This window comes from Mercenaria mercenaria, chromosome 19 (assembly GCF_021730395.1).
Source record: "Mercenaria mercenaria strain notata chromosome 19, MADL_Memer_1, whole genome shotgun sequence".
NCBI classification, from domain to species: domain Eukaryota; kingdom Metazoa; phylum Mollusca; class Bivalvia; order Venerida; family Veneridae; genus Mercenaria; species Mercenaria mercenaria.
The window spans coordinates 45,881,294-46,025,472 of NC_069379.1; the positions used below are offsets into that span (position 1 = coordinate 45,881,294).

General features: G+C 34.5%; 1 protein-coding gene and 1 long non-coding RNA gene across 2 annotated transcripts; both read right to left on the reverse strand.

Annotated features, from left to right (window-relative positions):
• Positions 1-16,220: 16,220 nt before the first annotated feature.
• On the reverse strand, positions 16,221-24,657 carry LOC128551246 (uncharacterized). Its single transcript, XR_008368736.1, has 4 exons — positions 23,894-24,657; positions 18,524-18,601; positions 17,768-17,823; positions 16,221-17,318 (listed from the first exon to the last, which is right to left on the reverse strand). It is a non-coding gene; the product is annotated as an uncharacterized LOC128551246 (long non-coding RNA).
• Positions 24,658-25,004: 347 nt separating this feature from the next.
• LOC123542232 (uncharacterized) lies at positions 25,005-91,980 on the reverse strand. The gene is made up of 19 exons (XM_053531346.1): positions 91,891-91,980; positions 85,835-85,937; positions 85,042-85,054; positions 81,829-81,915; positions 80,413-80,563; positions 75,525-75,586; positions 74,450-74,616; positions 73,094-73,252; positions 70,791-70,947; positions 38,630-38,760; positions 36,524-36,680; positions 34,467-34,645; positions 34,122-34,278; positions 33,700-33,860; positions 32,969-33,136; positions 31,576-31,732; positions 30,228-30,391; positions 25,604-26,650; positions 25,005-25,174 (listed from the first exon to the last, which is right to left on the reverse strand). The coding sequence occupies exons 1-19, from the start codon at positions 91,978-91,980 to the stop codon at positions 25,005-25,007; spliced, it is 3,480 nt and encodes a 1,159-aa protein (XP_053387321.1).
• Between the last annotated feature and the right edge of the window lie 52,199 nt (positions 91,981-144,179).

The following is a 144,179-nucleotide window of genomic DNA, read 5'->3' on the forward strand; positions in this document are numbered from 1 at the left end:
TTGGGTAATTTTAATGCAAACGCATGTATAAATTCATAATGAAATCATGCATAATGAATTTTCAAATAATATGAAATGATTAGTTCCTGGTCCATTCTGAATATCTCTGTGACATTATATATCTGTACAAGGTATATAAGTTTTATTATGGTAACATTCAACACAATTTTGACTGCTTATCGAAATTCTATACAATAATAAAAAAGGAGGTATATCCAACAGCGAAAGCCACGTTCTAAAAAACGCGTAATAAATTTATGTAACTCAGCGTATACTATGCATTCTGAAGATCTAATAGCAAAAGTATTTCATGATTTGTTTTTATTCTGTTTTGATTTTATCTCTGTTTAGATTGAGTTTAACATCGCACAAACACAAGTATAGATCATATTGCGACTTTCAATCTTTGATGATGGAGAAAAAATCCAGGTGCCTTTTTCGTGCATTTTTCATCTCGGACGGGCACTGCCCACTGACCTTCCATAAGCCAGTTTGATAGCTTTCTGACATAATTGAATTAACACTCCGTAACCACTCGGCCGAGGAGTCTCATGGTTGTCTTGTGGATCATATCACTGCGTGAACGTAAGTCAACTTAACTCAGTAAACGAAAGAAAAAAGACCTCAAATAAACAAGAAGAGAAGGGTTTAGGAGCTTTTGACTGTTGTCTTTATTCTGTAGAGGTACATACAGTGACTGTTCGCACTATTTATCATAAAATGTTCTTCTATATAACTGTATTGAATAATTATATAGTTTATCTCAGGTAACCTATATATGGACATGTATTTGTACATCACACACAAGGAAGAGGAAGTTTGTATCTTTGTCAAACCTGAGACTATCAGTTAAAAATATTCTGGAATGTTTAAAGAACAAAAGAACTAAAGCCAATGTATTACACGTGTATTATAACATGAAGGAAGTACAACAGTACGACTTAAGGGCAATATTGAAAGCCGTTATTTCATAATCTGACATTCAAGATGTAATTCAATGAAACTGTAAACCATTTTCATAAATAAATACAAATTCAATTTGCAATATTTCCGAATTCTGATGCAATTATTTAGATTTTTTATTATGGTAGTTATCAAGCATCCTGAAGTAAACAACCGTATAGAAAGGGAGAATAAGACTTGCAGGGCGTCTTGCATGTTTGTCACATTTACAGCCGACTTTGAGTTATTCGTGCAGCGTTGCATATAGTGTTCTAAGGTTGCTTGACTCTTTTGAAGATTTAAATCAATAAAATCCTCAAAGGGACCTTAAGGGAAACAATATATGGTCAAGGCGGTTATGAAAAAGGCAACACCCTTTACGCCTCTCCGACACATGCAATAGCGTATATAGTAGTAATAAACTTAAGGTGCTGATTTCATTGCATTAAATACACTGATAGTTAATTATTTATTACAGTCTTTAGTTTTCTTCGTGAAAATGAACAAAAGTGTATAACTATTTAGACAAAATTCACTGATACGTGAACATTCATTACAGCAGTCAATTTTTCTCGTGGAAATGTGTTATTTATGAATACATGCACGACAACCTACCGCTGTTTGTTTGTAATTGTGTTTCTACTTATCCGTAATACAATATTGTAAAAATGCGAAAGCATTAAAACATTTGATACATCGTTAAGACAGCTGAACGAACAATCCAGCAATGTAAAAAGATGAGTTACCGTCGACCCGTGCAGACAAGGCCTAAAAGGATAATTTAAAACTGCACGGAACACGATGTAAATCACAAAGCTCGGTGACAACGTCTTTGAGATAAATTGTTATATTGTAATTTTATCAATGTAATGCAATAAACTAGATTACATTTTTATGATAGATATCTTTATTTCCCCCAATTGTGGAGAGCACTGATGTAAAGTTAATCTATATTCCTTCTAAATATGTGCGAAATAAAATGGAAGTACCGAAATACATACAAAAATCATTAAAGTGTGTCTTTATCTCATGAAGCTAATACTTAATTGGCTTGAATAATCATTCGTTGAAAAAAAAGATATATTGAATATCCGTTTGAGTCGTAATATACTAAAAGGATAAACGAGTTAACAAGTACTTCTAACGACAAATGGCTGTTGCCAACATAAGTTAATACAATTTAGAACGTTCGCGTTGTAGTGTCAACCATAGAATCCTAAATCACAATCCGCCCAGTAACTCGACGGTATTTTCTTATAGCGTTATAGCGTAGCGTTTTTAATCACACTATTAACAGAAACTCTTGTTTTGGATCAGAGATAAAGATTGTCATGACGTTTGTTTGTCTGATTGTTTGTTTTGAGTTTAACGCCGATCTTAACAGTATTTCAGTTATGTAACGGCGAGCATTAAACCTAACCAGTGTTCCATGATCCTATACCAGTACAAACCTGTTCTCCGCACGTAAATGCTAAATATCCCGCATAACACAAAGGTGGAGGACGAATGACTTCAGACATTATGTCTTTAATTAAATTGCCACGGAGAACATACGCCCCGCCCGATGATCAAACTCGCGCCCCATCGATCCGTAGATTAGCGCTATCTCTATTGAGCTAAGCCGGCAGGTTGGCTAGGAGCGAATATCGAATATTTGTATATAAGTTGGATGTAATTTTACCAATTTAGTCTTACGTTGTTGCAGAAAGTCATTCACATAAATGACATTGATAAAGGATGATACTTTGAAAGAATGGGGCGGTTTACACAAAGTGAATATTGACATATTTGTATATAAGTTGAGAATAATAATCCTGATTAATCTTATTTTGCAGTAGCTCATGCATATCAATGACACTGATACAGGAAGATACTTTGAAAGCTAGAATGCAGCTAGGTAACATCCTCGGTATGACTGAGTGAAAAACATGCATGTTTTTAACGACAAATTCACAGTAAGGCTTCATGTTTCATCGTTTCTATTTACTTTGACTTGAAAAGATATGTATATCTGTACATAAAACAGCATGCTTTACAACACAATTTTGCAATTTTGCATTATATTTTTTGTTTTCAAATTCCTATTTTTTTTTTATTTTTTTTTTTTTTTGTTGTTGATATTTTAAAATTTTAATGCGTCAAACCACAGTATGTTTGTTTTTGGTTTAACGCCGTTTTTCAACAGTATTTCAGTTATGTAACGGCGGCATATCACAGTATGTAAATATATAATCTATATAGCTATAAAATATCGAATTACATTAAAAATGTGTGTAAATGCGAACTTCATGAATTACATTCAAACCCATCCATTCATATACTTTAAATGATGAAATGCTTTTTTATAATCTCTAATGTCAAGCTTAATCTAAGTTTAAAAATTCTGATCATTGGTTTATTATTCAAATATCTATTAATTGGAGCAATTTGATTGTTAAGGTAAAATTAAAACCTGTATAAACAATTTACATCATTTCTTATCTATAACAGTTTTTGTCTTATCCGATTATCATTTCTATTTCAAATTTGAAAAAAAATGTTGTCGTAAGTTTTGATGCTGAGAGCAAAGTCCTTAAAATTTGAAAATTTGTGCGGAAATGGGATAATTTCTAAATCATTCTAATTTACAATTATAAGGATTAAATCATTCTATTGCTTAAATGGACACATTAAAATACAGCTCCTTTGCTTATACTATATATGACAACAAAGTTAAAAACTCTATTCTGTAACCGATTTTATTAAATACTTACAGGTTAATTTATTTCCCTCATAACTATTGCCTATTTATTTCAGTACTTAAAATCATTCAGATTTCAACCTTTCTTAAACATATTGAATTACGGAAAAGTAGATATGGTATTTAATATTTACATAATTTGTAGACCGTGTTACATTAAATAAAATATCTACAGACACTTAATGGTATATATAATAAACACTTATTAAATGGCAATTACCTGCACGACTAATCTATATATTCACCAGATCGTAGCCCGAGAGCCAAAGAAGAATATATTTCACGTGGGCGTAGCCCAAGTACCAATAAAGGTTATATTGCACGGGGGCGTAGCAAGAGTACCAATAAAGATTACATTGCACGGGGGCGTAGCCCGATGTACCAATAAAGGTTATATGGCACGGGGGCGTATCCCGAGTACCAATAAAGGTTATACTGCACGGGGGCGTAGCCAGAGTACCAATAAAGGTTATATTGCGCGGGGGCGTACCCCGAGTACCAATAAAGGTTATACTGCACTAGGGCGTAGCCGGAGTACCAATAAAGGTTATATTGCGCGGGGGCGTAGCCCGAAAACCAATAAATGTTACATTGTACGGGGCGTAGCTCGAGTACCAATAAAGTTACATTGCACGGGGTCGTAGCCCAAAGACCAATAAAGATTATATACCCCGAGTACCAATAAAGGTTATACTGCACTAGGGCGTAGCCCGAGTACCAATAAAGGTTATTTTGCACGGGGCGTAGCCCGAGTACCAATAAAGGTTATATTGCACGGGAGTGTAGCCCGAGTACCAATAAAGGTTATATTGCACGGGGCGTAGCCCGAGTACTAATGAATGTATTATTGCATGGTGGAGGTAGCCCGAGTACCAATAAAGGTTATATTGCACGGGGGCGTAGCCCGAGTACCAATAAAGGGTATATTGCACGGGGGCGTAGCCCGAGTACCAATAAAGGTATTATTGCACGAGGGTTCTGCCCGAGTACCAAAAAAGGTTATATTGCACGGGGGCGTAGCCCGAGTACAAATAAAGGTATTATTGCACGGGGGCGTAGCCCGAGTACCAGTAAAGGTATTATTGCACGGGGGTGTAGCCCGAGTACGAATATAAATTTAGGAACGCTAATAACCATAAAATGATTAACGGAATTGCCGTTTATTGAGTTGTTTCTTATTATTAAAATATTCATATATTTTTACTTTCACACACAAAAATGTATTAAAACGTAACCTTGGGAGCTTTCATCCATCTTCTATAGACTTCATCAGCCAACTGATTTTCTTTACATTGACTGAGGATTACGATTAACACCACCCGAGGGGCACAGCATTAACATCGCTCACACCCTCGGGTTGGGGTAATCTTAATCCTCAGTCAATGTTAAGAAAATCAGTTGGCTGATGTAGTCCATAGTAGATGGATAAAGGCTCCCAAGGTTAGCTTTCAATTCATTTTCGTGTGTTAAAGTAAAAAGATATAAACATTTTAATAATAACTGAAACCACACAGTTTAATTTTCATTCAAATAGAATTGTTTCTTATTTTATCTTTACACTATAATGGTAGCTCCATTGCTTGAATCAGTAACGATATCAAATATCACCGTTAACATTTTTTTATTGCAAAACAACGAGAACTAATGACTTTGAAAATTACGTTACTGATCCAGTGGCGGTTAAATTGCCCACTTCCTGATTTTGTATTATGCAGTTCTATCACTATTTAAAGTAAGGTATATAATAATTTTCACTCTTAATATCATTGTAAATCAAATTCATGTATCTGCTATTATAGGTAATAGTCATACAATTGTTTCTTGTTTGGGTATTCAGTTTATTTTAATGAATCAAAATTTGTTAACCCAGTACCGAATAAAAACAAAATAACTTCTGTATTTCTTTCGTTTTTATAATGTTGATATTAGATGTATCGTTTGTGATAAAGCATGTGGACAAAGTTAAGATTACCAACAAAACACTTCTGAAATAAGCTAATAAGCTAAAAACAGAGTACAGTTTCAAAAGGGATTTTTGAAAGTGATAAATTAGCCCAAGGAATTAAATAAATTGTTAGAAACTGATATATACGCAACAACTAGGCAGTGGACTAAAGCTATAAAATTCAAGTAGGCAAAACCTATTTTAGATACATGTGTACTTTATGCAAACAATGCACTTTTTACATCTAACAATAAAAAACATGAATATAAAATAAGGTAAATATAATGTAAAAGTGTTTTTTTTATATATTTTTTTATATAAATAACCTCTCCTTTTGGAAAAAAAAATGAATCGCAGTTCATAAGCATTTACTATTTGTTTGGGTATTCTAGATGACAAACTACCTTAATAAAATAGTATATGAACAGTGGCACTTGATACAACGGGCACTGATGTGGATAGAAATGTTGCTGTAGTAGAGATTAATGGCTCTTATTTGATGAACTGGTACACACTAGTCTAAAATCTAAGCACGCATCTTTCATAAATAATTTAAAACAAATTTCATTGGTGAACTCTCACTTGCTCTAAACATCGGCACGGACATACCTTGTATCGTTCACAATTTCATCACCATTTACAAATCATTCAGGAACTAAATGCTTGAACTTTTTTTTGGGAAGAATCATGTCTGAATGTTTCTAACGTCTGAATTAATGTAACATTACACGACTTAAGTTTAAGATGTAACAATGGAACGTGTATTTATTTTTCCTATTCCATGCTAGTTTCTAGTTTTTAATATATTCGTTCAATACTTATACACAGTATCTGACAAAGTATCGCTGAAACAAATATGTTTTGTGACAAATATCTGATAAATTATCGAGATCATGTTCATATCCAACTACTGAAAAAAATATCGATACAACGTGGCGGTCGAACTGATTCTTCATAAACTCGCATCGAAAACGACACTTAGTTACAATATCTTTATGATTTTATATTGAAACTATTACTGCTTGAACTTGATGCGGGCGCTCTACAACCACGCTATAAAGATGGTCATATTTTTATCGAATACATGTTTTCAATGCTGGCTAAAAACAATTCGACTAAAATATAAATCCATAAGATTATTATTATAAGGAAAGCTACGTTTTCGTCCAAATCGTCACGTATCCGTCATTTTGATACCGGTATTAATTTTCCACTTAAGAACTACAGACAAATTTCGAATATGCATATTGGAGTTTAAATTGTCATTCTTGCACGATATAAGGATGCCAGACTTCAAAATTTGTTTTTTGTTTTATGATATCAATTCTTCTTATAATGCGTGTCAACCCGAAGCTATGCTTTTAAAAGACTTTTAACGTAAATTTACATAAATGCGAATAATTGACTTTAGCATTCAACATGTAGATTAAAGAACTATTTTCCTTTTAATCTTATGACAGATTAAAAAAGAAAGATTTAAATACATATTTACCGTAAGCCATCTATCACTCCAAACTGTTTGGATAAAACTTGCAAATTAATGTAACCAGCTTCTAGAGTTGCGTTTTAAAGTCACAAGTAACACGGAAGAGAAAATATAGGGTATCTATTTTTTGCGCACTGATTAATTCATTGTCACCATTAAAACCACTTTGTAAGATTTTTACATTTAAATCAATTCTGTGCAAACATATCACATGGACATTCTTCTCTGATTTCAATCATTTTGGTACAACTATAATAATCTGCATTGTATCATTTACACAGTTGCATACAATGTGACGCCTTACATTGTTTTTGCTGTGTGACAGTGTCCTGCAGTATTTGTTTATTTGTTTGTTTGTTTAGGCTTAACGCTGTTTTTCAACAGTATTTCAGTTATGTTACGGCGGACAGTTAACCTAACCGGTGTTTCTAAATTCTGTACCAATGCAAACCTGTTCTTTGCAAGAAACTGCCAACTTTCCCACATAAATTAGAGGTTTGAGGGGAAGTGATTTCAGACACATGTTTTTGATTCAATCATCACGGAGAACATTCTGCTCGCCTGAGGATCAAACTCACGACCCCACGATCACGGTAGTTCGGCGCTTCTTTTATTGAGTCCTGCAGATGTAGCAAGTACTCATGCAATATGTAATAACGTGACTAAATTATGCGCACTAATAACATACACGGCTGTGTTGCTCATTTTAAAGCCCCAAATGCTGTGTGTAAAGGTAATTTTTAAACAACGAGTTTTATTAAATACAGAAGTCATTTTGGACGATCACCCAGGTGTTTTATACTCAAGTTATTACCAGAATATTTTACTAAAGCGACACAGTTTGCACATTTTGTTTTAGTTTAACAATGTTTATCTACAGTTTTATGACTTTTCGGGAAAGGTTAATATATATTGGACATTGATTATTTTGAGCAGTAGGTAGACCTCATGTTATTAAAGGATTAGTGATTAAATTAATGCACATGAAGAAACATCATGTATCTCTTGATAGAAACTCTTAACTAACAGGGAAATGACCCTTGTGAAAAAAGTAAACTTTGATGTAACAATAGGTTAAATAATTTGACAATTTAACTGATTTCATTACATTTATGTGCAGTGATCATAGAAACTATTAAGATAGGTATTAGACGATATTGGCGGGGAATTTTGTTGCGGGGGATATTAATCTAATTTCAGACATTTGTAGTGGCCTTAAACTCGAAATTTAAACAGACAGTTTTCATTTCAATAATTTTAAATATATAAGAAATTCCTTCTTATAGCACAAGTATCATTTAGATGAAAGAGCTACTTAAAAGATTTATTAAGTTTAATACTTTAAGCCTTTCATATAGGGTATTTAGGACATGTTAAACAATCAAATGAGTATTATTCATTAATTTTGATTTCTGTTGCAATCACAATCCTAAAAGGATGCATTGTAGTAGGTAACACAGTGTCTATTCGTGAATTTTAATTAGATGTAAAGAATCTCATGTCTTTAAAAACCTTAAGCATCATCTCAAAAGAATTTCTAAATCCCAATTGTATGGAACTTTTAGCAACCCTGATCAAAATTGAAACGAGGCTGAAACACGTACATAGTTAGAGTTGTTACACAAGTAGGTAGTCTTTGCAAATTAACTATCATGAGACAGAGATGTGAATATCGAAGTAAGATTACTTGTGCATACAGCCTGCCGTTTGTCCTATAAAAAGGACATTTAAGAGCATATGCAAGAAACGTGATAATGCCCGAAGCAGTTTTGTATCTAATTTTCCGTAATCTAATATTTTTCTATTAAATAGATTGACATTTCAAGTTGTTGGTTGTTAGGATTTTGCTTGTGGTAGACAACTAACGTTATCAAAGTACCCGGCTGTCCAAGTTATAATCTGTGGAAGGAGAACTAGATTATTAGCAACCAGAAAACGTATGAATATTACTTATGCATACAGCCTACAGTTTGACGTTTTAGATAATTTCATTCTTTGATAGGGCTTTGCTTGTGGTAGTCAACTGACGATATTAAAGTACCCGGTTGTGTAAGATATATGCGTATAATCTTTGGAGGGAGAACGCTAAATAAGTAGCAACCAGACAAATGAAATGATTTAGACAGAACCAGAAATGGAACCTGTATTGACACAGCCACATTACAGAGCAAATACATTTACTCCATTAACCGTGATCCCTATTCCAACAAAATCATTAAAAAACATAAAATGAACCACAGTGATAACAACGCTAGTTATTAGCTTTAGGATTTTTGTACAGCCTCAACAATTGACCAGTCAGCTATTACGCGTACGTACGAAGTACTAACTCCTACGGACGACTTACTACCTCGTACGATTTAGTAATAATTAGGAAGTAGCTACGTTGAAACATTACATTAAAGGAGAATGGCGACATATTAAAAGTGTGCTGTAGGGGATGGAGGTTGGAGAATCGAAATGGTTTTTTTTTTTGTTAACAGAGTGTCCATGCTAAAATTTTTAAGACTGATCAGAACTAGTTGATATAGTTTTGATGATTGATTAAACTTCTAACTAATTCTAATAGCCGTTATCCGTTTCTCCGATATGCTGTTGATTATATACACTGTGCCGCCTGGTCATAGCTTCTCTTTATGACCGTAATGGCAGACAATAGGCTATATAATACTGTTGTATTTAATGGTCATATAAAGGACCTTGATTATTTGTCAAAAAGGTAACTTACGATTTATAAATTGCAGATTTCGATAATTATCAAAACAGTCAAAATAATCAAATAAACAGTGGCGGTTTCTTTAGAAATGGCCAAATGGTATGACTTTAAGGAAAGGTCTACCTCAGTCCCTAAAAGAATATGCTAACAGGAAAAGTGTATAGTATGTTGATATCCCCTAAAATCCCCTACAATTGTTACATTCTTGAAAATAACAGCTAACTTTAAAGATAATTCAACAAGTCCTGAAAGAGGTTATGTCTGTCCTGTTATAGTATAGCATTAAAGTAAATATATACAGTCAAACCTATCTATAAAGATCACCCTAAGGAGAGCCAAAATGTGGTCTTTTAGGGAGGTGGTTTTTATTCACAGAATAAAATACAGTTATATACCGTAAATGTTAAAATGGGACACAAAACATGACTGTCGTCTTTAGAGCTAGGTGGCCTTTGTTCAAAGGTTTTTTTTAACACGGGTTTGATTGTACTAAAATGGCGTAAATGGCGGAAACACATGAAAATTAAACAACATAAAGATAGACTTACAATCATTTCCTTCATTCCTGTTTTCAAGTAACGTAAGTAAAGATTAAATAGAGGATATTCAAGATTTTTGCATGAATATGATTTTTGTATGAAAATAAAATATTTCACGAGTGGAATATTTTACTTTTATACCACTAGATAAAAAAAAAACATATTCATAAAAAAAAACTTGAATTTTCTGTTTATAATATACACAAAGGATTTAAAACGTCGTTTGTTTACATTTAGAACGAGCGACAAGAACAACTATGCATTTTCAGTACATTCGAAGTTAAGTTTTATTTTAGTAAAACGTTACCTCTACAGCATCTGCAAATACATCGAATATGAAAGGATAGTTGTACGATTTGCGTACAACACGCAGCTCAGGATAGTTTCCACATAATTTGTTGCTTTGGTTTACTTTTCTGTCGTTTCAAACTTTCTCCTTAATTGCCTAGGACTCGTACAAATATCGGTTAGAATGTACATTGTACCATTGACGGGCTGCGTCCATTGTAAATTCTATATTTTAATTTAAAAATAGTTTATTTACCATTCATAGTTTCAATCTTTTCACATCAAAAGACAAATCTGCCAAGAATACTAGAGTAGTTCCTGAAAATCAGGGAAAACATAGAACATATGTTTCACTGTTTTGAAAATATAGAAAAATATGTTCCACTTGAATGAAAAATAAATACAATAAAAATATAAATTATATTTCATCCATATTATTCAGCCTGTCATTAGTATGTTTATAATAAAGCAAAATATTCTCTATTAAGATCCCTCAATAACATTGCACAACTGAACTTCTAACTAGACCCTTGAAGAATGTAGATATTTCTGTTTTATTTTAAAAGGTAAGCTTATGAATTGTAAACATCATCGAACAACACGACCCTGGTTAATTAGTCTAAAGCTTAGTTCAACAGTTGGGAGAACAGTCTTCGTCAGAAGTCGTCCAGGTGATAAGGGTACCAACATGCTTGTGATATCACAATTGAATATTAGCTAAAAAACCTATTAAATTTAACAATATCAAAACGGCAATTTCAAAACATCTCTTATAACATTTATCGTGCCTTAAGCAGCTCGAAAAAAGGCAACAAAAAAAAAAAAACAAAAAAAAAAAAGAAAAAAAAAAAACAAGGAATAATATCCAACAGGGAAAGCCTTCCAAAAACACAGCCTCTCCAAAGGCACTCACGATAAACACAAACACACCATAAATACACACACACAAAATAAACACACAAGGACACAACAAACAAAAACAGGAACACAGTGGGGCACCGCCTCGGAACTGTCAGTGGTAAAACCACCACTGGGGAGTTTAAACCGGTCTATGGTGCACCTAACCTCACTCTTAACCCCTCCATGTTCCAAAGTCAAAAGGCAGTGTAAATAAAAGTTATCCCCGCCAGCTGAAGCCTTAGCATACGCAAAGGCAACAGAAGGCATGTGATGTACTGGAGCTTAGCGATAAAACGAGCTTTATATGATTGTTTGTGTAATTTTGGAATCCAGTACATTGTAGGAAGTTTAATTTGCTGGTCATCTATACAAACTTTCAAACTGGAAACTTTAGTGATGTAATCAGAGATCAGTTGTTGTTCAACAGAAATACTCAGCGTATAAGATTTAGTACTCTCTAGTTCGTTACGTAAATTATTAATATAATGTAGGCGTCAAATGATGATAATATTGTTAGCCGCCTTGTCTGATGGAACTCAAACGTATTTAGTATGAAATTCTTAGATTTCTTTTTTTAGATGTCTTACAGTGAACTTTGGCTTAGGTGGAAGTAGGTGTTCATTTGTTTTACAAAATATAATACGGGAATCGACAATATTAAAGATATTACGTTTCCAAGACGATAATGCATTTGGATCAGCATTTTCAAGTCGGCACCATTTAACACAAAAAGTTTCGATGGATTCTGCATCAAAGTCAATATCAAAAATATATAAAAAAAAAGTAGTCTCGAGTCGACTGTCATAATGCACTTGTCTCTGAAAACAGTGAACACTTATTATATTTATTAGTTAAACGGGCTTTATATAACGGCCCTTGCATGATGGTCTCTTACAAATGCAATCACCGAGGATGCCAAAATCAGCCTCCTCTAGTAAAAACACAGAGCACACTGACCAGAAGGGCAGAGCAAGAGAAAGTTCCCAGAACAGACTGAAAGGAACAGAGAAAGTAAGAATTCGATGACGCAAAGGCCTGTTGGGCTAACTTGACCTTGCTCTTTTTTGGTAGAGAGTCTGCTTCTTAAGCGTGCTCGGTGTGTAGCATCGATTCACGCAAAGTCGTTTATTGCAAGAAAAATTAAACGCTACTAGTCTCATAAGTGATTGATGGTCTCAGAACTTTCAAGTGCTAGACCTGATTTTGGACCCCGGATCACTGGATTGGCGGCTAAGCGCGATACCAATAGATCGCCGGTTCTTTTGTTTTTCTGCTTACATTAAAATGCTATCAGTAAACACAGGCACAACAAACACGATATGTCACTTGAAGTAGGTAACAACAACACACCTTTATTTGATCATCAAAATTGCGCTGTCTGTTTCATTCATACAATATCATTAGCATACAAGGAAACAGTAATACAAATTATTGCACGATTTTTTCCAGTTTGTGTTGCATACCTAGCATCAAGAATTCCAGGCAGGCAATAATTAGCTTATGTTAAAACCTGTGCGAATAGATTGTTTATTCCTGTGGTAATTGCCGTAGGTATACATATCAGCTGAGTCACACCTGTATTATCTTCTAAACATTTTAACCGAAATTAATGTTTGGATAAACTGTAGCATTTAGATTCAAGTATAAGGCAAAGAACTGATATCTATTGGGCTCGAATTACATGTAGGAACTTTTATATTTCTAACCGATATGTGGTATGTCACTTATTTTGAAGATCCGTTGTTTGACATTATTCCCTGTTACATCTTAGGAATCATCTGTAACATTTGTCATTGAACATGGATTTAAAATTGCAAGATATCGGCGTATGTAAAATTAAGTAGTCGTATAACTTCTCACATAAAATGACACTTTTTACACGTAACGACCAGTTTGTATTAAAGGTAAGAACAATATGCTACAAGACCATACAAATATGAGAAAGAATGCGTATGAATTTCGACAAGTGTATTCTGTAGTCTATTAAATGCAACATGCAGGCAGACATTGACATAATATAGCGGTTCGCTATTTAAGCAATTGAAAATTGAGATAGACTGTTGAAAATCTTCGTTTTAAACAAGACAATAATAATATAATTTGTTAAAAGTTTACCTGGCCTTGCTTTAGTTAGTTCGGGGATATTTGTGTGGGCAACTCATAGCTCAACATTCAATTTGTTAAATGTTGTTATTAGATGAGAGTACATATGTTATTTAGGTAGGCGGCGATGTGCATCAAATTTACCGGAAGCGACTATACATACATACATACATACATAAGTACAAATTTCCGAGCAGATCTGACCTACTAGTTGGGTCTAAAACAAAATTGGCCGGGAAATGATTGTTTGTCTATAGTGCATGTAGGAACGTTTACTAAATGACATTGTCTTACTGTAACAATGATAATGTCGAGATCCTCCGGTGGTAATATAAACAAATAACTATATTCTATTTTGTTACACGCTTACGTCAGAGACATACCAGAATCAATCAGGAATACAGATAATATAATCTCAACAACTGCTAACAAACATCTTTTATTGTGAAGATATAGAAATTAACCATAATGCGATACATGTACTAGCTACTTGTACATGTACATGTACAAGCTATTTAAAACAATTAATACAGTGCTTTTTTTCGGCGTTCTATCATAAAAAAGAAATTTTGCTCGGTGAAGAACATCATAAATTGTGATTGTAGTGTTATATTATTGTATGCTAATAAATGTTAGTATACTTCAAAACAGATTAAATGCAATAAACATAACAATATGTATATTGCGTTTTTAGTAAAAAGATTTATGAAATTATGACTAATTAAATGGCAAATGGCATACTTTCTTTGATTGTGAAAATGCGAAAAAGTAAATGTAAAAGCCAGTAACCCAAACACCAAAATACAAAAGGTTGAAACTTAACAGGTCGCTCAAGTAACTGCCATCGTCCCCACATGAATCAGAGGTGGAGGAATTTACTTTTAGTTTATACCTCATATTTTTAGGTCGATTGTAAAGAAAGTTCTACAACTTATATTAATCACATCACTCTCGACACCTCATTCCTGATGAAATCCATCGCAAAGAGGGTATGAGAGTAGATATCAGTTTCTTAATGCCAACCAAAGGAGTTACTGGTACATTTTTCACGTCTTTGGTATCACGCGGCCAGGGATGGAACCCATGATCTCCCGCACTCAAAGCGGACATTCTACCACTAGGCTATTGAGGCGGTCTCTAAACTTTAAGACAAATAGGCCAAACCACATAACTATTTCAGTTAGACCGATAGAATAACTGTTGTGTTTGGAATGTAATTAATCAAAGAATCATTGGCTTCTATGCCCCTTGGCGTTGATAATATGCAAAGCCGTATTGTTACAGTTATGGAGTCGTCAGGGTTTACAGGTTATTAGATGTGTTAGAACATCCATACAATAAATAGCGATTGATATTCGTAACAGTCGGTTACAATTGAATTATTCAGGATACAGTTTTCAGTCTTGTAAATAGACAACCTTGCACACATACTTAATATTTCAAATTAACTAATTTTTGACCCGGCTAAATTATGTGACTGTTCAGTACTTACTTGAATATTTCAGGTATAATTATATTGCTGATATTGCAATATAACAATCAAATGTACGTCTGCAGTTTTAATCAGTTAAAAAGAGTACTTCCTACATAAAATTGAATACCAGTTTCAAAGTATAATATACGCAGGCATCTGTAAATATCACCATACCTGATGTGTATCTTCTTACGTGCCCATGTCTAGAAAAAGAATATAAACTGCTTATATATCTTCCATGTTTATAAAATTCAAATATATATTTATACCACTAATCAAATATAGAAAGTTTCCAAATTCGACCAGCACGACAAAAAATGAAACGTTGCCGGCTTAGTTTTGTTGAGGTTTTAACGGTTTTGGCAATGCATGCTACCGTTCATGTCCTCTCATTATGAAGCTGATATTAAATAAGACATTGCTATCAGCGGTTCAAATGAAGCTGTAATGAACGGAATATATATCAATATATAATTAATGCTAAACTTATATATAAGATTGATGTGCCATATATGAATACGGCTGATAAGTAAGTCTTGTAATATAATCTGATAATTGTAGGCATAATGTCATATTGACCTTTATTTCGCTTCGGTCAATGCGTCTCACTGCCTGTGAATATCAGATCATGGCTTAGGAGTCAATAAGTGTATAATACGTAATTACTAGTATAATAGGTGGTCTCCTTTGTACGAAAAGAATGTTCAAGTTTCATGTGAATGGCATATTCGATGGAAATCGTACCATCGGATTAGGAGGAGAGATGTTGTTTAAAGATTTTCTTTTAAAATTTTAACTCTGGCAGCCCATATGTGCACCCAAGCGAAACCGTTTGAATAACTGTGGTAGAGAACCACCCAAGGAACCTCATGGCCTAGTTTCATCAAAATCCATTCATTGGTTTTGGAGGAGATGGCATTTAAACAAAAATGTTGACGACGAGCGGACGAACGAACGCACAACGGACGACGAACACAGCTTGGTCACAATACTTTGTGCTCAGGTGAGCTAAAATCTATGTCAGACCCTAACCCTAACCCCTAGCTGTATTATTTTGAAATATTTCATAAGGAATACCATCAAAACCACAGACTTTATTTATTCCTGCTATTAATACTGCTTTATCATCCTCTAGAATAGAAATATTACTGTTTAATTGTGCAGCAGAAGTATCATCATGCTGTGTATACATTAAATGAACATTCATTTACATTTTCTTTAATGTTATAAGTACTGGAAGATGAAACACGTATTATGTAATATTTCAAAACTTTGTTTCTAAGCTGTAGAACCTGGTTAGGATAATTACTTAAAGACCCATCGTCACATACAATTTCAAAGCGATTGATGTTAACTTTATTGGAGTGAATACCAGTTTTACCCACATATTTCCAAAACGCACAATTATTCTGTTCTACTTCGTTCAACATTTCTTCTTTAAGAGTGGCCCAGTATTTTCGTTTGGCAAGTTGAACTACAACAGTAAAATTCTTTCTACAAGCAGTGTATTGAGCTTTGAAGAGTTTTGTTTTTGTTTGTTTGTTTGTTCGTTTGTATTTTTTTTATTTTTTATTCTTTTTTGCATGAGAAGTAGTACATGTACATTTTAGTCAATGTTTCTCAGTCAAACATACATTATTCCACATGCAGTAATCCTGACAACATTTCAGAAACATTTTTATGAAATAAATTATATTTGATAATCTTTCTTACAGCTGTATTGACTTAACTGGTTCAACACAAATTACAAGATCCTACAAATGAATTATTTGATGGAGGTTCCTCAGCCTTGGACCGTACATAATATGACACATACAACAAATCAGTACGATTAGACAATTGTAAGTCAGAATAAAGTCACTGTCAAAATTATAAATAAACTTAGAATATATAAATACATAGTTTTCATCTTGAAATGCAAACATTTTTTTCATTTACAGGCATTTACTTGGAAAAGTTTTGCGGGGCAATTAGTTTGCTTACCGAGACAGAACAAAAGGCCACATTTTAAATAAAATAGAAAAATATTCAGATATTAGTCTAACAATTTCCCAGTTTATGTATTGGAACAAGTACGAGTAGTACATATATATGTAAACAAATAATTTTCTGAAAAGATGACACTCGGAGCAGTTTCGCATTGAGCCCACGATAAACAGGGATGATGAATTCTCATAGACAGAATCTGAAAAACATGAGAAAAATATAGTGTCTAAACTGACCGTGACAACTAATCAGAACGTATGTTAAATTTATTCTCTGTATTCAACATGACTGTGACTAAAACGAAACACCTGGAGTGCCTGTGATAAATTACAGACTCCAGTTTGAGCCGAGTTCAACCGATTTGGTTGATAAATATCTTTATCTTTAATTTGGTAATCCTAAGCCTAACCTTTAGTCTATATGTTACACATATTATAATTTAATTGCGTGCAGACAATGCAATAATTTGAGTATTTTCGCCGTGTGCACTGATTGATAATCACTTCCGGACATGCGCAGAAGACCGCTGCATGTCTGCAGTAAGGAACAACGATACATTAGGTAACAAATACGCAAAACGTGTTACGCATGTCATAGTTATCCGATGATATAACATAATGCTGACGTATTGAGTAAACCGGTACCTACTGTCGCTGCTATATTCGGCTTTTAGCATTTCCGTCCGGAAACTTCACCATGGTGTTCTGTAATTTACAAGTACAGAAAGCTGAGATATCAGAAATATTGAATGACTTGTCAACAACTCTTGAATATTATTATTAATTGTATAAAAACGATGAATTTCATATATGTTAACTGTTTCAATTACAATAAATATAGTAAGTTTTAATCCACTTATTTATAAGTAAAATACATGTATATTACACCGTGATTAAACGCATAAAAGACACTCTCTTTTAACTATTATAAATGAAGCATTTGAATAGGCATAATCTGAAAACATAAGGAAAAACATTAAATCTGAATTAACTGCGACATCAGAACACAAGTTGACTTATTTCATATTCAGAAACATTTTTTCTGTATTCTTAGTAATTAATCATATATGAGTCTAGTATATACTGAATTCAAGCGATTTAACTGGTAAGTATCTTTTAATGTATATATTTTCTAACCATGACAATCCTAACCCTAATCTTTAGTCAGTATGCTAAACATATAATACAGTCATTTCGTGTGGGCATGCAATAATTTGAATATTTTATCGTGTGCTCTGATTGGTAATCACTTCCAGACATGAGCAGAAGGCCGCTCCAGGTCTGCAGTTGGCCACAGTGCATTAGGTACTACATGCGCAGAACGAGTTACGAACGTCATAGTTAAGCATGTTGTAGGTATTTGTTTACAAAACATTATGCTGAATAGTACTGAATAAATTGGTACCTATCGTTGATGTTATATTCGGCAAAACATCAAGTCTTACATTCTCCTGTTCCACATCTTGCAACTCGTATGTCTGTTCTGAAATTTACAAGTACAGAAAGCTGAGATATCAGAAATATCCAATGGTATTTAAACAGCTCTTGAATAGCACTGTGGTCGGTAATGGGGCTCAGATATGATTTTTTGATTTGCCAAAAATATAAAAAACGGCTATTTTATCTCTAAAATGTGAATTTATATAACAAGATAACATGAGGGCCATGATGGCTCTATACATCGCTCCACAGAGGTGATCTTGCATACTGACCTAGTTTTTGACCCCAAATGACCAAGATTAAACTTGATCTAAAATTATCCAGACAAACATTCTGACTAAATTTCATAAAGATTTGGTTACAACTGTGGCCTCTAGAGAGTTCACAAGCTTTTCCTTTCATTTGACCGGTGACCTAGTTTTTGACCCCACATGACCCAAATACGAACTTTACCTACAGATTATCAAAACAAACATTCTGACAAATTCTCATGAGTTTCAAACTTAAATTGTGGTCTCTAGTATGTTGAAAAGATTTTCCTTAGATCTGGCCTAGTGACCTAGTTGTGACCTAGCATGACCTAGATTCAAACTTGACCTAGAAATCATTAACAGGATTAAGACCAACATTCTGACCCATTTTCATAAAGATTGAGTCATAAATGTGGCCTCTAAAGTATTCATAAACTTTTCCTTTGATTTGACAAAGTGACCTAGTTTTGGACCCGCATGACCCAGATTCAAACTTTACCTAGAAATCGTCAAGCTAAAGTTTCATAAATATTAAGTTACAACTGTGGCCTCTAGAATGTTCATAAATTTTTCCATTGATTTGACCAGGTGACCTAATTTTAAATCCCACACAACCCAGTTTCAAACTTGACTTAGAAATCATTAAGATTAACATTCTGACCAAGTTTCATAAAGCCTGGGTCACAAATGTGGTCTCTAGAGTGTTCACAAGCTTTTACTTTGATCTGACCTACTGACCTAGTTTTTAGCCCAACAAAACCTAGATACAAACTTTTCCTAGACATCGTCAATACTACATTCTGGTCACGTTTCATAAAGATTCAATCACAAATGTAGTCTCTAGAATGTTCACAAACCTATTCCTTTGAACTGATCTACTGACCCCGGTTTTAAATCCTTATAACTCAGTTTCGAATTTTTCCTAGAGATCACCAAGACTAACATTCTGACCACGTTTCATAAAGATTAGGTCACAAATGTGGTCTCTAGAGTGTTCACAAGCTTTTCATTTGATCTGACCTACTCACATAGTTTTTTACTCAACATAATCCAGTTTCAAACTTGACCTAGAGATCATCCAGACTAACATTCTGCACATGTTTCATAAAGACTGGGTTACAAAATGTGGAATCTAGAGTGTTTACAAGCTTTTCATTTTATCTGACCTACTGACGTAGTTTGTAATCAACATGACTCAGATTCAAACTTGACCTAGAAATCCTCAATACTGACATTCTGATCAAGTTTCATAAAGATTGGGTCACAAATGTGGTCTCTAGAATGTTCACAAGCTATTCCTTTCATCCGATTTACTGACCTTGTGTTTGAACCCGCATGACCCAATTTCAAACTTGACCTAGAGATTATCAAGACAATCGTTCTGACCAAGTTTCATATAGATTAGGTCACAAATGTAGTCTCTAGAGTGTTCACAAGTTTTTTCTAACCTACTGATCTAGTTTTTGACTCCACATAATCCAGTTTCAAACTTGACCTAGAGGTTATCAGGACTAACATTCTGATCAAGTTGCATAAATATTGGGTCGCAAATGAGTGTTTACAAGGAAAATGTTGACGGACGCCGGACGACTGACGATGGACGACGGACGCCGACGAACGCCGGACAATGACCGGTCAAAATAGCTCACCTTGAGCACTTTGTGCTCTGGTGAGCTAAAAACAAACAACACTAAATCCATCATACTGATTTTCAAGCAAATATGATATTGAAAATTACTTGTTTTCACCTCTATAACAACACAACCCTTCTCCGCGCTATCTATTTACATTGCCGGTAATATAAAGCAAAAGGACGTAGCTGTGTGCAATGAGTAATTTAGGTCATATAAATTAGTTTTAGCTACTGGCAGGTACGTTATAGAAAATTTTTAGGACATTCGCAGTTTCGTATTTTTTCTCAATAACAGATTTAGATGAAATGTTTTATATTAAAAGATCATGTTATATTGTATTGAATAATGAAATAAAAATACTAGGTCACCAGCTTTGTTTTAATTTAATTTGCCCCTAGTTATGGTGCTATTTTAAACATTTTTTTCTCAAAATTTCTGTAATCCTAAAATATATTTCAATAAAGTACAATAATCAGCATAAATCTGATTATCTAAGTATTTTTATAACGGAAAACAATGTATCTATCTGAAACTTGCTCAGAGAAATCAAAAGAACATTCTTTTGTAAAGAAAGGAATACTTGAACAGCAGACCAAAGGGCTATTTTTGCATATTTTTGCCAGTTTTAAGTTGGTACTTCTGCTATTTTTTCGAGTTTCACATAATAGAACTTTTTCAAACTTTGCACATGTCTTCTTAATCTAAAACAGACAGAAAATTGATAGGTCACCATATTAGATTTCGCTTAAATCAAATTTGGGTGTGGAAGGCATTTAAACAACGCAGGCAAATGACTTAGAAATATATATATAAAATTATCAAACAGCAGATTTCTTAATAAGCGGATTTTAAGGTGTTTCTGAAGCATTTTGATGGCATAGAACGATGAAAGTTTCCGCCCTTTTTTTGAACAAAACCTAGTTTACGAATGTACGGTACAGGTACGGTACGGGATTAGAAACAGCTGTGACTCAATGCAGAGTTTAAGCGCTGGTATAAATAACAGACTCCAGTATATGTCGGATTGAAGCAATTTGGACTTAAAGTACTTTGAATGTATATATTTTATAACCATGGTTATACCTCTTATAGGTCACAATAGCCTAAATAGTTTTCCCTATATATTCTATATAAAACTGACCTTTTTCAAAGAGCTACCAAACATAGCTAGACCCATTTCAGAGAACAAATCCTTACCTCATTTTAAAGAGTTATCATAAAACTGATGTAAAATGAAGAGAAAAGTAGGGGGTCATGTATCTTCTAAGAGAGATTTCTCTGGTCAAATTTGCTTACTGTAACCTGACATCAAAATCACACTGCTGTGACCTGGAAGTACTACTCATACTCAAATTGAGCTTGACTTCACCAAATACAACCTGCTCTCCCATTTTTCCTACCAAAATGTCAAATATACATCCACAATGAAATTTAAACAGAAACTTGACTCAATTTAGACCTCTGTTGCCATGCATGTCAAGTGCAAAATTAGTGTTCAAATACCTGGCAGCCATTACGTGACTAGACCAGATGGCTCCCACGCTGGTTCCTTTAGTTTAGTTAGGCCCATAAGAAAAACTGTTTTTCTGTAATAGTCTCAATTTCATTTGTATAGTACCAGTAACACATCTGCGTGAAAAATACCAAGTTTCAGCTTCATTAAATCAGTTTTCTAGGTTTTATGGCATTTTCAGTAATGCGGGTCCCTGCGCCAATTTTCCTTCAAAATTGATGTCGCGACATAATTTTTAACCAGTTCTTTTAGCCAGACCTGGTTTTTGCCCTATTTCATACATTTTTACCATAATTTGCAAGCAAATTACACACTCACACTTTGAAATATACCATATTTCCATTCTGAAAGGTATAGATGGGCAAAATTTAGAGTGTAAATGTGTATTTTTTTTTTAAAAAAAAAGATACACCCAACACAGTGAAAATGTGATTTTTGGGGGTTTTATTATTTTTTGCAGCAAAATTTCAATGAAATGCTCAGTTTTTACCAAAATCTGACCAAACTAGTTCATTTATATCAATATCTGGACTAATCTCAATTTTTGCCCACATTTTCTTATAGGTCAAAATAGCCTAAATAGTTTTCCCTATATATTCTATATAAAACTGACCTTTTTCAAAGAGCTACCAAACATAGCTAGACCCATTTCAGAGAACAAATCCTTACCTCATTTTAAAGAGTTATCATAAAACTGATACAAAATGAAGAGAAAAGTAGGGGTCATTATCTTCTAAGAGAGATTTTTCTGGTCAAATTTGCTTACTGTAAACTGACATCAAAATCACACTGCTGTGACCTGGAAGTACTACTCATACTCAAATTGAGCTTGACTTCACCAAATACAACCTGCTCTCCCATTTTCCCTACCAAAATGTCAAAAATACATCCACAATGAAATTTAAACAGAAACTAGATTCAATTTAGACCTCTGTTGCCATGTCAAGTGAAAAATTAGTGTTCAAATACCTGGCAGCCATTTCGCGACTAGACCTGATGGCTCCCACGCTGGTTCCTTTAGTTTAGTAAGGCCTATTAAATGCATGCGAACATACAATAATTTTCGAATATTTGCCGTACGCGACATTAGATAATCACTTCCGGGCATGCGCAGAAGACCGCACCAAGTCTGCAGTGAGCTACATCAAAACCAGATTGGCACGGTGTTGGGGTAAATATCAACCAGTCCGGAAAACTGTAGCGAGTGCCTTTAAGTGTTTCTAGTACGGATCAGTAATACAAGAGTGATCTCAATTGATAAATATATTTAAGTAGTCTAACATAATGCAACATGGCGTCTTAAATTACACAATAAAACAACATGAAAATAACATCCTAAAACTTGGTTCGTATACTTGATATTTGCAGAATGAAGTTTATCAGATTTTTAATTTCTGCCTGAAAACATAGATCCTGTAAAGTATTCAACGTTCAAAATATAATAATTCCAATCTACCCAAACCAATTTGCGCCGCATAATACAGTGGTATGTAGGCTTTAATTGTAGTGGAATATACGATTGATGTTGTTCAAAAGTCTAAAGATGTTTTTTAGTGTAAAATGAACACTTGCTAAAATTCAATTGCCGACCATTCGTGTACCTCCCTGGACGTGTTTTTCTTCTGAATCAGCAAATTAGCACAAAAAAGTATTTTACATGTATCTTCAATGGCGACGTCATTTGCGCCATATTACCGACCGCGACATATTGCCAGCGTTTGTGATATAATGATCAATTGTATAAAAATGACAAATTTCATATATGTTAACTATTTCAATTACAATATACATTCGTAAACTTAATTTGTAAGTAAAGCCATATTCCATCAGGATTAAATGCATGAAAGATGAAAACATCACTGATTGTATTAATGAAATAAAAATTGAATACGAAAACAATATTCATGCGGGCATCTGAAAAAATAAAATCATCATACCTGGTATGTTTCTGGTTAGGTGTCCTTGTCTACAAAAGATGATAATTTGTAAATATATCTAGGCTAACGGCATATAATTCCAAGACATATTTGCAAAACTATCAAATATAATAAAAATATCTATATTATCGTTGATATTGTGCACTAAAGGCTGTCTAAATGGGCGATTGATATGGTAACTTCCGTTGAAAGGTTTATCAACAATGTGCATGAAATACTGCTGATTTTTATATGACATATAGATAGAATCTACCTCATTTGTCTAGTGCAAGATCGGCGAAGCGAAACAAAATATATATCATATTTCAAGTGTTTGAGAGTTTTCACTAATATATATCGTATAGACTAAATTTTTGTCTCATTGATATTTACGACAATCCTTTACAAAAACAACTTTTCTCCTCATCATCGTCAATGATCTCTCATAACCGTTATCTCCATCATCACATCATTATCATCACAATTCTTTTCTGTGAAATATTGGAATGTACCAGTGAGATTGATATTTTCACTGTTTGAAATTATCATTTTTATTTTTCACTGGTACGGAACTACACTTAAATGTGAAAGAATATGAATTTTAAGTAATTTGACATTTTTTGGAAAATACCCTCCAATAAAGATACAGATAAAAACATGAACATAAAGAAATACGTTCCACCATGTGAAATATAAAAGAAATATTGATTTTTTCAATATAGATATCGTGACGTCATGGCACTAAGATGAAACAACGTAATGCTCATGACTTTGCTAGGGTAAAATAAACATCATTTGGTTAAAACAACTAAAATCATAAAATATAAAGCAAATGTGTTTGTTTTTAATGTAAGATCGAAAGATATTTTACTCGTGAACACCAAAAGTTATATTGCTCGGTGTTCAGTCAGTGATATGTATTTCAATTGTACGCTTGGACAAACATATTCTGTATTTCTTTATATGAGACCGACAAAAAGCCAGACATTAGCATCATTATACATATCAATATAACTGTGTCATGTAATAAAACAGATACTGAGTAATATGCCGAAGAATATAATCTGACATCTAAGTTCCGCCTTGGTGAAAGAGTCTCTTGGTTTGTGAATATCAGAACATATTCTATGGCTCAACAGTCAATATCTGCATATAAAATAAACGTCTCTGACCTTAGGCATCGTCTTACTATAATGACTATTCCGACAGCAATAAGAGTAACTGCCACAGACCCAACCCCAACTCCAATGATTACACCAACATTCGTAGAATCTGCCGAATCGGATATGTCCCCTGAGGTAGCTGGAGTATATATATATATATTTGTCTTAATTGGAAAGACGTGTAGAAAACACCAACACATTTTAATGTAAAGAAAATGACTTTAAAATCTTAACTGAAAGTACAAATATACATTTAATATGTAGTAATATGGTGATGTTTTGATATTTATTTGACTTGTTACACAGACAAAATATCTGTCATTGAGCAAGATACGAACATTAATAGTGAATGCATGTGTAAATCACAAGGTCAACAAATACACATAAACCATGTTTGATACAAAAGTGATAAGTGATACATAAACCATGTGAGAAATAAAAATGTTTGACATAAAGTTACGGACAGCAAGAAATCATACGTAAAGTGAATGATGGTATTCCTTCAAATCAGAATACAAGACACTGTTTGCTATGTAAAGTTAAAATGATAAAAAGTGTTCATATTTACATATTTGTGTGCATCCTTCTCCTTCAAAACCGTCAATGCAGCCGAATTTACATCCACCGTTATCTCTTAAACAGACAATATTTATGCAGTTTTCACTGCAACGGTCTTGACACATGTCGCCATAATATCCGTTTTGACAGTCTTTTACACAACTTCCATTCGTATGAAAACACCTTCTACCTTCACCGTCTGGTAAACATGTAGATGCACACCTCATGTTACATTGCTCACCGTAATAGTTAATTATACAGCCATCATTACACACACCTGATGTCATATTACAAGTTTCATGCGCACAATATTTTGAACAATCATGTTCACAGTCAATGCCATATAACCCGTCGACACACTTATCGCATTTAATTCCCATGAACCCATCCTTGCAACTATAACAATCTCCATTATCTTTACAATTGATATTGCTGCAACCAGACGGGCATGCAATGTTACAATCAATTCCATATTTACCATCGACACATTGATCGCATTTATTTCCCGTGAACCCATCCTTGCAACTATGACAATCTCCATTGTCTTTACAATTGATATTGCTACAACCAGACGGGCATGCAATGTTACAATTAGTTCCATATTTACCATCGACACATTGATCGCATTTACTTCCCATGAACCCATCCTTGCAACTATAACAATTTCCATTATTTTTGCAAGTGCCATTACTGCATCCAAATTGACATGGAATGTTACAATTAGTTCCATATTTACCATACTCACACTGAGTACACATGTTTCCAATAAACCCAGGCTTGCAACTATAACAGTTGCCCTTAATGTTACATGAATTATTTGCGCAACCTACGGAACAGTTTATGTCACATGCATTACCATATTTGCCATTAACACATTGATTGCATTTATTGCCTTGAAAATTAAATAAACATGTGCAAAACCCACTACTTATGTCACATTGATGATTTTGGCATCCAAGACCACAATCGTGTTGACAGAATGATCCATACTTTCCAGATGGGCAGGCAGTGCAGTTGTTGTACCATGTACACGCTTTACATGCTGGATTACAGCTTTCTGTAAATAATTGTGAAATCTTTATATTTCATCTATACATCTGGTGCACGTGTTACATGATGTAGATGAGTGGCAGTTATCTTGGCATTCATTCAATATCATAGAAGAAACATATTTATCATTTGGCATTCGGACAATACGTAACATCTTGTGTGCTTCCATTAGTTAATTTGTTTTGTCCTTCATTAGTCAAAATTACGTTTGCCAAATAATGCAACAATATTTTCAGCCGAAGCCAAAGCTATTAATTTAGCTCTAAATTATATATCAAAAATAGTGAAGAAAAATTTATTATCTTTTCCGACTCGCTTTCTGGTTTACAGTTAATTCATAACCGAAATATTGAAAATCCATTCATTCAAACTATTCTTCTCAAGGTTCATGAACTATCTTTAAAAAAAAAATCTATATCATATTTTGTTGGATTCCCAGTCATGCTCACAGACACTTGGGGTTCGGACCCCCAAATACCCCATTCTCCACCGCCCCTGGTTAAGTTTAGCCAATATTTTTTAGCACTTTACTATGTATTAAGCGTAGGTGACGATCATAAAATGCATTTTGTAACATTTCAGCGTGTTTTTAAAAAATGTATTTTTATCATCAATGCTCTCAATATTACAAGATGTGAAAGATCGTACGAACAATGGGAACACTTGCTTGCGCTGGACCCTTGCTTGTGTAGCGCATGACATAAACCGGGTACCAAAACTGATACTCTTACGGCTATGTTAAACCAGATCATCACTTCTTAATGTAAACAAACCTCGTGTAACACGTGCTGAAGCGAAAAAATGGTATAATGAAGTCAAAACGGTGTCAATTGTGGTACCCGGCAACGATATGCGCAGTTCAAAGCAGGGATCAATTTGCAAGGAAGTGTTCCATAGAATTTAGATTGATTGATTTATATTATTTATTGATTTCTCGTCGGAATACAAATGACAGTTGTCGGGACCGGTGTCATTTGACAGAATGGTAACAGATCTGACGATTGATACCAGTGATTCATTGGTAGGGATTCATTTAAAAGTTTAACTGGCTATTGTTTCCCCAGTGTTCGTGCGATGTTTCATATCTTATAATATTGAGAGCATTGATGGTAAAATACATTTTTTTAAAACACGCTGAACTGTTACAAAATGCGTTTTATGATCGTCACCTATGCTCAATACATGGTAAAAAGCTAAAATATATTGGCTAAACTTAACCAGGGGCGGAGGAGAATGGGGTGTGTGGAGGTCCAAACCCCAGGTGTCTGTGGTCATGCTGGTATGGAAACGAGGATGCTGATATTGCAGCAAAGAAATCCCTTTCATTATCACAATCTAATTTGAAATTACCACATACCGATTTTAGGCCTAATATAAACAAATATATTTTATCTAAATGGAAATTGTCATGAAACAATGCTTCATTTAATAAATTTCATGATATCAAACCTACTCTAGAGGAATAGCACCAAGAGAACAGATCTCTTCGCAGGCTGGAAGTTGTTCTTTCTCGCTGTCGGATAGGTCATACCCGTTTTACTCATTCTGATATAATATTGAATAAAGATCAACCCGAATGTGTACAATTTCAAACACCGCCAACTATTAAACATATTTTAATCGACTGTGTGGACTTGCTACACAGCGCAGTGCATATTATGACGTTCAATCTTTGACAGAGTTATTTGAAAGCGTTTCAGTCGGAAAATTTTATCGTTTTTAAAGCAAATAGGAATTTATCAAACATCTAACATATAATATTTTTATTTTCATCTTTTGCAATATTATTATGTTTGCAGCTGATATTTAACACAGTCATACTGTTGTCCCAGAAAACGTGAACTTTGTTTATTATTTCGAAAATAAGGCACGAATGAAATAATCATTCAACCGGTGTTATTTCAATGTATATTCGGTAGGATTATAAAGTTTAAAGTTAAGTATCTGTCATATTCCGAGTATTTCCTTTAAAAAAAAACGGACGTCAGTCAGTGTAAGTCGGCGCACAGTTTTCATCCTACAAAAAGAAGCGGCTTCCTTTTCAAATTCATGTAACTTTCTCTATATCCTTAGGACGGCCAGCACATATTTATGCAATCTCGCCAGGCATATGTATGTTTTTGACAACACAAAAAATGACCTCACTCGACCTTCAGCTATTTCCGAAAGTAAGTAAAATGAAAGTAGAAATGCTAAACTTGAAAACGAAAGCCGCATTTTGATTCGTAGATAGTCAGGGGTCACGTGCAGGGGTCATCCCATCTAAATGTATGCGCGTGGACAGTATATGGCTCAGATGTAAGATATAACCGTATTTGAGAGCTGCAGACCTAGACATTTCAGAAATATTTTCAAAATAAGTTTCGTGTAATAAATGTTGTTTCTACGGAAGCGTGAAAGGGCCATCAGACGCTAATACGTTTTAGTACGTTAAGGCTGCGGAAAGGATATAAATTTTCACAGATTGAAATTTATATCCTCATTAATGGTAACGTGTGGCGCATAATTATGTTGCGTTTCATGTCATTGGCGTCACTCACGTCAAAATAGTGATATAAATCACGGTCGCGCGCACTTTTAGAAACGCCTACATCAGATACGTTTGCGGTGCAGAAAGTTTTAAAGGCATTTTGTCGCTCTCTTTTTGAATCACTCGCCTAAATTTCCTTAAAACGTTTATACCACGTAAAGACAAGTGTCAGGCTTACATATGCCTGACCTCCAGAATTTTCCACTTCCAGTTTTGTTTGCGAAGGTGTAACAATGAGACCTACACAATATTTTATTAAATCATGCTGCGCCGGGAACTTTTCTGACGTCGTAATTTCTGGAAGTTCGTGCGACCGTTACTTTCAAGTTTACATCATCATTTTAAAACAAGTGATGTAAAAGGTTCGACACAAAATATAACTACGTGCCACATATTGCAATTAACGTCGATATAAATTTTAATCCTACGAGATATATATCGGGTAAGTTACATGATTTTAAATGGAAGCCACCTTTTTCTGCAGGAGGAAAAATGAACGTGTGCCGACTAGCACTGACTGCCGTCCATTATTTAAATAATACTCAAATAATATGAGAGGTGTTTAATTTTAAACGTTATAGTCCTGTCGAGTATACATTGAAATACCATCAGTTAAAATGATGATTTCATGCTTCGCTTATTTTAGAAATAATAAAAAATGTCTACGATTTTCTGGGACATCCCTCGTACGTATATACATTTTTACATAATTGATTTTAGATATGCTTTATATTTTTACTTTTACATGAAAGATTTTAGATATACTTTACATTATGTAGTGTGCTTTACATTTTTACACGGATGTTTTTAGGTATGTTTTACATGTTGGCATATATGTTTATGCTTCACATTTAGCATTAGCAACGTGGCTTCTTTTCGGCGATATATGACCATTTCGTGACGATTCGCCGTAAACCCAACTCATTCACTCACTCAGTCTGATTGTGAATTATAGTTAGCAAATGAAGGTACATATTCGTCCGAATAAATAACAACGTAAGTGTATATATCAATGTATTTTTTTCGCAATACAACAAGGTAAGTTAATACAAACCTGTGCAAAAAACAGAAACGTCGTTGCCATGGTCACAGTCATCATATGTAATATAGGTGCAGTTGTTAATATGTGATGCGTCTTCCTCACAGCTCAGATCGTCCACAAATATTGGCCCTGTGCCTTGTCCATAATGGGCGCCGGTATAATACGTTACTGCTCGACTTTCAACAGAAATATTAATGTCAGTGGTTGTTGATATTAAGTTTCAATTGCTTTTTTTAAAGGGAATTCCTATAGTTTTTTATGCGCATCTTTCTGCGCAGCCGACACTTTCTATGGAAAACCAAACTGAAGTCAACATTTGTTGAAACATGTTACAGACAATCTTAAATATGAGGAATCTTGAATGAAATAACATTTTTGATAAGTTTTATTAGTAATCAAATGTTGATACTGGTTTATGTTGTATTGACAAGTATCATGCCTGACAGGTATCTTGCTATTTTTGTGGTTGTGTTTTCACATCGCATTTTAGTACAAAGACAGTGTTGTTCATATAATGTAAGATAATTGACTTAGTACTGATAAGACAATATCACCTTTCGGATTATTTTGTATCCAATTATAGAAAGAATTAAGAATTTTTAAAACTTTTTTTTAACTTCTAGCAGACATACATGTAATCAATTTGGCCAGGTTGGCGCCATTTTCCGTCCGAACAGGTGTTGTATTCTAGCGGTCTTAACATAAAATTTAGCCTGGTGACCCATATATTTTTAGCCATTTTTATGCTCACAATACAATTATCTATACACAAGAAAAACAGGAAAAAATTCTATGAAAGAGTTTTTTTCAAAATTTAAAAAAATATTCTTCACTACGGGTATTTTTCATTGAAAAAAGTTCACAAAAGTAAATATGAAACAATATTTTTTTTTCATTTGTACCCATTATTGTAAGGATAGAGTATTACAAATATGACTATGGTATCAAATAAGTATATAATAAAATCTGTAAAAAGAAAAAAACCGTATTGTGCTGTCTTGATGTAAATTTTGGTTGGTATTTATAAAAAAGCAGAAAATTATGAAAATGTTGAAAAATCACTGGCAGTTTCAGCAACAGTGGGTGTGTTCAAAACAGTTTCTCTAAAAAACAAGCCTGGTGACCTATTGTTTTTATTTGTTCATTGTTTTAAGCACAAATTTTTCTATCATATATGTGAATTTAAAAAAATTCTATGAAAGGAAAAAAACTGTAGGAATTCTCTTTAAACAGCATTTTTAAAGGTTAGAACGAATTTCAATTTCGCTTGACTAATGTTTAAATTACATAAATCGACTTACATGCGAATAAGTTTGTTGAAAAAACACATAATGTTATTTTCAAGCCTTTGCATGCTTACGGGTATCCAAGCATTCTACAGATAGCATTAGCCTCTTCCGTTCCAAAATCATCATCGCATACTGTCCCCCATGTATCCAATGACTTCAGCTCGACCCTTCCATTTGTTGAATTAGAACCATTAACCAATCTTATTTCGGTTATGTCCAATGGGAAACCTGTATCACATGTATAAGAAAGATTTCTCTTACGTAAACTTGTTCACGTTACATGAAATTAACAAAATGAGGATAGAATTAACGTTTTACAATTTTATATTTATATTATAAAATTATTGTTTTTCAACCTACCATTTTAGAAATTGTACGCTATACCGCTGACAAATACGTATTTCTGATTTAACTTTCATAGAGATCTTTAAACATCCGGGACATATGTTTCCTTAACAATCTGATTACAGGTGCTGTGTCTGAAATATTTGCCCTTTAACTCTGATTCATGTGGTGTAGTTGGCAGCTACTATTACTTGCGGAGAACAGGTTTATGCCGGTTCAGAATCCAGAAACACTGGTTAGGTTGCCCGCCGTTACATGACTGAAAACCTGTTAAAATGTAGTCAAAAACAAAACAAAACAAACAAACAAACATTGGAAGCCTGATGATGGGAAAATACATATCGGATATGCTAGTTCAAACAGGTGAATGAAGTATAGCTATGCAATACAAAGTTCCTTACTGTAACGCATCTGATTTTCTCCGCTGCAGTGTAACATAATGTAAGAAACCATTATATAAGGGGAATTAATTCTGAAAAATATACCAAAAGGATTCTTGTTTGGGTCAATATGACACCTGAGCTTTTATAAAAAATATTTTACAGGCTCGACGGGAAAAGATCAATGTTGACTAGAGACATAAATGTGTGACCTTGACCTTTGCAGTAGGGGTCTAGGTATTTCACTCAGCATGACAAAAATATGTGTCTAGAAATAATTTAATTCCTTTGATTTATGACAGAGTTTAGGACCAGAGAGGACATATGACCTCGGTAAGTGACATTGACTTTTGAGTAAGGGATAAGGGGTTGCAAAAGATAAGTTTTCACACTGGAAAACATTTGTATTGACTATTATCAAAAGCCCTTCATGGATGACAGAGTTTGTTATCATACAGGAAAAACACACCTTCAAGTGTGATCTTGATCTTAAGTTAGGAACCTGGATTTTGCGCGTGACGAATTGTCTTATCCTAGGGTATATTTGTGCCAAGTAATATTAAAACCCTTTCAAGGTTGTTGAGTTAAAGACCTGACAGAAAAAAGCTCTTTCCGCATTTCATTTCTGTGAGTGACATTGACCTTGCAGGTAATTGTCTGGGTTTTGCGCATGATACGATGTAATATGCTAAAATGAAATATTGCATCAAACAAGCGAGTTGAAGACAAATATACGAACGATATTCTTGACATTTTCCTTCTTTGATCCAGGTTTGCGTGTGTTTATCACACGTCAGTTTAAGCTTCCCAATATATGTCCGATAGTACAAACAGTCGGCAAACAACGTAGTGCCATTGTAGGTGAAGTAATCAGCATCCCAGTTAAAGACATCTGGTTGTCCACAATCTAGAAAAAATTGATATACTAGAAAAATAGTTTACAGTTTACATATTATATATATATTAAAGTGATCATTCAGAATAATTTATTTTTCATAACTTCTTGAAGTACCCGAACTAATTTACGTCCTACATATATTTTTCATTTTTCAAAACAATACGAACCATTATTCAAAACAAGTCAAGCATATGTCAGTTAAAGAAATGTATCTTCCAAAAATATAATCATTTACATTATAGTTATACTCAAAAATTGTTACACCCTCAATCTAAATAAATCACCTTTCTTTACTTTGCCTATTGAATGGCTTCAATGTTTGTTATGATTCGTCTGTAGCCAAATTTAAATGTTATGTTGACTTTTCGCCGTATTTAAATACCCACATCGAAGAGACATGAAATAAACTAATCATGAGAAATATTCAGCTAAAGAAACTACACAAATAATGATTTTTATATAGAATAATATGTTGGTTTTATTATTTTCAGAACTGGCTAAGATATGATACCCCTACCTCCAGGAAATATACAATGTATTATACTCTTGCGAAACCTATTAATTCCACAAACCATTGCAAACAACAGATATGTCTCTCCTGTGACTGCACTCATTCAGGAACAAATATTTGCATGTGCTGAGGGAATAATCATAATCTTTACAAAACAGTTGATCAATGAAAACTGGACCGTTTCCTTCGCCATATTTTGCACCAGTAAAATACTGAGCTGCCCTACAAATGAAAAATAAGAAAGAAATAGCCAGGTAGTAGCCAAAAGGAAAGCGCATTGAATAACGTTATTTATACATGCATATAATCGCTGAAAAGAATATTATCCTCCAGCTATATAAACATGTATCATATTTTGTGTAGATTTGTATTTATTCAAAAGTGCTTTACATTTTATGTACATTTTCAACAACAAACATATTTTCGTCAAAATAAACCAAATACAATGCAAAGTTTACAACTGTTAAGTTTCAAAAATTCTACCTGAGTCCCAGCAAGTCACAAAATAAATCTGCGGCTTGAATATTGAAGTTTTCATCGCAAATAGTTCCCCACGTACCGTTCACGTTGATTTCTGCACGTCCGTCATACGGGCCAGTTCCATTGACTAATCGTGCATCGGTTATGTTGAAGGTTGGTCCTAAAAGGGCCATATATAATACATAAGCTCAAATATAACCAGAGTGAAATATATCTAAAGAATATTTAGTTGAGTTCGTATTATGTCTACTAATTTAAAGTTACATAGTTTTGTACTGTAAAGTAAACGAGATATATATATTGTCTCATTGAAGTTATCAAAACTATAAAATGAAATGCAATATTTACCGTAGCACATTACAGAAACATCTTTACCATGACCACAGTTATAATGATTATCAACAGCATATTTACAATCATTTATATGAGGGTAGTCAGGATTAGTTGAATAGGGACAACTAAGTCTGTCTATATAAATAGGTCCACTGCCTTGACCGTAGTAAGCTCTGTCGAAAAGCCGATAGTATCTGTTGAAACAAAAACAGAATAAGATGACTGCATAAAAACGACCCTGAATTTGATTGCTGTATAACTATAGTAAACATGAGTCAAACAGAAAAGAAAACTTTATGTATTTTATCATATATATAAATGTAATGATTTAAGGTAATTCTGCATGTTCGGATCAAAATCTTTTCCGCAATAGAGAAATTGTTGAAAATTAAACTTTTCTAAATTTCATTATATACCTAGAAAATGCGGGAAATAAAAATATGGGGTCATGTGTTTGATCTGTTGCAAGTCCGACTTGAAAATGTGTTCATGATCATAATTTTTATAGTATACTTAGCGGTAGGGTATAAGATGTATAGTGACACTTTACTTTTGGTCTAGTGCCAGGATTGTTTTATATATCAAATTCCAAATAATTCTGGTTGCAAAAGCTTTATCTTAAGCATTTATTAAATAAATGTTTAAAAGATTAGATTTTTTGTCTTTAAATATTTACGTTGTATTAACTATTTTTGTCAAATTCGCCGTAAGTTCTATACTCAGGCAACGACCAAGAATATAATGTGCCACTAATTGTGCTCTTATTACAATTCGCCTGCGCCAATGTGTCTTGTGTGTTTTCGTTCATATATTCATTAGAGACACATGTGACAGTTTCCTTTATGTTTATAAGCAAAAGTTTCTTATGGACGGAATTACTTGACACTGTGTATTGGCTGAGAATCAAGTTTAAAACGGAATATATATTAAAAAATATAGGTGCTCTTGCTTGATCTTGCATTATCTGCGATTGAAAATAGATTATTCAGTATTTTTCGACTTTAAAGGGCAGACATTTCACGACGTAGGCTGGGTGCCTACGATTTGCTTATTTTACATATCTGTTTCTGAGTTGATTCTCTGTTACAGTTTATAGAGGAAGACAATGTTGTTTTGATACTTGTTCCATCAACTGGGAATTACTGAACTATTTAAGAGAAATTTTTAAAATTCACTTAAAAATGAGAAAATCATGAGCATTTAAATATTTGATCAAAATGGCAGCCATTTTGTTTCCATGGCAACAAAAATAAAAATGGCCGTTAATAAATTTCTAGACACATATATGAACTGTATTTAGTACTTACTTCTGTAAAAATGTTCGATATTTTTTTCCGGCAATAACGAAGGAAATTGATATGTTTTACATCTCACGCTCAAGAAACATTTAGAATTGATTGATTTTTTTGTTTAATAAAGTCTTCAGCAGTGTGTAAATGACATCATAAACACACACAATATTTTCCTCCATGATCAGCAACTTTCTTAAATTTCAAACTGTCATTTCTTTCAATATGTGTCCAATTTTAATTTTCAGCCATATGAAAGGCCTAGGGACGGCTTTCATATGAAATTAACTTATTGTAAGGCTTTCTAATCGTAAGAAATGTTTCCCAATTTCAATACAGACACTGACAATTATCCCTTGCTATGAACATGACAAAATGATACCTTAATGTCCTGGTCTTTCCAATTGACCGAATTTCTTTTATCGTTGTATACTGAATGCCAATGATGATTAAAGCAGAAATATAATTAAAATGCACAGTTCCCTGCCTTAATATTGAGTAATCTGCACTTGAAGATTGGATTTTGTAAAGATATTCTTATTTTCAAGGGCAGATAATTCAAGATCAACCACCCGTATCTATGATTTTTATACATATTTCCGTTAACCTTAATTCTAAATCGGTACACAAAGCTTAAAGAAATTCTGTCCGTAATACAATTTTTTCCTATATACGTATAGGAAACTCTCAGATGCATAGTTAAATATGTCACTAATTGTGAAAGCTTTAGCTGATTACATCACAACAAATGGATGTTATTTCTTTATGTAATGGACTACTTACGACAAGTCTAGCATTTTACATACGGCCCTTGCTTCATTCAAGTAGAAACCACTATCACATATTGTTCCCCATGTATCATTGACTTTTATTTCTACACGCCCATGGAATGGTCCATTAGTGCCAGCTAGTCTTATATCCGTTATTTCTAACTGATGTCCTGCGGAAAAAATATTTTGTGTAACTGCGCTTTTAATGTTGAACTTTGCATAACTTTTACAAATATAAAAGTAGTTTTCCAACCAAAACGTTTCAATCTGTTTAGATATCTATATCTTCAGCAAATGTGTTTCTTCTCCATCTTTGAATATTAAAGTCGTCAAATCACAGTAACAGCTTTATTGTATCATGAATCATTATCAAGTCTCGGCTATTTTCATGAGAATGCCGCGCAATAAGGCAAAAACAATCAACCGAATAACAAAATACCTCGGCGCGCACCTTACTTAATAACAGGGATTTTTGTAACGGTTGCAGAAAAAAAAATGAGAAAAGGCGTTTTGAAGACAATCAATAGTAAGATCTGCATTTTCACTTAGAATTATTTAGAAAGGCACATACAATAATTTGAGTGATTTTTTCAGTGGCAATATTGAGTACAGTTACTCGTGAATTTCCTATATATATTTTACTTAGTATTTCGACAATATGTCTATAAGACTACTTGCTATGTTTTTTTCTTTAAATGTCCCTTTTCAGTTAAATTATTTCCAAAGAAAAATTTAGTATAATATTGAAAAATCTGCTGTATTTTTAATTTTAAAGATATTTACATGGGACAAATGTAAACTGGGTTATTTTTTAACCAGATGCTAAGGACGACAGTGGAAAGTTTATTTCTTTCGTAACATCAAATAATAACAATATACAAGCCTTCCCATACCTTACACAGCCGAAAATCAATTTTTACTCTTACAGTATGTACAATGGAACGGTCTATGCAATTTGTGCATAGCTTTTTATCGTAATGATTTTAAGAATGGTATAAGTTTACTCCTGTTTATGTCTCGAAAATTACCACTCTGAAGTAAATTGAAGACATCCAACAAATGGTTCCTTTCCACTAAGACCTATTCATATAGTAGAAAACTCTGAACAACGAAATCTTCAATAACTTGACTCTTGTAACATTTGTTTATAAAGTGCTATATCTTCAACACAAATCTGTAGAAGATATAATCTGTTGAAAGTCATTATTTAGACTTGGCATGTACATGATTGTCTACATGTCTCCGCCTGAGACAGTTACACCGAATGACGAAGCATTAATAATGTATGTCGTACAAGGCTAATGTGTTTCCACTGATTCTAACTACCGCAATAAAATGCAGAAATCCATTGACAATTTTACCCTGGAGAAATCAAAAATACTGTGGAATGTTATTGCAGTCGGACATTAAAATGGAGTTAGTGATAAAAGGTAAATAATAATGCTAGTGACAATGCAGATTTTTCAAGCAAACAGATTGCTTTCTATTTTATTTTTTTTTTTTCCTTTTTTTTAAAACATTCATATTATTTACATAATTGCATTGAAGTAATTGCGTTTCTTTATATTTTGAAGCAAGACACTTACGCACGATTAAGACTTCATGAAAAGGGTTACTTCTGAATGAAAACATATCAGTTTAAAACTTAAAAGACTGTAAAAAGCTCGAGACAGTGACAATTTATTCTAAATGAAAAAGCAAGTCTAACGCGTTTATAGCGACCAATTAAATAATTGGCACATAATATTGCTGAAATAAACTTAGTTAATGATATAGAAAAGTTTCTTTTTTCTACCTTAGCGTGAGCAAATGCAAAGTGAAAACTTTGTGGTCACATATAAAGGACTTTTTATTACACGGTTAAGTGCAGAAAGAAAAAAAAACGGAAGTTGTATTAACAATACCATCATACCATCATTCTCGGTTTTTGCTTTACTTTGTGACAAGCTGTCAGACATCCATCTTCGGTAACACATTTTAAGTGTATTTTTTTTTTAAATTGTAAACTGTGTACATATCTAATTAAGCCTACCAATGACAATAAAGATTATTACATGTATTTCGACTTCATGCAGTTCCAATATTAAGACTTGCTTAATCAACTGTTTAAAATCAATACCTATACATTCAACAGCTACATCGTCATAATGGGTACAGTTATTGGAAATCTCATAACTGCAAAAGTTTATATGAGATTCTGTTCCCGAACAGTTCAATTTGTCGACGTATATTGGACCGCTTCCTCTACCGCTGTAATGCTTGGCCTTTGTGTAAAAGCTGCTATAACTGTCCAAGTATATATAGAGATAAAATACTTAACCAGAATACTCTTACAGATTTATTCACACATATCCTGGAAAATGTGATTCTTAAATAAGCACTATTTGTTTCAAATCTTGACCCTAGTATGTATTAAAGGATGGAATATTCATGATCTGTGAAGTCTGATTGCTGTAAAAGCTTTCCAAAACGTTTAACAAACATTCATTACCAGAACAGAAATATTCATTACAAACAAAAGTTTACAAAAAAAAATCTGCATAATTATAATTGTTGAGTTTAATGTTTGTTATTTTAATAGCCGCCGGTTTCTTTTTGCCACGCCGGTATTTGGCAAATTCAGCCCATATTTATACGCGCTTTACAAAAATGAAAATTGCCTTAAATTGTTACATTAACCCACCTATTTTAAAGTTAGTATGTTTTGATATGATATCATTACTAGTTTTTTGTAAATCAGTACGAGAAAATTACATTTGCCATGGCAAAAGCGGTTTTGCCATGGCAAATCGGTCTTTTGCCATGGCAAAATAATTTTGCCATGGCAAGAAAATTCGTGATTTTGCCATGGCAATTTTTTTTTTTCATTTTTCTTAAAAAGTGATTTTAACCATTTCCAAACGAATGTATTGGTAGAAATATGTTGTTTCATATCGATAACTCAGTTTTTTTATTTTGCCATGGCAATTTTGCCATGGCAAGGTTCTTGATCTGCATTGAGGTACTTAAGCATTCAAGACATCATACAGCGATTTTAATGACGAATAGGAAAAATGTGTATCAGATTTTCCCTTGCACATAGGTTTGTGCAACATATGCTATGTTACAAAAATAAGTATTTTGCAAAACCCGTAGAAAGTCACACACCAGCGGAACCGGTTATAGGTTCGATGCCCGGTCGCGTCATACCAAAGACGTAAAAATGGTACTAGACGCTTCCTCAACCGGCGCTCAAGACGGTAGTCTTAGGACTTGTCAGTCCGGTGTCAGTATAATGTTACTGGATGGGGTATCATATCACGTTTTTACGGAGTGATATTCTAGTGAGGCAGCACTATAAAGTTGGGTGTTGTGCTCACTGCTACATTTTTTTTTATTTTTTCATAAAAAGTGATTTTAACTATCTCCAAACGAATGCATTGGTAGAAATATATATTGTTTCATATCGATAATTCAGTTTGTTTTGTTTTTATTTTGCCATGGCAATTAAGTTATTTTTTAAAGGAAGTTCGATAATTTGAGTGATTATGAAATAGAATACAAGAGGAATAGAGAAGATTCTATATTTCCTACGTTGGCACATTTAAATCGACAAGCACAGAATCTTGCTAAAAGATTATCTCACCATTGTTGGGATAAATGCTAATTGATTTTCAGTGGCAAGGAGTAGTTTTTTACTTCCTTGTTTTAATGAATAAAAATTGATGAAATGTAATTGTAATATTATATAACGGTGATCATATGACATATATTTTTCTGTTTAGAACAATACATATATTTCTCGAATTACATATATAAAAAGTAAGTTTCTTTCGTTTAATATGAAATACGATATAAGTTATTATCACAGTATCTTAATCTTTGGTGTTATATATGACTCGAGAATTTTAGCAGGCTTGGATAATCTAAGCCGCGCAAAAATAGAAAAAAATATCCGAACAAAAATGTTTAGCGCTTTAAAGTTTTTTTATATTCTTGATCTGCATTGAGGTACTAACGCATTCTAGACATGATTGTGAATACAGCGATTTTTAATGACGAATAGGAAAAATGTGTATCAGATTTTCCCTTGTACATAGGTTTGTGCAACATATGCAATGTTGCAAAAATGAGCATTTTGCAAAACCCGTATTAAGTCACACACCAGCGAAACCGGTTATAGGTTCGATGCCCGGTCGCGTCATACCAAAGACGTAAAATGGTACTAGAAGCTTCCTCACTTGGCGGTCAAGACGGTAGTCCTAGGACTTGTCAGCCAGGTGTCAGTATAATGTTACTGGGTGTGGTATCATATCACGTTCTTACGGCGTAATATTCTAGTGAGGCACAATAAAGTTGGACATTGTGCTCACTGCTACAATTAGACACCGTAGTTTATATAACTGTAAAACTTTTGAAAAAGATGTTAAACCTGAACACACACTTAATTCAGAGATACGCACCGGTGTCAGATAGCTAGCATTTATTGGGAATCAAAACATGTCAGGCAGGCGAATTTTAAGTGCATCGGTACAAAGGCAGTTTTATTTATATAAAAATATTATGAAATGACAATATTTAAACACAGAAACTATTTTGCGGAAAGATAGATTTGTTTGTGTTGGGTTTAACGCCGTTTTCAACAGTATTTCAATCATGTAACGGCTGGCAGTTAACCTAGCCAGTGTTGCTGGATTCTGTACCGGTACAAACCTGTTCTCCGCAAGTACCTGCCAACTTCCCCTCATGAAAAAGAGGTGGAGGCCTAATGATTTCAGATACAACTTCTTTTATCAAATCGTCACGGAGAACATTCGCCCAGCCCGAGGATCGAACATACGACCCCGCGATTCGTAGACCGAAGCTCTCCCTACTGACTAAGCTAAGCGGGCGGGTATGCGGAAAGATAGAGCTCCTCAATTATAATCACTAATGATTAATCAGATTTTAGATATGGCCGGGTTATTATCATTATTATTATTATTATCATTATTATCATTGTTATTATTATTTTTGTAAACACGTTCAAATGCGCTTTACATATAGAAATGCAGCCACACAGGGCGCGAAATTCATCCTCTACTTCAGACTCTGAGCGGCCTGACCACAGGGACAGAATGAGTGTCCAGTGTATAGCATTGATTCACGCAAAGCCGTCTCTCCCGGGAAGAACCAGTACAGGCCTCTTAGTTAGGTGGGAGACACTCCAGAGCATCTCAGAAACTTCCAATGCCTGGACCGGAACTCGAACCCTGGACCTCTTGATTGACAGTCAAGCGTGTTACCGCTAGACCACCGGTCCGCCTAGAGCTGGACATAATTCCAGACTGAAATAAAACGAAGGTTATAATTACGTCACAAGTTGGACTATCAGACTGAAATAAAAATGAAAGGAATAGTCACGTTAGAAAGTGGACTGATTATTCCCTACCTAGCGGGTAAAGATATTATGCAGGTAGTAGATTGCCTTCATGTTTCCAAGAGAGAAAAGCTACAAGTCAGCATTTGTGACGCCATATTTTGCGTCATATTACGAAGTGATAGTGTATGAGTGAGTTTAACTAGACGGCGTGGATGGTAGCATCCATTTCCACTACCGTCCAAGAACAGGCTCAATCAATTTTATGAAGAGATATATATCAGAAAAAAATATTCAAGTTTCTTTCTTTTTATGCCCCCGAAAGAAGCAATATTAGTTTTCAACTGTCCGTCCGTCCGTTCGTTCGTTAGTTAGTTCGTTCGTTCGTTCGTCACAACGTTAACGTTTTGCATGAAGGCACTTTACTCGCGAACCACTGCACCAAGGACCTTCAAACTTCACAAGCATCTTTCGCACATTTGCACGTAAAACAAGGGCCAAATGAGCATTATTTCACTCGTGCAATGTATTTTACATACAATAAGATACTTTACATGCCTTCGAGTTGTTTACTTTAAAAGGTTATAACACACTAAATTGTTGTTGTTCTTTATTCTATATAAAATTGATCTATTTCAAATGGCCGCAGCACATATCAGAACCCATTTTAAATGTCTGTAACCTACATTTTCTTGAAGAATATTATCAGTGCTAAATAAAAATTTAAAAAAAAATGGGGTCATGTTTGATGCAAGAAAAATAGTATCAGTCAAGCACACCAACTGAAAAAATACTTGTAGCTGAAAAAGAGACCCCAAATTATACTGGTGGTGTATAATTCAAGTTTCCATGAAAAATTTTGTCATGTTGTTATTTCATTATCGAAATGCTACCTACGTGTCAAGCATAGATCTGTCATGTGATTTTACTCCAAAAAATGCAAAGAGAATAGGAAACATAGCTCTACAGAGCACAAAAATGAGGACTATTTGCATCCGCCATTACCATTTAGTGTCTGTATGCCTATAAACGAAAGTAGGGTGTTTATTCTGCGGACCACTTTCTGAAATGCGGCAATATGAGGGAACCTGACTTCATTTAACTTGCATTTTACTGCATACTATTCAACACCCCCTTTTTCTGTTTTGTTGAGGCAAATGTATGGATTTTTGTGGAAAAATAGGCTTACGACAGAGTGAAAATCTAAAAACTGGATCAAAATTGTTTTGAGGCAGCTGAATTTTATATGAAAAAAAGAACATTTTTATTGGTATATAGCCAACACCAGACATGGAAGTGTGACCTATTTGCCCTCGAGCCAGCCACTCATTAAGAACTAAATAGGTATGTATCTAACAGATGTTATATATTAAAACAAGGATTATCTTATCCTAGAAAAAAATCTACAAAACTTGATTTATTTCAAGTGAAATGATGTTGTTGCACCGACATTTTCGAAACACAGGTTGATACGAATGTTACATGATTGATTCTTTAATACTTGTTCTATTTACATATTACTCTTTAACAGCTCAATCACTTTTTCCTTTTATAATGTGGAAAGAAAATATCGCGTTTATTCATAATTATTATTGTTGTTATTATTAATACTATTATCAAAAGTATAAGGGATTACAGATTATTCTTTTCTTTTAACGTGTGCTAGAGCTGCTTGAGTTTACCTCTACGAATATACTAAACCACGGTTACATTTTTCTGAACTTAACGCTAATAAATACAGACAGACGGACGGACGGACGGACGGGCAGACAAATTATTGACGTAAACTGTGTTGTTTTTTTTTTCAAACAATATAAACATAATTATACATTTAAATATTGCCGTGTGATTGTATACAAATAACGTAGAGAGTAAGCATTTTTCAATAAAATATTTCTATTTTCGTACTGACTGTATCTGACAACAATTGTATTTATTATAATAATTAAAAATATTCGGGAATTTGGCTGTTAACATAGACGCAGTGCTTCCGCTGCTATCACCAACACCCTAGTCCCCTAATAAAAAGGTGTTAATAAGCGATAAACATGCGAAAAGATATTGATTGGTAATAAAATTCTCTGCTTTCTACGGCTGTCTCAGGCGCTCCGAAAACAATTTACTCAAAATGTTGCATTATATCAACTCCTTTTTGCATATATGGCTAAAAATTTAGGTATATATATATAATTGTGTGAGTCTTCAATATACGAGACAGCTATATCGTATCTTTATTTAAGAAGAAACAGATATAATCTATAATGGATATAACAGACTAGTTTGGCTATATGGAAAGAAACAGATATTATAATTCACTATGTGTAGCAAAGCTGATTATCAAGTAACTATCTACTTGCAAAGTACATTATATGTTATGAAATATAGCCATTTTTATTTATTAACATGATACGTCAGCAGTGTAATTTTGAAATAGAAAAGATCGATAAAACGTTTTCAGTAAACAATAGACATGTATTTTCAGTATTTCAGTAATGCTGACTTAAAGTAAATATTCTATACCCATTTTATCTATCCAATCGCGAACGTTCATTTGCAACACGTGACCGTACACTATATTACGGTATTTGGATGCACGTGCGTACAAAAATCCTGTATTTTCTGTATTTGGACGCACGCGCGTACAAAAAATCCTGTATTTTCTGTATTTGGACGGTTCAACAGTCCCATGTTAAACATATGATAAAGCCAGAAACGCGTGAAAATGTTCCGAATGTAAATCGGATGAAGTAGGCGCTCTGTGTACAGAGTTTGATTATGCGTCTTGAAATCTGGATTTAATTTTAGTTGTTTTTTTTTTTTGTTTTTTTTTTTTTGTTTTTTTTTTTTTTTTGTTTACAACACACAAAAACGATTCAAGGGATAACAACGCTATCTGATTTAGATATTAAAACGTTCGTTAATAAATACTGTAAAAAGGATCATCAGATGTTGGAATATCTGAAAAGTCGCTAAAAGAAGCCGTTCCGGACGAAACCTAGAAATTGGGTGTCTGAATAGCTACCTAAGCATTTTTTGTTTAACGGTTAGAAACAAAATGGAGAAGACTATGAATGGCAGCGGACGGGCGGTCAGCATCCAAAACATGTCTGCTCTATAATTCAGTTTTCGTCGGCTCTTCACCAAACTTGCTGAGAATGTTTGTGGGCATTACATCTCGGCCAGTTTCGATAACCAGCCAAATTGTACCAGGCACTCTGATCGCCAAATGGCTGTTGTAGGGAGGTTGCACCATATACTTTTTTAATGATGATAAGCAGAAAAAACAACATTCAATGAATTACGTATATTACGTATGAAGTGAAATAAATATAGAATAAAAAGGTTATTTAAGGTCTAACATTGTTCTGTATAATAATTATACATTTGCACTCATACCAAGCCGAGAAAAAAAGACGGGAATACAATATTCAGTGAAACATTTTTAATTTAAACTATTATTATAGTAAGATAAAATAGATATAGAATAAAAAGGTTATTTAACATTGTACTGTACAATACGAGATATATTTGGACTTGTACCCAGCTGAGAAAACTATATTGAACTCGCCTAGCGGCTCGTCCAATATGGTTTTCTCAGCTGGGTACTCCTCTAAATATATCACCGTATTGTACAGAACAATGTTAAATAACCTAATAGTATTTCATATATGATTTTTGAAAAGTAGTACTACAAATATTTTACAACGGACAATATTTTGTCCAAACGATTCTCAGGCGAAACTAGTAGACTACTAAATAGGCAGTGTTATCTATGACGAAACAGGCGCGTGGCGAGGCATCTAGTATTAGGGCGGCATGAGACATTGACAGGGTGGGTATGGGAGGGGTGTCCCCTCCAAGGTTGTGGGAATTTTTTTTGTAAATTGCACCATAATTGACACGATTTACTTGCATTTAAATACCATATAACCAATTATATCAAGACGTTATTTGTGCCAACTTTATCAAGAAAGCTCTGTTTAAGCAGTGCTTGAAATAATTCTGAAAGACACTGAAATTTAAAAACGTTTCATTGTCTAGAAACTGTAGAAACTGTAAAACGGCGCAACTGTATCAATGTGTTGGAAGCTTATAACATATTTAATGAGCTTTTCTCGTCAGGTATCAATTATCGTCAGAAAATATTGAAGCAACGAACCATTCATTTATAAAAGGGTAAAACACAAGAAAGAGTGATGTGAAAGACGAATGTTGCTTGTTTCTTCTTTATCAGATGTTATTGCATATACATTCTGCATCTATATTCTACAGATAATTAACAATTAAAATATTCTTATTAAGCCTTTACCTGCTTTTGGTATAACACCTGCTTCAAAATGTAAAACAATATCGGCGCTCAGCTAAGGCACAACTGCACCCTTTAACAAAGTTTAAGTATAGAAGATTATATCGAAAACTCTACACTTTTGTTCTGTTCAAAGAGCTATCATTTTTATTGCTCTTTGCTCCATTAAATGACGAGCGTCCGCCGCACCACCAAAAAGATAATCCCCGCTTGAGATTGTTGCATTATACGCATGCGCAGCTTTTACATTAAAAATGGTAAAGCGCGTGCGCAGCGTGCGTCGTCTGCAAGACGCCATGTGGAATTGTTTTAAACATTGCTTTCATTTCAAAAGTTTAAATGGAATCAGAACATAATAACTAATTTATCTTGATTAACTACCGTTTGTAAGAGCAAACATAGAAAAAAATTTCTTTTTATTTCGTATCATTTCGTTAAGATTTACATTTTAAAAACCATTCCAGTGAACTTCTATATTATTTTTAACAAACACAGGTTTACATAAGTTATTGATTGAAAAGGCAAAACAATCCACATTAGAAACGGCATATTTCCAAATGCCTCGGGCATTCATACAATGATGATAACAGACGTAAACATTTTGCTGCGTTTTTTTTTAATCCACTGTTATAAGGATGAGTGATCATAATTGTTCTTTATTGAAATACTTAATTTTTTATTTAGAATTAAACATTTGAGGATGAATAATTATAAATATGAATTATGCACAGATTACACTCTGCATTCAGTTTGGTGTTTTGATAAATTATTCACATATTTAAAGGGGATAAAATACAGCTTTAATACGGGAGCTGGCATATTTTAAAATAGATATATTTTACTTCCTATGTACTATAATCTATCATCTGTCTAAAAATCAACCAAAACGCATAACTTCATATAAGATGCTCACGGGCGACATGTCGAGTCCGCCAGCTGTCAAAAGGACTGGAAGCGCAAAACATCTAATTATAAGTACACACAAAAATCCTTACCAGTAGAGATAACTTCATATAAGATGCTCACGGGCGACATGTCGAGTCCGCCAGCTGTCAAAAGGACTGGAAGCGCAAAACATCTAATTATAGGTACACACAAAAATCCTTACCAGTAGAGATAGATCATACATTTGTTATACATCTCAATATTGGATGCAAGATGCATGTTGTACTGTTTAAAAGTGGTGTTGATTTTTTTAATACGAACAGATACAAAAAGTTACAATTGCAGTATCATAACAAATGTCTCTAAAATATCGTAATAAAAAAGAAACAAAAGTTATTTACACTGTCATCAGTCACTAAGTATAATGCATAATCACACATGCGCAAAAATGCTAAATACCAAGTAGACGCAAAACAACAAATGGATACTGGATGACACGATATATCATCCTGTCAATCAGAAGATCAAAGTGCATTACCGCTTTTGGCGCCTTTGTTTGTGTTTTACCTAATTAGGATAACAGTACATTTCTATCATAATCAGTACATCATTGTCTCAAATAGCTGAAATTGTAGTAAAAAAGTTCAGATACGTTCAGCTATTTAAAACTATCTTCATGCAGTTAAAATCGAATAAATCTAATGAAATTAACGCACTATGTATGACTTATAATAACTCATTTTTGTAATTAAACTCGTAGTGTTCATGCGAATGCATTCTGTCATGTATTTTTTTTTTTTGGAAAAGGAATGTAATTGTTGAATGAAAAATTTTGCGATAAAGCATGTAAAAATCTGACCATCTATATTTCATTTTTTTAAGAGGACCCTTTTCATTCACGTGTAAGGATGAATCTTATAACACATCACCTTATTTAAGTCGTCGGTCCATAGTTTATGCTATTGACTTGTCTAAATTCAAACAGTTTATTTTCCTGTACTTAAGTCGTAAATTAAAGAAACGTTTTAATGAAAATTTACATCTGACCTCATGCAATTAGAAACTTTATAGATCGCTGGGCGGTAAATAGTGAAAAATATTGCCCAACGGTCCGAAAAAGTCATTCAATAAGTGCATGTCAAATTTTAATTATGTTAAATGTGGCGATTCTAGCTTAAATACTCCTACAGGCGATGGATATGTATGTTATGCTATTGGAACAGACTTTTGCAGTTAGGTACGAATAGGTTAACGCGCGCAGTATTTGAAAGGGACTACAATCTGTGTTTTAATAACTGGTCGAGTGAAGTCAGAGATATTATGACCAAACTACAGATAACTGACTATTTTAATAATAAAGAAATTGTTGACATTAATATGGCAAAATCATTGGTAACAGATTACTTTTCCCAATTATGGTCTCAGAGAATAAGCACTACTTCAAAATTAAGAACATATATAACAGTGAAAGACTCATTCAATACAGAGCAATATGTAAAACTGAATCTTAACAGAAATGAACGATCCCTAATAGCGCAACTTAGATGCGGTATATTGCCTCTTCGCATCGAGACAGGACGCTATGTTGGCGAAACACCGGAACAAAGACTTTGTAAATTTTGTAATTCTCAACAGATAGAAGACGAAAGACATATGGTTTTACATTGTTCTTTGTTTAATAATGTGCGACTGGAAAGCTTTAACGAGATAATAAGAAACCAAGAATACATTTCAATGAGTGACAATATCAAATTTAAACATCTGTTAACCTTTTATCCTCGTAAATGTGCAAAGTTCCTTGTAAAAGCTTGGACAATAAGAAGGAACGTTATGTATTCATGAACTATAGTTCTATAATTTTCATACTAAGGCCATTCATTTCATTTTATTTGTATCTATGCATGTTAGGTAGATATCCGATAATTCGAACTCGATTCATCAATTAATCGGTATTTATTTGCACATCCCCTAAAGCTAACTACTACAGGACAGTATATATTTAAAATACTTCTGAAATATTATGTCTATAAAATTGTTGGATAGACCAAGCGAATCAGTCAGCCGCAACGATTTAGATTTATCGGATATCACCTGCACACTAAATCACGTGATAATATTAGTTGTTCACAATAGGTGACTTATAGGCCCATTGGGCCGGGTGTTAGAATATGTATTATGATATCAATGTATTTTGATTATGTAAAACACAATGTCACTTTAATAAACTATATTCTATTCTATTCTATTCTACTTCCCGCATTATAAGCACCTAGATGGACAGCCGGACGGGCAACGCAAAATCAATATGCTTCGGATAAAAAGGATGTCCTAAACTGAGTGAAGATTCTCATGCACTCCTTGTTATACAATGCTCATCATGATTTCAACTTCCTGGTATTTTTTAAATACGCATTTGGCCCGGATAAAATTAAGTACAAAAGGGAGATGATTTTAAATGCCTTCAACGAGGTTACTGTTCTTCTGTACTGCTCTCCATCTCATAAATTTGATAAAAGTTACGTTGTCCGAGATGTTCTTTGTATTTTTGACTAAAAAATATTTACATAAATGGAAATAATCTGAATACTACAACACAAGATTTCAGTTTCTTGTACGATGCACTTCGTCTCAGCGCTATCTGTGTGCATTTTAAGTTTCAATGGAAGTTGGCTGTACCATTAGGATTTCAACTTAGGTAAGGAAAATGTGACTGAAAGTCAAATAGATAGACAAAAAGCGATATCTCAACTTGAAATATTCAGCTTTATTGGTACAATGAAATATATCATATCGGTACAGAACACAATAACAAGTAAAATAAAACCAGTGCAGCTACATTTATATCTTTTAAATACGACATGTGATAAAAGTCGATGTACCTTAACACCACAAAACATTGTTAAATAATGAATTAGTTTTATAACATCAGTCTCATTTCCGTTATAAACAACTTCTACGATGTTTTTCGACGTTCGACGTTTTTCAGTTATAGATTTAAAAAAAAAAGTATGTGTCTTGTGCAGTTATATCTATCATTCAGTGTATTTAGCTGCGACAATGAAACCATTGGTTAACTGTCTGGCATTACATAACTGAAACACTAGCTCAACACAAACCAACAAACAAGCTTACGTTTTAACTGAAAACTGACAATCTATTGATTTTATACCATCGGAAATTTTCGAACTTTTATGAATGACACATTAAAAAGAAATCAAGGCAAAATCTGTCGTACAATAAATTAAGCATACGATCTTATCTTTTTTTATAACTCAATTTCCTTCGTTCTTTTTTCTCCTTTTTTTTAAAGAAAAAGGTTCAGTGAAATTCTGCATTGTAAAACTATTTGTTTCAAACGTGCAGACTTGCAACTCTGTGGGTATACAGACTTTAACAAATAAGAAAATGGCGCGAAAAAAATGGTAGAAAATAACAGATTCAAATAGATCGCAGTTTTGGCTCTGTTCCTTTCTTTTGATGAATTGTTTCGGTTGAAATTATTTAACAGGTCTATCCCTGAAATGTTGGTAGCGTTTTCGTCATAAAAAATCTTAACTTGTCATGGAAAATAAGTCATTCTTCCGATTTGTATACTGCACTGACAACATTCCTCAAGATAAGGTAACTAAGTCACAGTCTTTTCAAATGGTCCCCGGTGTGTGCCTTACTCAGTGTGCGCTGCAGCCACTGGAAGTTCCTCTATTTCATATAAATAAAAGAAGAGCCTACAGCTATTTAGTGTGTCAATACCTCAGTAAACTGTCCCTGTGGTTACCTTCGCGTTGGTATCAGCTCGAAGTAATAATGCAGTGTATTCGTCTTCCAATATGAATTGTCGTCTGCAGTAGTGGCTTCGCACATGAATTGTAAACGAATTTTAATTTAAACAAGCTTAGCTTTGTAGAAAACGTTAGTATGCGGCCGTTGTCGATTCAACATCGTGAACACTTATTCTAACATCGCTCTACTATTACACAAAATTACATCACAGAAAGTGGAATCGTTAGCCATGAAAGCTCAGTCGTAGGGCCTTCGACTTCAGATCGAGAGCATCGGAGTTTGAGCCGCACCGGAAGGACAGACAGAGAAATGGAGGTTACAGTTAGGCAGAGTAGCTGGTCCAGCGAATTTATTCCTGAAAGAAAAGATCTTCAGATGGCGGCAAAAAAATGCAGCTGGTCCAACGCAGAGGCTTTATTTCTTAGCGGAAACTTCTAAATCAAGTCTATGTTTTCCACATTCGAGATCATCAGACTTTATCGTAGCTTTTCATACAAAACTCTTATCTTAATATCGTCCCACCAAGGCGGACCAAAAACAGTAAAATAGGCTACCACACCATAATTTCAAAGAGTTTCCTGACCGTGTTTTTGCAGCTGCTTCCGATAAAATATGCATGCAAATGTCATTTTTCCTGTCGTGCAAAAGTAGACTTCTTTTCTCACACTGCCAAATGTCAGCTTCTTTGAGTATTTCGTTACCTTGAATAGCATCATTTGAATGTAGACGTAAATATTGTATCATCGTTTCTCCAAAGAGACACAACTGTTTACTCGCCATTCCTAAAGACTTCCACTTCGATTTATCCACCAGTTTTATGTAGTAATATTCTGAAGATTTAAGTCTCAAATACCAGTTCAGTTCCACATTTTGATGTCTATCCGCATGACCGGTTTTTGCGTTTAGATGACCTGTAAAAAGAACAATAATGTTGTAAACATTATAAAAATAAACTAAAATACAGACTTACACTATAAAGTAGAATCAGGTATAGAACGAATTACTGCATTATCCTTTTACACAACAAGAGCACCGCTTGCGGATGCAAATGCTCATCTGAATTTTTTGTTTCTGTGTAAAAAGAAATATAAACCTAGCCATGATTCTCTAAGTCCTATAAACCTAGCCGAAGGAGGTCAATATTCTTGCAAAAAGCAATGCAGAGTTACGGTACTTGCTGTGCAGTGTCACCTTAAAATGGCGAATAACTGCTCCGGGTTTTAAATCGATAGATTTGACCGTAAAGGAGAAAAGTTGACCTTAACGCAAAACTTAACTTAGAAATCAGTGTAATAGGCTTTGAAAGCGAACAACAATGGATCCGGGCCCAGACTGCGTGGATGCTGGTAACAAACGCGACACAAATGACTATTTGTTTTCTCATGGCGCAGCTCATTTAATTAAATAAAAAACTCTTGAATCAAACAGGTCAAATGTTCAATAACGTAATAAATATTTCACACATTGATAAATTTGTCGTAAAATATTTATACTGGATTACACAAGATGACACGTGTTATCAATGTTTATCTCTAATCAGCGTGATTTTATATTGTTGATTGCATTATGTATGACGGCGACACGTGAAACGTAATTATTTATGTCATATATCACCCTTTAATTAAATAAATACGGTTGCATTTCGGTTATGAAATTACCCGTGCGCACGCGAAACTTCAATAACATATGAAATCGTTTTGTGTAAACGTGTAAACGTATTTTCTTTTCCTTTCGTAAGTTAAATATTTGTGTCATTCATGATTGAATTCTGTCAAATACCCTTCAAACAAATACCTTTACCAAAAAAAAAAAAAAAAAAAAACATAAATAAATAAATAAATAAATAAATAAATAATTGTGTCATTCATGATTGAATTCTGTCAAATACCCTTCAAAGAAATACCTTTACAAAAAAAACAAAAAAAAAAAAACATAAGCATTCCGGTTATACTCCGGTGTATTCCGGTATTTTAGGTGCGTTCTGGTTAAATGTCTGATCGGAGCAAAGAGCTATAAAAGTAAATCTTATACCCGTGTAAAATTCTTTAAGAACAGTTTTCATAATAGTTCCTTAAAATACACAGGTTGAAAAATATATCTGACGATAAAAAGCCAAATATGACTTCACAGAGTAAATATGATAAAAGCAGAATTTTTAGTTCATCATGGCTGTGTGATTTACTGCAGATCAAATTTGCTAAAAAAAAACATATTATAAAAATTAAAATGTAAGAGCTGTAATCCTGTTGCCTGCGTGGTAGAATAAATAGACAGACAAATGTAGCGTCTTTCTCAATATTTAAGATAACATATTCATATTCTTAATCACTTCTTTTACTGGAATATGAATCAAGTATTTTATACATTTTCGACTTGTTCCGCTTTTCACTTTTATATTGAAATATTACATCATATATCCAATATAATTGCTTTATTTCCTATATGACTGCCTAAAACAACATGATAACATCGTTTGGTAAACTTCCCGCCTGTTAATATATATAATGTATCTAGTTGTGTTTTGATTACGCTACGCTGTGTAGTATTGGTCGTTCCCGGCCAAATTAATTAATCAATCGTATGCCTAGCGAAATTTGAATCTGGAGACCTGCATGGCCCGTATTCATAAAGCTCCTTAGGAGAAAACTTAGAAAATCCTTAAATATGTAAAATTTCCTGAACATCATAGTACAAAAGAAAAGTGTAGACACTATAAGATTAACAGTAATCTCTATTACTTTGCAAAACTGTAAGTGATATTATTATTAAACATTCCAACTACCTCGACGACAGTCCACAAAATGCTTTTGAACTGTTCCTTTAGTTAGTCCCTTAGGGAAAATTTTCCCTTATGAGCTTCATGAATACCAGCCTATATCTCAAATACAAGTCAAAGCCTGGATATATTCCAAACTGTAATATACATGTATCATGTATAAAAGAGGGCCTGAATTCAAGGCCCAAATGCTGTTTTAGAACATGTTCCTTTCAAAGCCTATTGCAATTAGAGAAACCGTTAGCGAACAGCATGGATTCTGACCATACTGCGCGGATGGGCAGGTTGGTCTGATTCTATGCTGGTCGAAAAACCACTATGTTGGTTTTCTCATGGCGAGGCTCATATGTTGTATCGAAAAATGTGTCATTCTATATAGCATTACTTAGCCGCTCTAACTATGCTGGCCATTTTTTTTTAAAACTGATGCCATTTTCTTATCATTTAATATTTTTCTATTCTGTTTTCTTGCATTATCTGACCGAAAGTCTGAATTTAATGGTCGCAGCGGTTTAAATACATTTTCTGATAAAACAAAATATCTATTTACGAATGCGATGTATGAAATTTTACAGGTAATTTATTGCAAATCGGCTGTTTTTGTATGATTTTGCGTACTATTAGCGAGCTTTACGGTAACGCAAGTATACTTCCACACTTGGTGATGGATTTGAAAAATTTCGTCGGGAAATTCTTAAAAAGCGCACCCTAACGGATAGGTGCTCACAGGTAGTACTTCTTTCCGGAGTGAATACAGAACTTCATTCAATTGCTAAAAAATATTCATCACTTAACAATAATGAAAGAATGCTTTCCAGTTGTTTGAAAAAAATATTATTTTCATTTAAAAGATCAAGCATCGGCCAGAAAATGGTAAAAATGTCATTAATAAGCAGAAAGAAACGGGAACGCGGTAATTACGTCACCGTGACACCGGCTTCCCATAATTTTTGCAACGTATGATATTCACTGTTACAGGTATGGTGACACTAAATGTAGACTTTTTCAAGTGAATGGGTTCTCCTGAATTCTTGTGAGTAGGGAATAGTTTCTGTGTGACAAATAAATGATACATAATATTTTTAGCTAAATCCGATTTCTTTGAGCTCGCTTTGAGGTTTTGCCTTATTTCATATTACATTAATATCTCATTAAAAATGCTCTAGCATTCGAGTTATATCTATTCTTTATCGATACTGAAAGTTTGAAGCGAAATTATTAATTAATGAATGCTCTTCGCGCGTTTTCTTTTGCTACTAGAATACATTCTGCATGAAACGAGACGGTTTTCATGTTCATACAATTTTGCAGATCGAAACCGAAAGTAGGTGTTTATTGCGCGGAGGAGAGCAAATATGCGCCATTTTTAGGGTAGCAGACCACAACTGACTGGCATTTCACTAGGAACTATTCAACCCCCTATTTTCTTTTCATTTTTTCGTTAATTTGTGATAGAACTCTTATGAAAAATTGGTGTATGTAAAAGTGATGTTCTCTAAAGATACGTAAAGAGGACGTGAAGTTGTCGTTTTCTAAATGTGAAACAAAGAAGAATTTAAATTACTGATCTTTAACCCATAGGTCCCTAATACTTATATAAAATGCTGGCCTAACTTTTACTTTAAAAAATAATATTTTGAATATGATGTTTCTCTTTTTATTTCTTTTAAGCATTGTTAAAAGTTGTATTGCATTTAATTCTATACTGTAGATGTATCAAGTCAGATACTGGACTTATTTTGTACCAGTGTTACCATACAACAACAACTGGTACGGAAATCCACGAATCCATCCGAAGGCTGTGATATTGGATTATCGGTTTTTTATTGATTTTTGTGATAGGCAAAGACGTCTAGCTTTATCGGCTAAGAAATATTAATAAAATTTCGTAATGCCGATTTAACAAAATAACCTACTTTGAAATATAGATAAGAAATATACACACAAAATATATTATTCAACCTTTGATCGAATGACTTGAAGGTCAGTTGTCAAAGAATATGTTCGAGGTCTGCACGTGTTTTATTGCACGGCATCAGAAAAAACAAACACTAGCACAAATTATTGATCGGTGAATTTTATAAAGAATCATGTAATATTATACGCTTACTGAATGGAAGTGGCTAGGCGCCCGGTACTCGTACAGGACAGGCTGAGGTCCGGTAATCAATATGAATAGCGAGAGAGCTATATGTTTTATCTTTAATATGCGATTGTACTTTTCCCGGGATTAAAGAATAAGAATTATAAATACATCTGTTTCCTGTGACTGAACCATTCAAATAATCGAGGAAAGTATGAAAACAAACTTTTTTTTATTCATTTTGTATTTGTTTACGCTGTGCTGCGTAGTTATGACTGTTTCCAGTCAAACTAATCAATCGTAGGCCCAGCGATATTTGAATTTTGAGACCCGTTGCCAGATACAGGTCGGTGCCTGGATTGATTCCAAAGAATTAGAACCATATGATATAGTAAAAGGGGGACCTTAATTCAAGGCCCGGGTGTCATTTTTGGAGCATGTCTGGGTCTAGGCTGGAGTATTTATTGTTTTTGCATTGTTTAATTGTTGTAATTGTATCCCACTGAATTGTGTCTAAATTGACAAAATAATGAAAGATTATGAAATATATAATTAAATTTATTAAATTTTGTCATCCAGGGTAAGAACCGCGATTACCTTTCTTACATTCCTGAAACGCCTGAGAATAACTGCCAGTGACCATGAACTACATCTATACTCTTTTATTACTATTATACTTTATTTTATTAACCATAAACTTTAAAAACATTAAAACTTTAAAAACACATAATTGAGTCGTGCCATGGGAAAACCAACATAGTGGGTTTGCGACCAGCATGGATCCAGACCAGCCTGCGCATCCGCGCAGTCTGGTCAAGATCCATGCTGGTCGCTAATGGTTTCTCTAATAACAATAGTCTTTGAAAGCGAACAGCATGGATTCTGACCAGACTGCGCGGATTTTCTCATGGCACGGCTCAATTATTATACATATCATTTATATACGTCCGATTGTTGTCAGTACACAGGTTATTTATAGATTACACGCCACGCCTACTGCATAATTGTGTCATATCGATAAATATGCTTATTCTATATACTCGTAAACATTCAATGTACTTTACCGATACCGTTTTACTCTATGTTTTTTAAATTGCTGTCACTTTGTCATTTTTTAACGTTTTTCAGATCTGTTTTTTGCACTTTATAGTCCAAAGTCTAAATTTAATGATTATATCCACAGACACTTGGGGGTCGGGCCTCCACACTTCCCCATTCTCCTCCCCCCCTGGTTAATTTAGTCATATTTTTTTAGCATTTCACAATGTATTAAGCATATGTGACGATCATTAACGCATTTGTAACATTCAGCGTGTTTTTTAAAAATGTATTTTTCCCATCAATGCTCACAATACTACAAGATATGCAACATATCACAAACACTAGAGAAACAATAGCCAGTTAAACGTTTAAAAGAACCCCTACCAATGAATCACTGGTATCAATCGTCAGATCTGTTACCATTCTGTCAAATGACACCGGTCCCGACAACTCATTTGTATTCCGACGAGAAATCAATAAATAATATAAATCAATCTATCTAATTCTATGGAACACTTCCTTGCGAATAGACCCCTTTGCTTTGAACTGCGCATACCGTTGCCGGTACCAAAATGATCCCGTTTCGACTGCATTATACGGATTATCATTCAGCACGTGTTACACAGGTTTGTTTACATAAAGAAGTGATGATCGGTTTTAAAACATAGCCGTAAGAGTAACAATTTTGGTTCCCGTTTATGACATGCGCTACACAAAGCGAGGGTCCAGCGCAAGTAAGTGTTCCCTTTGTTCGTGCTATGTTGCATATCTTGTATATTGAGACATTGATGGAAAAAAATACATTTTTAAAAACACGCTGAAATGTTACAAAATGCGTTTAATGATCGTCACTATGCTTAATACATGGTGAAATGCTAAAATATATTGGCTAAACTTAACCAGGGGCGGAGGAGAATGGGGTGTGTGGAGGTCCGAGCCCCAAGTGTCTGTGATTATATCGGTATTAGTTACTTTACTTATTGTATAGAAAAGATATTTACGATCGCGCTGTATGAAATTTTAGGGTTTGGGTTTTATCAAAATTCAAACCGTTTCTATGTGATTTTTGCTTATTTAAATTACAGTATATTACTAAAAATGCTCTAGCATTATAGCTATATATGTTCTTTAGCGATTCTGAAAATTTGAAGATATACAGAATCCATCATTGGTCTTCGGTTAAGATCAGAAAATCCCAACCCGAGGGCGCACAGCTCAAGTCTTAAACGAGGCTGAGCCGAGTTTAAGACTTGAGCGGTGCGCCCGAGGATTGGGATTTCCGATCTTCACCGAACACCAATGATGGATTCTATTTCTCACTTACCACAACAGAAACAATAAAAAACAAGCATAAAAATATGAAACTACTTAAAACGCGGGAAATTGGCGTCCGTAAGCAGAAGTGACGTCGTGATATTTCAGTGACGCACAATAACAAAGTTCCGCTTTAGTTTTATCGTTTGTAACGTAACGGTACGTTCTTATCATAAAGTAATGAATTTTGAATCGAGAAATACACTATAAGGAACGGAGAGAAAAGATAAAGGTACCTGATTTTTAATTATTTTACATAAATAATATGTATATTCAGCGCATGAAGGAGTCCGTCACAGGAGTGTGGGATAACCCATGTGAGATAAGATTTTCCAGCACTTCTAAAAATAGAGATTTTTCTGTCCGATAAGTGAGAAAAACTATGTATTAATAAATGTTCTATACGCGAATCCTGTGTACCCGACGTCTAAATTACGCGTGAGAATTTTTACTTAAAATTTACCTGTTTACCTGTTGTTTGTTTACCATTGTCTGTTTCCGTCGATCCGTTTACTGGTCATCATTACTACTGGATTTTCCTATGGTGGCGTCTTTCTAGTACATGTTTTCTCGGACTGGGTCTTGCTTATGCCACCATAGGTCCCTACCACATTATATTGTTGGCCATTACTTTAATTTAATTTAATTTAATTTAATAGGTTTATTTGATATTTTGTTGTTTCTGTTATCACGATTTTATTACAGTTATTATAAAATGTGTATAAAAAAGTTAAAATTGAATAAAAGTTGGTTAAAAATGTTAAAGCTAGCTAAAATTTGATAAAATTTGATAAAGTCAGAGTCGGCCTTTGCCGAAAGACGAAAACACAAAGACTCTTGTTTCTGATTTTTATTTTGCCTAAGTTTTAATAAAATTAAGCTATAAAAATATATTTAAAACTAATTTAGTAAAAACTGGTGACCATCCTTGCCGAAATGTAAAGTGGTTGCAAGGATATGTCTCTTAGTTTTAAAATCATTGTCTAAAATTAGCCTAATTATGGCTTAAAATTACGTATATGTTTAAAATCAGAATAATTTAAAAGATACTGGTTGGTAAGAAAGTATTTGGCCTTTTGATTATAATATATAGAACAGTAAAAATAACATATGTATATATACATTTTAACTAATTAAAATTTAAATTAATATAATAGAAATTATAATATTAGAAACTCTTTCGGGCTACTATCCATTGATATGCTCCATAAACAGTCGGCTCCTGTTACTACGTTGTTTCTAAAATTATTTCTTGCTATTCATAGTTGTGGCCCGACCCTAGCAACTTTAATAGATAGCTCCTTTCACCCTGAGGATATATCGCTTGTATTGACCGCACCAGTGCCGTTAAGAATTACATGGTACCCCCAGACGGGGTGCATATACAAGCTCAAGCCCCCTGATTATTGACGCCATCTCTTTTGAACGAAGTTTAGGATTTTAATATGTTTATACACGTTTCCCCTGAGATTATATTATCTCTATTGACCGCACCAGTGCCGTTAAGCCTTACATGGTACCCCCAGACGGGGTGAAACAAACTTTTTTAAATCATCTCCCGTTAATATAGTCTGCTCTTTGTAATACAAGAAAAGTCTCAGTATCTGTAAGGATTACTAGACCTCTAGCCTTCCATGTACGGGTTGTCTGAAGGCCAGGGTCTAGAGGTCTGGTTACCGGATCCCTAGCCACTACCTTATTGAATGGCATGTCGGCTAACAGTCAAAACTATTACCCGAGGTCCATAGAGCAGAGTGCAAATAGTTTTGACTACTAACATTCAGAAAGCGTTTACTTCACGGCAGCAGAAGTAGTTTTCACATTTTACTTCAGGTTTTGTCTTTATTTTAGTACAATATATTATTAAAATATGCGCAAGTCAAATACACAAACAATCTAACAGTGGTTTATATGTATTTGGAAGAGTGTAATAATCATTTTATGTTATAAATAAGCAATCCTGAAACAGAAAAAAAAATAATTGACTAACTTGACGATCATAACCTCGCTTTTATGCGCGACAATATTCGAGAAACAGTCCGTCCGAAACTATGTTAAAGACAAAATTTTAAGTATGAAAGACATGAAAAGCAAAAATGGTCTATTTTCTAAATGGTCTAAATGGTCATATTCTCTACATAACATCAAAAATTGTCTGGTAAATGTTCCGCAAAATTTAAGTGCATGTACAGAAATCGTATATTCGAGAAAACAAACCTGCATAAATCCCTAAGCTCCTTTCTCACTAATTATCCGCTTAAAAGTGACACAAATAACAGTAACGTTGTGATCGCGGCGGGGTATTTTTTATCTGAGGCGCTTGGCATGCGCATTGTAAACGCGAGATTATCTCTTGTTGCCATTCTGTGTTAATACGTTAATTGCAGAGTGGTAAAAGATAATGTTGAATAGAATTGCTATTATGAACTCATTAAAAAATTGCAGTGATTAGCCTGCAATATGACTGTCTTCATCAAGTGAATAATTTTTATGTTACAATGATTACATGTACACATTCTACGGAATATGCCCTTTTTGTATCAGAGATAGACAAAACAACAACAACAACAATAATAATAATAATAATAATAAAGAAATAACAGAAGTGATAGGATCGAACGCACGTCTCCAGCGTTTTTGTATTGATATAGCAAAGCATACTCGTATTAAAATGAAGTAAAATACAGATTACAGTCTTTGTAGTATAACTGATACTTTATAAATTCAAAGTCAGTGTATCTTTTCATCTTTAAAGATGAGCTTATAACCATGAAGTCACTAATTAGTAACATTTGAAAACATGGAATCCTGGTTAGAGCATCTATAAAATTTTAAATAGTTCATTGCCATTTGTAGAACTTAACGATGGAGCGCATCCCTCTATGTTCTTTTGTATGTATTTAAATACTTCTTCGCCTTTACTGATGTATATTTACTGATTATTTGTACATTTATATTTTTTGAGTCAAGTTTAATCCCGAATACGTGTAATTTACTGTATAAGTTTAAAAACAATAATGATGTAATGTTATTTCACTAATCCGACAACCGACTGGATACTCCTGTTTTACATTCTTATTTTGTTGTTTTTCTTTATTTCTGTAACTCTTTAGCTCTCCTTATATCATATGTTTTGAAGAATAATTTAATACTTGACAAACCTCTCATATGACCTAATTGTATGGTCAGGAAGCCTTGATTCTTAGTACAGGTTTGTATTTATTTACAAAATATCTACCCACAGCATCCATTTGATAAACTTATTATAACGTATTAGAGGATAATTATTTTGAGTGATAGTTGACAAGTTAAATCACATTTCATTTCATTTACGATTATCCATAAATAATTTACCTCGCAATCATTGATCTTAGCCATTATTTTTCTGGCGTTTTCGTTAGTTTACGCAATATTTGTACCTGTATTACTAAAATAAATACTAGTATAGTTAGTTAACCGATGAAGTGGTAAAGTGTCAGACTTCCACGCATGTTATCTCGGGTTCGAAGTCAACTCAAATACATTTTAAAAACTGTAATGTGATGTTATCAATATTGCTTTTTACCCTTACATTATTTTATGTAACATATTTCACAAATTTTAACGATTTCTCTTGTAGTATTTATTTTCTGGGAAAGCTGGTGACCAGTAATTTGTCTTTTTATTTAAGACAGTAAAGACGCTTTTTAATCGACATTAGAGAGTTTGAGATTTCAACCTTCGCCTTCCCCTTCAACGTCTCTTGCAAAGTTGACGTATGAAGTTGAAGTTCGATTAAAATTCCTTGAGATTTCAAACATTAGAATGAACCTTACTTCTTTTAATCCGCCTATTCAATTTATCCGTAATTATGATCGTTTTTTTCGTGCATGTTGATACCAGTTGTCCGAAAGGGCAGGAATTTTACAAGAGGTTTTAAAAATTAAAAAAATTAAAATTAAATAAAAAAAACATTTCAATTAATATAATCACAGCATGGATATTAGAGCGATTACCAGAAAAAAACTCGTTAGTCTTGCAGCTGAGCTCCAAACATTTAGATTTTATAAAAAATTATGTCAGTATAGTCAGTATACAATGCACGATTGTAAATCATACATGAGAGGAAATAAAATTGATTATTACATACCTAAAATTATTTTCCATTGGGTTTAAATGGACCGTGATCGTGCAATATTTTTTCATATCATGACGTTGAACGCTTTCATATCGGACTAGTCCCAATCCGTGACTCTAGTTACCTCCCCTGACGGTCCGTCCATTGCGGATCTCGTTTCTTTAGATTTTTGTTGCTATTGTGTGTTTGTTTAATTTGTAATTTATGCAACATTTTGTTTACTTTTACTCTTTGATTAATCTGACCTATTAGATACTGGCACGTAGTAATTTATCAGACTGAAACGAAATGAAAGTTATAATTACGTCATGAGTTGGACTTATATAGGACGTGGAATGTTTTCTTAACGTTGTAATGGAAAGAATCGCGTGACGTCCATGGCGTCCACGCGCACGTTGCGACAACAAGTTGACGTCATTTTCGCGGAAAATATTAATGCGCATCAATTTGATTTGTTTATTGCGTTTTCGGAGAATTTTTTTTCCGTATTTTTTCCTGTCTTTCGTGACAGAACGATAATTTAGATATAAATTAATCATTTGATAGTGGATATGTAATAAAAAGGTTATCAACTTTGTATGTGGATATGTGCACTCGTTCTTTCGCGGACAATATTGCGCTCCTAAAGTCGCACAATATCACCGCTGACGAACTCGTGCATATATCCACATACAAAGTTAATAACCTATAATGATCATATCAACGTGATAATGACACTCTGTATGACTATGTATAATGCCAAACTCTCAGACAGCACAATATGATTTTAATATACTATTTTATAAGTAAAGCATCTGCGGATCCAGGAATTTTGGTTAGCGGGACACCAACATTAAAGAGGGGGTCACCCATTTCAGGGAGTGGGGGTGGGGGCGGGGGGGAGGGGAAGGGGGGTAGGGTAGGGTCACACCGAGTTTCAAGACCAACTTTCTTTGTAAAATGTAAGAATCAGAGGGGGAATTAACCCACAATGTCCCTCTGCCAGGCTCTGGTTCCGTGCATTTAAAGAATGGAGTTATCCCATACGGCTAACAGGAAACGTCTCTCATCATGATATCATAGATCTGAAATTGTCTGATACTTCAGAAGAATTTTCCGTCTTCCTAGTACCATTTTATGTTTATAATTAAAACGCAGTTGTCGTAAGTGTCCGACAGAAACAGATTGATTTTATTTGGATGTGAAAATAAAATGTTCCACCAAATGATAATCGCGCGTAATTATTTATTTTTCAAGTAAAATGACTGTCATGCCATGTGCCTCCATCAAGATTTCAGTCTTTGATGCCGAGTATGTGGACAGAGTAGATGTAAAAAGAATGAAGTTTCGACTTTCGTGATATCACATCTTCGGACGTTCAAAACTTCACTTCATACGACAAAAAGGCCCATCTGGTATAATCGATACCACCTGGGGACACAAATATGCCGTAGAAGTTCAAGTTTGAACAAAATTTCAAAGTTTCTCAAGATCAGTTGATAACTTTATACCTCCAGGTTCAATTCAATGTATTTAGTTAAAATCATTAGCCATACAAAACTTCATTATTCTTATACCTATTGATAGTGTTTCGCATCAAATTTAGTCTAATTATACATATGGATAATCAAATAACTTAATAAGCAGAAATCCTAAAACTAAGCTTTTTATTTCGCATAGTAATAAAGAGAAGTCTTAGGCTTACGTGATATTACATGGAAAACTTTAGTAGCAACGTGTGATATAAATAAAATACACGCATATCGGTGACGTTTTACCCAAAATATATATGAGAGACGTTAAAGGGGAAGCGAAGTTTGAAATCTCAAACTCTCTATTAATCACTCTCGACACCTCATTCCTGATGGAATCCATCGCCACGAGGGTATGAGAAAAGAGGCCAGTTTCCCTTTTAATGCAGAGCGCCAAGCAAGTGAGGTACTGGTACCATTTTTTACGTCTTTGGTATGATGCCTCGATAGCCTAGTGGTAGAGCGTCCGCTTCGAATACGGGACGTCTCGGGATCGATCCCCGGTCGCGTTATACCAAATTTGGGTTCATGCAAGACTTCCAGTTGTGAAACATAAGTGATCGATCTAGGCCATTATAACTCTCCAGTTTAAAGGAAACGTGTCCTCATGCGTTGTACATCTCCAGCACATGATATCTGAAATCGAGGGCACGACATCTTATCTCGAGAGCATGACATTTTACCTCGAGCGCGAGACATTTTACTTCGATGAAATGGCATCTTATGTCTCATTTCGAGATGTGAACATCTTTTATTATACCTATTTTTTGTCTACAATGATAAAATCCCATTACCCGAGAAAGAGATATTTTGACTATCGAAAACTTTTTTAACCTTTATAACACGTGACTAAGCGAAAGTGACCGTTAGATCATGTGACCGCGCTGGTATTTAGAATCTCATATAAGGGCAATTAACTGCTTCGTGGCTATATACCAATAAAAGAAATCATTCTTTGTTATATATAAAATGCAGCTACTTTAGAACAATTTTGTTACAGTTCTAGATTTTCACTCTGTCGTAGACCTATTTTCCACAAGATATCCATACATTTGCTTCGAGAAAACGAAAAGAAAAAGGGTTGTTGAATATCTGTAGTATGCAGTGAAATGCAAGTCAACTGAAGTCAGGTACCCTCATTTCGCCGCATTTTAGAAAGCGGTCCTCAGAATAAACACTCTACTTTCCTTTTCAAGTAAACAACTCGAAATCATGCAAATACTAGCATGAAAAGTGTACTATTTTATGTAAAATTCATTTCACAAGTGAATGCCAATTTGGCCCCTGATTTACGCGCAAATGCGCGAAAAACGGAAAAACGAGGATCTATTTATCAGAGACTTCTTTCGACTACATCATGGAAGCACATTATTGTCCGAATAACTGCTTTTAAACCTCATCTTTTATCCTAGATTGCCTCCCTTGTACACATAATATATTAGTAACGTCACTATTCAGTGTGTACACAGGCAATAACCGCGCTAAAGATAAAACTGTTAAATTAAATTAATTAAAAACATTTTAAAACATCTTGTACAAAAGTTTGTTCGGTATATTAAAACAAATACTATATGGAAGCTTATGTGACACTGGTATTGTCAACCTCGAAACAGAATGTCACCACGCGGCATTCGCCTCGGTTGACATTCTGCCCTCGGGTTGACAAACTCAGTTTCACACACGCTGCTGTATGATATTTATATACGAGTGTCGACATCTATCTCGACAGTATGACATTATAGTTTGAGCGCAAGACATCTTATTTCAATCGCACAACATCCCATTATGAGAGCATGACATTTTTTCTCCAGCACTCGACATGTTAATTCGAACGCACGAAATCACGTCTCGATCACTTCACACCTTATATCTACTGAAAAAGGTATGATATATGCGTTATAGAAAGACCTTGCCACCGAGGGATCACACTCTAATATGTTGATAGACAACCAATGGCAAACTGATTGACATGCAAGAAGTGTAAACTGCACCGATTTTGAAAACGCCTGTGCCTTTGCACAAATGAGACTTAACTCTGTCCATGAAGTATTCCTAGTACCAGTGAAGGCGACTATCCAGCTGAAGATCATGTGTTGTCCTCATTGCACTATTTCAAATACCGAGCGGTGTACCTTGATATTTTGCATATCTTTAGTTTCTTGGCATTGCCTCCTAGTATCACATTATCATTCTACCTTTCCAAATTGATCCCTTAGTCATCTACCCTCACCCCACAAATCAATTTCTGTTTTCCTTAAAAATACTTCTTTACTATTTTTTATATTTCTGTATCATTATTAATAAAAACAATATTATCATTATTCATTCATTCCCTTCCCCACCTTTACCCCATTCCTACCACACGCCTCAAATACAAGACATTACCATCCCGTATCATTTAAGTAGAAACATTAACATCTCCCTGTCAAAAACACTGTCTCTATTTCAAAATAATTTCACTTTTTTCTTTCGTGACCCTCTATCAAAACAGCCAACTATAAAGGCAAGGTGAGCAAGGTCCTCGTCTTTCAATATGTACAAGAAATAGATAATTATACATGTTAAGACTGCTGCCTTCAGAAAGTATACATGTAATAGAATGTATAACTTCCGTTGGGCTTAAAGCTAATACCGCATTATTTTACTATTATTATATTATTGAAGATCCAAGCCTATTACATACTTAATTATAAATACATGTCTTTTAGTTTTCAATAGGCATTGTCGACATTAAAAGTTCATGTTACGATATATATCTGTGTACAAATTCTTGCGACATTTAATCAAAAGTGCAACTTATAGTGGCAGATGATTTAGCGGCAACACGTTTGCTAACGGTGGATGCAAAATTTGATTTTATTCTTGCGACGTTTAAAGGTACCTGCGACATTTAACGCTAGTGCGACAGTAAATGGTGCTAAAGTAAGTTAGCGTATGTTTTGGGCCGTATGTTAAATGCAGGATACGTCAGTTCCTCAGTGAAAAATCATATATATGTGGGACTGCTGCTCTGTGGAAAATACATATTTCTATCCTATAAATTGACGTAAATACACATGTTTTGATACTTGTAAAAATAAATATGGTCATTATATTACCTTCACATTCGTTATATAGCACATTCTTACACGACCCGATTTATTTCCATACTAAACAAAGAAGACTGAAACTGTTTATTATTATTCAAAACACACACAGGTCGTACGTCAAAATCATTACGCCAAGCGTAACGTCATAACGATGCTATGTTAAAGAAATTCACATGGAGCTTGCAAATATTTAGAAAATATCTTGAAAAATGTAGACAGAAATCTTTAATAACTTGTTAAACTCGAAAGTATATTGTCTCAAATTTCTCGCCCTGTGTGGATGCGTTTCTTTAGTAAAGCGCCGTTGAACGTGTTTATCATGATGGTGATAATAAAAATAATAATAATAATAATGATGATAAATGATTGGTCATGCCTAAAAACCAACTTAATCACTAATGATTCCCAGCCGAACGTGTAGGACATAGCTCGATTTGGCAACTAAAGTTTTCCCTTGCCATTCATAAACAACAATTTATGAGCTCTATCTCTCCGCAAAATAGTCACTGTCTTTAAGTATTGTCATTTAATAATAATTTCATATAATTTCAACTAAAATTGCACCGATGCACTTAAAATTCGCTTGCCTGACACGTTAAACTTCCCAACAAATGCTAGCTATCTGCCATCGATAGGTATCCCTGAATTAAATGTACGACAGTGACGTAATAATAATGCGGGGTTACTGACGACATTATAAGCCAGTGGGTGACTTTCTACGGGTATTGCAAAATGCTCATTTAGTAACATAGCATATGTTGCATAAAACTATCTGATACATATTTTTCTTTTCGTTATTATAAATTAATTTTTTTATGTTTTCCAGTGAATTAGAGAGTTTTCTCAGTGAAATAAAAGTGATAATCCACAGTTTTGAAACAGTAGATTATCATTTTTATTTTTCACTGTTTTGCCGAATTAATTCCGGTCCTCCGTCGCGATTGAAGTCAAATTGTATACCAAGCGTTATGAATACAGGAGACCATAATGACGATGACGTCGTTAAAATGACGTCATTTGGGTTATGCTTTCTGCTGACCTTTCCCGCGATTTGGGACATTTTATAAATTACCAAACAAAAATAGAGTTTTACACATGAAATAAAAAGAAAGTTTGTTTGTGTCAGTGAAATATCAAGTAACATAGCATATGTTGCATAAAATTATATGATACATTTTTTTTTTTCGTTATTATAAATTGATGTGTTCACAATCATTTCCAAAAAGCTTACGTACCTCAATGTTCGCAATTAAATTTAGATAAAGATTGAAAGAAAACTTTAAAGCGCTAAACCTTTTTATTCGGATTTCTTTTCATTTCTTGCGCGGCTTAGATTATCCAAGCCTGAAAAAATCCTCGAGTCATGTATAACATCAAAGATTAAGATACTGTGATAATAACTAATATCGTATTTCATATTAAACGAAAGAAACTTACTTTTTATACATGTAATTCGAGAAATATATGTATTGTTCTAAACAGAAAAAATATATTTTATATGATCACCGTTATATAATATTACAATTACATTTCATCAATTTTTATTCATTAAAACAATGAAGTAAAAAACTACTCCTTGCCACTGAAAATCAATTAGCATTTATCCCAACAATGGTGAGATAATCATTGTAGCAAGATTCTGTGCTTGTCGATTTAAATGTGCCAACATAGGAAATCTAAAATCTTCTCTGTTTCTCTTGTATTGTATTTCATAATCACTAAAATTATCGAACTTCCTTTAAAAAGTAACTTAATTGCCATGGCAAAATAAAAACAAAACAAACTGAGTTATCGATATGAAACAACATATTTCTACCAATACATTCGTTTGGAGATAGTTAAAATCACTTTTTGTGAAAAATTAAAAAAAAAATGTAGCGGTGAGCACAACGCCCAACTTTATAGTGCTGCCTCACTAGAATATTACTCCGTAAAAACGTGATTTGATACCCCACCCAGTAACATTATACTGACAACGGGCTGACAAGTCCTAGGACTACCGTCTTGAGTGCCAAGTGAGGAAGCTTCTAGTACCATTGTTACGTCTTTGGTATGACGCGACCGGGTATCGAACCTATAACCGGTTCCGGTGGTGTGTGACTTTCTACGGGTTTTGCAAAATGCTCATTTTTGTAACATAGCATATGTTGCACAAACCTATGTGCAAGGGAAAATCTGATACACACTTTTCCTATTCGTCATTAAAATCGCTGTATTCACAATCATGTCTTGAATGCTTAAGTACTTAAATGCAGAACAAGAATATAAAATCATTAAAGCGCTAAACAGTTTTGTTCGGATATTTTTCTTTCTATAATTGCGCGGCTTACAAGTTCTAGGACTACCGTCTTGAGCGCCGAGTGAGGAAGTTTCTAGTACCATTTTTACGTCTTTGGTATGACGCGACCAGGCATCGAACCTATAACCGGTTTCGCTGGTGTGTGACTTTCTACGGGTTTTTGTAACATAGCATATGTTGCACAAACCTATGTGCAAGGGAAAATCTGATACACATTTTTCCTATTCGTCATTAAAATCGCTGTTTGATGTCTTGAATGCTTAAGTACCTCAATGCAGATCAAGAATATAAAAAAACTTTAAAGCGCTAAACAGTTTTGTTCGGATATTTTTTTTCTATTTTTGCGCGGCTTAGATTATTCAAGCCTGTTAAAATTCTCGAGTCATATATAACATCAAAGATCAAGATACTATGATAATAACTAATATCGTATTTCATAAATGAAAGAAACTTACTTATTTGATGAATAGATATGTTCTGTAATTTAAGTAATATTTGTATTGTTCTAAATAGAAAAATATATGGCACACGATGGCCGTTATGTAATATTACAAATAAATTTCACACATTTTCATTCATTAAAACAAGGATGTAAAAACTACTTCTTGCCACTAAAAATCAATCAGCATTTATCCCAGTAATGGTGAAACAATCTATGTAGCAAGATTCTGTGCTTGCTGATTTAAATGTGCCAACACAAGAAATCTAAAATCTTCTCTTTTCCTGCCAGTATTGTATTTCATAATCACTAAAATTATCAAACATCCTTTAAAATATTTGAAAAAATAAATTAATTGCCATGGCAAAATCTTGCCATGGCAAACTTACCATGGTAAAATCTTGCCATGGCAAAGTTGCCATGGCAGAATCTTGCCATGGCAGAAACTGGCCATGGCAAAATTGCCATGGCAGAACCTTGCCATGGCAAAGTTGCCATGACCAGTTTTTGCCATGGCAAAATAAAAAAAAACTGAGTTATCGATATGAAACAACATATTTCTACCAATACATTCGTTTGGAAATAGTTAAAATCACTTTTTAAGAAAACTGAAAAAAAATTGCCATGGCAACAAATTTTGCCATGGCAAAAGAACGATTTGCCATGGCAAAAGACCGATTTGCCATGGCAAAACCGCGTTTGCCATGGCAAATGTAATTTTCTCGTACTGATTTACAAAAAACTAGTAATGATATCATATCAAAACATACTAACTTTAAAATAGGTGGGTTAATGTAACAATTTAAGGCAATTTTCATTTTTGTAAAGCGCGTATAAATATGGGCTGAATTTGCCAAATACCGGCGTGGCAAAAAGAAACCGGCGGCTATTTTTTGCAGTATGTACAATATAAAAGAGTCACGCTAGCTATATGTGCTTCAAGTTTTCTTCTTGATTTTCTCAGCTGCCAGAGACAGCATTATGAGCTTCGCAGAAAATATATGATGTTAAAAGTATTATCCGGTATGTATTTAGGTATTATCTCACATATCACATAATGCACTTTTGGAGGAGGTCAAATCGTGTTAAAATCAACTAACTCTTTAGTGAATTGATTGGAGCTGTACTCCTGTTTACCCTATTATAAAATGTCTTACTAACGTACCGTTAAATTGATGTATGTTAGAAACGGTAATGGAAATTTCCTTTAATTATATTATTTCAGATAGTCGTCTTAAAAAAACATATTGTTTCCAAAACTATACACTAAATTAGAAAATGAAATATGAAATAAGTACTTACTCTAATCCAAACATTTTGCAAATTACTGTCGCATCTGCAGAAGCAAACCTAGTGTCACAAATTGTCCCCCACGTCCCATTAACAAGAATTTCAACACGTCCTTCGGAGGGTCTGTAACCATTCTTTAACTGAATGTCACTTATATTGAGTGGAAAAGCTGTAATAAATATGCACTGAAATTTACATAGAACGTTTACTAACTTTGAAAAATTGTCAGAGGCAAGTGGGTTTGTGAACACCTCCTTCTAACTCAATAATAAAATACCGGTCTACAACCATTCATCAGTTTAAGATTCAAGACCACTGTATTCATGCGACCTAGACCAAAAGAAAACTGAACAGCAGCCCCTCCCCCCGGCCGCACACACACACACACACACAAACACACGCACTATAGGTTTAATGCACGTTTTTGTTCGAGTAACAACATCTGCATAATCCCGAGAGATTCAGTGGTGAGTTCACCAACACAACCCAAAGGTGCTGTATCATGAAACAAATGACGTGCGCTATCGCTATATTGGCATAAAACACAACTAATGAAAATTAACAAGGTTATTTTGTTGATATTACTGATTTTACTCGATCGAAGTCGACCGCTTCATATTGATATGAACACGTGTTTTATTTACACTGTTCCAGGATTAACTGTAATAGTACGATAGTTCATAATGGTTGCATGTCTTGAGATGTAATGTCTTTTAAATATTAAATGTATGTGTAATAAGTGTAACTCTCTCTTTCTAACAAAAATGATAGACATGTACAATGAAATCTTTAGCTTTACTTGTCTGTACACAACGTTTAGATGAATTGAGTTGCCGAAAAAAAAAATCTGCCTGAAATTTCCACGCCGATTTATTTTGTAAGCAAGCATAGAAAATTTTGTTTTGCACTCCGCCCCTTTTGATCAAAATTTGAGAAACACATGGCTGTTTAACATCTGATGAACAGAGTGTATATATTTGACATGTTTTATATATTTGAATATCTCACCATCCATGTCTATTTATGTTTGTAAATCAAATAATTTGTGTTGATTACATCGATTATTGAAAAAAAATATGTTTAAATTGTTTTCTTCGTTTCACAAATATAATTATATGTAATATTTGAAAAACAAGGGAATAAATGATATTTGTTTTTCTTTTTTTTTTGAATGAAGAAATGATAAAAATTTATAATGAATATATATTGAAACAATTCGTTCCAAAATGTTCGTGTTTTTTTGCAACTTCAAAACATAGGTTATTGACACTCCATTTCCATATTACAAATTTCGCAGAGACTTGACTCATTATCCTGCAATTAAAAAGAATCTGTAGCTATGGAAAAATCTTTCTAACTAGAAAGTTTGCAGCTCAAACTCTCTCAGCTTCGTCATTTTCTTGCTTTACACAGCATCATTATGCTGCATAGATATGTGAAGTAGACGGAAATATTTATAAAAGTGTTGTGTAAAATTAAAGAAGGTATGTCCCCTTTCTTGAATGTAAAAGGCGAAATACTATTTTTTTATGTTTTTGATTGTGACTTTTAGGAACTAAATCGTGACTTTGTGTCAAACTCGCGTAATAATACAGTAAAAGTGAACGTCAATGCAGTCATCAATGCAGAGAGGAAGCATTGTTGCATAATAAAAGTAAAGTGAGGTTGAAAAAAGTTATATTTAATGAAAAGGTAGATGTAGTGATTTTATAAGTTTCAGACCTATTCATCTTCGACTAAAATAAATTAAAGTAATGTATTGAACACTCGTATTTGATAACTTGAAAATAAACATATTCTAGTCGCTGATAGGTAACTAATCGGTGTACCGACCGACAGGCAGATATTGAGGAAAAAAATACACCACTTCTTCTTCGAGGCGCATGATACATATAACAATAGATGTGCATATAGTTAGATAAATAAAATGACTTCACATGCCTTTCCAACAGTATTTAATTACAAAAATACAAACTAGTTTCAGCTCATCATAGTCTCATCATAAGCACTATTTATTAAGTTACATGATCTGATCAAGGTTTTTGAGTTGCATCAGGGGTAAGTAATTCAGGCAATAAAATATCTCACGCACGCACTTTAATTTGTGGTGTAAACCTGCAGACCGTAATAGTTCCAATCGATGCAAATCGCAAACAGTAGCAGATTTTTTAGGTATTTGAAATGCATGCACTAGAGATATGACTAGTATATTCAAATAGGCGTACAGTTGGAATGTGTACGCTTCAAAAAACGGTCGAACTATTTATAAATTATTAATAAAGAAGATATAGAGATATAAGTATTATTTTCCATACCATAAAGAGGGGTACATCTTTGTTCCTCTGACCAACTATTATTATTCATACATTTAATCTTTATCTGGTTTGGAAAGAACCCCGTATGACATGTCACTGTTAATTCGGTCCCATTGAATGCCACTGGATCTCCATTATAAATGTCTGGTAAACCACAAGCTGAAAATTCAAAGTTTAACATTACTCAACGTAACTGAACTGCCTGTGGAACGCGCATGACATGGAAGCAACAGGTTCCGAATCAAATTTGGCAAACCTTTCATGGATTTCTTAACGCTTTGGTTAAGCATCTGTAATATCATTTACTTAGATCAAATCATTTGATTAAGATCAGAACACTGCTTTTTCTTAAGTAAAATGTCTATGTTGGTATTTGCTTTGAATTCATCATGATACGGCCGTTCTGTAAACCGGCATAGTAAAATGGCATTATATTTAGTAGCCGACAAACATCATGATCATAAAACAATGTCCTGAATGAAACGACTTCAGATACAAAATTTTAGATTAACATATGTTTCTAGTTTAAAGCTATGTGTCTTTCTGACGCAAATATTAAAAGCAATGGGTACCTATTTGTAGATTGTGTTTATACGAAAACTTTCTAAAAAATGTTTGTTATGGGCTAATGCATAAGTCTTAAGTTTTTCACAAAGAAAAATCAATGCACATTTCATAACATGTTTTATGTTACATCGAGATACCATTTCGCGACATGCAGAAGCCGAAAAAAAGTAGTACCACATTTACTTTACTGTTATACATAAAACATATTTCAAACACGAAATGATACAATAAACCCATGTTGCACTTTACAGCTCGTTTAAATGGGTCAACCGTGTTGATGTACTAATAAAATAGACTGGTCAGGTTTATAGGTTGGTCAGGACTACGATATTTATTGTATTTTGCTATCCAAATATTTCTGTAAAAGGCTTCTTACCCTTCCGTTTGGATCCGTCTATCCTTACAAACATTTTTTGGACTGTATATACACACATTGTATACATAGTTAGGAGCGTAAAATACATCACTCGAACGTCTACCAATCCTAAAGAATTCCGCTGGCACGTGTTACTTCGGTATTTATTCCTGCTACACGTCGACGTCACGTCGATGTTCTATATTTTTCATTAAATTGCGTTTCTCTTTTACATCTACTGGTTCACATAATTATAATAATTTACATATTATATAGCAGAACCATAATTTAACATATTTCAACAATATAAATCGGTAATTTGCCCACATAAATATATCCGCAAGTGTATAAGTTCATAATATTGCTTTGATATATTAGTTGATTTAAAAGCATGGTACTGTTATATACTACTTCTTCAAAATGCATTTACTTACGTGTACAAGCTATGGATAAATCGTTCCGGTGTGAGCTACAAGGACGACATGGTGATTCCAGTGAACAACTATTTATAGTGTCCTTCTCTGCATTGCAATATATATGTTGTGCAAGTATTGGCCCAGTTCCTTCCCCATATTTTGCAGTATTGAAATACAAAGCTAAACTAGAAACAAACAGAAACAATTCATTTCATGACTATTTCATATTTCTTTCATTTTGCATTATGTCGAATAATTTCCACACATAAAACCTTATAAAATTATATATCATTCACCAATTAGGCACCAAATAAATGAAATATATGAATTTATACTTTCTTAAGAAATAATTTCTTTCAATTTTTTGTCGGTGTTTTCCTTACTCTACATAACGCCTTACTGCACCTGTAAATAATCTGTTGTCATATCAGTTCAAAAACTATAAATCCTGCACAATAACTATGAACGATAACATGTTTTAATATTATGATTTTTCTTCATCTAAAGGTTTCAATAAGAAAATATTTTTGTATAGCATTACAGTAGGCAATATAAATTCATTGATAGTCGTTTAAATAATCGTCCGGGAATAATAGTTTGGCATGAAATAATCCCTCAAATATTTCATGGGAAAATTTAGTTAAGTGCAAATTCCAAACCATCAATTATGGTGGAATAATATCGCAATAATGATAATATGAGAAGGGCTGTCGCTTATGTTAAACAGGTAAATGTGTTCGACAAATTAATAGTTCTGTTCGAAATGAAAGGATTTCATGTTGTATTTTTAAGTACTTAACATCAGGTTTGCCTAATTTGTTTATTCGAAATGCATGTCTATAAAATTCATTGGAACATCAGCAGTGTATAAGAAAGAAAAACTATAATGAAATAAAAATGGTGAGTTTGAACTGTAGTATTTTCAAAAGTTACTGAATCTATTCGCACATAGAAATTCACAATAATTAAGATATTAATTAAGTGAGGATAGACATTGATTTGTTCCGTAAGTTTAAGTTAACACAAAAATTGACAATAAAGTCACGGCCTTATTTTATCCCACATAACTTTGTTGGGTGAATTGTTACATTACTTGAAAATTTTGTGGATCTTAAGCAGCGTTGAACTTCCATCACATGCTTTCACTGTAATTACCTGGTTGATATATCGAATATAAATGGAGCATATGCAGCTAATTTTCATTAATAAATACAGCTAAACGGATGTAGTAGACAACCTCCAATAAATATTATAAAACCTGCTTACAAAAGTCGGGGGCCATGCCAAAAGTTCTGTCCCTAACGGGCTTGTTTAATCCTAGGTATTTTTAAAAACGCGTCATTGCACGTCAATGATGTGTCCAATAGCTTGCGGTATCATATCATGCAAATTGCTTTCAATTGACCGAGTAATTTCAAATTTAAATACACGCAGTCATATTCATTGAGCAATTTACTTGTCACTTTATAAAATAGCTGAAAGGATTGAAATGCATAGCATTATTAAAGTCCGCATTAGGCTTGATATAGATTCAAAGTAGATATTTAATGAATTGTATTTCAAGCTATTTTAATGCTGTCAGTTTTTAGGTATGTTAATTCTTTTAAAGCTGAGAAATTATCTGTCGAAGATGATACCCGTTCTGGTAGGCCAAAACCTTTTATTATCATGGCAAGAAAAGATGACAGGCATTGGAAAACTTCTACAAAGCACAGAACACCACAAACACAGCCTCAAAGCCACGCACTTACAAAGTAGGCCCACAACCAAAAAATAAGCTCTAACATGAAAATATTACAGATGGGTTTCTTCAAAAAATAAGGTAAATGCAAAATATAAACAGAGGTGGAGGAAGAGGAAGGGGTACAGAGGGGTTGGGTATGGAGGTTGAAGGGGAAAGTAAAACAGGGATGAATGTACAAAATGGAATACTATGTTCCTTAATCATAATGACACTTCTATCTAAACCACAGCAGCGCTCATGTAAAAAGTTAAACATACATACACACCAACATACAAATGGAATAGATAAAAAGACAAATAAGATAAAACAACTATATAGTGCACGACCATAGACACACAGACGAAAAAGCACACAAACGCATAAATATAAGCAGGAAAAAACAACAATCGGACATTTCCTTAGGATTCCCTGCAGCCAAAACTAAGTCGGGCACGTACATCGCTGCTGCATAAGTAAAGCTGTGACCGAACAGCATGTACGATTGTCCGTGAAAGATATTTGCAAATAATTCTGAAAATGGTGTTTGGACCTGAGAAAGGTTTGTGTGAGGTTTTGGTAGGTGGGTACCTCATTTGCAAAAGAAACATTGCCTTAAATGTCCTCGAGAGCTTTTGAAAAATACGAAGGCTGTAACAGTTGTGGGGCAGATAATAAGCAATGGAAGTGAAAAGATAAAAGAACGCCTCCTTATGGCCAAGAGACGAATGTTGTAAGCAGTTTTCTTCAATACTAGCGGGACAGTTGTTCAAGTGCCTTGTCCATCTTGCCATACAGACACTGGACGATTCTTCAATTTAAAACCAGAAACCTCCAAGCAAGGGGTAAACCGGAGTCCGTCTTATACACGACGTGTGATGTTAAGTGTTCTATTTTTCTTTTTTGCTTCTGAAATGGAGGAAGGTGGACATTGCCACCTTATTTACCTGATCCAAACCCTGTGACGTTTTTCATATCTAAAGATTAAAATATATATGAACAATACCCGAAACCTACGTTATTTCTAGTAATTGGAACATTTACTACTGGGAAATTATTGTAAATTCATTGAAATAGAGATATGTATCAGTTTTTTGAAGATGATGTCCTAAAAGAATTGAAAGATTTGATTACATGTTGTTTCTGTCGGAATTCAATGCTTATGTTAGTCAATGGACACTCGTTTTTTGTTGGGTTTTTTTTCGGAAAAGAGTGTCCATGTATTATATTCTGTTCAGTTTGCATTAAGAACTCTCTTTTCCTGACTTGGTGTTGTTAACATCCATTTTTTTCACTATTAATATGGGAGTTAATGGTCAAGCATTGAAATATTATCACTGTTAATTATACATGTATGGCTGTTTTATCGATTATAAGTAGCTTGTTTCAGAATGTTATTAAGAATAGAGCAACCTAATTATACGTTTAATCAACTTCTTTATGTTTGTTTATCTTAATACATAAAATATGTATTTATGTTTAGCACTTGAAGATTTGAATCATTCGTAGCAATGTGTTAATAGAAAAGATCGGATTTAATTATATAAATGATTGAATAATTTATCTATAATAAGACTTTAATGTTTGTATGTATTTACCTTGCACCGTGCATGTTACATAGTGTCTGTGCCGCATACATATTTACATAACTTTTATCGATCGTTCCCCAGTGCCCATCGACATATAATTCCATGCGACCGTCATATGGCCCAGATCCATTTACGAGTCGTGTATTGGTAATGTTGAGCGGTTTAACTAAAAAGAAGAAAAATAAAGTAAACAAAAAAAAAATACATTGAATATAAGTTTCAAAAATAATGTAATTTTTACATTGGAGTATTTACCTTGAAGAAGCAAAATCACATTAAAAAATAAATATATAGGGAAGAAATCATTTGCTGTTGTTAACAAAAGAGGCAAGCTATAAATAATAGGTGTACCTGAGAATATATATGAGAAATAATACAAAATGATAAAGCCTTTTACCACCCCAATCTGCAGCTTAAATTAACTTCTATAATATAAAGATATTAAATGAAGACCATAACCCAAATGCCCGAAATATTTTCTACACTGGTTCCTATTACTTACATACTTCTAAGGACTATCGCATGACCTTAAGAAAACTATGAAAGGAAACTAAGCCAAATATATTCAAATTTGTTTTTGATAGAAAATATATTACTAAGTAAGAACTAAATCTACGTAAAGAGACATTTGACAAAAACAACCATATGATTTCATAATTTATGAAAATTTGAAAAATGATCCCGTTTGCAATGGTCAATAAAATCTTTGAGATATGGTAAGAAAAGATGTTATTTTTTATAATCTGATTATACCGTAACTGGTATATTACAATTATGCAAGTCATTTAGAAAATTCTGTCACAAAACAAAATTTATATACATTGTGTAAATGAAAACTTGTTTAAGATTTACTTTTTACGTTTACGAGAATCACAATTATGATAACAATTTCCCTAATTGGCTTTTTTTCTACAATGTTTACTTAAATAAAACTATACACAATCGTAAATAAACGTATGGTCTATGATATTGTTAGACAAAATGTACAGGCTCTGATTAAGGAGATTCATGCATTTCAAGCTGAATGTATGCCATCTTGTTTAATCATTGAACATGTAAGATGTTTTAATATCTTATCTTCACTTTAGACACGTTACAACATAGATAGTTCATACATAATAATCATATCCATGATATCGGCATGTCAAATCTATTGTACATTATCCTAAAAATTGCCATAATACTCCAGTTGATCAAACATTCATAAATAAAACGCCACATATTAAAATTTCATTTAGTATTATCATGTATGTACATCTTAAGGATATTAAACAGTCTTCGGATTAAGTTTCTAATCCAGAATCTTCGGAAACTCATTTACCTTTTATCTTTGACATTTTTGACATCTTACAAATATTTCAAGTCTTATAAAAATAACAGGCCGTTTCGTTTTACATATCTCAAATAATGAATTCCTTGACGAATTCAAAGCTTGTCCTCCCATGGGAGAATTATTTTCTCCCGCGGATGTTTACAACTTTAAGAAAAGCAGAAGAAATAGCTATCTTTAATGCGATGTTATAAATATATTAATGCACTCTGAAATAGCCTGTGCGTGGATTGTAAAGCTTCTGCGGGAAACGGACTGAATGGTCAAACTTCAGATTCGAATCCTTATCTTTTGCTAAAATATAAAATTCCAGGCTTCAGTTCTCCTCGTCAGATTGTTCCTACATTTTTGCCGAAAACATTGTTCAGCCGCAAAGTTTTATCCAATTGAATTAAGTATTTAAGTATTTTTATACAAGCGGTATACGTGAGCAGCGTTTATAAATAGTCCGTCAATTCTTAATTTGAAATAAAATCCTGCTGTTTCTTTTTTCTGTTTTTAATAACTCACCCTTGGATTTATTTCACTTATAATTTGATATTTTTTATCAGTATATTGAAGTGTTAATGAATTATATATTATTAATGAATAATATATTAATTTAAAAAATTGTAGTTTCTTTGGGACATGTTCATTTCTAAAGGACATATTTAAACGGAACAAATTTAACAATTGTGTACTACTAAAATGATTCATATGCCTTGACCATGAAAATGTAAAAACATTACATTCAACACATGTTGTGATAACACCCGTAAAACACGACAAAGGTGAAAATAGAGTATGATGCCTCCGACAAGACGGGAAAAGAAAATACAAGTTGTAATAAAAGTTTGAACAGAAGCCCAGTCTTATTACGTGACCTTTGAGGCATTCTCATCATCATTCTCATAGATTGCATAAGATCGGTCTTGTGTCAGACATAGATAACAAGTTGGGTTACAGAAGTATGAAAAGAATGTTACTCGACTTCTGCGGTTAAAGGATTTGGAGAATCCTGTTGATGATGAGAGTTGAATAGAGGAATACAGATTTTGTCAGGTCCCTTTCGGGATTATTTTCCTTTTTTATTTGAGTCTACGATTAAAAGGCATCTAGACAAGGACAATTCGAAGCTAACGAAACAGCTGAAAGGAAACATGTATATGGATATCATGGTCACTGGAGTATAATCTGTAACCGAAGCAGTAGATTTGTATAGAACAGCAATGTCGATGTTTTAAAATTAAAAACAAAATGTGCATAAACATGCTCGAGTGGATGACGAATGATAAAATATTTCAATCGATAATTCCGGAAATACATTTGTCACTTTGCAACTACCATACGGTATATAACATACCTTTCCACGGTTACCATTACCACCATACAGTACTTGAATTGTCTTTTCATTCACTGTTACCACCATATGCAACTGGGCCTTCTTTCTTCTCCCAGGGGGGTTTCCACCAGTTGTAACGGAAATATCTTTTCGACGGTACCAGCATACATAACTGAATATATTGCACAGTTAGCATCAAGAATTTACCTATGATACATTTTCACTTGTTACCCATGTTCATAACTGAAATATCTTTTCACATGCTACCGCCGTGCATAACTGAAAAAGCTTGTCACTTGCTACCACCATGTAGGACTAAAACATCTTCTCACTGGTGTAGGAATGCAGACTGTTGCCAAACACAAAATTCCAATCCGACAGTGTTTTTTAGAAGTTACAACAATGTATTCTTTAACACTTCTTTAGCCAAACTACAAAAAAAGTATCTATCCTCATCGAACCCCCAACTCCACACCAAGTAAGAACGTTTTCAATAAAGAATAAGGTTTTTAAGGTCAGTTTTCATATTGCAGTTGATAACATTTCACATTACTTGTCACTTGCACCAACCAACATAACTGCAGCATCATCTCCGCTCTCTTACTCACCATATAAGCTGAACTGACTTCTTTTCACGGGCTAACCCATGACATAAGTTGCACTTGCTAACCACCATATATGACAGTGCAATGTCTCTCGTTGTCTACCACCATGAATGTAGATGAACTGTCTTTCCACTGCTAACCCATTACATAAAGTTCACTTGCTACCAACATATATACTGCAATGGTCTTCTCTCTGCTTACCACCATATTACAGAAAGTTGTCACTTGCAACCCACCATATATAACGGCAATGTCTTCTCCTCTGCTTACCACCATATTAGCTGAACTGTCTTTTGCACGGCTTACCACCTAAATATGTACAAAGTTTGTCACTGCTATCCCTACCATACATAACTGCAATGTCTCCCTTGCCTACCACCAATGGTAGCCTGAACTGGCCCTCTTCACCTCGAACCCATGTTCATTTACTTGTCACATGCTACCACCATATATAACTGCAATGTCTTCTCTCTGCTACCACCATATGGACGGGGTATACGGGGTTGCGCTGCTCACCCATTGCATAACTTGTCACTTGCTACCACCATACATAACGGCAATATCTCACTTCTCTTACCACCATATGTAGCTAAACTGTCTTCTCATTGCTCACCCCATGTGCCAATTTGTCACTTGCTACCACCAAACATTACTGCAGCATCTTCTCTCCGCTTACCACCATATATAGCTGAACTATCTTTTCACTAGTTCTCCGTGTACATAACTGAAATACATTTGTCACTTGCTACTACCATACGTAAATAAAATACCTTTCCACTGGTTACCATTACCACCATACATACTTGAATTGTCCTTTTCACTGTTTACCTACCATATCACGCTGGGGCCGTCTTTTTTCTCCAGGTTTCCACCATATGTAGCTGAAATATCTTTTCGACGGTTTACCAGCATAACATATCTGAAATAATATTGCACAGGTTAGCATCAATCATATACCTATGATACATTTTCACAAGAAACAGTCAAACAGTGAAAAAATGTTTTACAAAACTTGTACACAAATGATAGATGACAAAATGATACCAATAACTCATAAGAAAAGCCTTGCTAGTATTGAGTTTAAAACATTTAGAAACAATATATGAGCCACGCCATGAGAAAACCAACATAAAGACTTTGCGACCAGTATGGATTAAGACCAGTCGACCGGTGCAAACCCGAAAATTTTCAATCAAGCAGTAATTATTATGTTTGCTATAATGCAAAATCGTAAAATCGCGGATTTCCAAATATTTCATGCCGGAAAACGGTCCTAGCTTGGCCGTTATTTGGGGGCAAATATGACCCATGGTAATGAATAAGGCCGGTCGCCAGGCGGTCGCTATTCACCGCCTTTTCATAAGCACTTTTCTACGGGGGAACCAGAGACCGGTCGTTGTCGACAGGTGGTCGCTATTCGCGGGTGGTCGCTAGCACAAGTTTTACTGTATATTTGCTGTTTTAGATATCTCGGATGGAGAAAGGGTCTAAGACAGACTAGGCTTAGGCCGGTTGTCCGGACTGAGACCTAGGAATGGGTCTCGTAGATATTAAGTTAGGTTTTAAATATGACACTCTTTAAGACTAAAGAAGTTACAAAATGAATTATGAAAGTTATGTACGAAATATTCTACTGTGTAAATAAACATCAAAAATGTTCAGACCCGTGTTGTGTTGCGTTACACAGATTTGAATGTGCCAAAAGTTTCAAAAAACACTCTTTATCAAATATGAAGTCGAAACTATCACCACCAGATTGGAAGAAGAAAAATGGACAGAGAAAAATTGAAAATATTTCGGATTTATTCCCGTTGTCCGTTCTGCTCTTATTTAAGCCACATTTGAGCCGCGCCATGAGAAAACCAACATAGTGGCTTTGCGACCATCATGGATCCAGACCAGCCTGCGCATCCGCGCAGTCTGGTCAGGCTCCATGCTGTTCGCTAACAGTTGCTCCAATTCCAATAGGCTTTAAAAGCGAACAGCATGGAGCCTGACCAGACTGCGCGGATGCGCAGGCTGGTCTGGATCCATGCTGGTCGCACACCCACTATGTTGGTTTTCTCATGGCACGGCACATTTGTTTAGTACGCTGTCAAACTTGGCCACTAGCGGCACTTTTAGGGCGTAATTTCTTGGCATCATTTTCACAGTTTTTTCCGAGGTTTTCAGCATATCCCTGTTTTAGATAGAAGCGGACACGAATGAAATTAATACATTTTTTAAAGATTAAAAAAAATCCTTTCCTGTGATATAAATTTCGTGCATGATCTATGACGTACGTTAAGATTATGACGTATTAAAGCGACAGACTTACATAAAATTCCTCGAATTGAAAACATGTTATACTCGAAAAACGGACTATTTTCCAGCAAAACTTTACGTTACGCTTTATGTAAGTCTGACGCTAAATATGACTAAAATGATACAACCAACGCTAAATGATACAAAATCAAAGCTCGCTAATAAAAGATACAAAACTAACGCTAAAGGATGCAACATTTTTAGGCTCGTTAAAAGCAACAAACCGTTCAGGCTAACAATTTTTCTGTAGGAGTATATGGAGAATGTCTACATTTGTTGACGATTTCACGAAATTCATTATTTTACTTTATGCATGGCTTATTTAACGGAGCCACACTGCATACAATTTAAATATTAACATAAAATCTTTAGATTCATTGTTGTTAATACTTTCCGCCATACTACCTTCCTGACTTTCTAAATAGGTGTTTAAAGTAAAATATATTCCACATAACTTTTACTACACTCTCATACAAGGTCGATTCCTTGTCCATTCAACAATTAAAATGCTTCTTTGATTTTGGGCTGAATCTTACTGCTTTCGATAAGTAAAAGTCGTTATACGAGGCACCTCCATACTGTTCGTCCGCGTAAATTATACATTTTTCATGAGACAAAAAATTCAGTGTTAAAGTTTATATTTGGAGCAAGCAATAGAGATCAACCGCTTGACTAAGTTTAATGTTTGGGCAGTAAATTGTGGGGCAGTAAAGTAATATCGGGTGTTCCCGAATGCCATCCGCGATTTATTTTTTTTTTTTAAATTTAATCACTAATGCATAATTAGCCACCCCACGAGACACATCATAGTGCGTGTGGCGACAAGGAGGGATCCAGACCAACCTGCGCATCGGCCAGTCTGGTCATGATCCATATTTTCGCTAATAGTTTTCTCTAATTTCAATAGGCTTTGATAGCGAACGCAGGATCCTGAGCAGACTGCAAACGCTTTAATGTGGTTTTCTCATGGCGCGGCTCATAGCTTTTTTATAAAATTAAATGTTCTTGCTGCGTTTAATGAGATTTAATATTTATACTGTCTTCATGTCATGTCAATTTAACGGATTGGTTTTATATGTTTTCAGGATGAAATAACCGATATATGAGCCTGCCATGAAAACCAACATAGTGGGTTGTGCGACCACATGGATCCAGACCAGCCTGCGCATCCGCGCAGTCGGTCAGATCATGCTGTTCTCTAACAGTTTCTCCAATTTCCAATAGGCTTTAAAGCGAACAGCATGGAGCCTGACCAGACTGCGCGGATGCGCAGGCTGGTCTGGATCCATGCTGGTCGCAAACCCACTATGTTGGTTTTCTCATGGCACGGCTCAATTATAGGCTTGTGAAATGTATTTGTTACTACGACGTGTGTTTCTGGGAGTGACTGATGAGCTCCGGTTGGCTCCCCCCCCTAAAAGGTTGTTGTTTTTTTTTTTTTTTTTTTTTTTTTCGTAAATGGGATATTTTGATTTCCTATATCTGTTTTTAAACCATTTTAATGAATTAAACAGTCTTTAATTTGTTGGAGTTTTTTTGCGTTTTCGTCGTACCCACAACATATATTAAAAATAACAAATAAATTTTTTTTTTCCAAAATATACCTTGCACAAATATGAACTTCCTCCGCTTTAACATACATCTGCTCATCTTACCTTCAGATTTAATTAAACATTGTAAAATATTGTCATCTAAACTTAATTATGAGACATTAAGAAACTCTCAAGGGTCCATCACTCACTCTGGGCTCACCTCTATGAATACAAATGGAAATCTTTCCCGATAAAGACTGACCGTTAGGCAATCTGGTTGCGTTACTCAATGAATAGTGTTGGGAGTATTCCCTATGAATATAGCCCTAAATCTAAGATTTTCAAAATGCTATCCAATTAATTTCGATGCGAATTGTGACAGAATACGGCGAATCCCTTGAAAAAATACAAGCAAAGCATACCGCCAGAGGCGCTCGTCAAAGAAATTGGACTCGGACGATTTAGTTCTTCGCCAAAATGAAAGACAGGAATGGTAGTACAATACATAGGTATGTAACCTGTAGTTGATATGTTTTATGCTCCGCATTTTTCGAAAGAAACCCCGAACACACTAATGGTACTAGTCGATCAACAAAAAACCATCGCGTTTTATTGGTTCAAACATCTCATATGTAACGGGAAAAACAATGAAGCGTTCATTATTTTATGGACAAATTTTTGCGAAAACAACCCCTCTTTTCCTAACGCTAACGGCCTTTAGAACCAACTCCCCAAAAACCTTGTCACTACAATAAATCAGATCCCTCACTTTTAATCACAATCCACCTATGTGTTGTGCCCCTATTGGTCACCACAAAAAATAGCCGTAATGAACAAATGAACGAGTGGACGAACAGTTCAAAAAACTCATCCTGGGTCTTCAGCAAGGTGACCGAGAACATAATCATCAAACTATTTTTAAAATATTGGGGGGGTAAGATAGTGCGTGGTTAACATAATGGTCAAAGCCATTGAAAATATGCATAAAAACTTGTAACTTACCACAAGGATCAAAGTCAACGGTCTCTGCTGACACAGTAACTCCTGCTTCCACCTCTCTGCACCCTATCTTCGCCAACACACCCCTCATAAACTGCGAACTCGTCTAAGCGTCATACGGTATCTGTAAGTATACAAACAACAAGAGCTGTCAGTGGACAGCACGCTCAACTATTCTCAGTGCTTGATAGTATAATAATTGTAAGCTATGAGTAAAACTTACATTACCATAAGCATATTCTAAGTCGAAGGGCCATAATTAGCTAAAAAATGCGGGAGTGAGTTGCCTCCTCCTTGGACAGACGGGGGTCATGATGGTAAACAAGTAATGCAAATATGATAGCATTATCTCAAGGATCTTTCACATATTGGGGTGGTACGCGAACTTGTGGGGGGATAACTTTATTCTAAGTCGAAAAGGGGACATAATTCAGTCAAATGCTTGCAGAGTTTGCCTCCTTTTAACAGACTGGTCAGATGGTAAACAAGTATGCAAAATATGGAGCAATATCTTATAGGACTGTGAAAATATTTGGGGTTGTACGCAAACTGTAAACATTTTGTGTGACACATCGAGGGTGTTTCTAACACTAACGCTACACAGTCGAAGCAGCCGACGCCGGGGCGAAGGATAGCTCCCATATTCTTGGAAACGTCGAGCTAAAAATCGTTTAAAACTGAAATTGGCGCAAATCACCGCGCGTCCATACTAGAGGTCAATTAATAACACGAGAGGTACGTAATGGGACGTTTAAGCGAAATACGGTTTGGTTTTCATGTAAAACTACATATCATCTTAGAAGAAGCCAATGTGTAACAGTAAAATGAATTTATGTCTCATTAAGAGACATCTATTTTAAAAGGAAGATACACCAACTACACATGCAGATGATGATGATAAAGATACATTTTAAGTTTCAAGTCATTATCTTATATTGTACTAGTTACATACAGAATGCGAAGGTTGAAAAAAACAACTTTCAGTATGAAAGGGACATAATTCTGTCAATAACACAATTAAATTTATGGGGACTGTAACCACACATGCAGATGATGATTATAAAGAAAAAGTTTAAATTTCAGGTCATCATATTTAAAAGCACAAAAGATATGCCTATAAACGAAGCTTTCGAACAAATATAACATGAAAACAAGAGCACCGCCTTGCGGGTGCTGACGCTCATCTAGTTTTTTGTATAACAGAATTATGTCCTACCCATGAGTTTTCTAGTCTAAAAAAGGCCAACATTCTTGCAAAAAGCAGGATAGAGTTCGGTTTTCGTTATGACAGTGGCCTCTTATGAGGTGAAAAACCGTTGCAAGTTTTAAGGCAATAGCTTGATAGTTTTATGAGAAAGGTTGACTTAAACAAATACTCATCCAAAAAAATGATTTTCTAAGAAGTCCAAAAAAAGGGGCCATAAATTTGCAAAAAGCACGGTGAGGTTTGAGGGTTCTTGCGGTACAGGATCAGCTATGATGTGAACAAGTGTTGCAAGTTTAAAGCAAAAAGCTTCGATAGTTAGGAGAAAAGCGGACCTAAACATAAAACCTTAACCAAGAAACTGATTTTCTAAATCCAAAAGGGGCAATCATTCTTGCAAAAACAGAGGGAGTTATGTTTTGATGTACAGGGTCTGCTTTATGATGGTTGAACATGTCCACGTTTCAAGGTAATAGCTTTGTTAGTTTAGGAAAAAGCTGACCTAAACATAAAACTCAGCCAGGCAACGCCGACGCAGACGCAGACGCCGACACCGCTCAAGTGGTGACAATAACTCATCATTTTTTTAAAAAAATCAGATGAGCTAAAAAAATAATCCAAGTATAACAACTTGGTGACCTTGACCTATAATAAATTTGAACATGTTTTGACATATTTCCACACTATTTTGAAATTCGTTCTCGAATTCCAGCGGGTACTTTATATATTAGCAATTATACAGACGTCGGAGACTAACCAGTGTAATGTCGTCACGGTTCCATTTTTGGTGCAATTTGTCGCCGGTTGCCAGTTCGTGTTTTGGTCGGGGGTTGGACGTGACAACAAAAGAGGAACACCTGATATTTGTTGTGATATGATGTATGGCCTCAAACCAATATACAGTGATATATAAATCAGCTGAAACATATATAAAATATCATAATAAATAAACAGCTACTGATATAAAAGTACTATACCGGGCAATACTTGAAACACGGTCAAGCAATAACGGGATCGCGATGAATGCCCGTTACACGGACAACTGAAAAAATGTCAACAATTCATCGGACCAATACACCAATCAACAAATATATAAATGTACATGTAACTGTAGATAAAAACTAGTGGCACAAGCTTATAATAATTACCTGCTGATATATGTATATATATATGTCTACAGAATTTTGGAATATTTGTTAGCAAAAAAATATGGCGTTACACTGATGTTTTGCAAAAATGGCGGGTCCGAATGTTTATTTGCTGTGAATGGTCAGTTTAGGTCATGTGATTTGATTGTCCGTGTACAGGGTCAGCAGTACATGTCGTTTATGGTCAAGGGGAACCAAGGGATTTCAAACTATAATAAAGCTACTGTTGTAATACTGCTACAATACATTTACGAACGATGGACAACGAAACAATAGACAATATGTATCAGAATATAGTTTATTTGTTTATGTATTACCAACCTATGACAATCTCTTACAATTACAAAATAAAACCAAAGTATCATCAAAATTATCACTTTACACAACTTCACGAACATCAAGCCTTCTAACATTAAATAAAATTTGTAAACATGCGCTGACCAAACCGTGGCAAGTGATGAAAAATCGGGACTTTTTTAACGGACAATTCAAAGAACTGTTGTTAACGACACAAAATGAATTGTTTCATGAAATAATGTAAAATAGATACAAATACAAACACACGGAATTATATATATATTAAAAAAATGGTTAGAAATGAATTCAAACCCATGGTAACGTCATTACAAGTTAGAGAGTTTACCACTACACCACTGTGCCGTTGGTTATCTAAGTTGGTTATTTTGATAAAAGGTATTTTCAGGGCACAAATATCGCGTAAAACAACGAAAACACCCGAAAATATTGGCGAAGATTAATAAGTGCCAGGTCAATACTTACGGACAATACAAGAACGTAAATTTCGTGCATTCCGACCCTCGTGGTGTGTAAACTTCTGCGACCCTCGTGGTATGTAAACTCTTGTAATTTAAAGTATGGTGTATTGGACAAACCATTTGTAATTTCTGATTGAGAGTATCATTTATGTTGACGAAATTTAACTGAATATTTGAGCCGTGCCATGAGAAAACCAACATAGTGGCTTTGCGACCAGCATGGATCCAGACCAGCCTGTGCATCCGCGCAGTCTGGTCAGGATCCATGCTGTTCGCTTTCAAAGCCTATTGCTATTAGAGAAACTCTTAGCGAACAGCATGGATCCAGACCAGACTGCGCGGATGCGCAGGCTGGTCTGGATCCATGCTGGTCGCAAAGCCACTATGTTGGTTTTCTCATGACACGGCTCATTTGTTTAATATTTGTAAAACGAAAACGGACACAGAATCAGTGTAAGACTTTCACACTAGTAAGTATTTCAACCTCACTTGAGGTATAACTTTCTTCATGCAAGGAAGCCACCTTATCGAAGGTTGGTGTGTTCTCCTGAGCCTAAAAATGCCTGCCTGCAGGGGCTCCTCGAGTTTTCCCCACCCACAAATTCTTGGAAAACCGAAGTTTCAGTTGCCCACGCTCAGTAAATATGGAAATATGCGTTATTTTGTGACATGATGTAGTTCAATAAAAAAGCAACATTAGTTAATAATTTTAGTTTTTTTTTCTTTTGACCAGTATACAGATTTCATCATTTTATTATCTGCAGTTAAAAAGTAGGAATGAACTGTTTAAATATTCTACAGCATATACACAAATGATGCTTTTCATCTATAAGTTTTAAATGGAATAAAGTTAATTATAATTTTCGTTGCCATAGCAACGAATAACAAAATTAACAAAATATTATTTTTAGGAGATTCATGATATTATAATCAAGAAGAACTGCCCACACTTATAAAAAAAGGCACACAAAAGCATTGAAAATTATCTATTTTGCATAAATATGTGTTTCCTGTAATATATCCTTTTAATAGGAAAGCGTAGATTTTGGATATCGCATCCAGAAGTTGATGAAGCAGTTTTGTCTTTTAACTTTTCATCGGTTTCTCTATTTGCGTAATAACACATATATTATTAAATGATTGACTTTTACTGTCTTTGCCATGTAAACTTAACGTCTGAGTAAAACATAGAATGGTCAGAATCGATAGCTACTGTTTCCATAGCAACTGTTTTTAAATAGAAAGATGATATTTTAATTCAGCATCTAAATAGTTACATACTTCTGCACGTGATATTAAGAAACCGCTAAAATTCATTTACTTGTCATTTTTGTTCATTTAATCACACCAAACTAGTAGAAAAACAATATAGGTCTGGTGAAATATGTCCAACATTCAGTGGGTTTTTTTTTTTCCCTACTTGAATTTCATTAGCTGTTTCCTTTTCAATGATTCTTTAAAGGCATTTGTACTTAAAATTTTATTTTGCACACAGATTTTACAGATTTGAGAACATTAGCAAATAGATACTATCAAGAATTCCTCGATTCCATGGTAACACTATTATATGGTATTTTTTCTAAAAAAAATCTTTAAAAATAGACTTTCGGGGAATGGCCTTCAGAACATTTCAAATTCAGTAGGATTACGGGATATGTTACGCAAATAACTAAAGTTTCGTTACTGGAAAAAACTGGTCTGCTGACTTACTGCACACGATAGTTACACCGGTTTTGGGAAAATATTAAGCAGTATTCTATTTTTTGTACTGACGGTCCATGTTTTGCTTCATAAAACGAGTACGTAAACATACACGTTGAATTCATTTTGAATAAATTATCAGAAATAATTTACAATTATAACACACTCTTCCCGATGAATATTAATTGTTGCTTTAATAGCTTATTATATTAGTTTCCATGGTAACGTTTCAAATTTTGTTCACATCGTAAGACTTGTCACGTTGTTTCAATAACTTAACATATTACATATACTGGCATTAAACTAAACACTAAACAACTCTATTGAGGTCTTGGTAGGAATCGGGCAAAGTATGTTCTGAAATGGTTGTCTAACAAGTGGCCTCACGTGCCGGAACAAGTATTCTTGTCTCACTTTGCTCAGTCCGCCAGGTGGCAGTACGTCCGGAATATCAGTGACATCCTTTGGTAGGTGATGCGTTTTACAGATGATGGATTTCATGCGGTTTTTTTTTTTTTTTTTTTTTTTTTTTTTTTTTTTTTTTTTTCATATAAATGTTGTTGTTTTTTTATATATACGCAAGTGCAGATGGTCAAAAAATAAAAACAAGCGCACGTACGCACGCACAAATACCAAATACATACCTAGTGTTTCGTTTTCACTGATGATGTAGTTGTACTAGCAGTAACCATCTACCTAGAAACTAAATATCTGTACCTTGACGTACTGGTAAAAGTCAAATATATAATGTATATCGTCTATTGAAAAATTGTCTCCCGCAGATGGATCAAGTTCTTGTCTTTACCTAAACATTTCAGTTGACCTTCCTACACACTTCTGGTACACGTCCCCTTTCTAGCTTGAAGAATATATGATTGATATCTTCCTATCGCCGACAACTTATCATCTTCCTTCATAGCAAGTTTCATTTCTTGTCTAAGATCTGCGCAAGTGCGACACAAATGTTCCATTGGTGAACTTATCTTTATATGCGGAATACATGTTGACCACAGGTCTTTGAATGTTGTTAAATCATCGTATGATTTGTCATTCTCTATGCACAACTCTTTGTACCGGTGATGATTAATTGAAATCTTTGAGTCCGATCACGGCAAATGTATTGGTGGCTCATCACTGCGACCTCTGTGAGATCTTTGTCGCGTTCTTTATTTTTACATCTGGCATTATCACCTGCCCTTTTTAATGCCCCCAAGAGACACATTTTTTTACGTTCTTGGACAACTCTCGTAGACTGAGAATATGTGTTTGATTTCGGTCCACAGTAATCTGAGACGTCATATACATCACTCTGAGATTCATTTTTGTTGGTCACAGCGACGTGGTCGTCAGGTTGATCCTGTGTCGTCTGCTTGGCAAGCCTCTTCTAAAACCTCCACTGCTAACACGATCATCTAGCGAAGTTTCAGTATCAAAAGTCGGCGATAGCAAGTAATTCAATTCCTGCACAAATACAAGAAAATGAAAAAATTCAAATTAAAAGTTTTACCTAGTATAAGTATTACTGATATGTTATAAAATAAAAAAGCATGTAAAAAGTTCCCAATAGAAATCCGAACTCTAAACCTGAAGCTTACAAATACCCCGCCATAACCTTCGCGCCCGGTGACGGAGTAACTAAGCATTACAGGTCTTAAGTATCAATAGTATTTAATTCCGACGTTAAACAATAAAAAGCATTCTATATTTTCCAAGAATATTAAATATCATTTAAATAGGTCGTATTTTTAAGATACGAAAACTAATTTCGCGACTTGACGCATTTAAACCTCCCTATAATATTATAGTCATATTAGTCCAAGCTTACAGAGTTTAGAATATAAATCATAGATGAATGAATAGGATTGAGAAGAAAGCTTAAATCTTATATTGAAACCTCATTCTTGTGTATACATCGTGAGTAATACATATTTAATTAACAACAAAAGTTTCAATCTAATTGCAAGAAAGTAACGTAGGCATGATGTTGTGGGTTTATTTTTCTTGGCAGTCTTTAATAAAATTGAAAATAATGCTGACCATGCACGTATAGACATGTGTGCATGGAAAACAATGCTCTAGATCAGTAGTGATATGATAGGCCAACGAATATTACCTTACTGCAGTACGCAAATACTTGATACGTGTATAAATTATCTCCCTTATTTATGTCTCCGCCATTTGTACAGAGTTAGCAAGGCAAATGGAAGTTTATTTTTGAAAGCAGGTGTCATGCATATTTACGTTTTTATTTAAGGAGTTTCTGTTTTTAGGAATGTTTTAATATAAAATGTTAATGTAGGTACTAGGTATATTTTAATGGTTTTGTATGCATTTTGCAATTTTGAAGTCGAAAATTAGTCTATGTTGATAGACGCTCTTGAATTTTCAAAGAGCCAGAAAATTCTTCGAGCGCAGTTTAAATCTACTGGTTTCGAAGCAGTTTCCGTCGGATAGTAGTATCAGTCAACGCGTTATTTTACGTTTCGTGACGTTCTTCACAATGAAATCGAGATTGATTCAATCAGTCCAGAGCCCTGTGAGGTTTCAGCAACAAAGGGTAAAAGCTTTCCAAGAAAACTCGCATTGTTCATTCCACAATTGTTTTATTTGGGTACTTGGGAATACCGAAAACTACTCCATTACCGAAAACTACCGAAAACCAGTTTTGATTACCGAAAACTACTTATATTTCTAAAAGTATTACTGTTTTGGAATTTAAGTTAATATATTCTGATAACATATAATAATAGATATTAACAGACGAAATTTTGAAGAAATTTGACATTTTTAAAGTGGTTTAATTTGGATTTTATTAAAAAGAGTGATAATTGTATACCGAGTTACTTCCCTTTGATAAAATAATCGAATAGTATTAAATGTCATTGTCGTCACAAGTTTGTTTTATTTGAAAATAATGTTATAAATAATTGTATTATTAAACATTATCAAATTATGATTGCATATGATTTTTTAAAGACCAGTGTTTTAGAGAACAGCGGATGTTAATGGATTATTATAGGTAGATAAAATAAATAATTGTATCATGTATCGTAGAAAAATAAATAATTAGTCAGGTACACAAGTATTAATACTGTGTCATGTTTCTTGAGCTGTTCTCACATTTAATCGCTATCTCATATATTTGATTGCATATTTTAAACTGACATGTACATAATCACAAACCTTGACCTTCCTTTTGACAGATTGGCGGGAATTAGAGGGAGATAAATTTGCAAGACGTTAGAAGTTTGATGAAATGAAAGAGGACAACATTTTACATCTATTGTATATGTTCATGTATTTTTCATTTAATATTGCCCAACGATTTGACAGATGGCGGGAATAAGACGGAATCACAGTGTTGGCTGATGAAGGCTGTTGAAATAAAAAAGAACAACATTTTACATCTGTATGTTCACGTTTTATCATATAAAGATGTTTTTTTTTTGTTTTTTTTTTTTAAACTGGTCTGACACAATGTTCATCGTGTTAAACATATTTACAAAATATTTACAAAATATTTACATATATAGATATATATATATCTGTTACTTTTTTTCTTCTTTCTTTCAGTTTATGTTTGCAGAGTAAAATCTGGTGTTACACAATATTCATAGTGTGTGACACAGTGGAAATCATACATGTTCAGCTCCTTTAGCCTTTTTTGTTACCGTCACCGTACGTTCATTAATTTTCCGTTTACGTTGTCCAGGTTTTTTGCCTTCTGTCCTTGGGCCAACTACAGTACTTCGTCCGTCAGTCGAAGTGACAAGTTTGTCATCCTTAACAACATATTGTCTGTAGCGTCGGTACAGCTTAGTCCGTTCTTGTTCAGTCATGTCGATCCAACTTGCAACGACGTTAAGGTGTAATAGCACTTTGTAATTTTTACCAGTGAAACTTTTTAGAAAAAAAATGATGAAAAACGACATTCACAATTTTTCACTAGTAACCAAGAAAACAGAATTCATGTCGGTGATAACGTCTTCTTTAAAATGATCTAAAATCATATGCGGGTTGTAACAATACAAAGTGCTATTCCACTTTAACATTGAAATGTAATGTTGTTTTAAACAATAAAAATGACGTTGACACTGTTCCGTAAAATAATAATATTGTCAAAAAAAAAAAAAAAACCCCAAAAACAAGGAACTTTAACAACGTATAAACCTTTGAATTTCTTTCCTTCTTATATTTCATTATTTTTATTATCTTTACGGACGTGCAATGCGGTATGGGGACATTTGCTAAATGACGGACGGGAAGCAGACATGAAAAGAATTTGTAAACTTTTAAGGCTATAAGTTATAGCCAAATACTATATTGCAGTGTATTATATTATTATACAATTATACCTTTTCGTACGGCACATATGTGCATATATTACCAGTCCGTACGTGACGGAAAATATATATGACCAATCATGTGACGTGACTTCTCTGCACGTGCTTGTGGAAGTAATTAGATTTTGTCATTGAGAATTACCAGAGACTTAAAAAACATGAGATAAGCAACTTCATTGAATCCAGAAATATCTCATGTGACTGAATTTGTAACAATGAAAACTCACAGACCATTTATCATACAAACATAAAAAAACATATTTTCTGAAAGCTTAGATATTCAAGGTAAAAATATTTTCATATTTGCATTTATCTTTTAAATTTTATCCTCGCATACTTGATGCTTTTAGGAAACGTAAAGCCTAAAATGTTTTATATTTGCTACAAATTGAAGAAATTTCTGCTGACACGCGTGAAATTTGAAGCATATAACAGGTCAGTACCATATAACAGTCTGTGACGGTAAGCTATATAAACGAAATCGTACTAAAAAGACTTTATATGAACATTAACATGAATAACATGATCTCCATTTTCAGATAAAGTACATCAATTAATTAGATTTAAATAACAAATAACATGTTTGACGGGTCACGGCATATATTATGTCCGTACTGGACGGAAAATAGACTTTTTGCACGTGTTATGAGCGTTGCAAATTTCCTGCATATTCAAGTAAGTATTGCTTGATAAATGTTTATAACTATCCTGCTGGTTATTGGAAAAGACATTTTTATTTTTAAAAAAGACATCAGTCAAAACGATTTCTTGAAGATTGTTGAAAGTTTTTATAATTGGTCAGTGAAATACGTATCTGTTTTAATGCATACTAATTTTGAAAATACTTCATTATTATCCAAAAATCATTACGTTTATCAACAGTTGATTCTAAAATCATAACGGCTGAATATAAAGAAGTTATATTTACCTTGACAAAGCTGCACTTGCATCGTAGTTAAATCCAGAGAAAACACAACATTTGCACAGAAAGTTTAAGTGAGCAGCAGACCAAGTTTTCAAGTCCTTAGAACTAAAATTTGCACAATCACTATGTACCCAATTCTGACAATTGGAACAATGTATGCCTTCATGGCACTCAAGAGCACAGACAGAGCATGGATATTCCACAATGAAACCAAAGACAATGGTACTGAGGCTACTTTTTCGTAAGCTTAAATATACGTTAAAAACAAAGAAGACAACAAGCTATGAAGAATTAAAATGAGTGACAAAACTTTTTTTATGTAGTTTCAACTGATGTTAAGTAGATTAAAGAGAAGCGGATTCAATAAGAATCAATTTCAAGATATATTGTTTTTAATAATTACCTTTAATGTGTCGTTTGAAAGCTCAGATTAAAGACACATTGTTATCACCTTAAAGAACTTGAGCGGGAATGTATTTAGCACCATACAGATGGATTAAAGATGCACGTGCAAACCTGAAAAGACTCTAAATTTAAAATTAACACTCATTAAATAATTAGTTAATATATCAAAAAAATAATTTTCAACCAGGTATGAAAAACATTTATACTTACCTTTGAACTTCTTTCTTCAAACACTCTACAAATAAACTCACCGTTTTAATGACTCGTTGATATTTTCTTTCGACTAAAAGTGCAAACTTTCTATTAAGACAACAATTAATTTTTCTCATTACGGAAACTCTAAAACAAATCAGTGTAACTGATTTTGTACAGTATATATATGAAAGGGAAGTAACTCAATGTTTCATTTTCAAAGCGTAATCAATAATGTCGGATAAAACACTTAAACATGGACGAATTAATTCAAAATTTCGCCTGTTATAATAAAATATTATATATTAATAGTATGTATTAAATTTAATATCATAATAGTAATACTTTTAGAAATATAAGTAGTTTTCGGTAATCAAAACTGGTTTTCGGTAGTTTTCGGTAATGGAGTAGTTTTCGGTATTCCCAAATACCGGTTTTATTTACACTCCGCACATGGGGGATTTCACGTGCAACTAATGCGCATTTGCAAAGAATAACTCTGCACTCCCCAATTAAGTTGAAAGTTCCTCCTTTTGGTGGTCGAAACCAGATGATTTACCAAAAATACATAATAAAGATAAAAATGAGTCACTTTGTGCATCGGCAATAATTTTTTTTTCACAACTAAGAGCAAAAATCAATATGAAATATAGATGATCAGGTTACCCCTGCCAGATTTTCTTATCCAAGGGGGATATCTGGTCATTTACTATGTGCTATACAAAGTGACGGTTGTATCACTTACGTAGTATATATGTATATAAGATATATAAATTACCGCCTCGATGTCATCTGGCCGATAAGCTCAATCGGTAGAACGTCGGCTTTACAAGCATGAGATTGCGAGTTCGAGTCTCAGGTTTTGCTTTCTTTTTTTGGCAGTGGCAACGATTAGCCTCCGGTTCTAGGATTACGGAAGTTCCGTATTCCTAGACAACCCTATGAGAATAGGCTACGATTACGGAAGTATTTAAGAGGCATCAAATTTATGTTAGGACATGCATAAATGACATTGTAAACTTACGCATTTCACTTAATTTCACTAATATTTCGTTCTTTGGGTTAGTATAATCTTAATGGCGGAAATATTGTAGAATTATCTATGTTTCGTATATACCTGCATTCTTTTCATAAAGTCAACACAAATGGTCTTTAATAAGATAAAATATGGTTAAAATCATTAAATTCAAAGTATAGATATTTAAAAAAAAATCTAACTTTGAAACTCACATTTCTAATAATTAATTTCCGCACGCCGCCATTAAGATTATGCTAACCCAAAGCACGAAATATTAGTGAAATTATGCTAACCCAAAATGGCGGACTGAAAACATGAAAAATTAAACGAAATATGTAAGTTTACAACATCATTTATGTGTGTCCTAACATATTCTTCATACCTCTAAATATACTTCCGTAATCCTAGCCTATCCTCATTGGGTTGTCTAGGAATATGGAACTTCCGTAATCCTAGAACCAGAGGCTAGGATTACGGTACCGTAATCGTAGCCACTGCCTTCTTTTTTTTTACCTCCTATTTTCAACAAGCCTAATTGATCACCTGAACCTTCAAACTTCTTAAAATTGTATTAATTAATTTCACCAGAAAGATTTAGTAAAAACACGGATGGTGCTTTTCTAGTTGTATTCAGTGTAAAAATGTACATAAATATTGAAACAAAAATTGATGACGGAAACTGCTTCTGTAGTCAACCGATTCAGCGCTATTTTATTCACCCCTTTTGGAGCCCCTCTGTGTGTTATCACGTGCGCTAGACACTATTGATATTTATGTTTTCGTAAAGCAGAAGAGCTAAGGTGTTCTCTTTGGGAGCATTTTACAGAACTGAAACGTTCAAGAAAAAAGATATTTTAAAAACCTTCATTTTATGACGGAAACTGCTTCGAAACCAGTAGTCCAAATAATGTCACGTTTTGGGACCGCGTGATAACTTTTGACTATCATCGTCTCTACACGACCAAACTTATTTGGCATATTTCTGCTAGGAAGTCCCCAACGAAAACACATGGCAGCTAAAAAAAAATCAGCTCAGAGATGTTTATATTCTCGATATTGACATTACAGAATAAATCCCGTTTTCCGGTATCCCACCACAACCTGTTTTCGACCGCTTAACAAGTTTTCTTTGCAGTTTTGTACAAATGCAAGTCCAAATCTTTGGTTTATTGTCTAACATTTTCTGTTAGCATAAGTGCTATAAAAGCCTACCATTTAAGTTTCAAGTTTCTTACCGATCGAATCCCTGGCATGATGATTTTGAAAGCCATCAGTAGGAAGTCATGCTGAAAATTTACAACCTAAATTCGACCACAGGTGGTATTTTCCTTCAAGCAAAATGAAACAGCACTAAACTTTTACTGTAGTTTCATTACAACATGGCAAACATAGAACACTCAAAATTCAAGTCTGGCAACAAACACCAAAACCAACATGGCAGATCAATATACTGTAGGTACACTTGCCTAAATTGGCACCTAAATTACAGGGGGTAGGGTAAAGTAAATGGCAGTCAAAATTTAGTGCATTATCTAAAGAACTATATCATATGCTCAATTACTCCAGAGAACCAGGGTGTCACATCTGCTACATTGATAGCTGTCACAGATGACAATGTATTATACAATTGCTAAGCTTTTGACACTCCGAATATTTCAAATTGCTTAGAAAATGAAGAAAACTGTTGCAAGGACAGGCATCATGATTGCATTGTCAAAATAATTCAATAATAGTATGCTTCACAATTCTGGCAGTAAGCATGTGTTAAGCAATAAACATTTAGTGCAAAAGATATATAAATACTGATATTGGCTTAAGCAAGAATAGGTAGCAGACAAGGAAAGATGCAGGTTTTTTTGTAATAAGAAAAACCTCATGAAAACATAGTACTGCTACATAAATGGAATTTATATAATTTTCCAAGTATCAAAACTGAAGGAGAATAGGTTCCTAACATGTTCTGTCTCTCCTGTAAACAGTGAAGCAATCACAACTGATAAATCTGGCTTGTAAAGATTTTTATCATACAAAGTCCTAGGCGGTCGAAAATAGGTTGTGGTCGAAAATAGGTCGTGTGAGGATATAAACCACCAATAAATGCCCATTCCTGGTTTTACGGTGAAGGGGGTATCGGCCATTTACTACATGGCGGTATTGTTTAGATTATCCTTTTTTTCAAGTTTTAAACAAAGAAAATGAATAAAAAAAGTATTGTAGATTATCATTAAACATTGTTGTAAATAAGATGTAGCAAAAATATCCTCAAAGTTCACTTTATTTTTGAAGTTTCATCTTTTATTCTACACTGCCGCTTCCGTGTCTCGATACCTAAGGTGTGAAATTATTCGCATTTTTCAAGGTAAACAGATTATTTTTGCAAAAAAATTGCTGCTGTCAGGTTGTAGAATAGTATTTCCATTGTGAGAAAGTAAGAACTTTCCTAAATCCATATCTTCTGGCAAAAATATTCGCTAATATTGTACCTGGTCTTTATATCGGTTAATCTCGCTTGCCCCCCTGACCCTTTTTACGGAAATACCGGAAAACGGGATTTATCCTTAATGTCGATATGGTCAATGTTGTTAGGTGTAAAAAAAATGTTTGTTTCCGGTATCCCGACCTACCCTAAATTTTTGGCTCGACCCTAAATGTTTTTATGGCATTGGAGTATGTTTTTTTCAACTTTTTAACAAAAAGTTACAAAACTGCTTTTTTGTGAGGTAAAAAATGTAAACAAAAAAAAACAGCTGATTGAGGGTTGATGAAAATGTTCAGAAAAACAGCTGTTTGAGGATTGATAAAAATGTTTGGAGATAAGATATTTTAAATTTGTATAATTAAATGATTTTGTGCAACTAAAATGCAATAAATTAGTTACAAGATCAGATATTCATTCATGCTCTGCCATTGCATCACCGATGTTCCCTCAAGAATTTATCTTCTATAGTGAATATGTGATAGTTGAAATCAAGACCACTTTTCTGTAGTTCAACAGGCATGCTGCATCCAATTTTGAGGTGTATTTTAACCAATCTCTATCTGGTAAACATTTTTGTGTGGATTTACAATTTTTTTTTTTTTTTAAGGTTAACTTCCCTTAGTTGTTACTATAAATAACTTGTATTGCAACTTTTTTTATAATTGACCATAGGGAAAAACCAAGACCACTTTTCTGTGGTACAACATAGATGTTACTTTCAAATTTTAGGTGTATTTTAAGGTATCTCTACCTGGTAAGGAGTTTTTTTGTGGACAATGATTTCTAAACAAACACAAAATTGAAATTCCATTTGCAAATACATGTACAGGTGATAGAGTAAAGAAATTTGCTGTGACAGGTGTATATTGTGACATTCTGGCACTCTTGTTTATTTGGCATAAGTGTTTGCCTCAATCAGACAAGGAATGTCATGTGTAACCCCCAGTCCTGTTGACAGCTGGCGGGCTTGACATGTTGCCCATGGGCATCTAATTGGATTTAGGTGGCGAAAACGAACAACAGGGAGAACAAAGAGTAGCCACATTAGTACCAGGTAATAAGAATGTCCGTGTTTACGTCCAATGTGGTACAGACTGTAACTCCTTTGTACATAGAAAGATATCAAAATAACCTAACAAAATTGTTCACCAGGATGAGACATGTTGCATTCAAGACACAGATCAATAGCTAAAATGTCAAGGTCACACTTAGAGATTTAAGGTCTAAAATTGGTACAATGTACTTTGTTCGGACTCTAACTTCCTTATATATTAGAATATTTTGTCATTTGCAAAGTGCTTCATGCATTTCCATATCTGGGCTTTTCATCCTTATATAACAGAGGTCTATATATGAGGCCTCTTCCCAATCCAAAAATATACTGTTTTTTTCTGTGGCAGAGATATTTCCCAAAATGCAAGGTAAAATTTCCCCAAATCATGCAACAGATGGTTAAGATTTTGTTTACATTTTAGGATTTCCAGAGGAAGCGTTTGTCTGGTATTGCTTTTTTGTCGCACAATAACCTAACAGCCCACAGAACCAGTTGTGACACATTGCCAGTCTAATACATTATGTTCCATGGCCTGGATTTTAGTCCAGGTTTCAGGGGAGATAAATTTGCTTTGACTTTTTGATGTTTACTTCCGGTTGATAATTTTTCCCAAAATGAACAATTATCATGCATAAATTTCCCAATTTGAAAGGCCAAGGCCTCTTCCCAATTTCCTGATGAAAAGCCCTGCATATGGTGTCATCATGGAAATAATTATACAAAGGACAGTGAGATAAATGAGTTTCTTTGTGCTTGTATTGCTTTAGGTTACTGAGCAAAGCTGTTGCAGAGGCTTCCTTGTGTGGCTCTGAAGGAAGCATGATCTTCGTCTATGATGGTGAAAAGATTGAGCGCTTGACATTTGAAATGACAGCATACAGTGTCCTTAATGGTGGACCAGGCCTGCCGATGATCAACACCATGCTGTACTCCTTCATGACTGACCAGGGCATAAAACTCCATGTAGACATTCTTAGATTTTCCCAGACAGAGGAAATTTCTCGCATTAAGGAGGTTTGTAATTTGTCAGACTTTAAGGTTTAGTGCCTATATAGTATAACTCAGAGGATTTGTCAAAAAGTTGTGAGAAGACTAATTATGTCCACCCAAATTCACAGTGATTTTAGCATGACAACTCCATGATAGCAGCTGACATTGTTATTGACATATACAGGCATTTCTTGGCTGCTAGGCACAAGTAAGTCGAGCTTACATACATGTACAAGCCTGAACTAACTTTTCAAGTGACATTGTATTTAAAAAGAAAATGTATTCCTTTATTATACAAGTAATGTAACGTCACCATGACATTTTGTGGCAAATTCTTCAAGACATATCTAACATGTTCAACATTGCTTGCTGAAACCCTGTACTGGCAATTATTTTGAGACAAAATCTATGTTCAACATTGATTGCCCAGACCCTGTACTGTAATATTATGACTGTTTAGGGGCCCTGAAATAGTAAATAAATTCACATTTCCACCTAATGTGCCTCACTCAAAAAGCTTAAGAATTTTAGCGTTTATTACAGAGTTATGGCCCTTGAAATAGCCAAAATAGTGGATTTTTTGTTTGTGATGCTCATAGCTCAAAAAATATATGGTATAGAATAATGAATCCATTTCATAATTTTTTTTTGAGGCTATACCCCATTAAGACTGCAAACATTTGAATGATTATGTCTCCCCCAGGAGACATATTGTTTTTGCCCTGTCCGTCGGTCCGTACGTCACACTTCATTTCCGAGCAATAACTGGAGAACCATTTGACCTAGAACCTTCAAACTTCATAGGGTTGTAGGGCTGCTGGAGTAGACGACCCCTATTGTTTTTGGGGTCACTCCATCAAAGGTCAAGGTCACAGGGGCCTGAACATTGAAAACCATTTCCGATCAATAACTAGAGAACCACTTGACCCAGAATGTTGAAACTTCATAGGATGATTGGTCATGAAGAGTAGATGACCCCTATTGATTTTAGGGTCACCCCGTCAAAGATCAAGGTCACAGGGGCCTGAACATTGAAAACCATTTCCAATCAATAACTAGAGAACCACCTGAACCAGAATGTTGAAACTTGATAGGATGATTGGTCATAAAGAGTAGATGACCCTTATTGATTATGGAATCACTCCGTCAAAGGTCAAGGTCACAGGGGCCTGAACATTGAAAACCATTTCTGATCAATAACTTCAGAACCACTTGACCCAGAATGTTGAAACTTCATAGGATGATTGTACATGCAAAGCAGATGACCCCTATCGATTTTGGGGTCACTCCATTAAAGGTCAAGGTCACAGGGGCCTGAACATTGAAAACCATTTCCGGTCAGTAACTTGAGAACCACTTGACCCAGAATGTTGAAACTTAATAGGATGATTGGTCATAAAGAGTAGATGACCCCTAACGATTTTGGGGTCACTCTGTGAAAGGTCAAGGTCACAGGGGCCCGAACATTGAAAACCATTTCCGGTCAGTAACTTGAGAACCACTTGACCCAGAATGATGAAACTTCGTAGGATGATTGGTCATGCAGAGTAGATGAACCCTAACGATTTTAGGGTCACTCTGTTAAAGGTCAAGGCCACAGGGGCCTGAACATGGAAAACCATTTCCAATCAATAACTAGAGAACCTCTCGACCCAGAATGTTGAAACTTCATAGGATGATTGTTCATGCAGAGTAAATGACCCTTATTGTTTTTGGGGTCACTCCGTTAAAGGTCAAGGTCACAGGGGCCTGAACATTGATAACCAGTTCCGATCAATAACTTGAGAACCACTTGACCCAGAATGTTGAAACTTTATAGGATGATTGAACATGCAGAGTAGATGACCCCTATTGATTTTTGGGTCAGTCTTACTCTATTAAAGGTCAAGGTCACAGTGGCCTGTTCATGTAAAATCATTTTTTGGAAATAACTTGAGAACCACTTGACCTACAATGTTGAAACTTAATAGGATGATTGGACATGCAGAGTAGATGACCCCTATTTATTTTGAGGTCACTTGATCAAAGGTCAAGGTCACAGGAGCCTGAACAGTGACTTGAGAACCACTAGGCCACGAGTGTTGAAATTTAGCGGGATGACTGGACATGCCAAGTAGATGATCCCTATTGCAGCCAACCATCAGTGTCTCTTTGACTTTCGCTCCTGACCCCTATTGACTTCTTGCCTATAGGACTTTGCATTGGGGGAGACATGCGCTTTTTTACAAAAGCATTTTCTAGTTGCCCCTTATTTGTGACAAATGTACCAGTGGGGGCACACCCTGTGTCCTACAGACACATTCTAGTTATTACATAATTTTGAAAAGTATTTATAAACTAATAATCTAACAGCTCGCAAACTATTTATCAACAGAGCCATCAACTTTTGTTATTTGACCCAGTGTTGGGAGCTTAACTTTTGTATGATGTCACATCATTATGACATCATGCTTTGACATTCTTTTATGACATCACTGCTGAATCATAACTGAGCAAATAAGTTCGTAGAGATCAAAACGTGTTTTATGGCCCTGCACATAAGTCAGTACGACTTTTTATCATAATTAAGTTTTTGAAATGTTGTTTACAACCGTCTGGTGTTGGATTATGTAATGGAACAGAAGTAGAATCTCTTGTGTGATAGAAAGGATTGCCAGAATATAAGGTTCTCAATATCTATAAATTCTCATGTACCGTGTGATATTTTGAGTGAAAAAAGAAACAAACTATAAACTCATTCAGCTATGCCTAGAAAGTTGTGCTTAAAAACTTGTCATTCTTTTTTGGGGGAAAATATCCAATTAAAAACTTAGAAAACACATAGGATCTTGAAACAGTGAAGAAAGATTATTTGTTCTGTTTAGGTTACTGTGAGTATAAGGGCTCCCAGTACAAACAGGATGCTACTTGGAAAGATGGCTGCCCGTACGTCTGTACATACATTGATGAAAACAGTGTACAGTACCAGTGCCAGGAAAAGTAAATACTTAAAGTAACAGCCTTTTATGTTTCTTCAAAATTTGGATGTAGGGGGCATAATGTGTTGAGAATCATATGGTGTATACACACAGTAAATACTAAAACAGTAAGTTTAATTTGTACCACAGCTGTTTGAGTAACTAACAGTTTCTCAACATTGAAAGTTTTGGAAAGAAAACAAGATAAGCAGCCCTGTCAAACTTTGGACAAAAGTTATAATAGTTCTGTCTAGTACTGTCTAGTTTTTAACAGTTGACTAGTTACTGGCATGTACTAATTAAAAGTTGGGCAATGAAAAAAGTTAAAAATTGTAATGATCCTAAAATATAAACCAATTATTTGACAGGTGCCCATGTTATGTGGATCCGCAGCCATACTGTAAGATGGTTCAGAATCCTGCCACCAAGTGCTGCATGAAACCCTCGTGCAATGCATGTTCACAAACACCTACACCACAGACATACACACCAGGTAAATATTCTGGTTAAGTCCAGACATTTCTCTAAAGTGATAGGTTTTGATGCAAACATTTGTGTTTTCATGACATGATAATGTTTGTAAGAAAAGGATCCAAAAACTAATGCTTTACATTTTGTAGTAAATATTTAGCTAGACTATTTGAAGAATAAGTAGAGCTGTCTTTCTCACCATGGTGTCAGCATTGGTGTCACTCCATGTTGAAGTGTTTTTGAACCAGTCCACATTTTGACAAAACATTTTGAGATAAGGTTTTGAAACTTTCAACACTTGTGTACCATTACCGTGTCCAGTTTTAGGTAAGAGAGCATAACTTAATCAAAGATTTTGGCTGAATTATGGCCCCTTTGAGCTAACAAATCTTGGTTAAGTTTTTCATACTAGTTAATATTTTGTGTAAACTGTCTGACATATGGCTTTGAAACTTTCATCATTCTTGTCTGGGGCCAATACTATTCATATTGTATGTCAATGACCTTCCACTTCACACAGGCAAATCATCAATTGACATTTTTGTTGATGATACAACAATATCTGCCTTGGGTAGATCAATAATGGAAGTACACAGTACACTACAGGCTGACATAAACGCTATTGAAAAATGGTGCACTTGTAACTCAGTGCTTCCTAATGCATCTAAAACAAAAGCTATGTACATCACTGCCTCCTATAACAACAATAAAATAACAAATTACACAACCTGTAATACCGGTACTGTTCAAATGCAGGGTGAAATACTTTCATACTTATTCACGTAGAAACTTTTAGGAGTGCATGTTGACAAACATCTAAACTTGAAGTATCAGGTTGAACAAACCATGAAAAAAATGCAATACATATTTATATCTTCTCTTATGATTAAAATCTTTCCTGAACTTACACTCCTGCAAGCTATTTTCCAATGCCTGTATTTTGCCACATTTTGATTATTGCTGTACTTCCATCAATTCTTCGAATAGTTGATCGCATTGATTTTAAGGTTCAACTTTGACATTGGCTTACTTCTCTTACAAGGCCACATTTTAGGTGTATAATTAGTCACTCCTGTGACAGCCCTAGTTTTTTCTGTGAACAAATAAATATAATTAGAATGATTGAAAGTAGTATAAAGAATGCAGTTTGATATTTTGGTACCAATTATTTGCAGATGTATGTGTATACAAAGAAGTACATACCAGGAAGGACAATTGTGGTATGATGGCTGTTACAATGTTTGTCTGTGTGGCAAATGTAACAAAAACATATACACATATAAACAAAGGTAAGTTGTATGTGCTCATTAGTCTGTTTTGTCAGAGTTTCATTTCTTTATAGAATTAAACCAAACACTTTATAATTAATTTCTCATTTCTGACATGGCTTTCAGCTGCCACAAGACCTTAAATGTTCTTATATACTTATGACACTTTGCAGATTTGCAATGCATGCTTCTATCCAACAAGGCTGTGTACTGGTTCCTGACCCAAAAGATCCCTCGAACTGCTGGGTACCAAGTTGTTTGATCCCTCCGACACAAACTCTTGGTATAGTGGTTGCTCCTGAACCTACTAGGACCATAGCAGGTAAATTGTATGATTGTGTATTCTGTATGTGCAGGTGAAGCTAAAGAAAATGATTTTTTAGGGTTGTTTGTGGAAAAAATATTATTGTTACACAGATGTAAAGTAATCCAGCAGATAAAAAAGGATTATTAAGTGTTCATTTAATTTGTTGGAATAAAGTAGCTGTCTAACTATGTTAACGGTATTCTTTTAGAGAATCAGTAAGTCTGTTTTGCAGTAGAAAAGTACAGGGACTATTTTATTCCTGCCTTTATGCTTGTCTTTGTTTCTTACTACAATTTTCATTTATACAAGAGAAGTCAGGCCAGCAGTTCTTACTTAAAGAAATGGTTATAGTGTTTTTATATATTTGGTTAATAACTTTTATAACTTTTCACCAGTGAAGAAAAGGGGGGCATTTAATACTTTTCTCTATACTACCTGAATTACCTGAATATTGTACATGGAAAACCCATGCAGACATTTTGAAACATTTCAGGAATGAGACCAAAATCATCTGTTGGAACTGGCACTGCATTAAACAAAGCAGCTGTGTTAAACATAAATATTACTGACTTTCATGGTTCTGTCATTAATTTTTGAAAAGTAGATGTACCATGGGATCGTGCATCTGCCTGTCCTTTTTTTTGTCCATATGTCTGTCTGTCTGTCAGTCTATCATATTTTTTGTTCACAGTATAACCTAATAACAATTTAAGGTATTGACTTTAAACTGGTTTATCATTCAGATCAAAGTTTTGTTTTATAAAAAAAGTCTGGGAAATACTGTAGAAGACTAAATTTTGATATTCATATGTAAATTGTAACTTGACATAGTAATGTGAATCTGCTGAAAATAATACTATAAATCAAGTACTACCCTTAGCATCAATGACTCCTGTAGCAAGGCTGACTCCAATTCCTGTGGACCTTAGGCTAATAGCTCATCCCTGTCCCCCACTGGCAGTCAGTGTTTTACTGTGTATGGGAGTTATAATAACATTTCATGAGCTTTGGTTCGTCAGTTAGTCGGTCTGTCTGCCCTTTGATTTTAATGATTTCCAGACAATAACTCCTGAAAAGTTTGACAGATTTACACAGGTGTAACATCATAAAATACAGGTCATGTTCGACATTGAGGTCAGTAGGTCAAAGGTCAAGGTTACAATGATTAATTTTGGTACACTTGTATAACATCATAAAATAAAGGTCAAGTTTGATTTTGAGGTCAGTAGGTCAATGGTTAAGGTGATAGTGACCCAAAACAGTTGAATCATTTCCGGAAAATAACTTGTGTACGCTTGGGCCTAGGATCACGAAACTTAATAAGGAGGTTGATCATGACCAGTAGATGACTTCTATTGATTTTGAGGTTTGGCTTTCGTTTGTGACAAGGCTGTATTGTAGGGGAATAATTTGTCACTCCTGTGACAGCTCTACATTATTTTTCATCACAGAAAGCTATGTGTTGTCATTTTAGGACAGGAGCTTGCTGTAACATCGGACATAATTATGATGTTTTTTTTCTTCAGGTTGTATATACAAAGGAATGCTTGTGTATCAGGGACAGATATTTGATGACAGTTGTGATTATTCATGTGAATGCCTTGATAATACAAATGTGATAAAAGGTATGTTTTAGCCAGTGTTTATCATGAGCTTTTTAGCTAACCTGAGCCAAAGGCTCATGGTGAGCTAAAAGTATCGATGAATGTCATCCGCCTGTCAGTTCACATTAGTATGTTTACACTCTAGCATCCACAGTTCTGGAGCCAACCTAATCAAACTTAAGTCACAATGTTTTTGGTCACAAGACCTCAAATGAGTTCCACTATGGGCTAGATCGGATTTGTATATACAGAGTTATGTGCCCTTGATTCCAAAAATTTGCTATATTTCACTTTGTTTACACTCCAGCACCTTCATTTCTTCATCAGTCCTAGCCATATTTATAAATATAGAATGTTTATGATTTCAATATGTCAGAAAAGTCCAATTTTGAGCAAAACCAGAGTAATAGGATCAAAGATGAACATCCATGATTTAACAAAAATTGCTATATTTTGCCTTGGTTATGCTGTAGTTCTTTCATTTCAATTCAGGTCATATTTACATGCAGTGTCTATAACTATAAGATTTTGGATAAGTTCGGCTATGAAATGAATCAAACTAGTAGGACCAGAGTTATGTGCCCTTGAGTTACAGAACTTGCTTTATTTCACAGTGTTTTCCCTCTTACCATGTCCATTTTAGTTCTAATTAATATTTATATAGTATGTGTATAACTCCAAGATCTTGGTAAACTTTAATGTTGGGTTTGATTGAACACCAGAGTTATGGGCCCTTGACTTTCAAATATTGCTTTATTTTAAATTGTTTAGCATCTTCATTTTTAGCTTGACTATGAAGTATAAGGAGAGCAATCCTATTCGACCCTGTGTTGGCATCCTTCAGTGTCCCACCCTTCGTTAAAGTTTTTTAGCTCATCTGATTTTTTGAAAAAAAATGATGAGTTATTGTCATCACTTGAGCGGTTGTCGGCGTCGGCGTCGGCGTCGGCGTCTGCGTCGGCGTTGCCTGGTTAAGTTTTATGTTTAGGTCAGCTTTTCTCCTAAACTATCAAAGCTATTGCTTTGAAACTTGGAATACTTGTTCACCATCATAAGCTGACCCTGTATAGCAAGAAACATAACTCCATCTTGCTTTTTGCAAGATTTATGGCCCCTTTTGTACTTAGAAAATATCAGATTTCTTGGTTAAGTTTTATGTTTAGGTCAATTTTTCTCCTAAACTATCAAAGCTATTGCTTTGAAACTTGGAATACTTGTTCACCATCATAAGCAGACCCTGTACATCAAGAAACATAACTCCATCTTGCTTTTTGCAAGAATTATTGCCCCTTTTGGACTTAGAAAATCAGTTTTCTTGGTTAAGTTTTATGTTTAGGTCAGCTTTAATCCTAAACTATCAAAGCTATTGCTTTAAAACTTGCAACACTTGGTCACCATCATAGGCTGACCCTGTACAGCAAGAAACATAACTCCATCCTGCTTTTTGCAAGATTTATGGCCCCTTTTGGACTTAGAAAATATCAGATTTCTTGGTTAAGTTTTATGTTTAGGTAAACTTTTTCTCTTAAACTATCAAAGCTATTGCTTTGAAACTTGTAACACTTGTTCACCATCATAAGCTGACCCTGTACAGCAAGCAACATAACTCCATCCTGCTTTTTGCAATAATTATTGCCCCTTTTGGACTTAGAAAAATCATTTTCTTGGTTGAATATTATGTTTAAGTCAACTTTTCTCATAAACTATCAAAGCTATTGCTTTAAAACTTGCAACAGTTTTTCACCATCATAAGTGGACACTGTACATCAAGAAACATAACTCTATCCTGCTTTTTGCAAGAATGATGGCCCTTTTTAGACTTAGAAAATCATGGGTAGGACAATATTTCTATTATACAAAAAAAATCAGATGAGCGTCAGCACCCGCAAGGCGGTGCTCTTGTTTTAAACTTTCTCTTTTTTCTTCTTATCTCTGTGATTACTGATGGATTTGATTCAAACTTTATCATCACCCACATCTTCTGACATGAGGGCCATAACCATGGAACCAATATTTCTTGATTTATCTCCTCTTTTCACTTAGAATTTCAGGTTAAAGTTTTGATGCACTTTCACTCTGTCTCTGTTATTACTAAATGGATCTGATTCAAACTTAAAATAGTTGTTCATCATCATCACCAACATCATATGACACAAAGTGCATAAATCTAGCACCAGTTTGTCGTGAATTATTCCCCCTTTCTATTTAGAATTTTAGGTTAAAGTTTTAATGCACTTTTACTCTATCTCTTTTGTTACTGAATGGATTTGATTCAAACTTAAAATACTTGTTCAACATCATCACCCACATCTTATGCCCCTTTACATAGAAACTAAGGTTACTTTTGATGCATTTTCACTATATCTCAGTTATTACAGTATAATTACTTAATGCATTTGATTCAAACTTGAAGTAGTTATTCCACATCATCATCCACATCATATGACACAAGGTGCATAACTCTTACACCAATATTTTATGAATTATGTCCCCTTTTTGTTTAGAATTATACTTACATGGTGTTTTGATACATTTTATCTCTTATTACTTAATATTTCTGACATATACTCAGGCTATCTTCATCCACCATCGGAGCCATTAAACACTCCAGTGACAGCTCCAGTTTCCTCTGATGTGTCCAGTTTCACTATCTGGCATCAAAACAGTCGAGCATGCTGTCTTCTGTGACAGCTCTTGTTTGTATATTTTGACCAATCTCTACCTGGTAAGGATTTTTGTGTGGACTTACATTTTATTTTTGTTAAAGATTAACTTCCCTTAATTGTTACTATAAATAACTTATATTGTAACTTTTTTTATAATTGACTGTAGGGAAAAACCAAGACCACTTTTCTGTGGTACAACATAGATGGTACTTTCAAATTTTAGGTGTATTTTAAGGTATCTCTGCCTGGTAAGGAGTTTTTATGTGGATTTAGGGAAACAAAAGAATTACTGTAATTACTAAACAACTACAAAATTAAAATTCCATTTGCAAATACAGGTGCTAGAGTAAAGAAATTTGCTGTGACAGATGTATATTGTGACATTCTGGCACTCCTGTTGTTACAGAGTTAACCTTCTCTCTGTTATTTATTTTAGATGTCCGCTGTTTCCACCTTCATCTTGTCTTTGGAGAGCCGACCCTGCACACTCGTGTTGTTTGATATCAGATCTTAACATTGGTAAAATTCCTGCTACAGTTTATCCACTAGGATACAGCTAGTAAACAATAAATCCAATCATTAAAGCAACACCACTTACTGGTGGCTACATCATTGTTGGTGGACTGGTACCATATCAGACTGGTTCTGGCTTCGAAGGATCAACACATGAGTTTTTCTTTTGGTCCAAGAAGGCCCATATGTCACTAACTTCCACTTTTGATTTGTAATTTTCTGCGGATTTTGCTTCCGTACATACTTCTACTGAAATATTCTGCCTTAAAGGTTTTCAGTTTCAAGATATTTTCCTAGTTTTACAGAAACCTTTCGTTTTAGGAAGCCATTCAGTTTTAATGGTTCTTAGTAAATACCATACTAGTGTTATACCTAGCTCCAAAATTATAAAACTTAAGTTGGAGATAGTGCAGGCTTTCTGTTGATCAGTTACAAATTTATCATGTGGATTTTGCAATTTTCAGCTGCTTGTATCTAAAATGGTCAGGTCTACAAATAAGGGGCTGCATCATCAGGACAGATGGGTGTAAATATAATTGTGAATGTATAGATGTAATGGTGGACAGTACAAGCATACAGAAAGGTATGGCAAAGAGATTTTGAAATTTCAGTTTGTTTACGTGGTGTATGTGTAAACAAAATTCTATTAATGATAATGTACTGAAAAGCAATTAATCTCTTGGCAGTCAAATTTCAAGGTTTTGTCTAAAAATAGCTATTTTATGGAGATATAAATCTGTGGAGAAGTTTTTAAGATCAAATAAATAAAAATGTTTTTTGTTTGTATGTTGCTAAAACCACAAAATCCACTAAAAATGAGCCCTTTATGAATATTAACGGCTCCATAGTATCTGTTAACAGTTACCACAGAAACGTAAAAGAACTGCTTCTGTATGTTATTCCAGAGTTATTGTTACCGCTTGATGTCCGTCGTGTGTCAACAATTTGTAAAAAAAATCTTCTTCGTCAGAACCACTGGGCAGATTTACACCAAACTTCACAGGAATGGTTCTTGTATGGCCCCATTTCAAAATTGCCCAAAGAATTTAATTCCATGAAGAACTCTGGTTGCCATGGCAACCTAAAGGAAAAACCTTAAAAATCATCTTGTCAGAAACTGTTAGCCTAATTTCAAAAATATTTTGTAGAAATGATCTCTAGGTGACCCTCTACCGAAATTGCCTAAGTCATTCTGTTTTAGTAAAAAACATGCCTGCCATGGGGCGGTGCTTATTTTCCCTATATGGCTATATTGTAAAATTCAAAAATCTTCTGGGCAGAATTTCACTAAACTTCACAGAAGTGATCCTTGGGTGCCCCTCTATCAAAATTGCCCAAAGAATTGAAATCCATGCAGAACTCTGGTTGCCATGGCAACCGAACGGAAAAACTTAAAAAATCTTCTTGTCTAAAACCACAGTAGCTAAGGCTTTGCTATTTGGTATGTGGCATCATCTAATAGTCCTATAACAAATTATTTCAAATTATCCCCCTAGGGTCAAATATAGCCCCGCCCTGGGGGTCATATAGTTAACATAGACTTATATAGGAAAAACTCTGAAAATTTTCTTGTCCAAAACCACAGTAGGTAGGGTTTTGACATTTGGTATGTGGCATCATCTAATAGTCCTATATCAAATTATTTCAAATTATCCCCCCCCTAGGGTCAAATATGGCCCCCCTGGGAGTTATATGGTTAACATAGACTTACATAGGAAAAACTCTGAAAATCTTCTTGTCCAAAACCACAGGGCTTAGGGCTTTGATATTTTGTATGTAACGCCATTTAGTTGTCCTCTACTAAGATTGTTCAAATTATCCCCCAGGGTTAAATATCGCCCCGCCCCGCAGTGCCTAGGGCTTTGATATTTGTATGTAGCATCATCTATTGGTCCTTTGCCAAGCTTGTTCAATTTATCAGCCTAGGGTCAAATATTGCCCCGCTCAGACCAGGGACACATGGTTTATATAGACTAGAATAGGAAAAAACTTTAAAAATCTTCTTGTCTGAAACTACAAGCCCTAAGACTTTGATGTTTTGTTTGTAGCATTGCCTTATGGTCCTCTACCAAAATTATTAAAATTGTTACTTGGGTGAAAAGAGGCCCTTCCCTTGGGGTCCATAGTTTTGCATATACTTATGTAGGAAAAACTTTAAAAATCTTCTTGTCTGAAACTGGAAGGCCCAGGCTTTTGATTTTTGCTATGTTGCATTGCCTAATGCTCTACCAAGATTATTCAAATAATGCCCTTTAGTTGAAAAGAGGCCCCACCCAGGGTGTCCCAAGTTTTACATAGACATATATAGGAAAAAAAAGTTAAAAAATCTTGTCTGAAAGTTCCTAGGCCTAGGCTTTGATACTCGATATGTATCATTGCCTGGTTGATTTCTAACAAGAGTGTTAGAACTTTGCCCCTGGGGTGAAAAGGGGCCCCACCCTGACCTATTTCTTGTATTTAGCTCACCTGTCACATAGTGACAGGGTGAGACAGGGATATTTTTTTGATCACCCTTCTGTCATCCGTCCATCCACAGTTTCCTTGTGAACACAATAAGACCAAATTTTGTATTTGATTTTTATCAAACTTACACACAACTTGTATGGGGTATAATATCTCGGTTCCTTTCGAAAACTGGCCAGAAACTATCATGGGTTCCAGAGTTATGGCCCCTTAAAGAGCCAAAATTTGCTGTTCTGGCTTTTGCAGCTATATAAAGACTTCATTTTGCAATAAACTTTAATAAAACTTGCACACAACTTGTACTGGCATAATATCTCAGTTCCTTTTTAAAAACTGGCAATATCCCATATTGGGTTGCAGAGTTATCGCTCCTTAAAGGGCCAAACTTTGCTATTTTTGGCTTGTGGACATGGTGGAGACAACATTTTGCAATCAACTATAATCAAACTTGCACATAACTTGTATTGGAAATAATATCTCAGTTCCTTTGGAAAACTGGCCAGATCCCTTAATAATGGGTTCCAGAGTTATGGCCCTTTAACTTGGCCCCTTAAAGGGTCTTAATTTTCTATTTTGGCTTTTGCAGCCACATGGAGACTTCATTTACATGTTAATTTGATACAAATTTACAAAATATCTTCAACAATAATAAATCTTGGATTCCATGAAGAATCTGTCAGATCCAGTCATAGGTTCTGGAGTTACTGCCCCAGATTGACCCCTGAAGGAGCCAAAATTTGGTAATTTTTACCTTGAGAACATGATAGAAGTGACATTTCATATTTGGTTTTAACCACACTTACAACTTATGTCACAATAAGATCTCAGTTCCTTTTGAAAACTGGCTAGATTTCATCATGGGTTCTAGAGTTACTGCCCCTGAAAGTGACAGTTTTTTCTATTTTGGTCCTTTCAGCCATATAGAGGTTTCATTTATGCTTTGATTTGAAACTAACTTGCACAGAATGATTATCATGATGATCTCTAGGCCTGGATCGAAACTGGGTCATGTTGGATCAAAAACTAGGTTTTTAGGTCAAATCAAAGGAAAAGCTTGTTAACAACTTAGAGGCCACATTTATGACCCTATCTTCTTGAAACTTGGTCAGAATGTTTATCTTGATGATTCCTGGACCAATGTTGAAACTGGGTCATATTTGGTCAAAAACTAGGTCACCCAGTCAAATCAAAGGAAATGCTTGTTAACCCTCTTGTTCATTTGATGTGCATGAAACATGGTCAGAATGTTTGTCTGCATCATATGAATTTCATCTGGGTCATGAGGGGTCAGAAACTAGGTCACCAGGTCAAATCAAAGGATAAGCTTGTTTACACCCTAGGGGCACATTTTTTATTCTATCTTCATAATCTGAACTCAAAACTATTTCATTTGCCTACAAAGCATACAAAACTAAAATTTATTTCACATGTATATCAAATACATGTAAATGTAAATAAATGTAAATGAAAATTTTATTTACTGTTGCTTTGTAAAATAACATAAGCTCTGTAGAGCTTTTGATCGACCCAGATTTTCTTAAGAATAGTTAAAACTTATTATACCTTAGCCCCGGCAATTTTCTTGTACCCATTTACAACTGGGTTAACTGAGGCAATCTTGATAATGTGCCTTGGCCGAGGACACACCGAAATGGGAGTAGCCAGGATTCGAACCAGGGGCCTTCACCTCTGTAGGAAAGCGCCTTAGCCCTCTCAACCAATGCATCCACCATAGCAATTGTTTTTCTACAGTGTAAGATTCAGCCAGATTAAGAAATAAGTTAACTATTAGACAGACATACTGATTTTGCTGAATGCCAGCCTACTTCCATTTTCAGTGATGGCAAAATTAATGTTGAAGAATTAATCCAGGAATCCGTGACACTTTTCTCAGAAATCTATATCTTAAGATCATCTTGCATCCCAGGGCATGAGTTTTTCAAGATCAGTAATAGTCTTAGTTTCTTTTTCAGGTGTGTTGTATGTGACCTTGACAACACCTTGCTGCAACCTTGACACTCCTTGCTGCAACCTTGACACCTCTTGCTGCGACCTTGACACTCCTGCAAAGTTGTTTTCCTGCATGTATCCACACACATGAAGTGCTAGCGGCTAATCAAGAACTATGGTCTCATACTAATGCTTATCCATATTTTGTTTACAATACTTACCTCTTTATACAAGTTCAATGTATTTGGATATGTTCATTCAAAAGAATCTGATTCAAATGATTAAATAATGGGTCAGTAAGAATCTTATGTCAAAGAGTTTATTAGTGGATCTCCTTCACTTTCTTCTGTTTTCCCTGTATTTATATCGTACTGTTGAATTACAATACATTTTGGATACATGAGTGAGTGAGTTGGGCTTTACAGCAAATCAACATAATATATATAGATATATATCTATAGCCAGACTTGGCGATATATGACCTTTTTGTGTTGATTCGCCGTAAAACCCAACTCACTCCTATATGTTCGCTTTCAAAGCCTATAGCAATTAGAGAAACTGTTAGCGAACAGCATGGATCCTGACCAGACTGCGCAGATGCGCAGGATGGTCTGGATCCATGCTGGTCGCAAACCCACTATGTTGGTTTTCTCATGGCGCGGCTCATATGTTGTATGTAATGAATTAAATGGTTGTATAATATTAAATTATTTAAGTATATTTTTTGTACACATTTTTGACATAGTTAACTTGTACGGAATACTTTACATAAAAATTATAAATGTTTTTCAGCCGCAATTGTTTTTCCAGTAAAATAGACTATATATACATCCTTTCATATTAAAATGTGAAGCAGAATATATAATTCCATTCACCTGCTTTAAAAACATACTTATTTTGAGGTCTTTATGTTGCAGTAGACATTATGTGAATATATAGAGGGTATTTTGTTTGTTTCAGTGTAAGATATAAATATCTTTCACGAGTGAATACCAGAGGCAGTATTTTCATGAATGGCACGGCTGCGTGTGAAAATGTAAGACATAGTGTTCATGTGTGAAAGATATTTAGATTTTACATGTAAAACAATTTTTCTGTTTATGTTTTGACAAAATTTACCCATTTGATAGTTTCTTACCAGTGAAAAATACAAATATTTTTACTGTGAAAATACCAGATATATTTCAATAATTCACTAAAAATCGTGTAATTAATTTTGATCTTACACTTTAACACACAAAACACTGGTCTGGATCCATGCTGGTCACAAAGCCACTATGTTGGTTTTCTCATGGCGTGGCTCATATTTTGTTAGCCGTCTTTCAGTAATGGAACATCAGTGTGTGGTTTGTTTGCCAACAGCTAAAATACTGCTGTATTCAGATATTGCCCTGTTAATGTTCATGATCATTTTGTGAAAATGAAAGTTTTCATATATTCTAACAAATTCTTACTGTGATACAAAATTTATTCTACTAGTGTCTTGCGACTTACAGTTACAGTCAAACTTTGTTCTACAAGTGTCTTACGACTTACAGTTACAGTCAAACTTTGTTCTACAAGTGTCTTACGACTTACAGTTACAGTCAAACTTTGTTCTACAAGTGTCTTATGACTTACAGTTACAGTCAAACTTTGTTCTACAAGTGTCTTATGACTTACAGTTACAGTCAAACTTTGTTCTACAAGTGTCTTACAACTTACAGTTATTTTGTGTTCTACAAGTGTCTTGCAGCTTACAGTTACAGTCAAACTTCGTGTTCTACAGGTTTCTTGCAGCTTACAGTTACAGTCAAACTTCGTGTTCTACAGGTTTCTTGCAGCTTACAGTTACAGTCAAACTTTGTGTTCTACAGGTTTCTTGCAGCTTACACTTTCAGTCAAACTTTGTGTTCTACAGGTTTCTTGCAGCTTACACTTTCAGTCAAACTTTGTGTTCTACAGGTTTCTTGCAGCTTACACTTTCAGTCAAACTTTGTGTTCTACAGGTTTCTTGCAGCTTACACTTTCAGTCAAACTTTGTGTTTTACAGGTTTCTTGCAGCTTTATCTGGCACAACAAATGTCAACTAGATTCTACTTTGACAATAAATAAATCATAATTCATATTCCAATCTTCCAGACTGAAGTGTTTACATATTTATATGCCACTATGTTCTGGCGTGTTTGTTTCAGTGCCATCATGTAGGTGATATGTACTATATTTAAAAACTTCATATATAAACTTTGAATGAAGATTTTACATCTGATTTCTAAATCCAACCTTAGATGTTATTAGAAATAACATTTTCACAGCAGTAACTACTTAATACTTTAATCAAAATTTACTGAATATCTGAAAATTCTGTTTTATGCAACGCTTTCCTTTTGTAGGGAGGTTTTTATAATAGAATATGGCCAGCTGAATGAGGTATCAAGCTAAAATGTAGTGCTGTAAAATGTGAAGAATTTAGGTGGTTAGAATCGAAATAATATGTTCCAATAGTTTTTTCAGTTAATAAAATATGGGCAGTTGTTTCGGATGCAAATATTAAATTACTCGTGCTGCGCTCTCATGACTTAATTATTACGCATCCAAACTCCTGCCCATAGTTTATTACCTGATGAAATATAGGAACAAATTTATTATTTCTTAAATATAACTGTTTTCATAGTAACAAATGAGTTTTTTTTTAGATGGAGGATATTTTTTAGTTCACCTGAGCACAAGGTGCTCAAAGGTTAGCTGTTGTGATCATCCTGTGTCCGTCGTCCGTCTGTCTGCCGTCTGTCCGTCGTCAACAGTTTGACTGTTAACACTCTAGAGGTCCCATTTTTGGCCCAATCTTAATGAAACTTGGTCAGGATGTTACCCTCAATAAAATTTTGGATGAGTTCGATATTGGGTCATTTGGGTCAAGATCTACGTCACCAGGTCAAATCAGAGGAAAAGCTTGTTAACACTCTAGAGGTCACAATTTTGGCCCAATCTTAATGAAACTTGGTCAGAATGTTACCCTCAATAAAGTCTTGGATGAGTTTGATATTGGATTATCTGGGGTCAAAAACTAGGTCACCAGGTCAGATCAAAGGAAAAGCTTGTTAACACACTAGAGGTCACAATTTTGGCCCAGTCTTAATGAAACTTGGTCAGAATGTTACCCTCAATAAAATCTTGGAGGAGTTCGATATTGGGTCATCTGGAGTCAAAAACTATGTCACAAGGTCAAATCAAAGGAAAAGCTTGTTAACACTCTAGAGGTCACAATTTTGGCCCAGTCTTAATGAAACTTGGTCAGAATGTTACCCTCAATAAAATCTTGGACGAGTACAATATTGGGTCATCTGGGGTTAAAAACTAGGTCACCAGGTCAAATCAAAGGAAAAGCTTGTTAACACTGTAGAGGCCATATTTATGACCATATCTTAATGAAACTTGGTCAAAATATTAATCGTGATGATTTATAGGTCAAGTTTAAATCTTGGTCAGGTGGGGTGAAAAAACTAGGTCACTAGGTCAAATCAAAGGAAAAGCTAGTTTACACTGTAGAGGCCACATTTATGACCATATCTTAATGAAACTTGGTCAAAATATTAATCGTGATGATTTATAGGTCAAGTTTAAATCTGGGTCAGGTGGGTTGAAAAAACTAGGTCACTAGGTCAAATCAAAGAAAAAGCCTGTTAACGGTCTAGAAGCCACATATATGACTGTATCTTCATGAAACTTAGTCAGAATGTTAAACTTGATGATCTTTACGACAAGTTTAAATCTGGGTCATGTCGGCTCAAAAATTAGGTCACCGGGTCAAATCAAAGGAAAAGCTTGTTAACACTTCAGAGGCTATATTTATGACCATATCTCAATTAAACTCAGTCAGAATGTTAATCTTGATGATCTTTAGGTCAAGCTTAAATCTGGGTCAGGTGGGGTCAAAAAGTAGGTCACTAGGTCAAATCAAAGAAAAAGCCTGTTAACGGTCTAGAAGCCACATATATGACTTTATCTTCATGAAACTTAGTCAGAATGTTAAACTTGATGATCTTTACGATAAGTTTAAATCTGGGTCATGTCGGCTCAAAAATTAGGTCACCAGGTCAAATCAAAGGAAAAGCTTGTTAACACTTCAGAGGCTATATTTATGACCATATCTCAATTAAACTCAGTCAGAATGTTAATCTTGATGATCTTTAGGTCAAGCTTAAATCTGGGTCAGGTGGGGTCAAAAAGTAGGTCACTAGGTCAAATCAAAGGAAAAACTTATTAACACTCTAGAGGCCACATTTATGACTGTATCTTCATGAAACTTAGAATGTTAAACTTGATGATTTATAGGTCAGGTTCAGATCTGTGTTATGTCGGGTCAAAAACTAGAGTCATGGGGTGAAACCAAAGGAATAGATAGTTAACACTTTAGAGGCCACATTTATGACCATATCTTAATGAAACTTGGTCAGAATGTTAATCTAGATGATCTTTAGGTCAATAGGTTAGGTGATATGTATACCCATTATAATAACTAGATGTAAATAAAATCTAGTAATACAGATATTATAAGTTGTTAACAAAATATATTTTTCATACAAGCTTGTAAATTTATTGTCAGTCACATAATGTCATAGTTCTTATGTGACTTCAAATGAAATGTCTTTGTGAGCATAATGTCAAGGTTCTTATGTGAGGGCAAGTGAAATATCTGTGTGAGCAAAATGATACTGTTCTTATGTGACAACAAGTGAAACATGTGTGAAATGTCATAGTTCTCATGTGACAATGTATGTAATATCTGTATGAGCATAATGTCATAGTTCTTATGTGACAACAAGTGAAATACCTGTGTGAACATAATGTCCTAATTCTTATGTGACATCAAGTGAAATGTCTGTGTGAGCATTATGTCATAGTTCTTATGTGACATCAAGTGAAATGTCTGTGTGAGCATTATGTCATAGTTCTTATGTGACATCAAGTGAAATGTCTGTGTGAGTATAATGTCATAGTTCTTATGTGACATCAAGTGAAATGTCTGTGTGAGTATAATGTCATAGTTCTTATGTGACATCAAGTGAAATGTCTGTGTGAGCATTATGTCATAGTTCTTATGTGACATCAAGTGAAATGTCTGTGTGAGCATTATGTCATAGTTCTTATGTGACATCAAGTGAAATGTCTGTGTGAGTATAATGTCATAGTTCTTATGTGACATCAAGTGAAATGTCTGTGTGAGTATAATGTCATAGTTCTTATGTGACATCAAGTGAAATGTCTGTGTGAGCATAATGTCATTGTTTATCAATAACAAATGATAAGCCTTAGAAGTCAATGATATGTATTAAAATGGGGATAGATGTTCACTTAAAAGACTCAATAGTTAATAGGCTGGTAATAACTATCAGTAATTTCTATGTTTGGAAATGTTTGTTCTAGGTAAAATCTATTAAAATACGCCAATATTTCAGTCAAGATATATAATGCTACTGTTTGTTATGCCTCCCTCCCCCCCACCCCAACGCCAATGAGTGGTGAGGGCATATAGATTTGATCTTGTCCTTCCGTCAGTCCAAAGTTCGTGACACGCCTTGCTCAAAAAGTGTTAAATATAACTTGATGAAACCTTGCCTGAGTCTTTATAATGATATGAACTAGCACACCTCCTATTTTTTATCTGGCTTCGCCCCCTATTTTCAGAGTTATAGCCCCTGAAATAGTCAAAAATGCACATTTTCACCTTGAGACGCACCTAGCTCAAAAAGTATTTTATATAAATTGATGAAACCTTACATGAGTCTTTATCATGATATGAACTTACACATCTCCTATTTTTTGTCTGGCTCAACCCCCTATTCAGAGTTATGGCCCCTGAAGAAGTCAAAAATGCATATTTTCACCTTGTGACGCATCTAGCTCAGAAAGTATTTGATATGGATTCATGAAACCTTGCACCGCCTATTTTTCACTTTGGTCCGCCCCCTATTTTTAGGGCTATGGCCCCTGAAATAGTCAAAAATGCACATTTTCACCTTGTGACGCACCTGGCTCAAAAAGTATTTAACAAAAATGGTTGAAAACTTGCATAAGTCTTTATCATGATATAAACTTGCACACCTCTCATTTTTAGGCTGGCTGCACCCCATATTTTTAAAGTTACAGCCCCTAAAATAGTAAAAAAAAATTGCACATTTCCACCTAATTATGTGTCTAGCTCAAAAAGTACTTGATGTTAATTCATAAACCTTGCTTGAGTCTTTATCATGATGTGTCCTTGCACACTTGGTATTCTACTTGAGAATCTTGGCGCTTTTACAGAGTTATTGCTCTTAAATAGCCAAAATAGTGGATTTTTGTTTGTGATGCTCATAGCTCAAAAAGTATAGAATAATGAATCCTTTTCATAAAATGTTTGTCAAAGCTATACCCCATTAAGACTGCAAGCATTTGAATTATTGCCCCTTATTTATGACAAATGTACCAGTGGGGGCACACCCTGTGTCCTACAAACACATTCAAGTTTCATATGTTTTATAGAGGATATTACATGAGTGTCTATTCGTATTGAATTTATTAAACTAGTTGATAAAATGATAAAATGTAAGGCTCTGCTGACGGGTTTAATAAATTCAATGTGGAAAGTCACAAATGTAATATTCTTTTTATCACATGTTAGTCTTTCCTGCTGAAACATCAAAAATTCTTCTTTCTTTAGCTATTAAAACAAGTCAATTTGACCAACGTGTCCTATTCTTGAAATGATGTTGACGTCAAAGCTTTATTTTACTAGTGTATTATCATTTTTATTAGCTCATCTGATTTTTTGAAAAAAAATGATGAGTTATTGTCATCACTTGAGCGGTTGTCGGCGTCGGCGTCTGCGTCGGCGTTGCCTGGTTAAGTTTTATGTTTAGGTCAGCTTTTCTCCTGAACTATCAAAGCTATTGCTTTGAAACTTGGAAGACTTGTTCACCATCATAAGCTGACCCTGTATAGCAAGAAACATAACTCCATCTTGCTTTTTGCAAGATTTATGGCCCCTTTTGGACTTAGAAAATATCAGATTTCTTGGTTAAGTTTTATGTTTAGGTCAACTTTTCTCCTAAACTATCAAAGCTATTGCTTTGAAACTTGGAATACTTGTTCACCATCATAAGCAGACCCTGTACATGAAGAAACATAACTCCATCTTGCTTTTTGCAAGAATTATTGCCCCTTTTGGACTTAGAAAATCAGTTTTCTTGGTTAAGTTTTATGTTTAGGTCAGCTTTTATCCTAAACTATCAAAGCTATTGCTTTGAAACTTGCAACACTTGTTCACCATCATAAGCTGACCCTGTACATCAAGAAACATAACTCTATCCTGCTTTTTGCAAGATTTATGGCCCCTTTTGGACTTAGAAAATATCAGATTTCTTGGTTAAGTTTTATGTTTAGGTCAACTTTTTCTCTTAAACAATCAAAGCTATTGCTTTGAAACTTGCAACACTTGTTCACCATCATAAGCTGACCCTGTACAGCAAGCAACATAACTCCATCCTGCTTTTTGCAATAATTATTGCCCCTTTTGGACTTAGAAAATCATTTTCTTGGTTGAGTATTATGTTTAAGGCAACTTTTCTCATAAACTATCAAAGCTATTGCTTTAAAACTTGCAACAGTTTTTCACAATCATAAGTGGACACTGTACATCAAGAAACATAACTCTGTCCTGCTTTTTGAAAGAATGATGGCCCTTTTTAGACTTAGAAAATCATGGGTAGGACAATATTTCTATTATACAAAAAAAAATCAGATGAGCGTCAGCACCCGCAAGGCGGTGCTCTTGTTTAATTGCATATTACACTCCCGTGACATCAAACATGTGATTAACATTTATATTACATTGTACATAGAATAAAAATAATTTACAGTTGATAAACGATATTCTGTTTGTTTCTTGTTGTGAAGGATGTCAACTATTGATCTACCATACCTGTCTTCTTTTTAAATATTAATACATTTATTTTTAATGAAGTTTCATGTGAATCAAACATACATTTATAGACATTTGTTTGAACATGACAGATTTTATTAGCTCACCTGTCACATAGTGACAGGGTGAGCTTTTGTGATCGCCCTTCGTCTGCCCATCCACAATTTCCTTGTGAACACGTTAGAGACCACATTTTGTATTTGCTTTTTATCAGATTTGCACACAACTTGTATGAGCATAATATCTTGGTTCCTTTCGAAAACTGGCCAGATCCCATTACGGGTTGCAGAGTAATGGCCCTTTAAAGGGCCAAAATTTGCAAATTTTGGCTTGTGAACATGTTAGAGATCACATTTTACAATCAACTAGAATCAAACTTGCACACAACTTGTATTGGCTTCTGTTCCTTTCGAAAACTGGCCAGATCCCATCATGGGTTGCAGAGTTATGGCCCCTTATAGGACCAAAATTTTCTATTTTTGGCCTGTGAACATGATAGAGACAAAATTGTGCTATCGACTATACACAAACTTACACACAATTTCAAAGTTTGATAATTTTTATCTTGTGAACATGATAGAAGTGACTTTTATTTTTGATTTTAACCACAATTACACACAATTTAAGTCACAATAAGATCTCAGTTCCTTTTGAAAACTGGCTAATTTCATCATGGGTTCTAGAGTTACTGCCCCTGAAAGTGGCAAAATTTTCTATTTTGGTCCTTTCAGCCATATAGAGGTTTCATTTATGCTTTGATTTGATACACACTTGCACCAAATGATTATCTTGATGCTCTCTAGGCCTGGATCGAAACTGGATCATGTCTGGTAAAAAATTAGGTCATCAGGTCAAATCAAAGGAATAGCTTGTTAACAACCTAGAGGCCACTTTTATGAACTTATCTTCTTGAAATTTGGTCAGAATGTTTATCTTGATTATTTCTAGGCCAAGTTCGAAACTGCGACATATGGGGTCAAAAACTATGTCACCCAGTCAAATCAAAAGAAAAGCTTGTTAAGACTTTTGTCCATTTGATGTGCATGAAACTTGGTCAGAATGTTTGTCTGAAGAAATATCATATGAATTTTTATCTGAGTCATGTATGGTAAAAAATTATTTCACTAGATCAAATCAAAGGATAAGCTTGTTTACACCCTAGGAGGCACATTTTTATTCTGTCTTCATAAAATTTGGTCAAATGTTTGTTATCATGAATTCTTGGATGGTTATAAATCTGGGTCACATGGGGTCAAAACTAGGTCACTAGGTCAAATTATAGGAAAAGCTTGTTTACACTCTAGAGGCCACATCTTTTCTCTCATCTTCCCAAAACCTTGTCAGAATGTTTGCTTTCATAAAATTTGAACAAATTCGAATCTTGGTCATGTGGGATGAAAAAATAGGTAAATCAAGGAAAATGCTTGTTTACACTTAAGAGACCACATTGTTTGGTCCAATCTTTATGAAAATTGGTCAGAATATTCACTAGGTAAAACATGTATACACTGTTATGGTATGTTACACAGGTAAGCGACCTAGGGCCATCTCGGCCCTCTAGTCTTTAATGTTTTTGTGTTCGTTTTAATGTATGTCTAAATTAGGAATGCACGTCTGTTTTATTATTTTGTCTTACAATAAATTATGTCTAAAACACAGTTGTCTTGTTTTATTGTTTTATGACCCCTTTTGGCATGTTTACCTTCTGAAAGAATTGCGAAAACAGGACAGTTCTCTTCTGGAACTTTTGCATGTATGTGTTCCTTGTCAGGAAGTTGTAGACTTGTTGATGGGAGACTAGACGACTTCAATCTCATTTATTTATTATACCCCCCCCCCTCCCCTGTATATTGTTTTGCAGGTGTCTGTCGGTATGTAGACCAAGCCATTTACAGAAGATAACTCAATGCTTGGGCCTAGGAACATGAAACTAAATAGGGAGGTTAGTCATGACCAGCAGATGACCCCTATTGATTTTGTGGTCAATAGATCAAAAGTTAAGGTCACAGCGACCCAGGAAAGTAAAATAATTTCCAGATGATAACTAAAAAATGCTTGGGCCTAGGGTCATGAAACTTGATAGGGAGGTTGGTATTGACGACCTCTATTGATTTTGAGGTCAGTAGGTCAAATGTCAAGGTCACAGTGACCCAAAACAGTGAAACGGTTTCCAGATGATAACTCAAGAATGCTTGGGCCTAGGATCATGAAAGTTGATAGGGAGGTTGGTCATATCCAGCAGATGACCCCTATTGATTTGAGGTCAGTAGGTCAAAGGTCAAGGTCAAGGTAATCCAAAGCAGTTGAACCGTTTCCGGATGATAATTAAGAACGCTTGGGCCTAGAATCACGAAACTTGATAGGGAGGCTGATCATGACCAGCAAATAGCCCCTACTGATTTTGAGGTCAGTAGGTAAAAGGTCAAGGTCACATTGATCCAGAACAGTAGAACTTTCTTGTACAGTCGCCATATGATTTCTGTTCCTGTTGCAATTACTGAATGCATCAGGGGTGGGGAAGGGGTGGCATTTTATGTTGAACAAGTTCTTGTTAGCTCACCTGAGCAATGCTCAGGTGAGTTTTTCTGATCGCTCGATGTCCGGCGTCTGTCTGTCGTCTGTCTGTCATCCGTCAACATTTAGCTTGTGTATGCGATAGAGGCTGTATTTTTCAACTGATCTTCATGAAATTTGGTCAGAATGATAACCTTTATATAATCTAGGCCGAGTTTGAAAATGGGTCATCTGGTATCAAAAACTAGGTCACTAGGTCAAATAAAAGAAAACCCTTGTGTATGCAGTAGAGGCTGTATTTTTCAATTAATCTTCATGAAATTTGGTCAGAATGATTGCCTTGATAAAATCTAGTCCAATTTCGAAAATGAGTCATCTGGGGTTAAAACTAGGTCACTAGGTCAAATCAAAGAAACACCTTGTGTATGCTATAGAGGCTGTATTTTTCAATTGATCTTCATGAAATTTGGTCAGAATGATTGCATTGATAAAATCTAGATAAAGTTAGATGATGGGTCATCTAGGGTCAAAAACTAGGTAACTAGGTCAGATCAAAGAAAAACCTTGTGTATGCGATAGAGGCTGTATTTTTCTATTGATCTTCATGAAATTTGGTCAGTATGATTGCCTTGATGAAATCTAGGTCATGTTTGAATATGGGTCATCTTTGGTTAAAAGTAGGTCACTAGGTCAACTCAAAGAAAAACCATGTGTATGCAATAAAAGCTGTATTTTTCAAGTGATCTTTATAAAATTTAACCAGAATAATTGTCTTGATGAAATCTAAGTCAGATTTGAATACGGGTAATCTGGCATCAAAAACTAGGTCACTAGGTCATAAAAATTATAAAATAAAATACTTGTTTAAACTCAAGAGACCACATTTTCGGTCCAATTCTAATGAAAATTGGCCAGAATGTTTGTTTCCATAAAAATCCTAGGTCAAACGTGTTTACACTGTTATGGTATGTTTCTCAGGTGAGCGACCTAGGGCTATCTTGGCCCTCTTGTTTTTGTTGGGTTTAACGTCACACAGACACAACTATAGGTCACATGGCGACTTTCCAACGTTTATAGTGGAGGACGACTCCAAGTGCCGCTCTGTGCATTATTTCATCACGAACGGGTACCTGGGTAGAACCACTGACATCCCGTTAGCCAGCTGGATAGCTTCCTCACATGAAGAATTCAACGCTCCGGGCGAGGCTGGAACGCACATCGACGAGGGGCATGTGATTTGAAGTCAGCAACCTTAGACACCCGGCCACGGAGCGCCCTAGACTTTAGTCTCAGCTGCCTGGCGTTTCTTCTCTAAAAGGAACAAATAAAACGTCTTATATAAGAAAACAGAACACACTGTCAACATTCACAACAAAAATGTTTTTGTGCTCCGTAAGGGTGACATACTTTTGGCTATGAATGATAACAATTAAAATGATTCCGACCAAAGTACACAAATGATACAGATCATGTGAAGGGGTATGGAGCACAACATTCCATAATATACGGTTACCTCCAAAGCCCACCCTCATAGCTTTATAGGAAGATTTTTGATCTACAGATCGCGGGGTACTAGTGAATTCAATCCACGGTTGGGGCGTATGTTCTCCGTGACGATTTGATAGATTTTTGTCTGAAATCATTTGTCTTTCACCACTTATTCATATGGAAAAGTTGGCGGTTACTTGCGGAGGTCTGTAGTTTTATACTGGTACAGAATCCAAGAACGCTGAAAATAATTTTAAAAGGTCATTCCAGGTGAGTGTTAGGGTGCATTTGAACTTAAAGCACTAAAACACCAATTTTAGATTTAAAAAAAAACAACAAACAAGCAAACATCCGATTTAAGAAGTTAAAATACTGCTGAATTACACTGACTTGAAAGAAAGATGTCAGACAATTATTTTAATACACTTTTCTACATTCACCCTTCTATCATCCTATGAAGTATGAAAGTCCTTGATCAAATGGTTGTCGATCGGAAACATTTTTCCATCTTCAAGCACTTGTGACCTTGACCTTTGATGGAGTGACCTCGAATCAATAGGGGTTATATGCTCTGCGTGTCCCCCAAAATTCATTCTATAAAGTTTCAACATTCTAGGAAAAAAGGGGTTCCCCCGAGCATTAAATCGTAACGGTTTTATATTTTTCAGTTTCCCTTTGGGGGACCCTGCCCTTTTGGATAAAAATGCCCAAGAAAAACAACGGGGGTTTGATATACTCTGTAAACCTTATCCCCTTTTAATTTGATTTTTTGGGGCCCAATGTTTCCGTCATTGTTTAAAAATGAATGTGAGGGCTTAAACCCGATGGACTGTTTAAAAACTTTTAATACACAATTTGGGCTTTAAAACCCAAAAAACCATTTTTAATTTAATATTTTTGATTGTTTATCAGGTTGACAAAATTTTTAACAAATTTTAACGAATTGAGGATCTTTTCCCCTTTGGGCACACCATACTGTGTTCTTTGGGTTTGCACACCATACTGTGTTCTTTTTTCGTTTGCACACCATACTGTTCCCACAAAATTAAAAAAGGGCTTTTAAAGTAAATACATAGGTAACATCAGAAAATTTTTTTTAAAAAAAAATGTCGGGACTGAATAGTTATAATTGTTTTTTTATTTTTTTTTTACAGTGAGCTTTTTAAAAAACCTTTGTTTTATTTAAAAAAACTTTTTTGGGGTAGCACTTTCCCTTTTTTCCCCAAATTTTTTTTAAAATTTATACGGAGGAGTTAGGGTTTCCAATTTGAGGCCAAAAAATAAAAATAGAAATATTTTTAAAAAGCAACTTTTCTCTTTAAAACCACTTGCCCGCCCTTTTAGAAAATCTAAGCTAAAAAAAAATAAAAAAAAATAAAGAGCTCTAGGGATCTTTTCCCCAAAGTTGAAATTTATACCACCCTCCCCTGTTTTGATTTCTAGGTCAAAACTTTCCCCCCAAAACGTGTATCCCTCTTTCTGATCTTTTTACTTTTTTTTTTTTCCTTCTTTTCTGTTTTCGAACTAGAAATTTAAAGGGAAAGTCGATCAAAATTTAGGGAAAAAGTTTTAAAATTTCCCTCCCTTACATTTTGGTTCTTAGAAACACCCAAGGTCTCAAAAATTTTAATCCCCCCTTTTTTTTTAAAGCATTTATTTTTGGGCTGTAGCTTTTTGCTGTTTTCGACGTTTTAGGCCGAACAATTCTATTTTCCATTCTTTGGGGCGAAAAAACCTAAAACCCTTTTTGCAACATTTATAATTTCTGTGGGCAAATCGTCAATGTAAAACAAAAGCAAAAAAAAGCAAGTCAAACAAAAATTAAACTAACAGTAATTCTCTTTTAGAAACCCCTTTAGACATGCCAAAAACCTTCCTTTTTTCTCTTTTCCCTTCTACTTTTTGACTTTTTCTATCTTTTCAAAACCCTTTCCATTTTTTTAAAAATTTTTCTCTTCACCATAAATTGTCCCCCCCCCTTTTTTTTCTTTTCACCCAAAAATGTTTCATATTTTTTTTTTCTTACCCCTTTTAAGACTATTCCAAAGCCCCGGGTTACAGTTTTTATTTCGAAAACGCTCTTTCTTTATTTTTTGTCCCGTAAGGAAAGAATTTTTATAAAAACTTGTTTTTTCATTTTTTCCCTTTTCCCCTTTTTTGCTTTAAAATTAAACCTTTTGTATGACTTTTTAAATCAATATGCCTTCATTTTGGGAATAAATATGTTTAAACAAACCCTTATATTAAAAATTTCGCTGAATTTTCACCAAACAGACGGGGGGAAAAAAAAGGATTTTTTGATTAAAAAGTTTGGGAAAGAAAAAAATAGGCCATAAATTTTGTTTTGATGTTAGAATCAGAAAATGTCTTTTTTATTACAAAAAAAAAAGAAAAAAAAAAAAGAAAGAAAAGGAAAAAAAAGCAACATGTATCGCTTTGGTAAAAATTTTTTTTTTACCAAAAGGGTCGTTATTTTTTACGGGAGTAGGGGAAGCACCAGGGAAAAATAAGGGGAAATTCAAAAACCCAACCCCCAATGTTTTTAAGACACAAAAACAGCGATTAAAAAATTTTAAAACGGTGTTTAAAATCATTTAAATACACCCCTTGCATTTTCTTTATTAAGGATTTTAAACCCCCGAATTTTGGTGAAACTCCGGGCCCATTTTAAAACGCTTTTTTGATTTCAAAACGTGTACACTTTTCCTATCTTTTTGGCCCGGCCCCCGGGCCGTTTCCCACAAACCCCACGAGTCCAAACCCCCCGCCCCCCCATAGGGAAGCGGGGGAAAAACAATCGGGGGGGGTCGCGATTTCGTTTCCGTGAGGCGGGTCGAAATGTTCTCCGTGACGTTTTTGATAAAGACTTTTGTGTCTGAAATCATTCCCCCTACACCCCTGATAATTCATGGGGGAAATTTGGGGGTAAAAATTGAAAGTTACTTTGGGGAGAACGGGTTTGTTTTGGTACAAAATCGAGCAACATTTGGTTAGGCCGCCGAAAATACTAAAATCCCGTTTAAAAAACCAAAAAAACCCCAAAACCAAACAAAAACCAAAACAAAAAAAAAAAAAGTCACACGTTCAAAAAAATTCCCTCCCTTTTCCCAGCTGTCACGGGGTTCAGTCTCCACCAAAACAGCTGTCACCCTTTTCTATTCCCCGTCGGGGCTGTCATGCGTTCGAAACCCCCCGTTCGGGCTGCCCAATCATTCTTTTTTCCCGGGCCCACCCCCGGGCTGACAAAACTTCCCAAAATCCCGTCATTCGTTATAAAATCCCTTCTACCCCCGTTTTTCAAAGCTTAAACCCGTTCTTTTCACCGCCTTCTACTGCCCCCGATCTAGCCCCACCTTCTAGTTTTCCCACGCTTTTTTCCCTCCCCGTTTCCCCTTGCTGTTACACTTTCCCAAACCCCCCCCCCCCAAACCAGGGGACACAGTTTCTTAATCCTAAGTCAAGCTGTCACGCATCACTACTCCGCCGTCCAGCTGCCCAACGTTTTCTTTTCCCCGTTGAAACTGACCCCGCCCTGCAGTTTGACGTTATAAAATCCCGCCCTCCCAACTGACACCCCCTGCTGCCCCCCGATTTTCAACTGACCCCCTTCTGTCCCCGATTGCAACTAAAACACCCCTTCTATCCCAAAATGTGCAACAACCACCCCTTTCTACCCCCCCGATGTGCAACTGACACCCTTTTTTTTTCCCCCATTTTAAAAACTGAAAATGCCCTTTCCCCCGATTTTGCAACTGAAAACCCCTTTTTTACCCCCGAGGCAACTGCCCTTTGCCCACCCGATTTTGCACACTGACAGGGCCTTTCTATCCCCATGTGAAAACCCCCGAAAAAAAAATGCCCACCCCCCCGATGTGCAACTGACACCCCTTTCCCTTTTCCCCGATGTGCAACTGACATGCCCATCCCCGAGTGCAATTAAAAAACGCCTTCAAACCCCCGATTGAAAACTGACAGGGCCCATCCCCGTGTGAAAATTGCCCCCCCCCCCCTTTTTTCCCCCCGATGTCAATTTAAAAAAAAAAAAAGCCCATCCCCGATGGCAATTGACACCCTTCTATCCCCCCCCCCCCCAGCTAAATTATTTAAATTTTTCCATGCCTCTAAAGGATACTTTGCAGCCACTGTCTACGGGCAAATCTTTTCGGAAATTTTGAAAAACCCCCCCCCAATAAAAAAGAACTTTTTCCCACGAACTAAAAACAGAAAAAAAAAACTGCGTGAGAAATTGCGGCCCCAAAACCCCTTTTATATAAAGCCGGGGTTGGTGGTTTGTACGGGTAAAAATGGGGAAAATTTAAAATCTGAAAAAAAAGGCAGAAAATTTGGGTTTTTTTTCCCCTTTCCAGCTGCCTGTTCAATACCCTTAAAATGTACCCCTTTTTTGAAAATATTTTTCACACGGGTACAGGGGAAATTTTCTGTTTTTTGTTACATGTCTCTCAAAAAAAAATGAAAAGTTAAGGTAAAAATTTTTTCTTATTATGGGGGGATCTTAAAATTTTTTTCATATATAAATTTAAATACGCCCTTTTTAAATTTTAGATTATTTAATTTTATCCCTGGGGCCCCGAAAAAAAAATCTTTTTCCCTTTTTTAAAAAACAAAAGTTTACAGTCTGTGCAGTGTTTTAATTGTTATTCAGGGGAAACATCCTCACTCCTGCCCTTCTCTTGCCCGCCCCCCTCCTTTAGAAAGCGCTTTCTTGCGAACCCCCCCCGCCGTGTCTATGCCCAATCTTGCTGAGGTTGAAATGGGCCCTTTTCACGGGCCCAAAACCGGGTTTTGGGGGCATTCTTCAATCAAAAATCTGTCTCTTGTTCGAAATTTTTGAGAGACCAAATTAGTTTAAAGGAATAATATCATTGAAACTGAAAGACGAAAATTTTAAAACGCCAAGATAAAAAAGTAACTTTTTTTTCGTCATTTTAAAAATCAAACGAAAGATGGGTTTTTAGTTTTGGGAAAAAGTCTCCAACCGTTAAAAGTGGTGTAGTTTTGTATCTAAAAAAAGATCAAAAAAAGCCCCAAGGCAAAACCCCTCCCTTTGGGAAACAGCCCGGGGTGGCCCGGGACGGCATATAAATGACCTTCCCGTTTTTAAAAATGTCTTTTTTTTTTAACCCATGTCTTGGGGTTTTTTTTAAACAAAGTTTTTTTCCAAAAATACAGCCCATGGGCCTACTCTAAAACGAAGGGTGCAACCAACAAAGCCAAGGGTTTTTCCCTAGAAAATTTTTGAAATTGGACAAAAAATCCCAAAAAGGGGGCGGGGTTATGTTTAAAACCCGGGATTTTCATTTCATTTTGGGAACCTATCTTGAAGTTTTTTTTAAACTCGGAAACCATTGCCTCATGCAGGTTTGGGACAGCCAGAACAGAAAAATTTAATGACTTTTTTTTTGGGCCTATACCATACATGGACAAACTGTACATTTTGTTTTTTTTATATTTTTAAATTTCCCATTTTGAAAATTCTAGGGTAGGTTGGTATTTTAAAAACCCGCGGCTCTTTGTTAAAGAGAATCCCCTTCATATTTAAATTTTTTAAAGCGGCATATTCTCCAAAACTTTCAAAAAAGAAAAAAACTTATTTTTTTTGGATATTTTCAAAAAAATGCTATTTTCTTACGGGTTTTAAAAATTTAAATTTTTACTAAAAATTTTTATTTATGGAAACCCCTTAAATTTAAATTTAGCTTTTTTTAATATTTTTTAACATAAAAATTTGGGAAAACTTTTGTTACGCCGGTAAACTTCCCAAATTTAAATTCAAAATTTTAAAATTTATTTTTTCACTTTTTCAGCTATAACGCACAGGAAAGTGTCTTTATTCCCCGCGGGGGTTTTCCGGGGTTTTTCGATTTCCGACCCCATTTAAATCTTTTTTTTTTCTTTTTTAAAAAGATTGGGAATTGTTAAAATATTTTAAAAAACCAAAAAATATTTCCCAATTTTCCCTATGGCCCAAAAATTTGAATTTGAAAGAAAAATTATTTTAAAGCCAAATCTTAAAGTCAAAAAAATGTTTTAAAAATATCCCTTATGTTTTTAAAAAACCCTGATGATTTTTTTTTTATTTTGGGCAAAAAAGCGCCCCATTTTTTCTGTAAAACCCTTCTTTTTTTTTTAAACCGCGGGGGGAAACACCCCCCCGGGCCCCGCTCTTTTTTTTGGGCAGGGGGAAAAAACCCATTTTAAACAAAAACCGTTATTTTCCTTTTGAGGGCACGAGCGTTTGGAAAATCCATTTATGAAAAAAAAGGGTAAAACGGCAGATTTAAAATATTAAAAAAACTAAAATTTAAAACGTAAACATCAACAAAAGTCAAAATAAAAAGGAAGAAATGCAACTTTTTGGATTCGATAAAATACAGTAAATATAAATTTAGTGAAAAATAAACCTGCAAAGGGCAAAAAAATTGTAAATAAACCCTCATTGCAACTATTTGTCCATTATCCAATAAAACGCCCATTTGGGGTTAAACCTACAAATTAAAATAGGGAAAATTCAAATTTTGCCCTTTCCCCAAAAATTTTTAAGCGTTTCCCCAAGTATTACAAAATTGACAAACCCAAAGTTATCAAAGGGGTTTTTCTTACATTTGCTGTTTTTCTTTTTCACATTTTTTTGTTTTTTTCCCTTTTTTCCCGGGGTTGGGGTCTTTTGCCCGGGCCCCGGGGGCCAGCGCGGGCGGGGGTGGGACTTGTAATAAATTTTCCCGTTTTTTCCCTATTTCATTTTCAGTCAATCTTTTTTTTTCCCTTTTTTTATTTTCCCTTTTTAATTTCCAATTATAGATTTAAAAGGATAGGGTTTCTGACGGAAATTTTGAATGTTCATGTCCCTAAAATTTAAAAAAATTTGTGCTGGTGGACTCAAAACCTCGAAACTGGGCAGAGGCTACCAACTCATGTGATGTACTGTACCCCTTTGGGAATTTTATATCTTTGGGGACTGAATAATCCCCAACAAAACCCATATTTTTTACCTTTTTTTTAAAAACTAAAGATTTAAAAAGTATGTAGTATTGAATGTGTAAGACCCAACTCAACAACCACACGGGGCCTTATTTCCCACAGAAGGGGGTTTTCCAACCCATTGCGTGGTGATTCTTTGGGCAAAATGGAGAAAAAATTGGCCGCCCTGACTAAGATATTTTTTCTTCATCTTTACTTATTAAAAAAATGATTTGTTTCACATTTGACTAAAAACAACCAGGAATGGGCCCACTGCCCTGTTATTTTTCCCCCGGGCCACAAAAAACCTGTTCAGTGCTTTTCTTTGTCCTTAATCTTTAATGAAAACACTTTTTTTTTAAAATTTGGGGAGGGACTTTGGGTACATTTTTACAACGAAATTTTTGGGGGGAACCCTTTTTTTTTTTTAATTTCGCTATTGATTTTAAAAATTTGGAGAAAACCGCTTTTTTTTTCCCCCACAATTTTGATTTTGATGGGAAAAGGAATTTCACTTTGACAATTAGATAGAAACAGAAACTGAAATGTTTGAAAAAAAAGACTTTGGGTTTCCACCCCGAAATGCATAATATCAATGACAGAAAAAAGTTTCGGATTTGACCACAGGGCACATAGGAAAAACAACTTGACTTTAGTCCCATACAATTAGACGGCTAATAGGTGGGATACCTTAAAAAAAGCCATTGAGAAAGGGGTTTTTAATTTGGATTTAAAGACAATTTAAAAAGGGTGGGCAAATTTTTACCTTCTTCAACAATATCATTTTATTTGCCCCCCTTCAAAGGAGGGTTTATATTTTTTTTTGCAATTTCGGGTTCTTTTGGGCCCAGTCGGTATTTGACCAATTATTTTTTCAGGATATGACTAAAGAACACTTAAGGCCTAGGATCATAAAAGTGTAAAAGGGGTTGGTCATCCCCTGCAGATGACCCCTATTGTTTTGAGATCTGTGGGTCAAAGGAAAGGGTAACATGACCCTAAACTTTAAAATTTTTCTGGATGAGAACACTTGGGCCTCAATTAAAACAAACAGAATTGAAAATCAATAGAAAATTTGGGTTACAAAACTTTAAGTTTCTTTTTCTGCCCTGATGTCAAAAAATTTAAATGGACTCCCCCCATTCAAAATCTCAGGAAAATGCTTTTTATTAAAAGTTAGAAGTCCATAACGAACTTTAAAAAGAAAAAGATCCCCCCCGGAATCCCGTTGCAAGTTCCCCCCACCGAAACAAAAGCTTTTGGAATCATTTTTTTGGTGGGTTTTTTTCCCAATTTTTGCCTTTTAATGAATTTTCCCCTTTTTAAAAAGGGGGGCGTTCCACCCCTTTTTTTCTCAAGGGGGTCACCCCCACTCCCCACCCCCAACCCTCTTAAAAATTTTGGGAAATTTAGCGCCTCTTTTTTCTGCGTTCGGGCATTCAAGGGGAGCTTTTAAAAAACCCTTTTTTCACTGCAATTCTATTACAAATACCCCTTATTTTCACAGTTTTATGGGCTAACCTGGTTTTTTTGGGGAAAAAATAAAATCAAGTTTTCCCGGGAAAGGGAACATTCATAGTTTCTCTTAGATAATTTAAAAAAAATTGTAGCATTAAACCCATATATTTCTTTTAAAGCGGTCCAATGTTGTCTTTTTTTATATTTTCTTTTTCCCCCCTTCTTCTTTTTCCTTTTTTTTAAAGGTTTTTCCCAAGGGGGGGCCCGGGGCCCCCCGGGGCCCCCCCCCTCTTGGGGTCCCCGCAGGGTTTTAAAAAAGAAATATTTTTTTCTTGACAGGGGGTTAAATTATGAATTTTTCCTGAAAAAATTTCGCCCCGGGGTTTTTTTGTAAAAATTTTTAAACCATTTTTAAAAAAGGGAAATTTTAAAAAAAACATCCGGCCCTCTTTAAAGTGGGACAGAAAGGGGTTTTTCAATATGACAAAAATTGAAATGAAAAAGTTTTTTCTGTTTTGGGAAAAAGTACACAAGTCCGGGGTCCTGTCTCACTGTTTTTTTTTCAGGCAAACGTAAAAAGGCCCTTTGGGAAAAAGTACCGCTGGGCATAAAAGTAGTCCCTCCCCGGCCCTAATTTCTCCCACCGCTTTTTCCCAATTTTCAAAGAAAAAGGCCCCGCCGCGGGGTTTTGGGAAACCCCCACTTTTTGCAAAAAAAACTTTTTTTTAAAAAATAAAAAGGGATTTTAGGGTTAAAAATTTGGAAATTGGTTTTTAAGAAAAAGAAAAAAAAAGCATTCCCCTGTGTTAGCCCTTTTCTTTGTTCCACCCAAAAAAAGGAAAACAAATTTAAAAAATTTTAGCTTTTTTTTGGGAAAACCTTTTCATTTTTTTTCTGTCAAACGGCAGATACCCCCGGTTATTTAATGAACATAACATTTAACCCCAGACCCCTTTTCTAAAAATTTTTTAATAATATCAATGACCAATCATTTTAAAGATAAAACGAGGTCTTTTAAAAGGAGAGATTTTCCCGGGTTTCCACCATTAACACCCTTTTTTTTCTGGTGGTGGGCAAAAAAAATTTTTTACCCAAATTTTGTATTTTGGGGTAGGAATTTTCTTCTTAAAACTGTTTTTTCCCCATTAATTTTATGGGTTCCCAAAAAAAAACAAAAAGTTTTTAAATACATTTCCATTTTCATAAATTTTTTTATTCAAATAAACTTTTTTAAAAAAGAATAACTGTTTTAAAAAAACATACAGATTTTAAAAGTGGGGGTAGTGATTAGACTTTTTGAAAAAAACCCTTTGGGGTTTTAAATGTTCTTTTAATTTTAACCATTTCGAAAAAATATTTTAAAAATAATTAATAAAAAAACACTTGTTTTTTTAAACCCTTTTCCCTTGATAAAAAAAATTTTTGTAAGATTATGAAAATCCCGGGGGCTTGAAAACTTCTCAAAAACAATTTTTTTTCAAAATTTTCCCACCAAATCAAAACCCCATAGACCCCTTTTTGTTTACAAGGGACTTTTCCCCAAATTTAATTTTCAAAATTCAAAAAGGGAAAATCCCGTCATAGTGTTATCTTTTCTTGGTTTTTAAAAAAATTTTAAACCCATAACCAAAATAAAAATTTTGGGAAATGAAAGTCTTACGAATTTTCCTAAAAAAATATTCAAGGAAAAGTTTTGGGGTTCTCCACACGAATTACAAAATTCCCAAAATGTCAAAATTAAAACACAAATGTCGGAATTTTCCCCGATTTTTCTAAATTTTCTCTTTTTTTCAGTTTTTAGGGGGGGCCCTATTTATAAAAAACCGGATTTAGCCCCCATGCTTGTTTTAATGTAAATATTTTTTAATCAATTTTTAAAATCCCTCCGTTTTGATACTTAAAATTTAATTTAAAAAACACTTTAAACCCTTTTTTTTTGCTCATCTGATTTTTTGAAAAAAAATGATAGTTTTGGGCATCACTTAGCGGTTGTCGGCGTCGGCGTCGGCGTTGCCTGGGTTTAAATTTTATGTTTAGGGGCACTTTTTTTTTCCCAAACTAAACAAAGCATTGCTTTGAAACTTGGAAAAACTTGTTCCCCAAACTAAGCAGACCCTGTAAAAACAAGAAAATAACCCATCTTGCCTTTTTGCAAGAATTATTGCCCCCTTTTTTTCTTAAAAATCATTTTTTTTGGTTAAAAATTTTTTTGTTTAGGGGCAGCTTTTTTCCCAAAAAACAAAAACTAAATTTCCTTTAAAACTTTCAACACTTTTTTTCAAACCCTCATAAGCTACCCCGTACGCAAAAAACAAAAACTCCATCCCTGCTTTTTTTCAAAATTTATGGCCCCTTTTGGGGCTTTGAAAAATTCAGATTTTTTGGGTTTAAAATTTTTAAAGTTTTTGGTCAAATTTTTTTTCCCTTTAAAATTTCGAAGCTATTGGGTTTTCAAACTTGCAACCTTGTTCCCCCCCTCAAAAAGCTGGGCCCTGTAAAAGCAAGCAACATAACCCCCCACCTGCTTTTGCAATAATTATTGGGCCCTTTTTTTTACTTAGAAAAAAATAAAAAATTTTCCCCGGTTTTAAATATTATGTTTAAAAATCAACTTTTCTCATAAACTTTTCAAAACTATTTCTTTAAAAAAATTGCCCAAAAGTTTTTCCCCCATCATTTAAATGGGGCACTGTACATCAAGAAAACATCCTCTATTCCCTGCTTTTTTGGGAAGAGTGAGGCCCTTTTTAAAACTTAGAAAAACATGGGTTGGGCAATATTTTTATTTTACAAAAAAAAAAACCCCAAAGAGCGTCACACCCGCAAGGGGGTGCGCCCTTTTTAGCATGCTATTGGAAAATTTGGGGAGCATCCTACTTGTGGTTTGGGGTTAGGTTAAGGGGTTTTAAAGTTAGGGGTTGCCCGGGGCGCACACAAATGTTTTTAAAATTTGCGTACCACCCCAAATATTTTAAAGTCCCATTGAGAATTTTCTTTCATATTTTGCACTTGTTTCCCTCAAGGGCCCCCAAACCCTTTTAAAAAGGGGGAGGCAGCCCTTCAAACAGTTTGACTGAACTTATGGGCCCCCTTTTTTTACCAGAATAAAATTAATGTTAAAATTCGAGTACCACCCCAAAAATTTTCAAAATCCATTGAGATAAAATTTCTTTGATATTTTGCCCTACTAATACCACATTTACCCCAGTCAGTTGTAAGAAGGGGGAGGCACTCTATCAACATTTTTTACTGGAAATTTTGGCCCCTTTTTTGAAATTAGAATAAAATTTTTAAAGTTGTTTTAAAACCACCCCCCAAATATTTTTAAAGTCCAATGGGGGTTTTTATTTTTATTATTTTTGCATCCTTTTTTTAAACTCATCCAACATTTTGACTGAAATTTTTGCCCCTTTTTAACTTAAAATATTCTTATTTTAATGTTTAAAATTTTTTAAATCATTTTCTTTTATTATAAAACCCTCAAGCACTGAGAAACGAAGCGGGGGTGTCCCTGACACTCTTGTTTTTGTAACCCCGTCTGCAAATGGGGATATTCAAAGAATCTTAAATCAGGGAAAACGGGGCCCCAAAAAGAAAGAAAAAATTCCCCCTGAAAAATATTAAACCCTAAACCCCCAGGGATACCATAAAAACCATGGTCATGAACGGGGAAAAAGTAAATAAAAACCCCTTTCACCCTACATTTTTCTCAACTTTAAAAGCCCCGTTCGGTGTGGGGACCTAAAACATTTTTTGAACAAGCAAATTTTTTTTTCCGCCCTGCCCTAGTCCCTGTGCCTTTGTCCCCAATATTTCATTTGCTGAGATTATCAAAATTATTTTATGCTTTCCCTCAACGTTACCGAAAAAAAATTGCTTTACCTTCCCTAATGAACATCTGGTCCGAGGTCATTGGGAAATGTGCACATGTTTTGGGAAAAGTAAACAAAAAAAAACTGAAATTTTTAAAAAAAACACAATTTTAAAAACGAAAAATTTAAAGATTTTGAAAAATTTAAACCCTTTTATTGAAACTTTAAAAAAATTTTAAATCATACATTGGTCTTGGGGATCTATTTTGTTTTTTTTTTATTTTACTAAATTTTTCCGGGTCAATTTGCCCCTTCAACTTTTTTCCAAAATTTATAAGAGTTGCACGTTTACCCTCACAAAAACTGTGAAAACCGAACCCATTTTTGGAGGGAAATCTTGGGCAAAGGTTTTAAACCCCCCCTCATTAAAAAAATTATTTACACCTTGTCGGGGAAACTTTTTTTCTTTTTATCTTGACGTCGCACAGAGAACAGCCTCAGCTCTACCTTGAATTTTACTGTAATTGCCCTACATTTTTAAAACAAAAAAGGGGATAAAAAAAACGGCTGTTTTAAAAGTAGAAAAATTAAAAAAATTTTATTTTAACTAGATCGACGTTTTAAATGAAAACACGTTTTTTGGTTTTTTATGACAATTATTTCGAAAGAAAATTTTTAACCACGCAAAGGGATATAAAAAGGGGTTTTTTTATTCGATATAAAACATTGAAACCCTTTAAGCAATCGTAACAATTGTAGGCCCTAGATCTAAATTTTCATATCCCTAAAAACAATTTAAATTTTATATTTTAACTTTTTTTTGCAGTCTTTAGTAGCTTTAACTTAATAAAACGATTTAATCTAAATCTTTTAATAAAACTAGGGGTTTTTTTTTTTTTTTTTTTTTTTGGGGGGGTTTACGTGTATGTGGAAATTATCTTATTAAATTTTAATTTGGGAAGGGCCTTAAAACACGTTTCAGTTATTTACATACCCGGGGTTTGATAAGCAATTTTTCTTTGTTCATGGAAAGAAACCCTTTTTAGACCCCAAAAATTTAAAAAAATTCGTGTTTTTTTTTTTTATTTGTGACATCACTTAAAAAAGGGCCGAAATAAAAAAACAGCACACCATCATGTAAATTTTGTTTTTTTTTTTTTTTTCCCCCCTTTCCCCTGTATTGTAAAAGTTAATCGGTTTAAAGGGGAAAAAAAAAGTAACCTTTTTTTCATAAAAAATTAAAGGAAAAAATTTAACTGCCCCTTTATTATAAGTCAAAACTGAGAAACCCCGGGGAAAACCGATTTTTTTAATTTTAAATTTTTTCGGTTTTGTTTCCCCCTTTGCCGCAATTTTTTTAAAAATTGGGTTTGGGCCATCTTTCATTTTGGAACCCCTCCATTAACGGGTTTAAAAAGGGGGGTTTAACCCAAAAAAACTGACCCGAAGGCAAAAAGTGCAGGGCCCTATCCCAAAGCAGGGTGTGCAGGCCTTATCCGACGGGAAAGGATTTCAGGCTGATCTTGGTCTGCACTGGTCGCAAAGGCAGAAAAACCCTTTCCGCCCCCGGGGGATGCCCCAAGGGTTTAAAAAGGGGGAATTTCCCCGTCCCAAAAAAAAAAACCAAAATTTAACCCCTTTATTAAAAATTTTTGGAAATACCTTTTTATAAAATGTAAATTTTTTTTTGAATTTTATCCCCATTTTTTGCAACACAATCGCAAATTTTAACCCAATCTGCGAACAATTTTTTTCTAGTTTGAGAAATTAACCCCGTAACTGTTTTATCCTAGGATCTCGTCAAAAATTTGTTGACTAAAACTTGCTATATTCCTTAAGAAAATTTTTTGACTTTTTTTCAACTTTAAAAAAGGCAAATTTTTTTTCCCGGAATTTGAAATTATGCCCCTTTAGTAAATAATAGCGAACCAACAACTCGATCCGGCACGTTTTTTAATTAAAAGTGAAAACTAAACACAGAACCCCTTATTTTAAAAGGGAAAAAAACTGCAGCAAAAGGTACTGAAATTTAGGCAGAAAAAGGCCTGTAATATATAAGGGTAGATCTTTTTTTTCCACATAACACTTGTGGCAAGATTCATTTAAATTCTAAATGAAGATTAGATCTGGTACATCTGTTACAATCCGGTTAAACACCCGTTCCGACAGTATTTATTAGTATTTAAATCATCATTTCTCGGCCATGCAGCCTATGTAAACAAGTTCATTCAGTATTTTTTTACTCGTATCGGGAAGGCGGAGTAACCTGTATAGGCGAGATCCAAAAATAGCTTCAGCATCGCTGATTTTGTGACGTAAAAGTACAAGTCTATCGATTTAAGAAAAGGCGAAAGGGCAATTTGATCTGCAAATAGTAGTATTCAATTTGCACATTTATGCTGCATTTGCACATTTTAGCAAACACATGTAGTAAAATGACGATTGACATATATTTTCACAACAGCCAATCAGAATAGTTTTGTAATCTAGAACGGAACTCCACCAGGGAAGTTCAAACAATATTTTGTGTAACGTTGAAATAACTATATTTTAACTACGCATTGTTTTTCTAAGATAAGATGTATTGAAGAAATGTGACCAGTACACAATGGAAGATAAATTACCACTTGTTTGATATCCGTAGTACACATTTACCGAACTGCGTGTTTTAGGTATGAAATTTGCAATTGAAACGGGTTAGTATATTTTCCCGTTCATGACCATGGTTCTTATAGAATACCTAGGGGTAGGGTATAACATGTACAGGGGCATTTTTTTCCTGTTCTGGTGCCAGTGGTCGGGGAGTAAGTTGAAGTATGAACAAACCAATCTGTGTACAATTTATGCACTTGTAAATAAGTTGCGTAATGAGCACTACCTTAATAAAGGTTGCACCTATAAACAGATTGAGGCAAATATTACTGGATGGGATTCAAGGGGCATGTACTAAAATCTTGCCTGGCCTGTGGTCTGGTCTGGCCCGATGTGTCCAATTTTTGATAGATTTTAGACATTATATAAATACATTTAGAATGTGTGTTAATTGGTATTGTCCTCAGCAAAATTACACACTTGTGAATAAGCCTGTAGCTAACATAACTATTAAGTCTACTTTAAAGGTGTAGGCATAGGAAAAAGAGATCAATATAATTGCACCTTTACTAATCCTACCAGGTGTTCTGTATTACAAAAGTGCTTCTATTGTGACATTTCGATACAAGCAAAACTGTATTATCTGCACTATAAAATACTTACTGGTATTTCATTTTATTATCGGCTTGTTAAAAGTTATTTTTTACCATAAGTAAGTGGACAAAATCATAGGAACCAGTGGTTCAGGGTTAAATCAAACACATATTAATAAATCCTAAACGATTTTGTTGTGCAAAAATGTATATTATTGTGTTTTAAACCGTTTTCGTTTTCTACTCTATTGTGTAATTGCAAGGGAAGTAAACTAATAAATATCTCTGCTTTAAAGTACTAGCCCAAGGCAAGAGTTGACATTCTTTGCGGATCACAACTTTGAATTAAATATTAAAATTTCTGTTATTGATATTAGCAAAACTGTCATACATTGCACATTTGTGAAATCATTTTTGTTAATTTCAAGGACTTGGAAATCAATTTCTAGACTTTATTTAATGTATTTCTATCAATGAAAATGTTAGGGTCTATCTCTAAAAGGTGATGTCTGCAGGTGGGTGGATGTATTTTGCTGC

Excerpts from the sequence above, each read along its gene's own strand:
- LOC123542232 (XM_053531346.1), bottom strand. The coding sequence starts at position 91,980 with ATGAATCTCAGAGTGATGTATATGACGTCTCAGATTACTGTGGACCGA. Across the intron at positions 38,761-70,790 it reads TGCAAAATGTTTGGATTAGA|CGGTAGAGGAAGCGGTCCAA; the intron begins GTAAGTACTTAT and ends CAAGCATTACAG. Across the intron at positions 33,861-34,121 it reads TGTGACTTGCTGGGACTCAG|GGCAGCTCAGTATTTTACTG; the intron begins GTAGAATTTTTG and ends TTTCATTTGTAG.